Source organism: Dendrobates tinctorius, unplaced genomic scaffold (assembly GCF_039654945.1).
Source record: "Dendrobates tinctorius isolate UK_male_01 unplaced genomic scaffold, ASM3965494v1 ptg000212l, whole genome shotgun sequence".
NCBI lineage: Eukaryota > Metazoa > Chordata > Amphibia > Anura > Dendrobatidae > Dendrobates > Dendrobates tinctorius.
This window is the reverse complement of record NW_027361879.1, coordinates 1,910,829-2,055,007: the sequence shown is the minus strand read 5'-3', so window position 1 is coordinate 2,055,007 and position 144,179 is coordinate 1,910,829. Positions and strand designations below refer to the sequence as shown.

The 144,179-nt window shown below is 45.8% G+C and overlaps 1 protein-coding gene across 5 annotated transcripts; it reads left to right on the top strand.

Annotated features, from left to right (window-relative positions):
• The first annotated feature begins 43,426 nt into the window (after positions 1–43,426).
• Positions 43,427–132,812, top strand: ENDOV (endonuclease V). 5 transcript variants are annotated; one of them, XM_073554724.1, is made up of 9 exons: positions 43,427–43,582; positions 47,649–47,820; positions 48,124–48,258; positions 55,744–55,783; positions 56,950–57,062; positions 73,170–73,238; positions 73,754–73,882; positions 128,337–128,490; positions 132,590–132,812. In XM_073554724.1, exons 1-9 carry the CDS (start codon positions 43,518–43,520, stop codon positions 132,592–132,594), a joined length of 882 nt encoding a protein of 293 aa, XP_073410825.1. In that variant the 5' UTR covers positions 43,427–43,517; the 3' UTR covers positions 132,595–132,812. The 5 variants fall into 5 exon arrangements, 4 of the variants coding, with proteins under 4 accessions (XP_073410825.1, XP_073410826.1, XP_073410828.1 ...); XR_012222182.1 differs by lacking the exon at positions 132,590–132,812 and adding an exon at positions 126,879–127,037 and having other exon boundaries at positions 43,428–43,582; positions 128,337–128,473; XM_073554725.1 differs by lacking the exons at positions 128,337–128,490; positions 132,590–132,812 and adding an exon at positions 74,314–74,489.
• Positions 132,813–144,179: the final 11,367 nt, after the last annotated feature.

Sequence of the window (144,179 nt, the reverse complement as noted above, 5' to 3'; positions counted from 1 at the left end):
GTGTGTGTAGCACATTCACTATCTCCATCCATCCCTCACTCCCTCAAGATGGCTGGACCATCATTGTAAATACACCATTGTAAATACACACCTGTACTTTGTATCTCCCCCACCTCATTGTAATGCGCACGTATGTGCAAAAAAGCATGCGTTTTTTTTTAAACCGCACCAAAACCTGCAAAAAACGCACACAAACGCATGATGCGTTTTTTTCATGCATTTGTGTGCGCAAGAAACGCGCAGCAAAAAAACGCAAGTGTGAAAGTAGCCTTAGGCTAGGTTCACATTTGCGTTTGTGTGCGCATCATCTTATCCAAAAAAACGCTGCGTTTGTATGCGTTTTTGCATGTGTTTGTATTATGCGCATGCGTTCGGTATGACACCAGACAAAAATGGGCGTGTCTCATGGAATTTCTATTTACATTTTGAAGAACACATGCGTATTCATGTCCTTGTGTACCAATGCGTTCTCATAAACAGTAATGTGTTTATTTGACGCACTCATCCGCATGCGCATATTTGCCGGATTTTTGCTGCTTCCAAAAACGCAACATGATGCGTTTTCTGGACCTCACCGCACATTGAAAAACAACGCATGCGTATGCTAATGCAAACGCCCCTGTGTACACCATGTTAAAGATAGGGAAACATGATGCATACGGATCTATGGGGAGCAAAGGCTGCACAAACAGACGCTAATGTGTAAGTGTGCGTGTGTAGCCCATTCACTATCTCCATCCATCCCTCACTCCCTCAAGATGGCTGGACCATCATTGTAAATACACAATTGTAAATACACACCTGTACTCTGTATCTCCCCCACCTCATTGTAGATTGTAAGCTCTCACGAGCAGGGTCGCCTTATTTCGTCTTATTTTGCTTTAATTATTGTATTGTTAACGTTGTTACTTATGACTTGTGTTTGGAACTGTTCAACTGTAAAGCGCTGCGGAATATGTTGGTGCTATATAAATAAAGATTATTATTATTCTTTAGTTTCCTTCGCTCTTCCCTACCTTCCCTAGTACCTATTTTTCCTTATGCCTTTCCTGATTCCCTCTTTCCTATTATTTAAAAAAATTGAGTAAATACAGTTGAAATATAACTTCTGTAACATCTTATACAGCGCCATCTATTGGCTCTATAACTTCTGTAACTTCTTATAAAGCGCCACCTATTGGTTCTATAACTTCTGTGACTTCTTATACAGCGCCACCTATTGGTTCTATAATTTCTGTGACTTCTTATACAGCGCCACCTATTGGTTCTATAACTTTAGTAACTTCTTATACAGCGCCACCTTAACGTCTGTAAATTCTTGTACAGCGCCACCTATTGGTTCTCTAACTTCTGTAACTTCTTATACAGCGCCACCTATTGGTTCTATAACTTCTGTGACTTCTTATACAGCGCCACCTATTGGTTCTATAACTTTGGTAACTTCTTATACAGCGCCACCTTAACGTCTGTAAATTCTTGTACAGCGCCACCTATTGGTTCTCTAACTTCTGTAACTTCTTATACAGCGCCACCTATTGGTTCTATAACTTCTGTGACTTCTTATACAGCGCCACCTATTGGTTCTATAACTTCGGTAACTTCTTATACAGCGCCACTTATTGGCTCTATAAGGCCGGTTTCACATTAGCGCTTTTTAAGCGCGCACGGCCGGGGGTAGCTCCGCCCCCGAGCCGGCTCTCTGCCCGGCGTGCCCGCCCCTTGCTTGTAGCGCCGCCTACCAGCGGACAGCGGCGCCTGCGATCGGCGCACCCTATCTTTAGCATAGGGTGCGCAGATCGTGCGCAGGCCGTGCGCTAGTTGCGCTTTGACCTGCGCTGCGCACTCTTGACGGTGCGCCGTGCGCGCCAAAATCCGAAAAGTTTGATTTTGGCGCGCACGGCGCACCGTCAAGAGTGCGCAGCGCAGGTCAAAGCGCAACTAGCGCACGGCCTGCGCACGATCTGCGCACCCTATGCTAAAGATAGGGTGCGCCGATCACAGGCGCCGCTGTCCGCTAGTAGGCGGCGCTACAAGCAAGGGGCGGGCACGCCGGGCAGAGAGCCGGCTCGGGGGCGGAGCTACCCCCGGCCGTGCGCGCGCTGAAAAAGCGCTAATGTGAAACCGGCCTAAGGCTACTTTCACACTTGCTTTGTTTTGCAGCGCATTTTTCACGCAAAAAAACGCATACAAATGCTGCGCTTTTTTCAAGCATTTTTTTTTTTAAACACAAATTTTATTTCAAATTTTCAAATTTTCATAGACATTGCTTCATTTCACATGACAAGTCATTTTTCCAATAAACAGACAATAACTCAGCCTATCATCCTCCCTTCCTACCCTCCCTTAAACAAACCCTCTTCCTCTTACATTTTCAATGGTCTCCCCTAGCAACTTCGCACACATGTTATGTCTAGACCACTTGTAAAACACAGATTGCAAGCATCACCTCTGTAAAATATCACCACACATTTATCCTTTTTAACTCCTGTCCCTACCAGGACCTTACACCTCGCCTTCATTAGCCAACTTCAGATTCCCCAAATTATTTTGGATGTCTTCCAGTAGGTACCATTCAGTATATTTAAAGGGCCTTACTATTCTCCTTATTTCCTCTTCATCACATTGTCTTACTATGAAAAGCCTCCATTTTTTAAAGAATTTACCCGTCAGACCCTCCTTGTTCCTTTCCGCCTCCAGCTGTTCGATTCTGAGTAAAGATTTAATCTGTCCCATCACCTCTTTCATCAACGGCACACTTCCCTCAAGCCATTTGGACAGTAGAGCCCTCTTACCTATCATAGCCACCCCATGAAACAATTTTGGTAATTTGGGCCTCTGTTCCTCTCCTCCTCTTACTACCTGTCCCTTGTTCCTATAATGAAAGATCCACAGCAATGGATCCATTTCAATTTCCACACTCCCCACTTTTTGCATAAATAATTGCAATCCTTTCCAGAATTTCTGGCTCTCTGGGCATTGCCAGATCCCATGGAACAGGTCTGTTTTTGGCAATTTACATTTGGGGCACTGAGTCACTCTGTTTATCTGTTGTGTATTTGGGATGTTAAAACCATAAATTGCTCTATGCATCAGTCTATATTGAGTGTCCCTCCAACCTTCATTAATCACCTCCTTCCTCATCTTCATCCACCCCTGTAATATCTTCTCCCCTGCTTCAGAGTCACCCAGTTGTCTTGCCCATGCTCTCCAGACTTGTTCTGGGCAGATTGGAATCAAAACCTCCCTCAAAGCTTTATATAATGCGGAGATAGAATTCTCATGTCGGTCTTTCATAATAACTCTGTCCAAGTCATTCGTCACCTGTTCCATTCTAACATCCCTCAATTGTGACATTAGCCCCTTTTCTATCTGTTTGTATTGGAGGATTTGAAATGTGGATAGCCCACATTTTGTCACGATTTCCTGGTATGTCAGCCATCTATTCTCCACCTCATGTATTAGATCTGTCACCCTTTTTATCCCCTTGTTCTTCCATTCTGAAAATAATTTGTTGTCTCTTCCCGCTGGGAAATCTGGGAACCTCCATATATCAAGATGCTTGGATATTCTCCAAGACAACTTGAATTTTTTCCTCACTGCCTTCCAGGCCATCACCGTATCTCTACATACCAGTGAGTGTTTAATGTTCCTTGGTATGTTGGCCAATGACGTGTGTAATAGTGCCCCTAAATCCCAGGGTTTACAAAACTCACTCTCCAAACGTATGTCAGAATGCCCATTTGTCTTCCTCAACCAGTCTATGGCATGTCTCATCAGGCATGCCAAATTATACCCTCTAATATTTGGCAGTTTAATGCCTCCTTGTTCCAAAGATTGCATCAATTTTTCCGTTTTAATTCTCGGTCTTTTCCCCCTCCATAGGAATGTCGAAAATGCTTTATTCAATCTATTTATGTCTGTATGTTTTAACAACATGGGGATGGTCTGCATTGGGTAGAGTAACTTTGGAAAGCACATCATTTTCAAGAGATGATTTCTACCTAGCAGAGATAACGGTAGCCCTTCCCACAACTTCAATTCCCGTTCTATTTTCTGTATCAAAGGTTTGTAGTTTAAGTCATATATCGATGCTGACGTACATCCCATCTGTATTCCTAGATATTTAAGATGTGACTTTGCTATTGGTATCCCACAGATTTCCCCCCTTGTTCCATCTGCTACCATTAGTGCCATCCTTTGCCCACAGAGAAATAGTATTTCACACTTTGTTCTGTTCAATTTAAAACCTGACAAGCTCCCAAACTCCTCTATCTGTTTTATCACTTTCGGTAGGTCCCTCTGAGGATTGTTCATGAATAATATAATATCATCCGCAAATAGCGCTGAGTGCAGTCGTTCCTTCCCAACACTAATGCCTTCGAAACAATCTCCTTCATTTAACAGTCGAGACAATGGCTCAATGGCAAGGTTAAACAGAAGGGGTGACAATGGACATCCCTGTCTAGTCCCTTTGTTCAAAGGGAAAGACTGCGACAGGAACCCGGGCGTTGCCACCCTCGCCTGAGGATTCGCGTATAATACTCCTATAAACGTACGAAAGGCTCCCTCTATCCCCATATTGTCGAGTACCGTCTCCAACCATGTCCACCCCACGCTGTCGAACGCTTTTTCAGCATCAAGCGTGACCATGGCTGGACATTCCTCCTTTCGAAGATCCCTGTGTCTAATAGCATCCATTACCAACATGGCCCTCCGCACATTTGTCACCGCTGCCCTCCCTTTAACAAACCCCGATTGTGCCGGTGAAATTAAATTTGGTATTATCTCCGCCAACCTATTGGCCATCAATTTGGCCAAGATTTTAAGATCCTGATTTATTAATGAAATTGGCCTATAGTTTGCTGGATTGTCTAGATTCTTATCGCCCTTGGGTATCAATTTTATGTACGCAGTGTTGAGATGTCCCGAAATTCCACATCCTCCCAGTATTTTATTGTACATTCTAGTCAAAACCGGCGCTATCTGCTCTCCCATTTCTTTATAAAATTCCCCATTGAACCCGTCAGGTCCCGGTGCCTTGTGTATATTCAAATCCCTTATTACCGACTGTACTTCCTCTATTGTTATTTCCGCGTTCAATCTAGACAGCTCTTCCGAATTTATTTGCGAAAGTTTTATTTTTCCCAACAGATCACTTCCCCTGTCACCCGTCTCTTCCCCCCTGCTATATAAATTCGCATAGTACTTCCCCAAAATCTCTGTAATCTCCTTTGGGTTTGAGGATTTGCTCCCGTCCGGTCTAGTCATATTAGTTATCAAGGTCATTGGTCGTCGTCCTTTCGCCAGATTGGCCAATAATTTCCCCGCTTTATTGCCAAATTTGTGTAGATCAACTTCCTGTTGTGATCGTATCAGGTCCTCTCTTTTCCCCACCCAAGAGTGAAATTCCTGTCTCGCTGCCTTCCACTCCTCTTTCGCACTTTGTGTCTTGTTTGCTAAGTACCCCGCGTATTTCTCTCTGAGGGCCTCGCTTGCGTTTTGGTATTGTTTATGAGTATGCTTTCTAAGTTTAGCTACATGTCCCATCAATCTACCTCTCAGTACTGTTTTTGCAGTTTCCCAGAACAACATTACATCCGCCGCATGTTCACTATTAGTACTGCTATAATCATCCCACCATTCGATCAGAGTTTTGGCAGATTCCTTGTCTCTAAGCAAAAACGACGGAAACCTCCACAGATAATCTGTCCCCCTCTGTATTGTATCAGTGATGTCTAAAAGCACTGGGCTATGATCCGATATCACCATATCCTCAATAACCACATCTCTAACCCTATGCATCAAAAGTTGGTCAACCAAAATGTAGTCAATCCTGGACCACGCTTCATGAGGATGTGAATAGTGAGTGTACTCCCGGTCATTTGGATGATGCAATCTCCAGCTATCTTTCAAATTTGTGTCCTCCAAAAGCTTGGCCATTAAACCTTTTACCTCTCTAATCGGCCTACCATCATCCCTACTATATCTCTTGTCTTCCCCCCTTGATACCACCGCATTAAAGTCCCCTCCAACCACCCTTTTGAGTTCCGTATCCTTTTCCAATTCCTGAGTGATGAAGTTAAAAAAAGAAGTTTGTTCATTATTGGGGGCATATATGTTATGTATACCAAATTCTCCCTGTGGAGCAGGGTCGCCTTATTTTGTCTTATTTTGCTTTAATTATTGTATTGTTAACGTTGTTACTTATGACTTGTGTTTTGAAACTGTTCAACTGTAAAGCGCTGCGGAATATGTTGGTGCTATATAAATAAAGATTATTATTATTCTTTAGTTTCCTTTGCTCTTCCCTACCTTCCCTAGTACCTATTTTTCCTTATGCCTTTCCTGATTCCCTCTTTCCTATTATTTAAAAAAATTGAGTAAATACAGTTGAAATATAACTTCTGTAACATCTTATACAGTGCCATCTATTGGCTCTATAACTTCTGTAACTTCTTATAAAGCGCCACCTATTGGTTCTATAACTTCTGTGACTTCTTATACAGCGCCACCTATTGGTTCTATAACTTCTGTGACTTCTTATACAGCGCCACCTATTGGTTCTATAACTTTAGTAACTTCTTATACAGCGCCACCTATTGGTTCTATAACTTTAGTAACTTCTTATACAGCGCCACCTTAACGTCTGTAAATTCTTGTACAGCGCCACCTATTGGTTCTATAACTTCGGTAACTTCTTATACAGCGCCACTTATTGGCTCTATAAGGCTACTTTCACACTTGCTTTGTTTTGCAGCGCGTTTTTCACGCAAAAAAACGCATACAAATGCTGCGCTTTTTTCAAGCATTTTTATGGGCATGCATGAAAAAAACCAGGGCTGTGGAGTCGGTAAGCCACAGTTGCGACTCCGACTCCGACTCCTGGATTTTATCAGGCTCCGACTCCGACTCCGGCTCCGACTCTGACTCCTTCATAAATGGCCAATTCATAACAACAAATTTACTGTTGTAAAATATTAAACATCATGCTTATTCAGTTTCTCACCATCATATAAGTAATCAGACCACTTAGAGCAAAAACTACATTTATTAGAATACAATTAGAATATAGCAAATAACTTTTATAAACTGTAAGTAAATATGCAATAAACACTTTTATGCAGTTAATAAGAAGAAATCTATAAATTTGTCCTCAGAAAAAGTATTGCCTCTGTCAGATCCTCCTTCATGGATGCCCTCAAATCTGATCTAATTATTTTGAGAGCAGAGAACAACCTCTCTACACTAACTTGTGTTGGTGGCAAAGCAGTAACCACTCGGGCAACATCTCTGACAATGTCAGGATACAGAGGAATCGCTTGTTGCACTGTTATTTTTGATGAACGGTCAAATTTCTCAATTTCTTTTGCACATGAAAAATTCTGCTGAAATGTACTGGCTGTGTTGCTTGATGGGGATGACTCTTCTATGCGGGAATGCTTTGCACGGTCCTTGTGATCCAAATATTTTTCGAAATTAAATTCTTCATCAGTTGATGATGAGGGTGAAGATGTGGCAGGACGACCAAATTCTTCTTGTTCCTCCTGACTGTTCTGCAACCCTTTCATCCTTACTGCTATTTCAAACAGAGCTTCTTTTCCTTTACTTAGCTGTTGATCATCTAGAAGAATCCGATGCATTGGGTCTACATAAACAGCTGCCAAAAGAATGTTATTTTCTAATAGTAGCTCCTCTCTCCGTTTCATTGATGTAGCAATGCCACTTGCAATTAACCCTCCTCTTTGGGACAGGCGAAACATCAGTTTCTTCTACTCCTTTAAGAAAATACCTAGAGTTAAGTCCTCTGCTTGTAATTTTTTAGTCACTGTAAATGGGTGCTCTAGCAATTTTTCCAGCTCAGTCACCTGATTCCACTGACTTTCATTTAGCGTCAGTTGAGGGTTAGCCATGTCTACAAGAAAGGTTTTCAGTTCAACCAAGCGCTGAATCATTAAGTAAGTACTGCCCCATCGTGTGGCTTGATCAATAATCGCCCCTTTTCCAGCACGTCTCTTCAAAATTGAGTCAACTTTAGGGGTTCTGGCAACAGTAGCCAATTTTCTCACCTTGCCAATCAGTGCAGCAGCATGTCCTTCTTGCAGACTGTCTCTTATAGCCAGCTGTAGCGTATGCACAACACAGCGCATGTGATGAATGAAAGAACATATTGACACAGTTTCAACAAGATCATCTAAACTATCATGTTGCTGTTCATCTGAAGCAACTTCAGTTTGCTCCTCAGTTACAATACTGTGTTCCTCTATTTGAAACATTTCTGTGTCTGTGGACCCAGAATGTTCTAGCTGCTGGTCACCATCATTACTCTCATTCATTAGCTTAATAGTACTTATCATATTTGAAGCATTGTCAGTTACGACAGAAACAACTTGCTCTTTTTTAAGTTCATAGTCTTGCAGAACCTTTTCCACCAAGACCTGGAGAAACTCACTGGTGTGATGAGCTTTGGTGTCTTTTACTGCCAATGTCTTGGTAACTATTTCATTTTTGTCACAAACAAATCGGACATTGATGGCAAAATAGTTCACTCTGTGACGTGTGCAGGCATCCATTTTAAGAAACAGAAAGCGTCCCTTGAGAGTTTTTTTAAGTTCTTCCTTTTGTTTAAAAGCTTCTTCGATTACTAATTTTCTAATACTCTCTCTCTCCAGAGAAACACCAAGCTTGCGGGCCATTTCCCCATTCAGACACATAAAAGCTGGTCGTGAAAATGATGAAATAGGCACACTATCCTTTACAACAAGCTCTATGATCTGTTTTTTATATGTATCTACTGTCATTGTCACAGTAACTTTGTCACTGACAAAATATCTTGCAACTGATGGCTGCAAAGTTCTCTGCTCCTTTGTTTGGCTGGAAGAGCTGGGCACTGGTTCATTGGTTTGGATGCAGTCTTTCTCATCCACTGCTTTCAGTACTTCTGGATGAAAGCGCTGTAAATGTCTCTTTAGATTAGAAGCTCTGGTAGGAGCATTTTATCTTTGCCTGAATATGCACTCATCTTGGCTTCACAGCATTTGTTTTCATCTGGATCATTTGTCATACACTGACAGACATAATGTTTTCTATCTTGAGTGATGGTTAAATGTTCAAATACAGCTGATTTAATGTGATGCTTCTTTGACATTCTCAGGTTTTTAATTCTGCATTCAAAATCCAAATGACAATTGTTTTTCCTAAAAACAATTGTACAAAATTATTGCCAGGTCGTACAACTGATATAGTGGTCAGTAATACTGTTATTATTCCTCATGTACTCACAGTTAACTGATGCAAAGTTTATTGAAAGGATAATACTTCTTACAGTCTTCCTCTTCTGAGTAGCAGGCAGCTGTGAGATGCTTGGAAGACGCACACCTAGTATGATCTAGTCTAGAGGAGGAGCTTTACTACTAAGAATTTGCAACACATTTTCACTTTCAGTTTCATACATTGTAAGTAGGGGGGTTGGGGCAGCATGAGGTTAACCAAGTATAAGATTAGATAAGGGCAGTGGAGAACAGTGACACACAAGAAGTAAGAAATGTCTCTATCTCCAGCAGAACTGCTTATCACTGTTGTTCATAGTTTGATAGAACATATATATTTGAGTAACATTTATAAAATTCATATGAAAGTTCAATTATGAAATATTAATACATTTTTTTTAAAGCTGGAGTCGGAGTCGGTACATTTCTACCGACTCCGACTCCAACCAAAACTAACTCCGACTCCGACTCCACGACTCCGACTCCACAGCCCTGAAAAAACCGCAGCGTTTTTATGCGTTTGCGTGTTTAGTGCGTTTTTACCGCGTTTGCGTTTTTTTCCAACATTAGTTGACCCCTCACACTAACCCAAACCATGACTTTACAAAGCCTAACCCTAACCCTTAACCAAACCATACCCTAACCCTTAACCAAACCATACTAACCCTAACCAAACCATACCCTAACCCTTAACCAAACCATACTAACCCTAAACCCTAAACCCAAACCGTAACCCTAAACCCCCTTAACTAACCCTAACTCTAACCCAAACCCCTAATTTCCATTGTCGAACCAATGGTCAACAAAAAAACGCATGCGCAAAAAAATGCATACATGAGCATGCCAATGCGCACATATGCGCACCCATAGACTTATAATGGGTGTCTTGCTGTAAAAAAAAAACGCATTGCGCGCGCATGCATTTTTTGAGGCAAGTCGGACACCCAAAAAATGCAACAGGATGCATTTTGTGCGCCCGAGCGCACACCACAAAAAACGCATGCGCGTAAAAACGCATACAAACGCATGTGTATGCGCACATAAGCGCATCCCATGCAAAATATGGGGGGGAAAAGCGCATTCGTTTTTTAGCGCTAAAATACAGCGCAAAAAAACGCAAGTGTGAAACCAGCCTAACTTCTGTAACTTCTTATACTGCGCCACCTATTGGATCTCTAACTTCTCTGACTTCCTATACAGCGCCACCTATTGGCTCTATAACTTCTGTAACTTCTTATGCAGCGCCATCTATTGGCTCTATAACTTCTGTAACTTCTTATACAGCACCACCTATTGGTTCTCTAACTTCTGTAACTTCTTATACAGCGCCACCTATTGGTTCTCTAACTTCTGTAACTTCTTATACAGCGCCACCTATTGGCTCTATAACTTCTGTAACTTATACAGCGCCACCTATTAGTTCTATAACTTCGGTAACTTATACAGCGCCATCTATTGGCTCTATAACTTCTGTAACTTCTTATACAGCGCCACCTATTGGTTCTCTAACTTCTGTAACTTCTTATACAGCACCACCTATTGGTTCTCTAACTTCTGTAACTTCTTATACAGCGCCACCTATTAGTTCTATAACTTCTGTGACTTCTTATACAGCGCCACCTATTGGTTCTATCTATAACTTCGGTAACTTCTTAGGCTGGTTTCACATTAGCGCTTTTGTGCGTAGCGCATCGTACGCACCCGTGCACCTATGTTTAACATGACGTGTGCATGGTCTTGCGCACACTTGCATTTTCGTGCGCATGCGTTCTTTTGTCTTTCGCGCCAGGCGCGCCAGGCGCAACTTGTTGCATTTTTTGGTCCGCCCTGTCTCGTAAAAAAACGCATGCGCACGGAATGCGCAAAAACAACACATTGAAGTCTATGGGAACGCATGCGTGCGCATGATCTTGCGCACGTTTGCGGGTTTTTTGCGCATGCGTTTTTGATGTAAACAAGTCTGGAATGTGGTATAGACAATGGAAAAAATGTCACACCTAAAAACGCATGCGCATAAAAATGCAAACGCATGTAAAAACGCATGTAAAACGCAAGCAACACTGAGTTTTTTTGACGCATCAGCGTACGCATGACGCTAAAAAAACGTGCGTTTGTTTCGCGTTTTTCTTTCCGTTTTTTATGCGCCCGATGCGCTGCGCAAAAAACCGCTAATGTGAAACTAGACTTATACAGATCCACCTATTGGCTCTATAACTTCTGTGACTTCTTATACAGCGCCACCTATTGGTTCTCTAACTTCTGTAACTTCTGTAATCCGGCGTCTGGAAAAAACGGCTACTGTAATGTTTTTTGTCTCCGGCAAAAAAGCCGGACACGCCGAATCCGGCGTGTCCGGCTTTTTCACACAATGAAAGCCTATGAGCGCCGCAATGCGCCGGATCCGGTTTTTTTGGTCTGAGCATGCTCAGTAGCTCTGCCCACAAGACACATATATAAAAGCATGACAGTGGAACCCTCAGCCACACCCAACATGCCACCCAAGACAGGAACCAGGCGCAGGAGAAGGCAGGAGACCACTGCAGCAGCACCATCAGCACCACCACTACCCCAAATGGAGCAGCATGCTGAACAACGGGAGGGGAGTCCAGCAGCAGATGAGAGATGGTAATTATCAAATCCCCCATTCCTCCAAACTAGGGCCATGGAATATCAAGATATTCATTGGCCCTTTGTTTGTCTTTATTCAACAGCCGCCCAAGAGATGCAGCAGCAGCAACAGTGGCAGCACTGGCAGCAGCAGTAACACCACCCACAGGCATGGAGTCTGGCCAGCAGGAAGACAGCACATCTTCTTCTGGGAGCCCTCCCTCGCATCGTCAGCGTTTGACGGTAAGTTTTTATTTCCAAAATCCATCATCTCTGTAATATATGTCTATTCATTGGCTTTTATTTCAAAACAGGAATCACAAGCTGAAGAGGAGCTCCCAGAAGAAGAAGGAAGGGGTGGACAGACACCTGGAGTGGGCTCACAATTGGTAAGTTTTTTGCATCAAACGCAGAAACACAACATCACACTACACACAACACATAGAAAACAATGTTCTGCAGACCACACAAAGCAAACAAATGCCTACATCCAAAGACATAACATTTTTTCTTCTCTAGTCTTCCCAATCTGGTGCTCGGCCAAGAGGTCCTCGAAGTGCCTCCCAGGGTCGTCGGCGACAGCGATGCGGCGGTCACCAGCGTGTAAGTATAATATTTTTGCTTTGTTTTTTTGCACTTTTTATTTCATTTCTTTTGTGGAGGCCTATTATGTTATTTTTGTCTTTTTCTTTAACAGCCTTCACAGCGTGCTCCCGACTCTGACGGTGAGGATGGAGGACTCGATGTGGACCACCTCATCGATCTCGTCAGAGAAAGGGAGCCGCTATGGAATATGGCTGACCGCCGCCATGCTGACCTGATCGTTACCCGACGACTCTGGGAGGAAATCTGTTCGCTCCTTGTGGACCGCTGGGAGGACCTCGAAGCTCGGGCCCAGATTAAAGAGCGTAAGTATATACAGTACCGGTTGCTTGATGTAAACCAGTGTTTCCCAAACTCCAGTCCTCGTGGTCCCCACGGATCATGTGTTCAGGATTTCCATTTACTATGGAAATCCTGAAAACATGACCCCTGGGGACAATGAGGACTGGAGTTTGGGAAACACTGATGTTGTATACTAACCACTTTGTCTTTTCTCGTTTCAGGGGACAGAATTGTGAAGCGGTGGCGGTCTGTGAGGGATCGTTTCAAGAAGGAGTTCAATAAAGAGATGCGGGCCCCGAGTGGATCTGGAGGACGCAGGAGCAAGTACAAGTACGCACAAGCCCTGTCGTTCCTCCGGGATACAATGGTCACCAGAAGGTAAATATTACACACCACATGTGAAAAAAAATGTTTAGATGTAACTTTTTTTTTTCAGCCAGGGCCATACCATGTCACTATTTTAATTGTTTTTTTTCTCTTTATTCCACAGCACGGTGAGCAGCACTCGGGAGCCTGCACGATTGGACCCTTCTGAGGCGATCCCTGAGGAGACCGGCACCGAGGGACACTTCGACCGCCCCGGTACATCTGCACCTTCCCAGCCTTCCCACACATTCGACCCATCTGTCCCATCCACCAGCACAGGAGCATCGTGGCCGCCTACATTACATGAAGTTGCTGGTGAGGAGATCGCTTTCCCTTTACCCCACCCTTCTGCCCCTGCCACCTCTAGTACACCTGCGGGTACTGGGCGGCAGCGGCAGAGGGGTCAGGAAAAGACTTATGCGCCAGAGTTCTTGCATCTGAATGCATCTTTCCAGAACTGTCTAAAAGTCTTGTCAGAGCAAATCTCCGCAGGCTTTCAGCAGATCAACTCCAGCATTCTGGAGGTGAAGACACTTCTGCAAACCATTCATTCAGAAGCAAGATCTTCGCCAAACCACACCTTTTTTAGGTCTGTTGTGGAGCGCATGGAAACGCTATCTCCTACCCAGCAGATGCATGTAATGCATTCATGCCACGGTGCTCTCCAGCACGTTACCTCCCAACCTCCTCCTCCCACCCCAGTAGTTCCTCCACCTGCACCCCCTCCAGCCACTTTTCATCCTCCCCCTCCTATTACATACCATCCACCTCCCCAGCACCAGCCACCTCCCCAGTACCAGCCACCTCCCCAGTACCAGACATCTCCCCACTTCCAGCAACCTGCCCCGTACCAAACTCCTTCCCCGTACCAAACTCCTTCCCCATACAACTTGCCATCAACATCATCTGCTCCTACAGTCCCTGCCCAACCCTCCACTCCACCACCCACCACCTCTTCTGCTTCCCACATGTCCACCCATTCTGTAGTTTTTTCCACACCTTCACCTCTAACTGTTCCTTCCCCACCACGATCCCAGTCCTCTCTCCACACTCCCAGTGTCGAAGTGTCCCGCAGCCCCTCCAGCAGTATTTCCACCCCACACTACACAGATTTATAATGTGTTTTTTAATAAAAAATGCCCATTGGGTTTAAAACCTTTATTAAAAAAGTTTTTTGCACATGAAAAACATTTTACAAAAAAAAAAATATTTTAAATAAAAGTTAAATTATCGTTTCACAATGGTTGTCTGTCATTTCTTTCTGCGGCGTACTATGTTTAAAAAAAAGGTTAAATACAGGGTATTTCAAAGGTAAAAAGGTATTCAAAACCAGGTATATAACTGTGGGTAAATTTTAGCTTTTTGCCACAGTTGTGTTCCTGGTTGTGTTTGAAGCGAAGTATTTCACCTAAAAAGTTGTGTTTATTGTTGGTGATTTCCTAACAATGTACACAACTTTTGTTACAAGGTGAAATACTTTGCATAAAACACAACCAGGTACACACCTGTGGCCTAAAGCTAAAAATAGAGACCATGACAAGATAGCCAACTTTGGTTGGCAAAGGTATATACTGTTGGTACAGAAGGTACACAAGTTTGGTTAGGGCACAAATCTTTCACACTCTGTCATCCTGCCAGTGTACTCTGCCTTGAGGTGACATAAAGTATAGTGCAAAATTGTCCCTCATTACTGAAACCGTCACAGAACTTCTAGTGGTAATGTCATGGTAATCTTGCAAGGTGGTTTCTTCAGAGGTGTCCTCAATGGAAATGGGTTCCTTGCAGATAACAAAATTGTGGAGTACCACGCATGCTTTGATCACCTCGTCCACAGTTTCTGTCTTGAGGTTGATCGCAGTCAATAGGACCCGCCATTTGGCTGTCAGAATACCAAAGGTACATTCAACCATTCTTCTTGCTCTTGTGAGGCGGTAATTAAAAATGCGTTTTGGTCTTGTCAATCCTCTGCTAGAGTACGGTTTCAAAAGGTGTTCTGACAGCTGGAAGGCTTCATCCCCTACACAGACAAATGGCATAGGTGGACCAGATGTTTGCGGCAGCGGTCTAGGGGGTGGGAACTAGAAGGTGTTTCCATACAGTTTACGCCCCATGGCAGACAGTTTGAAAACTTGAGAGTCGTTGGAGCGGCCATAGGCCCCAATATCAACAGCAATAAATTTGTATTCCGCGTCAACGATGGCCATGAGGACAATTGAAAAATATTTCTTGTAATTGAAATATTCCGATCCCGATCCGGCTGGCTTTACAATGCGGATATGTTTCCCGTCCACAGCGCCCAAGCAGTTCGGAAACTGACATATCTGTTGAAACTTTCCTGAAATTTCAATCCACCTCTCTGTTGTGGGCTCTGGTAAAAACTCTTCAGCTAAGGAGTCCCACAGTGCACGGCATGTGTACTTCACTATTCCAGATATGGTGGAAATCCCGAGTCTGTACTGGAAATGCAGTGATGAAAGGGATTCTCCAGTTGCAAGAAATCTGTGGGGAATTAAAAAACAATCAATTAGTTTAAAATCACAGCATTACATACCAAAACTCAGCTATAACACTTGGAGATACAAACTACCACCAACAAGATTGCAGTGAAAGTGTGCTCTGATGCGATCACATCCAATAAATGTGGCTTACCTTAAAGTCACCATCAGACGCTCTGCGGGTGAAACAGAGAAGCGGCAATAGGTGTCTGCTTTTCTTATGAGGTGTGCAATGCGCTCCACCAAGTAATCAAAATTCTCCATTTTCATCCGAACATATCCAAAAAATTTATCCGGGTTTCGTCGAAGGTCCATGCAGAGTGTAGAATAGACCCCACGCGTCATTCTCTTGGCTGTGATGGGGTGGATCCACAAACGTCGTCTACGATGCCTGATGCGCTGCTGTCTCGCTCTCTCCTTCTCCAGAACAATCACCCTCAAACGATTCGCCTCCGCTGTAAAATCCGCCAAATTCTTCAAAATATTTCCAATCACAACATCCATCTTCGCCAGTAACTTGCTCTTCTCTCCAACCTGCACTTTCTCCTCTACAACCTGTCAAAGAAGGGCTGTAGGAACACGCTATATATAGTTTTTCAGTAGCCAATCCTGTTCGGAAGGCCACAAGGGGCGATTTTAAAAACCGGATCCGGCGTAATCCGTCGAAAAACGGAACAAAAACCGGATTAACCGGATGAGACGGATCCGGTTTTGTCTGTCAAGAACAAGACGGATCCGGCAGAAAAACGGATCCGTCACATCCGGTTTTACGAAATATTTGCCGGATCCGGCGCTCCGGCACGACGCCGGATCGCGCCTGACGCCAAAAACCTGATGTGTGAAAGTAGCCTTAGGCTACTTTCACACATCAGTTTTTTGCCGTCAGGCAGGATCCGGCTATTTTTAGAAAAAACGGATCCGGCATAAATTTTGGAGAACTGTAGAAACGGATCCGTTTTTTTGCTGGATCCGTCTAGCAGGTTATATCTGTTCCTGGGGGCTGGCCAATTGGATCTGAGCATGCGCAGACTTAAAAAAACCGGATCCGGTGGCTGGATCCGTCTTTTTCTGGATCCGGCGCATTCCGGCGCCCATAGACTTTCATTGTAGCAAAAAGCTGGAAGCGCCGGATACGGCGCTTCCGGCTTTTTCGCCGGAGACAAAAAACGTTACAGTAGCCGTTTTTTCCAGACGCCGGAATCAGACAAGTTGCCGGATCCGGCAAAAAACGGATGAAACGCAATGCCATCCGGCACGATCCGGCGCTAATGCAAGTCAATGGGGAAAAACTGGATCCGGCATTGCATTTTGCCGGATCCGGTTTTACAAAAAAAAGCCGGATCGCGCCTGAAGGCAAAAAACTGATGTGTGAAAGAGGCCTTATACAGCGCAACCTATTGGTTCTCTAAATTCTGTGACTTCTTATACAGCGCCACCTCTTGGCTCTATAACGTCTGTAACTTCTTATACAGCGCCACCTATTGGCTCTATAACTTCTGTGGCTTCTTATACAGCGCCATCTATTGGCTCTATAACTTCTGTGACTTCTTACACAGCGCCATCTATTTGCTCTATCATTTCTGTGACTTCTTATACAGCGCCACCTATTGGTTCTATAACTTCTGTAACTTATACAGCGCCACCTCTTGGCTCTATAACTTCTGTAACTTCTTATACAGCGCCACCTATTGGCTCTATAACTTCTGTGACTTCTTATACAGTGCCACCTATTGGCTCTATAACTTCTGTGGCTTCTTATACAGCGCCACCTATTGGTTCTATAACTTCTGTGACATCTTATACAGCGCCATCTATTGGCTCTATACGGCTAGTTTCACACTAGCGTTTGTGAGCGCAGCGACGGCCTGCGCACGGCTGCCGCTAAGCCCCGCCCCCTGCCGCGCCTCCGCCGGTAGCTCCGCCTACCGGCGCATGACGCTGCATGCGCCCTGCGTCCCCTATCTTTATCACTAGGGGCGCAGGCCGTGCGCAGTATGCGTTTGGCGGCGCATGCATCCTTTTGACGGTGCGCCGACCTGCGCCAAACGCAACCTGCTGCAGTTTGGTTGCGCCGGCGCACCGTCAAAAAGGCGCATGCGCCGCCAAACGCATACTGCGCACGGCCTGCGCCCCCAGTGATAAAGATAGGGGACGCAGGGCGCATGCAGCGTCATGTGCCGGTAGGCGGAGCTACCGGCGGAGGCGCGGCAGGGGGCGGGGCTTAGCGGCGGCCGTGCGCAGGCCGTCGCTGCGCTCACAAACGCTAGTGTGAAACTAGCCTAAGGCTAGTTTCACACTAGCGTATTTTCCATGCAGCGCACGGCGCTGCTAAGCCCTGCCCCCTGTTGGCTCCCTGCCCGCCCCATCCGGTCATCGCCGCTTAGGCCGGTTTCACATTTGCGCTTTATAGCGCTGCGACGGCCTACGCACGGCCGCCGCTAAGCCCTGCCCCCTGCCGGCTCCTTGCCCGCCCCATCCGGTCATCGCCGCCTACTAGCGCACATGGGCGCTTGCGATCTGTGCACCCTATCTTTAGCATAGGGTGCGCTGGCAGGATTTTGCCGTGCGCTGCGCACTTTTGAAGGTGCGCCCGTGTGCGCCGAACGCAGCATGTTGCATTTCGGCGCACCTTCAAAAGTGCGCAGCGCACGGCCAGCGCACCCTATGCTAAAGATAGGGTGCGCAGATCGCAAGCGCCCATGTGCGCTAGTAGGCGGCGATGACCGGATGGGGTAGGCAGGGGGCGGGGCTTAGCAGCAGCCGTCGCAGCGCTATAAAGCGCAAATGTGATACCGGCCTTACTATCGCACACGGCTGCATGCGATCTGCGCACCCTCTTTAGCATAGGGTGCGCAGACCGTGCGCTGGCCGTGTGCTAGTAGGATTTTATCATGCGATGCGCACTTTTGAAGGTGCGCCCGTGTGTGCTGAATGCACCATGTTGCATTTTGGCGCGCTCGGCGCACCTTCAAGAGTACGCAGCGTACGCTAAAATCCTACTAGCGCACGGCCAGCGCACCCTATGCTAAAGATAGGGTGCGCAGATAGCATGCGGCAGTGTGCGATAGTAGGCGGCAATGACCGGATGGGGCGGCCAGGGAGCCAGCAGGGGGCGGGGCTTAGCGGCGCCGTGCGCTGCATGGAAAATACGCTAGTGTGAAACTAGCCTAACTTCTGTAACTTCTTATACAGCGCCACCTATTGGTTCTATAACTTCTGTAACTTCTTATACAGCGCCACCTATTGGTTCTATAACTTCTGTGACTTCTTATACAGCGCCACCTATTGGTTCTATAACTTCTGTGACTTCTTATACAGCGCCACCTACTGGATCTCTAACTTTTGTGACTTCTTGCACAGCGCCACCTATTGGTTCTATAACTTCTGTGACTTCTTATAAAGCGCCACCTATTGGCTATATAACTTCTGTAACTTCTTATACAGCGCCACCCCACCTATTGGTTCTATAACTTCTGTGACTTCTTATACAGCGCCACCTATTGGCTCTATAACTTCTGTAACTTCTTAGGCTGGTTTCACATTAGCGCTTTTGTGCGCAGCGCATCGTGCGCACCCGTGTGCGTGCGCACTGCGCACCTATGTTTAATATGGTGTGCATGGTCTTGCGAACGCTTGCGTTTTCATCCGCATGCGTTTTTTTGTCTTTCGCGCCAGGCGCGCCAGACGCAACATGTTGCATTTTTTGGTCCGCCCTGTCCCGTCAAAAAACCGCATGCGCACGCTTGCGCACGGAATGCGCAAAAACAACACATTAAAGTCTATGGGAACGCATGCGTGCGCATGGTCTTACACACGTTTGCGTTTTCTGTGGCCATGCGGTTTTTAGGTAAACAAGTCTGGAATGTGGTCTAGACAATGGAAAACCACTCCCAAAAACCAAGGTGATAAAAGATTGTGTGGGCACTGGAATTCCCCAATACTCTGCAGACTGAAAACAGCAAAATTGTGAAAATATGAAATTGTGAAATGTGACACCTAAAAACGCATGCGCATAAAAATGCAAATGCATGCAAAAACGCATGGAAAGCGCAAGCAACGCTGCATTTTTTTTACGCATCAGCATACGCATGACGTTAAAAAAACGAGAGTTTGTTTTGCGTTTGCATGCATTTTTCTTTGCGTTTTTTTATGTGCACGATGCGCTGTGCAAAAATACACTAATGTGAAACTAGCCTTATACAGTGCCATCTATTGGTTCTATATCTTCGGTAACTTCTTATACAACGCCACCTATTGGTTCTCTAACTTCTGTGACTTCTTATACAGCGCCAGCTATTGGTTCCCTAACTTCTGTGACTTCTTATACAGCGCCATCTATTGGCTCTATAACTTCTGTGACTTCTTATACAGCGCCACCTATTTTTTCTATAACTTCTGTAACTTCTTATACAGCGCCACCTATTGGCTCTATAACTTCTGTGACTTCTTATACAGCGCCACCTATTGGCTCTATAACTTCTGTAACTTCTTATACAGCGCCACCTATTGGTTCTCTAACTTCTGTGACTTCCTATACAGCGCCACCTATTGGTTCTATAACTTCTGTGACTTCTTATACAGCGCCACCTATTGACTCTATAACTTCTGTAACTTCTTAGGCTGGTTTCACATTAGCGCTTTTGTGCGCAGCGCATCGTGCGCACCCGTGCGCATGCGCACCTATGTTTAACATGGCGTGCGCATGGTCTTGCGAACGCTTGCGTTTTTGTGTGCATGCGTTTTTTGTCTTTCGCGTCAGGTGCGTCAGACGCAACATGTTGCATTTTTTGGTCCGCCCTGTCTCGTCAAAAAAACGCATGCGCACGCAATGCGCAAAAACAACACATTGAAGTCTATGGGAACGCATGCGTGCATATGGTCTTGCGCACGTTTGCATTTTTTGTGCGCATGCGTTTTTGAGGTAAACAAGTCTGGAATGTGGTATAGACAATGGAAAACCACTCCCAAAAACCAAGGTGATAAAAGATTGTGTGGGCACTGGAATTCCCCAATACTCTGCAGACTGCTGCAAGACTGAAAACAGCAAAATTGTGAAAATGTGAAATTGTGAAATGTCACACCTAAGGCTAGTTTCACATTAGCGTTTTTTGCGCAGCGCATTGTGCGCATAAAAAACGCAACGGAAAATGCATGCAAACGCAATACAAACGTGCATTTTTTAAGCGTCATGCGTTCGCTGATGCGTCAAAAAAAGCAGCGTTTCTTGCTTTTTACATGCGTTTTTGCATGCGTTTGCGTTTTTTTGACGCATGCGTTTCTAGGTGTGACAGTTCACATTCCTTTAAAAACAATAGAAACAGAGTACACCAATGGGACACCAGTGGGCGTGTGTTATTGGAATGTTTTATATAGACCCTGTTATATGAATTCCTCAGATTTTGCTGCTGTTTCCGGTGTCAAGATGGACCTGCGTCTGGATAATTTCCGATTCAAGTTGGATCTCGACATTGCGTTGTCTCAGGCGTATGTCTTTTCTTGCCAGCAACAAAGGGAGAGGGAGAGACAGCATAGACGGCAGCGGCGTCGGTTTTGGAGGCATCCAATAATTGAACTCCGGGAAAGCCGTGGAGCGTATCATACGCTGTACAGCGAGCTCCAGGAAAACCAGGAGAAATTTGCAGAGTATACCCGGCTGTCCCAGCAAAGCTTCCTGGACTTGCTGGGTATGGCTGAAGGAATCATCCGGAGACAGGACACTCAGCTCCGGCGTGCCATTCCTCCCGAAGAAAGGCTCCTCGTCACCTTATGGTATGTAATGTTTTTATGTTTGCATAATTTTGTTTTTTTTTTCATTTTTTTTTTTTTGTTGGCTAAAAAATTCTGTGTATTTTGGTAATGAATTTTAATATTATTTTTGGGAAATTGCTTTTTTGCATAATGGTTTTTCTTCTGTCATGTACTAACCACAAGCCTTTATAAAATGTTTTTCTGCTATGTTGTATTAAAAAACCATGCAAAATAGTTATGCCATGTACTTTTTATTGTCAGTGTTTTTATTAATACCCTAGACAGAAATATAAATTGTTTTTCTTTTTATGTTTTGCAGGTTCCTGGCAACTGGAGAGATTCTTTCATCCCTGCATTTCCAGTACCAGCTGGGAATCTCCACTTTATCCGGGATTGTTGCCGACACCTGCAGGGCTCTGTGGGATGTTCTGTGTCCGGAGTTTCTGCCCTTGCCCACCGCCGAAAAGTGGCTTCAAATAGCGGACAAATTCTGGGCAGTCTGCAATTTCCCGAACTGCCTAAGAGCGGTGGACGGGAAGCACATCCGCATCACAAAACCCGCAAGAAGTGGCTCTGAGTACTACAACTACAAGAAGTACTTTTCGACAGTACTCATGGCCATTGTGGATGCAGACTGCTGGTTTGTGGCGGTGGACATAGGGGCATTCGGACTGGGCAACGATTCCCAGACTTTTAAAAACTCTGATATGGGCTGGAGGTTGTACGGCAACCAGTTCAATTTTCCACTGGCACGGCCTCTTCCCCAAACCCAAGCTCCACCACTGCCATTTGTAGTGGTTGGGGATGAGGCATTTCAGATGTGCCAAAACCTGCTCAAGCCGTACTCCAGCAGTGACTTGGACCACTCCAAGAAAGTATTCAACTACAGGCTTACGAGGGCACGCAGGACTGTAGAGTGCGCCTTTGGCATTCTAGTGTCCAGATGGCGAATTCTCAGCACCACCATCAATCTCAAACTTGAAACAGTGGATGAGGTGGTGAAGGCGTGCGTGGTTCTGCACAATTTTGTTATGGCAAAGGAGTGGCCGAACTTTGACATGGATGAACCTGCTGCCAACCCTTTGCCAGATTTTAATCAGCATCCTCTTCGGTCATCAGTCGAAGTTGCCCAAATGAGGGACCAATTTGCGGACTTCTTCTTATCCGATGTGGGTCGTGTAGCATGGCAGGATCAAATGGTGTAATAGCTTTGTTGCTTGTTAATAAAAAAATACCGTTTTTTTTTCCTGTACCCAGTGTACTGTGTCTTAATACACTCCACTACTCGCCTGCCCAGGTGTCCAGTGAAATCAGGATGCTGTGCTTCCTGACTTTACTAGGACACCTGACCAGGTGACCCTACATATAAAAGTTGTATGACCTTCCTCATTTCTCCAGTCCGTGTTCATAAGGCATATTGGCGAGAAGGTGTAGATAATACAACTAATATTTCTATCACCTCGCCTAAGTATATTGATTTTGGGATGCAGTAACATCCTTCACTCTGTCTGATAACTGACCATGTGATTAAAACTATTAGTTTTAGTATCTCCACTGTCGAACGCAGACTGAAGAGATGATAAAGGTTTATACAACTTTTACAATCCCCTGGCCTGGTGTCATGATGAATTGATGATGCCCCCAAAAAACGCATCCTGACTTCAGAAATTTTGGACACCTGGCCAGGTGAATACACATAGGAGTTAACCTCCAGCATCTCTACAGTCTGTGTGCAATAGATAATGAAGACTGAAGCGACGATGCAGATTACAACTCATAGGTATACTCACCTGGCCAGGTGTGCTAAATAGTTATGACACCAGGCCAGGGTATTTGTAGATATGGCCTGTAATTTCTCCATCATCTATTCAGTCTATTTACCACAGACTGTATAGATGATGTGGTTCATGACAAGGTATCTAGGATCCCCTGGCCTTGTGTCACAAAGAGTGAAATGGGGATGGGCAAAACACACCATCCTCAATTCACTCTTTATGACACCTGGAAAGGTGAGAATAGATATGCCTTGCACCCTCCACCATCAGTCTGACCAATATTAGCAGACTGAAGAGCCTGGTGGATGAAAATACAAGTCATATATTTGTGTTTTTGACATCACATTGCTCCAGGACTGACACAAGAAACGTGTCAGTACTGGAGCTATGAGGTGTCAAAAACATAAAGTGTATGGCGCAGTGTGTGCTGGCGGCGAAAGACACAATAACCAAACATTATTTTCAAATCAAACGTTAAACTTTATTTAAATAAAAGAATTTAAGATTTAAAAAAATAAATAAATAAATTTACTTGGGGTCAGTTGGTGGAAACTTGGGGGTGTGGAGGGATGAGGAACGGCTTAGGGTGGAGGAAGGGGTTCTAGGGGAAGGAGGAACCAAAGAAGTGGGGGAAGGCAGCGGAGGCAAGGAAAGTTGGGAAGTGGGAGGTGAGGGAGTAGGGAGGGTTAGAGTCCTCCTCTTTTTTTTTATGATGGTGGCCCGTCGGCATGCTGCTGTCCTGCCTGGAGCGCCTGGAGCCTGAGGACTGGCTCGACCCCGGGGACCGCCTTGAGCCTGTGGACCGCATGGAGGCCGTGGACCGGCTGGAGCTGGGGGCCACCTGGAGCTTGTGGACCGCCTGCCAGGATCCTGTAGCTGCTGTAGCATGCTGGTGGTGGTGGATGCCCTGGCAGGGGCCGTAAATAGTGAATGCGGGTCCCCCAGCTGATGCTGCTCAGAGGTGGTGGTGGTGGTGGTGGTGGCGGTCCATACCGGGGTGGTCCTCCCGGTGGTGGTGATGGCGGTGGTGGCGGTGTTGCCCCAGTCAGGGGTGGTTCTCCGGGTGGTGGTGCTGGTGGTGGTGGCGCTCCAGGCAGGGGTGGCGACGACGGGCCATCCGGTGGTGGTGGTGGCGGCAGCAGTGGTGGCCAGGCAGGAGCAGCGCTTGGCATGGTGTTGGCGGGGAAGTGTCCAGCTGCACTCGGACTTGGGGCGGTATATTGGTGTCCGGCGTGGCTTGGAAGTATGGCAGCCGTGCAGTGATATGCAGCAGAAGTAGTTAATGCTGTGAATCGAGTCAGCGGTGGCACCGGTGGAAATGCCACCGCTGACTGCTGCATATACCTACTCTGCTGCATAGCCTGCATAAAAGCATTGTTGCAGGCCTGCATGACAGTCAGCTGGAGTTCAGGGGTAAGGTGTTCCGCCGTGTCCCGAGCTATTTGTGTATAGAAATGATGCGCTGGTCTGGCGAGGTCGACTTCCAGGCGCTCAAGGCGACCCTCAATAGACTTGTAGCATTGGTCCAAAAGGAGGAAACCACTCTCAACTCTATCGGAGAGTGCCTTGAGGCTACTCTGAAAGACCGAGCTCAATTCAACGAACTCGGGCATGACAGGCCTGTCCGAGGTCCTCTGCCGCTGCTGGCGGGAAGTGCCCGCAAAACCAGTGGCAGAGACCTGGGACAGGGGAACACCTGAGCGACCAGCTTCCTGGGCTCCAGATGACTGTGGTGCAGACCTGCAAGGTGCTTCCTCGCTGATGGATGGCTGGGACGGGTCCGGGGCAGCTTGATGAAGGACCGCTTCGGGCCCAGGTTGCAGGGTGCTGCTCCAGGTGCTGTGAAAAGAAAAGAAAGAAATTACTACCATAAATTAACAATCGCCAACTCGTGTGGAATAGAAAAGCACAGAATAAAACACAATACAACTAGAAAATACTTAAGTTCGGGAGGCAAGGACCGGTCTTAAAAATGCCAAGGCACGATGACATCTGTATTTTGCGCCGGTCCTGGCCGCAGCACCACTGCGAACCTTCTTCTCCTGACGGATATCCCTGTTGAAGCGGTCCTTCATTGAGCGCCAACGGGTTCTGACTTTGTTCACTGTGGGTAAAAACAAAAAAAAAAATAAGAGTATGCACTGGAGGCCGTGATCACCCAACTGTGTGTGATGCAAGAAACTCCATGGAGTTACTAGCATCACACACAGTTGGGTGATCCCGGCCAAGATCACTGCTGCATCACACTGCATTTATATACTTACGAAAATCCTTGCGGACCCGGGGAGAGGCGTTGTCCCAGCCATCCATCAGCGATGCGGCCACCTCGTTCCAGAGCCGCCGGATCACCACGTTGTCCGAGTGCAGTTGGTGACGGGTGTCCCACAGCGGGACTCGCTCGTGGACTAGACGGATGAGCTCGTCATTGTCCAGGGCGAGGTCCTCCTCCCGTTGTGGAGCCTAGAAAAGAAAGACAATTTTAAAATGAAAAATATAGAAAATAAACCAGCCATGAAAAAAAAAAATATTTAAATGAAAATATAAGCAAAAAAAACATGAATAAAAACACAGAAAAAAAACCAGCATGAAAATGTAAAAAAAATACATTAAGAAATGATTACCAAAAAAACCTAGAAAATAAACCAGCATAGAAATTAACATAAAAAAAAGTACCAAAAAATAACAGCAGGAAAATTACCAAAAAATACTAATAAAAAAAAAAAAAAAACAGATAAAATTATTTCAATACAGTTCCAAAAAAAAAATAACCAAGCATAGAAATCAACTTTAAAAAAAAAAAAAAAACCAAGCAGAGGAATTCCCAAACAAAAAGTTGAAAAAAATACAGAACAAAATTAAACCAATAAATGAAGATGAAAAAAAGGCATAAAAAAGTAATGACAATAAAAAAAAAAAAAAAATCAGACCGTCTGTACTTACATTCCATCTTCCCACCCGCACTGGGCCTTGCTGCTCCTGCCGTTCCTCCGGTGGTGGTGGTGTGGTGGAGGATGAGGTCTGAAAATTAAACAAAAAAAATTAGCCACATGTGTATATTTTTTTACCGATCCATAGGGAAGCATGGTACTCACTTCTTGTGCCTCTTGCCCTGTCCCGGGGACATATTCTTCACCAGATGAAGACATGCTGCAATAAAAAAAAGAGACATAAAAGTACATAGAAATGTATTCAAAATTCAGCCACACATTAGGTTTTATACTTACATTGGTACACCTTTGGGTTAGGGTTGTGACTCTTGCAGCAGTCTGTAGAGTATTGGGGAATTTCAGTGCCCACACAATCTTTTATCACCTTGGTTTTTGGGAGTGGTTTTCCAGTGTCTAGACCACATTCCAGACTTGTTTACCTAAAAAACGCATGCGCGCAAAAGCGCACGCACGTGCAAGACCATGCGCACGCACGTTTTACCATAGACTGCAATGAGCTGTTTTTGCGCATTCCGTGCGCATTCGTTGTTTTGACGAGACAGGGCAGACCAAAAAATGCAACATGTTGCGTCTGGTGCGAAAGACAAAAAAGCGCATGCGCGTGAAAACGCGAACGTGCTAAAGACCATGCGCCCGCCATGTTAAACATAGGTGCGCCGTGCGCATGCGCACGGTTGCGCTAGATGCGCTGCGCACAAAAGCGCTAATGTGAAACCAGCCTAAACCGCATGCGCATAAAAACACAAATGCATGCAAAAAAGCATGGAAAACGCAAGCAACGCTGCGTTTTTTACGCATCAGCATAGGCATGACGTTAAAAAAACGCGCGTTTGTTTTGCGTTTGCATGCATTTTTCTTTGCGTTTTTTATGCGCACGATGCGCTGCGCAAAAAAACGCTAATGTGAAACTAGCCTTATACAGTGCCATCTATTGGTTCTATAACTTCGGTAACTTCTTATACAGCGCCACCTATTGGTTCTCTAACTTCTGTGACTTCCTATACAGCGCCACCTATTGGTTCTATAACTTCTGTGACTTCTTATACAGCACCACCTATTGGCTCTATTACTTCTGTGACTTCTTAGGCCTCTTTCACACATCAGGTTTTCTGCTTCAGGCGCGATCCGGCGCTTTTGACTAAAACCGGATCCGTCGAAATGCAATGCCGGATCCGGTTTCCCCCCCCATTGACTTGCATTAGAGCCGGATCGAGCCGGATGGCCATGCGTTTCATCCGATTTTCGCCGGATCCGGCAATGTGACGCGATCCGGCGTCTGGAAAAAACGGTGACTGTAACGTTTTTTGTATCCGTTGAAAAAGCCGGACACGCCGGATCCGGCGTGTCCGGCTTTTTCATACAATGAAAGCCTATGAGCGCCGCAATGCGCCGGATCCGGCGACAGCAGGATCCGGCGGCCGGATCCGTTTTTTTTGGTCTGAGCATGCTCAGTAGCTCTGCCCACAGGACATATATAAAAGCAAGACAATGGGACCCTCAGCCACACCCAACATGCCACCCAAGCCAAGAACCAGGAGCAGGAGAAGGCAGCAGACATCTGCAGCAGCAGCACCATCAGCACCACCCCAAATGGAGCAGCATGCTGAACAACGGGAGGGGAGTACAGCAGCAGATGAGAGACGGTAATTATCAAATCCCCCATTCCTCCAAACTAGGGCTATGGAATATCAAGATATTCATTGGCCCTTTGTTTCTCTTTATTCAACAGCCGCCCAATAGATGCAGCAGCAGCAGCAATGGCAGCAGCAGAAACACCACCCACAGCCATGGAGTCTGGCCATGAGGAAGACAGCACATCTTCTGGGAGCCCTCCCTCGCATCGTCAGCGTTTGACGGTAAGTTTTTATTTCCAAAATCCATCATCTCTGTAATATATGTGTATTCATTGCCTTTTATTTCAAAACAGGAATCACAAGATGAAGAGGAGCTCCCAGAAGAAGAAGGAAGGGGTGGACAGACACTTGGAGTGGGCTCACAATTGGTAAGTTTTTTGCATCAAACGCAGAAACACAACATCACACTACACACAACACATAGAAAACAATGTTCTGCAGACCACACACAGCAAACAAATGCCTACATCCAAAGACATAACATTTTTTGTTTTCTTCTCTAGTCTTCCCAATCTGGTGCTCGGCCAAGAGGTCCTCGCAGTGCCTCCCAGGGTCGTCGGCGACAGCAACGCGGCGGTCACCAGCGTGTAAGTATAAATATTTTTGCTTTTTTTTTTTTGCACTTTTTATTTCATTTCTTTTGTGGAGGCTAATTATGTTATTTTTATCTTTTTCTTTAACAGCCTTCACAGCGTGCTCCCGACTCTGACGGTGAGGATGGAGGGATTGATGTCGACCGCCTCATCGATCTCGTCAGAGAAAGGGAGCCGCTCTGGAATATGGCTGACCGACGCCACGCTGACCTGATCGTTACCCGACGACTCTGGGAGGAAATCTGTTCGCTCCTTGTGGACCGCTGGGAGGACCTCGAAGCTCGGGCCCAGATTAAAGAGCGTAAGTATATACAGTACCGGTTGCTTGATTTAAACCTGTGTTTCCCGAACTCCAGTCCTCGTGGTCCCCACGGATCATGTGTTCAGGATTTCTATTTACTTTGGAAATCCTGAAAACATGACCCCTAGGGACCATGAGGACTGGAGTTTGGGAAACACTGATGTTGTATACTAACCACTTTGTCCTTTCTCGTTTCAGGGGAGAGAATTGTGAAGCGGTGGCGGTCTGTGAGGGATCGTTTCAAGAAGGAGTTCAATAAAGAGATGCGGGCCCCGAGTGGATCTGGAGGACGCAGGAGCAAGTACAAGTACGCACGAGCCCTGTCGTTCCTCCAGGAGACAATGGTCACCAGAAGGTAAATATTACACACCACATGTGACAAAAAAATGTTTAGATGTAACTTTTTTTTTTCAGCCAGGGCCATACCATGTCACTATTTTAATTGTTTTTTTTTCTCTTTATTCCACAGCACGGTGAGCAGCACTCGGGAGCCTGCACGATTGGACCCTTCTGAGGCGATCCCTGAGGAGACCGGCACCGAGGGAGACTTCGACCGCCCCGGTACATCTGCACCTTCCCAGCCTTCCCACACATTCGACCCATCAGTCCCATCCACCAGCACAGGAGCATCGTGGCCGCCTACATTACATGAAGCTGCTGGTGAGGAGATCGCTTTCCCTTTACCCCACCCTTCTGCCCCTGCCACCTCTAGTACACCTGCGGGTACTGGGCGGCAGCGGCAGAGGGGTCAGGAAAAGACTTATGCGCCAGAGTTCTTGCATCTGAATGCATCTTTCCAGAACTGTCTAAAAGTCTTGTCAGAGCAAATCTCCGCAGGCTATCAGCAGATCAACTCCAGCATTCTGGAGGTGAAGACACTTCTGCAAACCATGCATTAAGAAGCAAGATCTTCGCCAAACCACACCTTTTTCAGGTCTGTTGTGGAGCGCATGGAAACGCTCTCTCCTGCCCAGCAGATGCATGTAATGCATTCATGCCACGCTGCTCTCCAGCAAGTTACCTCCCAACCTCCTCCTCCCACCACAGTAGTTCCTCCACCTGCACCCCCTCCAGCCACTTTCCATCCTCCCCCTCCTATTACATCTACACCCCCTCCAGCCACTTTCCATCCTCCCCCTCCTATTACATCTACACCCCCTCCAGCCACTTTCCATCCTCCCCCTCCTATTACATACCATCCACCTCCCCAGCACCATCCACCTCCCCAGCACCATCCACCTCCCCAGCACCATCCACCTCCACAGCACCAGCAACCTCCCCAGTACCAGCAACCTCCCCAGTACCAGCAACCTCCCCAGTACCAGCAACCTCCCCAGTACCTGCAAACTCCCCAGTACCAGCAACCTCCCCAGTACCAGACATCTCCCCACTTCCAGCAACCTGCCCCGTACCAGACATCTCCCCACTTCCAGCAACCTGCCCCGTACCAGACATCTCCCCACTTCCAGCAACCTGCCCCGTACCAGACATCTCCCCACTTCCAGCAACCTGCCCCGTACCAAACTCCTTCCCCATACAACTTGCCATCAACATCATCTGCTCCTACAGTCCCTGCCCAACCCTCCACTCCACCACCCACCACCTCTTCTGCTTCCCACATGTCCACCCATTCTGTAGTTTTTTCCACACCTTCACCTCTAACTGTTCCTTCCCCACCACGATCCCAGTCCTCTCTCCACACTCCCAGTGTCGGTGTCCCGCAGCCCCTACAGCAGTATTTCCACCACACACTACACAGATTTATAATGTGTGTATTTAAATAAAAATGACCAGTTTTATGGTTTCAGTTTTATAGTTTCAAAGCTTTATTAAACAAGTTTATTAAAATTTTAAAAAAGTTTACTAAAAAAAACATTTTTCAATAAAAGTTAAATTATTTTACACTGGTTGTCTGTCATTTCTTTCTGCGGCGAAAAAGGTTAAATACAGGGTATTTAAAAGGTGAAATGGTATTCAAAACTAGGTATATAACTGTGGGTAAATTTTAGCTTTTTGCCACAGTTGTGTTCCTGGTTGTGTTTGAAGCAAAGTATTTCACCTAAAAAGTTGTGTTTATTGTTGGTGATTTCCTAACAATGTACACAACTTTTGTTAAAAGGTGAAATACTTTGCATAAAACACAACCAGGTACACACCTGTGGCCTAAAGCTAAAAATAGAGACCATGACAAGATAGCCAACTTTGGTTGGCAAAGGTATATACTGTTGGTACAGAAGGTACACAAGTTTGGTTGGGCACAAATCTTTCACACTCTGTCATCCTGCCAGTGTACTCTGCCTTGAGGTGACATAAAGTATAGTGCAAAATTGTCCCTCATTACTGAAACCGTCACAGAACTTCTAGTGGTAATGTCATGGTAATCTTGCAAGGTGGTTTCTTCAGAGATGTCCTCAATGGAAATGGGTTCCTTGCAGATAACAAAATTGTGGAGTACCACGCACGCTTTGATCACCTCGTCCACAGTTTCTGTCTTGAGGTTGATCGCAGTCAATAGGACCCGCCATTTGGCTGTCAGAATACCAAAGGTACATTCAACCATTCTTCTTGCTCTTGTGAGGCGGTAATTAAAAATGCGTTTTGGTCTTGTCAATCCTCTGCTAGAGTACGGTTTCAAAAGGTGTTCTGACAGCTGGAAGGCTTCATCCCCTACACAGACAAATGGCATAGGTGGACCAGATGTTTGCGGCAGCGGTCTAGGTGGTGGGAACTGGAAGGTGTTTCCATACAGTTTACGCCCCATGGCAGACAGTTTGAAAACTTGAGAGTCATTGGAGCGGCCATAGGCCCCAATATCAACCGCAATAAATTTGTATTCCGCGTCAGCGATGGCCATGAGGACAATTGAAAAATATTTCTTGTAATTGAAATATTCCGATCCCGATCCAGTTGGCTTTACAATGCGGATATGTTTCCCGTCCACAGCGCCCAAGCAGTTGGGAAACTGACATATCTGTTGAAACTTGTCAGCAATTTCAATCCACCTCTCTGTTGTGGGCTCTGGTAAAAACTCTTCAGCTAAGGAGTCCCACAGTGCACGGCATGTGTACTTCACTATTCCAGATAAGGTGGAAATCCCGAGTCTGTACTGGAAATGCAGTGACGAAAGGGATTCTCCAGTTGCAAGAAATCTGTGGGGAATTAAAAAACAATAAATTAGTTTTAAATCACAGCATTACATACCAAAACTGAGCTATAACACTTGGAGATACAAACTACCACCAACAAGATTGCAGTGAAAGTGTGCTCTGATGCGATCACATCCAATAAATGTGGCTTACCTTAAAGTCACCATCAGACGCTCTGTGGGTGAAACAGAGAAGCGGCAATAGGTGTCCGCTTTTCTTATGAGGTGTGCAATGCGCTCCACCAAGTAATCAAAATTCTCCATTTTCATCCTAACATATCCAAAAAATGTATCCGGGTTTCGTCGAAGGTCCATGCAGAGTGTAGAATAGACCCCACGCGTCATTCTCTTGGCTGTGATGGGGTGGATCCACAAACGTCGTCTACGATGCCTGATGCGCTGCTGTCTCGCTCTCTCCTTCTCCAGAACAATCACCCTCAAACGATTCGCCTCCGCTATAAAATCCGCCAAATTCTTCAAAATATTTCCAATGACAACATCCATCTTCGCCAATAACTTGCTCTTCTCTCCAACCTGCACTTTCTCCTCTACAACCTGTCAAAGAAGGGCTGTAGGAACATGCTATATATAGTTTTCCAGTAGCCAATCCCGTTCGGTAGGCCACAAGGGTCAATTTTAAAAACCGGATCCGGCGTAATCCGTCGAAAAACGGATAGAAAAACGGATGAACCAGATGAGACGGATCCGGTTTTGTCTGTCAAGAAAAAGACGGATCCGGCAGAAAACCGGATCCGTCACATCCGGTTTTACTAAACATTTGCCGGATCCGGCGTTCCGGCACGACGCCGGATCGCGCCTGACGCCGAAAACCTGAAGTGTGAAAGTAGCCTTAGGCTACTTTCACACATCAGGTTTTCGGCGTCAGGCGCGATCCGGCGTCGTGCCGGAGCGCCGGATCCGGCAAATATTTCGTAAAACCGGATGTGACGGATCCGTTTTTCTGCCGGATCCGTCTTGTTCTTGACAGGCAAAACCGGATCCGTCTCATCCGGTTAATCCGGTTTTTGTTCCGTTTTTTGACGGATTACGCCGGATCCAGTTTTTAAAATTGACCCTTGTGGCCTTCCGAACGGGATTGGCTACTGAAATACTATATATAGCGATTTCCTACAGCCCTTCTTTGACAGGTTGTAGAGGAGAAAGTGGAGGTTGGAGAGAAGAGCAAGTTACTGGCGAAGATGGATGTTGTGATTGGAAATATTTTGAAGAATTTGGCGGATTTTACAGCGGAGGCGAATCGTTTGAGGGTATTTGTTCTGGAGAAGGAGAGAGCGAGACAGCAGCGCATCAGGCATCGTAGACGACGTTTGTGGATCCACCCCATCACAGCCAAGAGAATGACGCGTGGGGTCTATTCAACACTCTGCATGGACCTTAGACGAAACCCGGATAAATTTTTTGGATATGTTCGGATGAAAATGGAGAATTTTGATTACTTGGTGGAGCGCATTGCACACCTCATAAGAAAAGCAGACACCTATTGTCGCTTCTCTGTTTCACCCGCAGAGCGTCTGATGGTGACTTTAAGGTAAGCCACATTTATTGGATATGCTCGCATCAGAGCACACTTTCACTGCAATCTTGTTGGTGGTAGTTTGTATCTCCAAGTGTTATAGCTGAGTTTTGGTATGTAATGCTGTGATTTTAAACTAATTGATTGTTTTTTAATTCCCCACAGATTTCTTGCAACTGGAGAATCGATTTCGTCACTGCATTTCCAGTACAGACTCGGGATTTCCACCATATCTGGAATAGTGAAGCACACATGCCGTGCACTGTGGGACTCCTTAGCTGAAGAGTTTTTACCAGAGCCCACAACAGAGAGGTGGATTGAAATTTCAGAAAAGTTTCAACAGATATGTCAGTTTCCGAACTGCTTGGGCGCTGTGGACGGGAAACAAATCCGCATTGTAAAGCCAGCCGGATCGGGATCGGAATATTTCAATTACAAGAAATATTTTTCAATTGTCCTCATGGCCATCGCTGACGCGGAATACAAATTTATTGCTGTTGATATTGGGGCCTATGGCCGCTCCAATGACTCTCAAGTTTTCAAACTGTCTGCCATGGGGCGTAAACTGTATGGAAACACTTTCCAGATCCCATCCCCTAGACCGCTGCTGCAAACATCTGGTCCACCTATGCCATTTGTCTGTGTAGGGGATGAAGCCTTCCAGCTGTCAGAACACCTTTTGAAACCGTACTCTAGCAGAGGATTGTCAAGAACAAAACGCATTTTTAATTACCGCCTCACAAGAGCAAGAAGAATGGTTGAATGTACCTTTGGTATTCTGACAGCCAAATGGCGGGTCCTATTGACTGCGATCAACCTCAAGACAGAAACTGTGGACGAGGTGATCAAAGCTTGCGTGGTACTCCACAATTTTGTTATCTGCAAGGAACCCATTTCCATTGAGGACACCTCTGAAGAAACCACCTTGCAAGATTACCATGACATTACCACTAGAAGTTCTGTGATGGTTTCAGTAATGAGGGACAATTTTACATTATACTTTATGTCACCTCAAGGCAGAGTACACTGGCAGGATGACAGAGTGTGAAAGATTTGTGCCCTTAACCAAACTTGTGTACCTTCTGTACCAACAGTATATACCTTTGCCAACCAAAGTTGGCTATCTTGTCATGGTCTTACTATTTTTACCTTTAGGCCACAGGTGTGTACCTGGTTGTGTTTTATGCAAAGTATTTCACCTTTTAACAAAAGTTGTGTACATTGTTAGGAAATCACCAACAATAAACACAACTTTTTAGGTGAAATACTTTGCTTCAAACACAACCAGGAACACAACTGTGGCAAAAAGCTAAAATTTACCCACAGTTATATACCTGGTTTTGAATACCTTTTTACCTTTGAAATACCCTGTATTTAACCTTTTTTTTTAAACATAGTACGCCGCAGAAAGAAATGACAGACAACCATTGTGAAACGATAATTTAACTTTTATTTAAAATATTTTTTTTTTGTAAAATGCTTTTAATGTGCAAAAAACTTTTTTAATAAAGGTTTTAAAAACAATAAGCATTTTTATTAAAAAACACATTACAAATCTGTGTAGTGTGGGGTGGAAATACTGCTGGAGGGGCTGCGGGACACTTCGACACTGGGAGTGTGGAGAGAGGACTGGGATCGTGGTGGGGAAGGAACAGTTAGAGGTGAAGGTGTACAAAAAAGCTACAGAATGGGTGGACATGTGGGAGGCAGAAGAGGTGGTGGGCGGTGGAGTGGAGGGTTGGGCAGGGACTGTAGGAGCAGATGATGTTGATGGCAAGTTGTATGGGGAAGGAGTTTGGTACGGGGAAGGAGTTTGGTACGGGGCAGGTTGCTGGAAGTGGGGAGATGTCTGGTACTGGGGAGGTGGCTGGTACTGGGGAGGTGGCTGGTACTGGGGAGGTGGCTGGTGCTGGGGAGGTGGATGGTATGTAATAGGAGGGGGAGGATGGAAAGTGGCTGGAGGGGGTGCAGGTGGAGGAACTACTGTGGTGGGAGGAGGAGGTTAGGAGGTAACGTGCTGGAGAACACCGTGGCATGAATGCATTACATGCATCTGCTGGGTAGGAGAGAGCGTTTCCATGCGCTCCACAACAGACCTGAAAAAGGTGTGGTTTGGAGAAGATCTTGCTTCTGAATGCATGGTTTGCAGAAGTGTCTTCACCTCCAGAATGCTGGAGTTGATCTGCTGAAAGCCTGCGGAGATTTGCTCTGACAAGACTTTTAGACAGTTCTGGAAAGATGCATTCAGATGCAAGAACTCTGGCGCATAAGTCTTTTCCTGACCCCTCTGCCGCTGCCGCCCAGTACCCGCAGGTGTACTAGAGGTGGCAGGGGCAGAAGGGTGGGGTAAAGGGAAAGCGATCTCCTCACCAGCAGCTTCATGTAATGTAGGCGGCCACGATGCTCCTGTGCTGGTGGATGGGACAGATGGGTCGAATGTGTGGGAAGGCTGGGAAGGTGCAGATGTACCGGGGCGGTCGAAGTGTCCCTCGGTGCCGGTCTCCTCAGGGATCGCCTCAGAAGGGTCTAATCGTGCAGGCTCCCGAGTGCTGCTCACCGTGCTGTGGAATAAAGAGAAAAAAAAACAATTAAAATAGTGACATGGTATGGCCCTGGCTGAAAAAAAAAAGTTACATAGAAACATTTTTTTTCACATGTGCTGTGTAATATTTACCTTCTGGTGACCATTGTTTCCCGGAGGAACGACAGGGCTTGTGCGTACTTGTACTTGCTCCTGCGTCCTCCAGATCCACTCGGGGCCCGCATCTCTTTATTGAACTCCTAATTGAAACGATCCCTCACAGACCACCACCGCTTCACAATTCACCACGAGAAAGGAGTGGTTAGTATACAACATCAGTGTTTCCCAAACTCCAGTCCTCATGGTCCCCAGGGGTCATGTTTTCAGGATTTCCATAGTAAATAGAAATCCTGAACACATGATCCGTGGGGACCACGAGGACTGGAGTTCGGGAAACACTGGTTTACATCAAGCAACCGGTACTGTATATACTTACGCTCTTTAATCTGGGCCCGAGCATCGAGGTCCTCCCAGCGGTCCACAAGGAGCGAACAGATTTCCTCCCAGAGTCATCGGGTAACGATCAGGTCAGCATGGCGGCGGTCAGCCATATTCCATAGCGGCTCCCTTTCTCTGACGAGATGGATGAGGTGGTCCACATCAATCCCTCCATCCTCACCGTCAGAGTCGGGAGTACGCTGTGAAGGCTGTTAAAGAAAAATACAAAAATAACATAATTAGCCTCCACAAAAGAAATGAAATAAAAAGTGCAAGAAAACAAAGCAAAAATATTTATACTTACACGCTGGTGACCGCCGCGTTGCTGTCGCCGACGACCCTGGGAGGCACTGCGAGGACCTCTTGGCCGAGCACCAGATTGGGAAGACTAGAGAAGAAAACAAAAAATGTTATGTCTTTGGATGTAGGCATTTGTTTGCTGTGTGTGGTCTGCAGAACATTGTTTTCTATGTGTTGCATGTAGTGTGATGTTGTGTTTCTGCGTTTGATGCAAAAAACTTACCAATTGTGAGCCCACTCCAGGTGTCTGTCCACCCCTTCCTTCTTCTTCTGGGAGCTCCTCTTCAGCTTGTGATTCCTGTTTTGAAATAAAAGCCAATGAATAGACATATATTACAGAGATGATGGATTTTGGAAATAAAAACTTACCGTCAAACGCTGACGATGCGAGGGAGGGCTCCCAGAAGAAGATGTGCTGTCTTCCTGCTGGCCAGACTCCATGCCTGTGGGTGGTGTTACTGCTGCTGCCAGTGCTGCCAGTGCTGCCACTGTTGCTGCATCTCTTGGGCGGCTGTTGAATAAAGAGAAACAAAGGGCCAATGAATATCTTGATATTCCATGGCCCTAGTTTGGAGGAATGGGGGATTTGATAATTACCATCTCTCATCTGCTGCTGGACTCCCCTCCTGTTGTTCAGCATGCTGCTCCATTTGGCGTGGTGGTGGTGCTGATGGTGCTGCAGTGGTCTCCTGCCTTCTCCTGCGCCTGGTTCCTGTCTTGGGTGGCATGTTGGGTGTGGCTGAGGGTTCCACTGTCATGCTTTTATATATGTGTCTTGTGGGCAGAGCTACTGAGCATGCTCAGACCAAAAAAACCGGATCTGTCGCCGGATTCGGCGCATTGCGGCGCTCATAGGCTTTCATTGTGTGAAAAAGCCGGACGCGCCGGATCCGGCGTGTCTGGCTTTTTCGCCAGAGACAAAAAAACGTTACAGTAGCCGTTTTTTCCAGACGCCGGATTGCAACACATTGCCGGATCCGGCAAAAACCGGATGAAACGCATGGCCATCCGGCGCGATCCGGCGCAAATGCAAGTCAATGGGGGGGAAACCGGATTCGGCATTGCATTTCGCCGGATCCGGTTTTTGTCAAAAGCGCCGGATCGCGTCTGACGGCGAAAACCTGATGTGTGAAAGAGGCCTAAGGCTTGTCTTGAGGTTGATCGCAGTCAATAGGACCCGCCATTTGGCTGTCAGAATATCAAAGGTACATTCAACCATTCTTCTTGCTCTTGTGAGGCGGTAATTAAAAATGCGTTTTGTTCTTGTCAATCCTCTGCTAGAGTACGGTTTCAAAAGGTGTTCTGACAGCTGGAAGGCTTCATCCCCTACACAGACAAATGGCATAGGTGGACCAGATGTTTGAGGCAGCGGTCTAGGTGGTGGGAACTGGAAGGTGTTTCCATACAGTTTACGCCCCATGGCAGACAGTTTGAAAACTTGAGAGTCATTGGAGCCGCCATAGGCCCCAATATCAACAGCAATAAATTTGTATTCCGCGTCAGCGATGGCCATGAGGACAATTGAAAAATATTTCTTGTAATTGAAATATTCCGATCCCGATCCGGCTGGCTTTACAATGCGGATATGTTTCCCGTCCACAGCGCCCAAGCAGTTCGGAAACTGACATATCTGTTGAAACTTTTCTGAAATTTCAATCCACCTCTCTGTTGTGGGCTCTGGTAAAAACTCTTCAGCTAAGGAGTCCCACAGTGCACGGCATGTGTACTTCACTATTCCAGATATGGTGGAAATCCCGAGTCTGTACTGGAAATGCAGTGACGAAAGGGATTCTCCAGTTGCAAGAAATCTGTGGGGAATTAAAAAACAATCAATTAGTTTAAAATCACAGCATTACATACCAAAACTCAGCTATAACACTTGGAGATACAAACTACCACCAACAAGATTGCAGTGAAAGTGTGCTCTGATGCGAGCATATCCAATAAATGTGGCTTACCTTAAAGTCACCATCAGACGCTCTGCGGGTGAAACAGAGAAGCGGCAATAGGTGTCCGCTTTTCTTATGAGGTGTGCAATGCGCTCCACCAAGTAATCAAAATTCTCCATTTTCATCCGAACATATCCAAAAAATTTATCCGGGTTTCGTCGAAGGTCCATGCAGAGTGTAGAATAGACCCCACGCGTCATTCTCTTGGCTGTGATGGGGTGGATCCACAAACGTCGTCTACGATGCCTGATGCGCTGCTGTCTCGCTCTCTCCTTCTCCAGAACAATCACCCTCAAACGATTCGCCTCCGCTGTAAAATCCGCCAAATTCTTCAAAATATTTCCAATCACAACATCCATCTTCGCCAGTAACTTGCTCTTCTCTCCAACCTGCACTTTCTCCTCTACAACCTGTCAAAGAAGGGCTGTAGGAACACGCTATATATAGTTTTCCAGTAGCCAATCCCGTTCGGAAGGCCACAAGGGGTGTTTTTAAAAACCGGATCCGGCGTAATCCGTCGAAAAACGGATAGAAAAACGGATGAACCGGATGAGACGGATCCGGTTTTGTCTGTCAAGAACAAGACGGATCCGGCAGAAAACCGGATCCGTCACATCCGGTTTTACAAAACATTTGCCGGATCCGGCGTTCCGGCACGACGCCGGATCGCGCCTGACGCCGAAAACCTGATGTGTGAAAGTAGCCTAATACAGCACCACCTATTGGGTCTATAACTTGTGACTTCTTATACAGCGCCACCTATTGGTTCTATAACTTCTGTGACTTCTTATACAGCGCCACCTATTGGTTCTCTAACTTCTGTAACTTTTTATACATCGCCACCTATTGGTTCTATAACTTCTGTGACTTCTTAGGCTAGTTTCACACTAGCGTTTTGGAGCGCAGCGACGGCCTGCGCACGGCCGCCGCTAAGCCCCGCCCCTGCCGCGCCTCCGCCGGTAGCTCCGCCTACCGGCACATGACGCTGCATGCGCCCTGCTTTCCCTATCTTTATCACTGGGGGAGCAGGCCGTGCGCAGTATGCGTTTGGCGGCGCATGCGTCCTTTTGACGGTGCGCCGACCTGCGCCAAACGCAACCTGCTGCAGTTTGGTTGCGCCGGCGCACCGTCAAAAAGGCGCATGTGCCGCCAAACGCATACTGCGCACGGCCTGCGCCCCCAGTGATAAAGATAGGGGACGCAGGGCGCATGCAGCGTCATGCGCTGGTAGGGGGAGCTACCGGCGGAGGCACGGCAGGGGGGGGGGCTTAGCGGCGGCCGTAAGCAGGCCGTCGCTGCGCTCCAAAACGCTAGTGTGAAACTAGCCTTATACAGCACCACCTACTGGATCTCTAACTTCTGTGACTTCTTATACAGCGCCACCTTTTGGTTCTATAACTTCTATGACTTCTTATAAAGCGCCACCTATTGGCTCTATAACTTCTGTAACTTCTTATACAGCGCCACCTATTGGCTCTATAACTTCTGTAACCTCTTGTACAACGCCACCTATTGGTTCTACAACTTCTTGCACAGCGCCACCTTTTGGTTCTATAACTTCTGTGACTTAAAGCACCACCTATTGGCTATATAACTTCTGTGACTTCTTAAAAAGCGCCACCTATTGGCTGTATAACTTCTGTGACTTCTTAAAAAGCGCCACCTATTGGCTCTATAACTTCTGTAACTTCTTGTACAACACCACCTATTGGTTCTACAACTTCTTGCACAGGGCCACCTTTTGGTTCTATAACTTCTGTAACTTCTTGCACAGTGCCACCTATTGGCTCTATAACTTCTGTAACTTCTTGTACAACACCACCTATTGGTTCTACAACTTCTTGCACAGGGCCACCTTTTGGTTCTATAACTTCTGTAACTTCTTGCACAGTGCCACCTATTGGTTCTATAACTTCTGTAACTTCTTGTACAACACCACCTATTGGTTCTACAACTTCTTGCACAGGGCCACCTTTTGGTTCTATAACTTCTGTAACTTCTTGCACAGCGCCACCTATTGGTTCTATAACTTCTGTAACTTCTTATACAGCGCCACCTTTTGGTTCTATAACTTCTGTGACTTCTTGCACAGCGCCACCTTTTGGTTGTATAACTTCTGTGACTTCTTATAAAGCGCCACCTATTGGCTATATAACGTCTGTATCTTCTTATACAGCGCCACCTATTGGCTCTATAACTTCTGTAACTTTTTGTACAACGCCACCTATTGGTTCTACAACTTCTTGCACAGTGCCACCTTTTGGCTCTGTAAGGCCGGTTTCACATTTGCGCTAAAGGCCGCACCGTTGGCCTGCGCACGGCCGCCGCTAAGCCCCACCCCCGCCGCACCTCTGCCGGTAGTTCCACCTCCAGACACATGACGCTACATGCGTCATGCGTCCCCTATCTTTATCACTGAGGACGCAGGCCGTGCGCAGTATGCGCTTGGCGGCGCCTGCGTCCTTTTGACGGTGCGCCGAGCGCAACCAAATTGCAACAGGTTGCGTTTGGCGCTGGTCGGCGCACCGTCAAAAGGATGCAGGCGCCGCCAAACGCGTACTGCTCACGGCCTGCGTCCTCAGTGATAAAGATAGGGGACGCATGTAGCGTCATGCGCCCAGAGGCGGAGCTACCGGCGGAGGCGGGGCTTAGCGGCGGCCGTGCGCAGGCCAACGCTGCGGCCTTTAACGCAAATGTGAAACCAGCCTAACTTCTGTGACTTCTTGCACAGCGCCACCTTTTGGTTCTATAAGATTTCACATTAGTGTTAGTGTGTGCAGCGTTTGACCCGCATAGATTCGCATGCGTCATGCATACATATATTTAAAATGGTGTACGCATGAGTAGCTTCGAGGGGCGTGGTGGTGTCCGGCGAACACATGTTGGATTTTTTGAGGCATCAAAAATACGTCAAATATGCGCAGTCATGCGAATGAGTGTGTCAAAAGAAACACATTACTGTCTATTGGAACGCATGCGTTTAATACGCATGCTTTCTTCAAAATGTAAATAGAAATCCCATGCGACACACCCATTTTTGTCTGGTGTCATATCGAACGCATGCGCATAAACTGCACAAACGCATACACACGCAGCGGGTTTTCCTGTCATGCGTAAGGCTGGTTTCACATTAGCGCTTTTTAAGCGCACGCACGGCCGGGGGTAGCTCCGCCCCCGAGCCGACTCTCTGCCCGGCGTGCCCGCCCCTTGCTTGTAGCGCCGCCTCCTAGCGGACAGCGACGCCTGCGATCGGCGCACCCTATCTTTAGCATAGGGTGCGCAGATCGTGCGCAGGCCGTGCGCTAGTTGCGCTTTGACCTGCGCTGCGCACTCTTGACGGTGCGCCGTGCGCGCCAAAATCGAACTTTTCGGATTTTGGCGCGCACGGCGCACCGTCAAAAGTGCGCAGCGCAGGTCAAAGCGCAACTAGCGCACGGACTGCGCACGATCTGCGCACCCTATGCTAAAGCTAGGGTGCGCCGATCGCAGGCGCCGCTGTCCGCTAGGAGGCGGCGCTACAAGCAAGGGGCGGGCACGCCGGGCAGAGAGCCGGCTCGGGGGCGGAGCTACCCCCGGCCGTGCGTGCGCTTATAAAGCGCTAATGTGAAACCAGCCTTAGACCTCTTTCACACATCAGGTTTTCGCCGTCAGGCGCGATCCGGCGCTTTTGACAGAAACCGGATCCGGCGAAATGCAATGCCGGATCCGGTTTCCCCCCATTGACTTGCATTTGCGCCGGATCGCGCCGGATGGCCATGCGTTTCATCCGGTTTTCGCCGGATCCGGCAATGTGTCGCGATCCGGCGTCTGGAAAAAACGGCTACTGTAACGTTTTTTGTCTCCGGCGAAAAAGCCGGACACGCCGGATCCGGCGCGTCCGGCTTTTTCACACAATAAAAGCCTATGAGCGCCGCAATGCGCCTGATACGGCGAAAGCCGGATCCGGTGGCGGATCTGTTTTTTTTGGTCTGAGCATGCTCAGTAGCTCTGCCCACTACAACCTGTCAAAGAAGGGCTGTAGGAACATGCTATATATAGTTTTCCAGTAGCCAATCCCGTTCGGAAGGCCACAAGGGTCAATTTTAAAAACCGGATCCGGGGTAATCCGTCGAAAAACTGATAGAAAAACGGATGAACCGGATGAGACGGATCCGGTTTTGTCTGTCAAGAACAAGACGGATCCGGCAGAAAACCGGATCCGGCACATCAGGTTTTACAAAACATTTGCCGGATCCGGCATTCCGGCACGACGCCGGATCGCTCCTGACGCCGAAAACCTGATGTGTGAAAGAGCGAACAAGCAGGTAGGCTGATAGACGAAATGAAAGAGCAAGTGCAGAAGTCATAAAACCAATAGGTGGCGCTGTACAACAAGTGCAGAAACTTACAGAAGTTGTAAAACCACTAGGTGGCGCTGTACATGTGGCAAGAACTTACAGAGGTTATAGTATCAATAGGTGGCGCTGTACAACAAGTACAGAAGTTATGAAATAAATAGATGGCGCTGAAAAAGTGAAGGGAGTTACAGAAGTTAGAAAACAGAGGGTGCTATACAGCAAATTCAGAGAGTTAGAAAACCAATAGACTGTAACAGGAGGTAAGTTAAAAAGCAAATAATGCTGTAGAAGTGCAGAGGTTATATAACCAATAGGTGGCGCTGTAGTTTGCTCCATTACAGCTTGTGCTGCACAGCGCCATCTATTGGGTTCTTAATATCACTGTGACATGTAGACTATTGTGTCCCCACACGCCGTGAATCTGCGATATAAACGCTGTCTTATGGCGCCCTCTATTGGCTGTACAGTGTTACCACGCCTCTGGCCGTAAATTCTTCTTTTGCTGCAATGACAGAGTGACCAGCAGAGGGGGCGCTCCTCCGTCTGATCCTTTGACTCTGGCGGCTGTCAGACGTTGAGAAATGCAGGAAGTGCTGGCGCCGGGGCGTCGTCATCATGGAGGTGGCCGAGGACCCTGCGGACGAGACCAAGCGTGAGGAGAAGCTATTGGAATGGGAGAGGTAAGTGCTGCTTCTGTCTAGTGACACTTCAGGCATTGGCTGCGGACCGCCCGCTGTAGTGAGCCAGGAGGACCCTCATGTCACACAGCATGCTGGGATTTGTAGTTCTACGTATGTAGAGGAGGGACTGACCATCCACTACTCTCTCCAGTAGGATACACAGGGCGGCTCCAGTAGTAGTAAATTGTAGGAAACCCCATCAGTTTTGCAGAGCTATAATGTTATTTTTCGAGCAATAGAGCGGTGTTGGGGCTCTATTTTTGCTGTAGCTGTACGAGCTTTCGTTTTGGAGGCCACCTATGAGTAATGGCCCCACCCCCTTGACTAAAACTGAAGTGTCTCTGATCCATATAGATCAGGGGTCTCAAACTCGGCAGAGTAAATGGGCCGCACATAAAAAAAATTTGAGCTGGGGGCCGCATTCCTTTCAAATTTAAGACACCTTGTACACACACGGCTCCGCTCCGCACACCTCGTACACACACGGCTCCGCTCCATACACCTCGTACACACAAGGCTCCGCTCCGCACACCTCGTACACACACGGCTCCGCACACCTCGTACACACACGGCTCCGCACACCTCGTACACACGCGGCTCCGCTCCATACACCTCGTACACACGCGGCTCCGCTCCATACACCTCGTACACACACGGCTCCGCTCCGCACACCTCGTACACACACGGCTCCACTCCGCACACCTCGTATACACACGGCTCCTCTCCATACACCTCGTACACACGCGGCTCCGCTCCATACACCTCGTACACACAAGGCTCCGCTCCGCACACCTCGTACACACGCGGCTCCTCTCCATACACCTCGTACACACACGGTTCCGCTCCGCACACCTCGTACACACACGGCTCCGCTCCATACACCTCGTACACACACGGCTCCGCTCCGCACACCTCGTACACACACGGCTCCTCTCCATACACCTCGTACACGCACGGCTCCGCTCCGCACACCTCGTACACGCACGGCTCCGCTCCGCACACCTCGTACACACACGGCTCCGCTCCGCACACCTCGTACACACACGGCTCCGCTCCGCACACCTCGTACACACACGGCTCCGCTCCGCACACCTCGTACACGCACGGCTCCTCTCCGCACACCTCGTACACGCACGGCTCCTCTCCGCACACCTCGTACACACACGGCTCCGCTCCGCACACCTCGTACACACACGGCTCCGCTCCGCACACCTCGTACACACACGGCTCCGCTCCGCACACCTCGTACACACACGGCTCCGCTCCCTACACCTCGTACACGCACGGCTCTGCTCCGCACACCTCGTACACACACGGCTCCACTCCGTACGCCTCGTACACACACGGCTCCACTCCGTACGCCTCGTACACACACGGCTCCACTCCATACACCTCGTACACACACGGCTCCGCTCCATATACCTCGTACACACACGGCTCCACTCCATACACCTCGTACACACACGGCTCCGCTCCATATACCTCGTACACACACGACTCCGCTCCATAGACCTCGTACACACACGGCTCCGCTCCATAGACCTCGTACACACACGGCTCCGCTCCATACACCTCGTACACACACGGCTCCGCTCCATACACCTCGTACACACACGGCTCCGCTCCATACACCTCGTACACACATGGATCCACTCCATACACCTCGTACACACACGGCTCCGCTCCATACACCTCGTACACACACGGCTCTGCTCCATACATCTTGTACACACGTCTCCGCTCCGTACACACATGGCTCCATACACCTCATACACAAACAGCTCCGCTCCGTACACACACAGCTCTGCTACATCCACCCTGTAAACCCCTCCTGACCCCACACAGAAACTTTACATCAAGGGTGGGGAATCTTTTTTCTGCCAAGGGCAATTTCAATATTTATACCATCCTTCGGGGGCTGTACTAACTCCGCCCACAAAGTACATCCTGCCTCTGACACTGGTGTTAGGATGTAAACTTTACTGCATGCCCTTCAGTGTTCATTAGTGAACACTGCGTGTGTGTGTGTGTGTGTGTGTGCTAACAGAGCAAGAAGAATTTAATGTGTTTGTGGCAATTAAAATACAGCTCCTTGCCCAAGAATGCAATCTGTTAGAATCTGCCTTATGGTCTGATAAAAGGTCATCGAGGGCCGAAAATTGCCCTCGGGCCTGAGGTTCCCCACCCCTGCTTTACATCATCCAGCACCATGACAACCAGCACAGGCAGCAGCGTCTGGCCCCTGATCATGTGACCCCTGACTCCTCTCCCTCCTGTGACCTCATCCCAGGTCCTGTGCAGTGTGTGCACACAGAACAGTCATCGCGGATTGCACGCTCCTGAATGTGCGCCTTCCCCCTGCCTCAAGAAGCGAGACGTGGTGCACCGCGGGCCGCGTGTTTGAGACCTCTGATATAGATAGTGCCTGCAGATTCAAGGGAAAAGGTCAGATGGACTAGGCAGCCTCCTGTTGTGAGTTCATTTTCCCCTTCAGTACTGAGGCCTGAGGAACTCCCTCTTCTGGTAAAGAAAGGTAGTGAGCCTGATTATCAAACACCTGCGCCTAATGATGATGACTGGCTGAGTGGAGTTACTGACTGGATATAAGGCTGCCAATGCCCTTCTGCCCTGCGGGTGATTTCTCTGTGGGATCCTTGGAGACCAGTCTGAATTCCTGCTCTTCTAAAGCTAAGTTTTCTGCTCAGCTTTTTGCATTTGTGCTTTGACTTTGTTTTGCTTTGTTTTTCTGGATTTCTGCCATTCCCTGCTGGGGTGAGCTGAATTCCTATAGCTCTGTCTTCTGAAAATACCTGTGTGCTGATTTAGTTTTTGAAGCCTAGCTGCTTCAGGGTCTTTTTCCATATCAGCTTGTTGGCTTATGTTTTTGATAGGGTTTTGGCAGATTGCAGACAGCAACCTTCCTTTCCTGTTCTGTTTAGTTAGCTTGGGCCCCATCGTATGCTCAGCCTATCTTTCTATCTGTGTGAGTGTTTTTTCATCTTGCTTCACCATCATTATATGTTGGGGGCTGTCTTTTACTTTGGGGTCTGCTCGGGGGCAGTTTAGATTTCCTTTTCTGTCTTTAGGCTATTTAGCTCTCAGGCTGTGATCGAGGGGTCTAGGGCACCGTAGGAACCCCCCACGGCTACTGCTAGTTGTGTTGATAGGTTCAGGGGTCTGCAATCTGATAGTTGCCAACTTCTCTGGTTTTCTGGACGTAGCTTCTATTTTTGTGTCTGCCTCCTACGGTGACTCAATCATAACAGCCACATATGTGGGCGAGGGTCTCCTGACTCCTCTAGTGGGAGTTCACTATGGGCACACCTAACATCTAGAGTCTGATGGGCTCCATTGTAAAATTTGGACCTGGGCCCCACCTGTATGTTGGTCAAATGTATGGGCCATTGTCGTGTTCTAGATCCAATAAAGAAATGTTTGCCCCCCCCCATCCTTTAATAATGTTTCTCATACTGGGCCCCTTCCTGTTATAATGTCCCCATCTTGTGCCCCTTCTTGTTATAATATCTCCATCTTGTGCCCCTTCCTGTTATAATGTCCCCATCCTGTGCCCCTTCCTCTTATAATATCCCCATCCTGTGCCCCTTCATGTTAAAATATCCCCGTCCTGTGCCCCTTCCGGTTATAGTATCCCCATCTTGTGCCCCTTCCTGTTATAATGTCCCCATCCTGTGCCTCTTCCTGTTATAATGTCCCCATCCTGTGCCTCTTCCTGTTATAATGTCCCCATCCTGTGCCCCTTCCTGTTATAATATCCCCATCTTGTGCCCCTTCCTGTTATAATATCCCCATCTTGTGCCCCTTCCTGTTGTAATATCCCCATCTTGTGCCCCTTCCTGTTATAATATCCCCATCTTGTGCCCATTCCTGTTATAATGTCCACACCCTGTGCCCCTTCCTGTTATAATATCCCCATCCTGTGCCCCTTCCTGTTATAATATCTCCATCCTGTGCTCCTTCCTGTTATAATATCCCCTGTCCTGGACTTATTTTTGTTTTTAATGTTTTGATAAATATGGAACTTGGTAACCAGTTACCTTTATTTCAGGGAGCAGAGCATATTGAAAGAGAACGTGATCACCAGTGACACTGAGCCATGGCAGAATAGCCCAGATTTCCACGGTCTGAAGCGCGTTGGAGGGCTGGACCTGTCCTATCTAAAAGAAGATGATACAAGTGCCTGCGCCTCGCTGATAGTTCTCAGCTACCCAGATCTGGAGGTAATCATCCCTGTAAACTCGATCCAGAATCCTAACTGCTTCCATGCAGACCTATGTGTCTCTGCGTAGTCTGATCATGCAGTCATACGCCCAGAGACTTTATTAACCTATACTAGCACAATGCCTGATGGAAGGGAGAATGACTGCAGCAGGATCAGGCTACAGTGTGTGTGGTCTGTTACCATGGAGACACATCGGACAGAATATTAGCTGTAGATGAAAAACAGAATATTTTTTACTAAATTGGAACAATAGCGTTTACTTTCTTACCGCTGCTACTAGTTATAACCATGTGTGTCATAGGTTATCTACGAGGACTACCAAATGGTGACCCTTGATGCCCCTTACGTAGCCGGTTTCTTAGCTTTTCGGGAAGTGCCATCACTGGTGGAAGCGGTGAGGAGGCTGCAGGAGATGGATGCCAATCTGATGCCTCAGGTGAGCGTGAGCTCTGATTTATAGTGCTGCGCACTCGGGACGGCCTGCAGACAAAAGGGGCACTGTGTATGGGAATACTTTACATATTCCTGCCGCTCTTCTATTGTACCACCATATGAAAACACATCTCCGTAGCATGTGTGCAGTGAGTGTCATATGCGGCAGAGATCTCCCACCTTCAGTCTCTGCAGCAAGAAGAAGCAGCATCTACAGTAAATGCCCCCAAAGTATTTCCCAGCACATAAGCTGCGTACACTAAACGGGTGATGTGCATGTTCAGAGTACGCTGTTGTATGTCTCATTAATTTTTCCTTTCGAAACAAACAGAATAATAAGTGCAGCTCTGGAGTATAGTACAGTATGTAACTCAGGATCAGTAATGTATGTACACAGTGACTGCACCAGCAGAATAGTGAGTGCAGCTCTGGGGTATAATACAGGAGGTAACTCAGGATCAGAGCCAGGATAAGTAATGTAATCTATGTACACAGTGACTGCTGTTGTGAGTTCATTTTTCCCTTCACCATTGAGGTCTGATGAACTCCCTCCTCTGGTGAAGGAAGGTAGTGAGGCTGATTACCAAACACATGGGCAGCTAGATGATGACTGGGTGGCTGGAATTGAGGACTGGATATAAGGCTGCCGACGCCCTTCTTCCTGGCTGGTGATTTTCCTGCTGGATTCTTGGAGACCAGTCTGATTCCTGTATCTCAAAGCTAAGTGTTTTCTGTTATGATGAGTCACCGAAGGAGGAAAAAACAAAATACCAGCTAAGTCCAGAAAAACCAGAGAGGTTGGCAGCTATCGGATTGCAGACCCCTGAACCTATCCACAACAACTAGCAGTAGCCGTGGGGGGTTCCTACGGTGCCCTAGACCCCTCGATCACAGCCAGAGAACTATATAGCCTAAAGACAGAAAGGGGAAAAACTAAACTGCCCCAGAGCAGACCCCAAAGCAATAGGCAGCCCCCAACATATAATGACGGTGAAGCAAGATGAAAACACTAACACAGATAGAAAGATAGGTTGAGCAAACGATGGGCCCCAAGCTAACTACATAGGACAGGATAGGAAAGCTGCTGTCTGCCATCCGCAAAACCCCTATCAAAATGAGCCAACCGACTGATAGGAAAAACAGGCCCTGAAGACGCTAGGCTTTAAAAGACTATATCAGCACTCAGGTATATTCTGAAGACAGAGCAAAAGATCAACAGATCAGAGACAAAAATGGAATTCAGCTCACCCCCGGCCGGGGATGGCAGCACTCCAAAAAAACAAGGCAAAACAAAAACAAAACTGAAGAGTACAAAGCAGAGCAGAAAAACTTAGCTTTGAGATGCAGGAATCAGACTGGTCTCCAAGAATCCAGCAGGAAAATCACCAGCCAGGAAGAAGGGCGTCGGCAGCCTTATATCCAGTCCTCAATTCCAGCCACCCAGTCATCATCTAGCTGCCCATGTGTTTGGTAATCAGAATCACTACCTTCCTTCACCAGAGGAGGGAGTTCATCAGACCTCAATGGTGAAGGGAAAAATGAACTCACAACAGACTGCACCAGCAGAATAGTGAGTGCAGCTCTGGAGTATAATACAGGATGTAACTCAGGATCAGAGCAGGATAAGTAATGTATGTACACAGTGACTGCACCAGAGGAATAGTGAGTGCTGCTCTGGCGTATAATACAGGCTGTAACTCAGGATCAGAACAGGATAAGTAATGTATGTACACAGTGACTCCACCAGCAGAATAGTGAGTGCAGCTCTGGAGTATAATACAGGATGTAACTCAGGATGAGCACAGGATAAGTAATGTAATGTATGTACACAGTGACTGCACCAGCAGACTAGTGAGTGCAGCTCTGGAGTATAATACAGGCTGTAACTCAGGATCAGTACAGGATAAGTAATGTAATGTATGTACTCAGTGACTCCACCAGCAGAATAGTGAGTGCAGCTCTGGAGTATAATACAGGATGTAACTCAGGATCAGAACAGGATAAGTAATGTATGTACACAGTGACTGCACCAGCAGAATAGTGAGTGCAGCTCTGGAGTATAATACAGGATGTAACTCAGGATCAGTACAGGATCAGTAATGTAATGTATGTACACAGTGACTGTACCAGCAGAATAGTGAGCACAGCTCTGGAGTATAATACAGGATGTAACTCAGGATCAGTAATGGAATGTATGTACACAGTGACTACACCAGCAGAATAGTGAGTGCAGCTCTGGAGTATAATACAGGATGTAACTCAGGATGAGTACAGGATAAGTAATGTAATATATGTACACAGTGACTACACCAGCAGAATAGTGAGCACAGCTCTGGAGTATAATACAGGATGTAACTCAGGATCAGTAATGTATGTACACAGTGACTGCACCAGCAAAATAGTGAGTGCAGCTCTGGAATATAATACAGGAGGTAACTCAGGATCAGTACAGGATCAGTAATGTATGTACACAGTGACTGCACCAGCAGAATAGTGAGTGCAGCTCTGGGGTATAATACAGGATGTAACTCAGGATCAGTAATGTATGTACACAGTGACTGCACCAGCAGAATAGTGAGTGCAGCTCTGGAGTATAATACAGGATGTAACTCAGGATCAGTACAGGATAAGTAATGTATGTACACAGTGACTGCACCAGCAGAATAGTGAGTGCAGCTCTGGAGTATAATACAGGATGTAACTCAGGATCAGTATAGGATAAGTAATGTAATGTATGTACACAGTGACTGCACCAGCAGAATAGTGAGTGCAGATCTGGGGTATAATACAGGATGTAACTCAGGATCAGTACATTATAAGTAATGTAATGTATGTACACAGTGACTGCACCAGCAGAATATTGAGTGCAGCTCTGGAGTATAATACAGGATGTAACTCAGGATCAGTACAGGATAAGTAATGTAATATATGTACACAGTGACTGCACCAGCATAATAGTGAGTGCGGCTCTGGGGTATAATACAGGATGAAACTCAGGATCAGTACAGGATAAGTAATGTATGTACACAGTGACTCCAACAGCAGAATAGTTAGTGCAGCTCTGGAGTATAATACAGGATGTAACTCAGGATCAGTACAGGATCAGTAATGTATGTACACAGTGACTGCACCAGCAGAATAGTGAGTGCAGCTCTGGAGTATAAAATAGGATGTAACTCAGGATCAGTTCAGGATAAAGGCCCTGTTGCATTTAGCGATGCACCGGCGATCCAGACCACAATATGACCCGGTCAGGATCGCTGGTTCATCGCTAAATGATCGCTAGTGAGCTGCGAAACATGCAGATCTCACTAGCGATGCAGCAGCGGTCGTTACTTACTTACCTGTCAGACGCGGTGAGGGTGACCGTCTTCCGCCTGCGTCCATGGCTCGCTCATCGGCGCCAGCAGGAAGCCGACGACGAGAAATGGACCAGGCCGATCTAGCGCGATCAGCGATAGCCAGCGGGGGAGGCGGTCGGAGGTAAGTATCACATGTAGCGATATCGCTAGTGATATCACTGCTGCGTCACAAAATCGGTGAAGCTTTAGCGATATCGCTAGCGATATTGCTATGTGTAAAGGGCCCTTAAGTAATGTAATGTATGTACACTGTGACTCCACCAGCAGAATAGTGAGTGGAGTATAATACAGGATGTAACTCAGGATCAGTACAAGATAAGTAATGTAATGTATGTATACAATGACTGCACCAGCAGAATAGTGAGTTCAGCTCTGGGGTATAATACAGGATGTAACTCAGGATCAGTACAGGATCAGTAATGTAATGTATGTTCACAGTCACTCCACCAGCAGAATAGTGAGTGCAGCTCTGGAGTATAATACAGGATGTAACTCAGGATGAGTACAGGATAAGTAATGTAATGTATGTACTCAGTGACTCCACCAGCAGAATAGTGAGTGCAGCTCTGGAGTATAATACAGGATGTAACTCAGGATCAGAACAGGATAAGTAATGTATGTACACAGTGACTGCACCAGCAGAATAGTGAGTGCAGCTCTGGAGTATAATACAGGATGTAACTCAGGATCAGTACAGGATCAGTAATGTAATGTATGTACACAGTGACTGTACCAGCAGAATAGTGAGCACAGCTCTGGAGTATAATACAGGATGTAACTCAGGATCAGTAATGGAATGTATGTACACAGTGACTACACCAGCAGAATAGTGAGTGCAGCTCTGGAGTATAATACAGGATGTAACTCAGGATGAGTACAGGATAAGTAATGTAATATATGTACACAGTGACTACACCAGCAGAATAGTGAGCACAGCTCTGGAGTATAATACAGGATGTAACTCAGGATCAGTAATGTATGTACACAGTGACTGCACCAGCAAAATAGTGAGTGCAGCTCTGGAATATAATACAGGAGGTAACTCAGGATCAGTACAGGATCAGTAATGTATGTACACAGTGACTGCACCAGCAGAATAGTGAGTGCAGCTCTGGGGTATAATACAGGATGTAACTCAGGATCAGTAATGTATGTACACAGTGACTGCACCAGCAGAATAGTGAGTGCAGCTCTGGAGTATAATACAGGATGTAACTCAGGATCAGTACAGGATAAGTAATGTATGTACACAGTGACTGCACCAGCAGAATAGTGAGTGCAGCTCTGGAGTATAATACAGGATGTAACTCAGGATCAGTATAGGATAAGTAATGTAATGTATGTACACAGTGACTGCACCAGCAGAATAGTGAGTGCAGATCTGGGGTATAATACAGGATGTAACTCAGGATCAGTACATTATAAGTAATGTAATGTATGTACACAGTGACTGCACCAGCAGAATATTGAGTGCAGCTCTGGAGTATAATACAGGATGTAACTCAGGATCAGTACAGGATAAGTAATGTAATATATGTACACAGTGACTGCACCAGCATAATAGTGAGTGCGGCTCTGGGGTATAATACAGGATGAAACTCAGGATCAGTACAGGATAAGTAATGTATGTACACAGTGACTCCAACAGCAGAATAGTGAGTGCAGCTCTGGAGTATAATACAGGATGTAACTCAGGATCAGTACAGGATCAGTAATGTATGTACACAGTGACTGCACCAGCAGAATAGTGAGTGCAGCTCTGGAGTATAAAATAGGATGTAACTCAGGATCAGTTCAGGATAAAGGCCCTGTTGCATTTAGCGATGCACCGGCGATCCAGACCACAATATGACCCGGTCAGGATCGCTGGTTCATCGCTAAATGATCGCTAGTGAGCTGCGAAACATGCAGATCTCACTAGCGATGCAGCAGCGGTCGTTACTTACCTGTCAGACGCGGTGAGGGTGACCGTCTTCCGCCTGCGTCCATGGCTCGCTCATCGGCGCCAGCAGGAAGCCGACGACGAGAAATGGACCAGGCCGATCTAGCGCGATCAGGGATAGCCAGCGGGGGAGGCGGTCGGAGGTAAGTATCACATGTAGCGATATCGCTAGTGATATCACTGCTGCGTCACAAAATCGGTGAAGCTTTAGCGATATCGCTAGCGATATTGCTATGTGTAAAGGGCCCTTAAGTAATGTAATGTCTGTACACTGTGACTCCACCAGCAGAATAGTGAGTGGAGTATAATACAGGATGTAACTCAGGATCAGTACAAGATAAGTAATGTAATGTATGTATACAATGACTGCACCAGCAGAATAGTGAGTTCAGCTCTGGGGTATAATACAGGATGTAACTCAGGATCAGTACAGGATCAGTAATGTAATGTATGTTCACAGTGACTCCACCAGCAGAATAGTGAGTGCAGCTCTGGAGTATAATACAGGATGTAACTCAGGATGAGTACAGGATAAGTAATGTAATGTATGTACTCAGTGACTCCACCAGCAGAATAGTGAGTGCAGCTCTGGAGTATAATACAGGATGTAACTCAGGATCAGAACAGGATAAGTAATGTATGTACACAGTGACTGCACCAGCAGAATAGTGAGTGCAGCTCTGGAGTATAATACAGGATGTAACTCAGGATCAGTACAGGATCAGTAATGTAATGTATGTTCACAGTGACTCCACCAGCAGAATAGTGAGTGCAGCTCTGGAGTATAATACAGGATGTAACTCAGGATGAGTACAGGATAAGTAATGTAATATATGTACACAGTGACTGCACCAGCAGACTAGTGAGTGCAGCTCTGGAGTATAATACAGGATGTAACTCAGGATGAGTACAGGATAAGTAATGTAATGTATGTACACAGTGACGGCACCAGCAGAATAGTGAGTACATCTCTGGGGTATAATACAGGATGTAACTCAGAATCAGTACAGGATAAGTAATGTATGTACACAGTGACTTCACCAGCAGAATAGTGAGTGCAGCTCTGGGGTATAATACAGGATGTAACTCAGGATCAGTACAGGATAAGTAATGTATGTACACAGTGACTGCACCAGCAGAATAGTGAGTGCAGCTCTGGAGTATAATAGAGGATGTAACTCAGGATCAGTACAGGATCAGTAATGTATGTACACAGTGACTGCACCAGCAGAATAGTGAGTGCAGCTCTGGAGTATAATACAGGATGTAACTCAGGATCAGTACAGGATAAGTAATGTAATGTATGTACACAGTGACTGCACCAGCAGAATAGTGAGTGCAGCTCTGGAGTATAAAACAGGATGTAACTCAGGATCAGTTCAGGATAAAGGCCCTGTTGCATTTAGCGATGCATCGGCGATCCAGACCACAATATGACCCGGTCAGGATCGCTGGTTCATCGCTAAATGATCGCTAGTGAGCTGCGAAACAGGCAGATCTCACTAGCGATGCAGCAGCGGTCGTTACTTACTTACCTGTCAGACGCGGTGAGGGTGACCGTCTTCCGCCTGCGTCCATGGCTCACTCGTCGGCGCCAGCAGGAAGCCGACGACGAGAAATGGACCAGGCCGATCTAGCGCGATCAGCGATAGCCAGCGGGGGAGCCGGTCGGAGGTAAGTGTCACATGTAGCGATATCGCTAGTGATATCACTGCTGCGTCACAAAATCAGTGAAGCTTTAGCGATATCGCTAGCGATATTGCTATGTGTAAAGGGCCCTTAAGTAATGTAATGTATGTACACTGTGACTCCACCAGCAGAATAGTGAGTGGAGTATAATACAGGATGTAACTCAGGATCAGTACAAGATAAGTAATGTAATGTATGTTCACAGTGACTCCACCAGCAGAATAGTGAGTGCAGCTCTGGAGTATAATACAGGATGTAACTCAGGATCAGTACAAGATAAGTAATGTAATGTATGTACACAGTGACTCCACCAGCAGAATAGTGAGTGCAGCTCTGGGGTATAATACAGGCTGTAACTCAGGATTATTATAGTAATGAAGATTTACTTTATCTAAGTTGTAATGTGGGCATTTATCTATGCAGCTAAATACTTTAAGTATAGTCACTTTCCTGCATTTCAGTCTCCAATGTGAGATTTGGCTATTTTATGTTCCAGGTGCTGTTTGTAGATGGGAACGGAATCCTTCACCACAGGGGTAATTAGTATTTTGCTTACTTTACTAGATTGTGACCTTTCCCTAGTAATGTGTGTTAAAGGGAATCTGTCACCCCATTTTTGGCCTATAAACTGCGGCCACACCCATCAGGGGCTTATCTACAGCATTCTGTAATGATGTAGATAAGCCCCCGATGTAACCTGAAAGAGAAGGAAAAACAAGTTAGATTATACTCACGGGGGGCGTGGTCCAGTCCGATGGGTGTCGTGGTCTGGTCCGGCGCCTCCCATCTTCTAGCGATGACGTCCTCCTTCTTACTTCTGCCGCGGTTCCTGCGCAGGCGTACTATATCTGCCCTGTTGAGGGCAGAATAAAGTACTGCAGTGCGCAGGCGCTGGACCTCTCTGACCTTTGTCGGCGACGTGGCAGAAGTAAGGAGGAGGACGTCATCACTAGAAGATGGGAAGCGCCGGACCGCGACACTCATCGGACCGGACCCCCAGGTGAGTATAATCTAACTCGTTTTTTATCTTTCAGGTTACGTCGGGGGGCTTATCGACAGCATTACAGAATGCTGTCGATAAGCCCCTGATGGCGGTGGCCGCATCTCATAGGGGAAAAATGAGGTGACAGATTCCCTTTAAAGGGGCTTTTTCACCGGTTTGAAATCCCCCCTGCAGACTCCAAATTGCTTATCAGTAACCTAGAGCAGTAGACCCTCCCTTAAAATTGTCCTACTCGGACACGGTGCTTATTACCACCCCTTATTTTTACTTTTATAGCCAGTCATTCATGCAGACTGTTAAAATTAAAGAAAAAGGAAGCTAGCCAATTGGTAATGCATGCTGGGAAGTGAGGGACACAATTCTTTAGCACCTATAGTGCTGGTAGAATGCTGATGAAGAGCAGCCCTTTTCTCAGGCCATGCCACTCCACAGGTTTTGGGAGTGCTCTGAGGATATTTGCAAACTCTTCCGGTAGTCCTGAAGGTCTGCCCCTTTTTATGGTAGCCTTTTGGATGTTTTTGCAGAGTTGGCAACTATGGTTAAGGGAAGCTCCTGCTCTTGACTACTGGCAGAGAGGGCTTGTTGGGAGTCATGTTTTAATACCCTACAGAAAAAAAAGACCCTCAGTCTTGTTAGCACTGACCATGGCCTTCGAATATTGGGCATAATTTTCTTTATTTCCCCTTTACCCCACTCCAGGTTTCGGAGTGGCTTGTCACCTTGGGACCCTCACTGGTTTACCCACCATTGGTGTTGCAAAGAACTTGCTTCAAGTGGATGGTCTGGAAAATAATGAGTCCCATAAAGAGCAGGTGACTTGGGACGCCCTGAAATTCAATCCAACTTATACAAAGTACAGTACAGCACGTGTCTCCATATTATGTTGTAATGTTTATTCAGGTGTGTCATCCCGTACAGTCCCTGTAACCTGAGAGCTGGCAGATCCCGAGACCTCCTACAGAACCTAAGAAATTTCTCTATAAATTTTTCCTGCAGCGCCCCTACAAGGCAGGTGGTGTATTACACACAACCATGTCAATGAATGAAAACACACAAATGTCTAGCTAGCTTCTGATGACCACCTGGGTCCTAATAATAAAGATTAGCAATTACCATGCAGGGGTCCTTAATGGGTGCAAAAATGATCCCACAACCCATTGGGTAGTAGTAAATATCTGCTCCTGCACGGGCTGCTGCTTAACCCCTTCACCCCTAAGTCTGTTTTCACCTTTCTGACCAAGCCAATTTTTTCAATTCTGAGCACTGTCACTTTATGGGGTCATAACTCTAAAACGCTTCAACGGATCCCGCTGTTTCTGAGAATGTTTTCTTGTGACATAATAATAATAATAATAATAATAATAATAATAATAATAATTTTTATTTATATAGCGCCAACATATTCTGCAGCACTTTACAATTAAGCGGGGACATGTACAGACAATAAATTCAATACGAGTTAAGACAATTTAAACAGTGACATTAGGAGTGAGGTCCCTGCTCGCAAGCTTACAATCTACAAGGAAATGGGGGGGACACAGTAGGTGAAAAGTGCTTGTTAATTGGGGTCTGGCAATTATAATAGGGATTTTCATATAAAGCTGCATGATCCGGTCATCAGCCCGTGTGTTTAAGTGCAATAGTCAAGTATCAAGTGCAGTTATCGTGTGCATGGAGGGTGTGGAGACAGATGAATAGTAGGGTGCAGATTCAGAATAATATTTGGAAGAAGGAAACAGGTGGAACATATTGTACTTTATGATAGTGGTAAAATTTCTTTGCTATGACTTGCATTTATTTGTTAAAAAAACGGAAATTTGGCGAAAATTTTGCAATTTTCAAAGTTTTAATTTTTATGCCCTTAAATCAGAGAGTAAAATCGCAAAAAAATAGTTAATAAATAACATTTCCCGAATGTCTACTTTACGATTTTGGAAACATCATTTTTTTCTTAGGAAGTTATAAGGGTTAAAAAGTTGGGCAGCTATTTCTCATTTTTACAACAAAATTTGCAAAACCATTTTTTTTAGGGACCGCATCACATTTAAAGCTACTTTGAGGGGTCTATATGACAGAAAATACCCAAAAATGACACCATTCTAAAAACTGCACCCCTCAAGGTGCTCAAAACCACATTCAAGAAGTTTATTAACCCTTCAGGTGCTTCACAAGAATTTTTGGAATGTGGAAGGAAAAAATAAACATTTACTTTCCGTTCACAAAAATTTTCCTTTAGACCTAATTTTTTTTTTTTTTACTTTCGCAATGGTAACAGGAGAAAATGGACCATACATTTTGTTGTGCAATTTCTCATGAGCATGCCGATACCGATTATGTGGGGGAAATCTATTGTTTGGGCGCAAGGCAGGGCTCAGAAGGGAAGGAGCGCCATCACACTTTTTGAATGTAAAATTTGCTGGAATAATTAGCGGTTTCCATGTCGTGTTTGGAGAGCCCCTGATGTGCTGAAACAGTGTAAATCCCACACAAGTGACACCATTTTCAAAACTAGACCCCTTAGGGAACTTATCTAGATGTGTATTGAGCAACTTGAACCCCCAGGTGCTTCACAGAAGTTTATAATGTAGGATAAATGTGCGCCAAGCCTTACTTCAATCTTTGGGAGGCAGAATGAAAAAATCAGCAGCATGTGAAGAATTGGTTTTATTTATTTTTTACATCGTTCCTCATGCGGTATAAGTGATTAGACGACTTTATTCTTCGGGTCGGTGCGATTACAGCAATACCAGATTTATAACATTTTTTTATGTTTGACAGCTGTCACACACTAAAAGACGCTTTTTCTTGCGAAAACTAGTTTTTGCATCACCATATTTTGAGAGCGATAAGAGCGGCTTATTTTTTGTGGGACAAGATGACTTTTTCAGCGATACCATTTTTATTTACATTCGTCTTTTTAATTGCGCGATCGTGCCGCCATACTAGTACTGCTGTTTGCGCAGTACTAGTATGGGGCATGTTGGGAAGGAGTTAATCCAGAATTCACATTCTGTACTATTATCACTTACCCGCCGAAACGGACAAATCGCCTCAATAGTATAGTCAGGTTGGCTTTGTGATACTCGAAGAAGGGACTATTTTGGTTAAACCCCATGACATACAGTTGTAATAAAAACTGTTCACCACTATTGTAAATTCGTCTTATTAGCAAAATTTACAATATTTCTGCTGTTCGCAATAAACCGATCAAACAAGAACAATGTAAATATCTGAGAATAACTAATATAACAAGTTATTTCTCCAAATTCAGCACAAAATTCCACTTTTAATGACGTCTGCAGTCTCCAAAGTATTCCCCCCCTTCATGCCAAATGTATGTAGAACTCAGTAAAGCCCCCCTGGTTGTTATGACCTGCTGCAGACGTGATACATAGCCAGACTGACAGTATTCTTGAGAAATCTTAGCCCATTGCTCATGAGCAATGGCCTCATAGCCACTAATATTCTTGAGTTGATAAAAAGGCAGAAAATGTTCATAGAGGTTCAGGTGATAGCAGTACTCACTTAAGGGCCTGTCACACTAAGCGATAAAGCTAGCAATATCACTATAACGTCACAGGTTTTGTGACGTTATAGCGATATTGTTAGCGATATCGCTATGTCTGATACTTACCTCCGACCGCTCCCCCGCTGGTGATCGCTGATCGCGCGAGAACGTCCTGGACCGTTTCTCGTCATCAGCTTCCTGCTGGGCTTCCTGTGGCGCCTACGAGCGACGCGTGGACGTGGGCAGTAGGACGTCAGGATCGCCTCGTCTGACAGGTAAGTAGCGACCCTCGGCCCCTGCTATGTCGCTGGTGAGATCTGCCTGTGTAGCAGCTCACTAGCGACCACTTAGCGATGCACCAGCGATCCTGACCACGTCATATCGCTGGTAGGGATCGCTGGTGCATCGCTAAGTGTGACAGTACCTTTAGATTGCTGAGGAAACAGGTGTTCAGACAAAAAAAGTTTTATTTTATGATTTTGTTCTGTGCAGCGATTTTATAAAACTGAAACTTTTCAGGTTTATGGATCAGTGGTATGTCTGTAGGAGGAAGAATGAAGCACATGCTGAAAAGAACACCCTTCTTACAGTAAAGCATGGTGGCTCAGTGATGTCTAAAGTAAATGGTGGCTGTGGCATGGTGATGCCTACAATAAAGCATGCTGGTGACTTGGTGATGCCTATAATGATACATGGCAGTGGCTCGGTGATGCTACAGAGAAGCATGACGATAGCTCAGTGATGCCTACAATGAAGTATGGTGGTGGCTCAGTGTTGCCTACAGTGAATCAAGTCAGTGACTCAGTAATGCATACAGTGAAAAATGTCAGTGGCTCTGTGATGGTTTGGAGCTGCTTGCTTCCTTTAGCACTGGAAACTTGTGGATGGCAATATGGATCTGATCAAGTATCAGGAAATCCTAGGAGAAAATATCATGCCTTGAGGAGGTGACGCTTGGGCATCATTGGACCTTCCAACGGGACAATGATCCCAAGCCTATTTCAGAATCCACCAGGGCTTAGATTCAGAAGACTTTCTGGAAAATTTTGGAGTGTCTGTCAAAAAGGGGCTCTACTGATTGCTAAAGACCCTTGTCACGGAGGGATGAATATTTCTGAGGGTTCATCAGTACACAGTAAAAGTGTAATTTTTTCATGAACTTGGAGAAACCTCTTCTTATATCAGTTGTTGACGTTTATAAATTCTTATTTGGTTTATTGCAAACAGCAGAACGTTTGTAAATTTTACTAATAAACCGAATTTTAATTGCAGAGTAAATTTTCTTGCCGCTGTGTTAATGCGCAGCACAAATTCACATTACACCGCTCGTCATTGATTATTGTTACGTAACCCTTTAATATCCAGACGTTACTGCAGAAGCAGCGCGTTTAGTAGACGGATTTATTTTCCCATTTGCCGCAAATCTCTCTGCAGCCTGAAGATGATCAATAATGTAACGCTGCGGTCACTTTTTCCTGGTATCAGAGATGGGATTTCACTGAAACATCATTTATCAGTTTTGGATATTTGCTATGTTTATGAAGTTCTGGATTCTAGCAAATGGTTGGCTTCATTTCCCTGAACAGTTTAGAGGGGATCTATCATCTCCCCTGACGTGTCTATTTTATTAAATAACTAGCTGAAGAGCCCGGCGTTGCCCGGTCATAGTAACTAACTGCGGTTAGTTATAACAAATTATAATGATTATATATATATATATATATATATATATAAAGCTGAGTGTAGAGCCCCGGCCACTCCGCTTAGCCACATTCACTATAATATCCCATATCATTCCGTCAGCCAGGGCTACCGGACTACTACCACTAATATCCCACATCATCCCGTCAGCCTGGGGTCAGAACCAGTGCGCTGAGTGGAACGGTCCTAACTTCCATACCGGGGATACCCTTTGAGAGGCCTGGCGTCAGAACCAGAGCGCTAAGTGGATTTGCCCTGACTTCCATACCAACGATCCCTTTAATAGAAGCCTGGGGTGAGAATCAGAGCGCTGAGGGATTTACCCTTACTTCCATACCGGAGATCCCTTTAAGAGAGGCCTGGTGTCAGTACCAAAGCGCAGAGTGGATTTGCCCTCATTTCCATACCGGGCATCCCTTTAACAGCGGCCTGGGGTCAGAACCAGAGTGCTCAGTAGAATTGCCCTAACTTCCGTACCAATGATCCATTTAAGAGAGACTGGGGTCAGAATCAGAGCTCTGAGGGATTTGCCCTAACTTCCATACTGGAGATACCTTTAAGAGGGAAGATGTGCCTATGGGATGGAGGATGTGTGATGTGTATATGGGCACGGTAGGGGGTGATTCATTTCTGTCATGTGCTCTCTGCTCCTTTCTGGGGGGGCAGACAATGGCTGGGAGCTTATGTTGCCGGGGATGCTAGATTTCTCCCACCCGGTCAGTGTCTGCTGACGTGTTGTGGAGTGGGAAAACTGTTGCTCATAGCAACCAATCACAGCTCAGCTTTCATCTATTGAACAGCTCTGGTGAAATGAAAGATGCTTAGTGATTGGTTGCAAGGAAAACTGTTGCTCATAGCAACCAATCACAGCTCAGCTTCTTTTAAACAGCTCTGGTGAAATGAAAGGTGCTTCGTGATTGGTTGGTGATACACACATACATTCAGTTTTATATATATAGATTGTATTCTTCATGAAATACAAATTCTTGAACATATTTTCCTAGTATTTTACATAATGCTGTTCCTTTATAATTACTTTTGGCAAGATATAAGTTGACAACTGGGTGGTCTTACCAGTCTGGGGGGTGTCAGCACTGAATGGACATTGCAAGAGTATGCTAGAGCGCTAAGGGTGGTTTCACATTAGCGCTTTTTAAGCGCACGCACGGCCGGGGGTAGCTCCGCCCCCGAGCCGGCTCTCTGCCCGGCGTGCCCGCCCCTTGCTTGTAGCACCGCCTCCTAGCGCACAGCGGCGCCTGCGATCGGCGCACCCTATCTTTAGCATAGGGTGCGCAGATCGTGCGCAGGCCGTGCGCTAGTTGCGTTTTGACCTGCGCTGTGCACTTTTGACGGTGCGCCGTGCGCGCCAAAATCAAACTTTTCGGATTTTGGCGCGCACAGCGCACCGTCAAAAGTGCGCAGCGCAGGTCAAAGCGCAACTAGCGCACGGCCTGCGCACGATCTGCGCACCCTATGCTAAAGATAGGGTGCACCGATCGCAGGCGCCGCTGTGCGCTAGGAGGCGTCGCGACAAGCAAGGGGCGGGCACGCCGGGCAGAGAGCCGGCTCGGGGGCGGAGCTACCCCCGGCCGTGCGTGCGCTTAAAAAGCGCTAATGTGAAACCACCCTTACACAAGGTAAACGGTAACACCCAGTTGCCTATTAATTCATCAATTTCCAGGAAGAATTACAGGATGACTACACAATGCACAGTTTTAAGGAACGTTTTTACTAAAAATAGTCCTGGCCAAAAGTTTTGGCACCCTTGAAATTGTTCCAGAAAATGAAGTATTTATCGCAGAATTGTCGAGGTAGCTATTTAGGGAGGGCTAATTAACCCTTCATGGTTGAGCCAGTGATTTCCAAATTATTCCAGTGTTGCTAGCAACTCAAATGACCACACGGAGACGGGGGGGTCTCTGTACGGGAGGATCGAGGCAGATCACTAAGCCAGATCGGTGCAGAGAAGAGCAGGGGCAACGACGCCTTTGGTATCATCATTAGCTGTCTTAGTGCAGAATTTCCTAATACATACAGAAATACACCAAAGAACAAGTTTTAGTATCACATATACAACAAGGATACAGGCAGCAATGTGTAACAAGCTCTATAAGATCCCAGCTACCCAGCCCCCAATTCCCTTAAACCAATTGGCTGGATTGAGAAAGGAGAAGGTGTCTGACCACCAACTGTCCTTAGTACGATCATTATCTTTATTGTATTGATCTCTGAGTCATTGAATATCTTCTAACTTTAACTTCTACCAATAATAATATGGAAAATGCGAAAAACCAAAACATTATGTCCCTTCATTTGCTATTGGCTTGTTGGGTGATGAGGAGAACTTGATAGGGACCGTCATACAAGGGTTCTAGTCCATGCTTCCTGACATGCTTCTTCACGACTACCAAATCACCAGGCTTCAGGTTATGACAGGTGTCGGTTTCTGCTGAATCTGGAAAAGAAGAAGAAACTAGAGCATGGGTGTTAGTAAGATTTTTACTAAGCTGAATAACATATTGAACAGCACGGTCAGTTTCTTCTGATAACTGCTGAGGCTGGAAATTTGCAACTGGGGGCCTAGTACCAAACAATATCTCTTATGGGGACAGGCCAAGTTTTGCAATAGGGGTAGTACGAATATGGTATAGTACAATGGGTAGGAGCTCTGGCCATGGAGCCGTAGTCTCCTGCATCATTTTGGTCAATTGTCCCTTCAGTGTCCCTTTCAGCCTCTCAACTTTCCCACTGGATTGTGGAGTATGGAGGGCTACAGTGGATCCAAGCATTGTCATAACTTCTTGGTACACATGAGAAGAAAAGGCCGGACCATGATCACTTTCAACAACTTCTGGAACCCCATATCTGCATATAACTTCCATCACCAGTTTCTTCGCTGTGGTCTTCGCAGTCATGTTGGAACCGAGGCCCAGTAGAATTTTTGCACCAGTGCGAGGGTCTGATTCTTTCCTCGATGTGTAGGTCCATGTGCCTATGTGGCAATAGCAGGGTACATCCGCTTAGGGAGACACACGAGTTGGTCCTTTTTCCAGAGACCATTATCCATTCGTGCCCCATCAGTCTTCCATTGCTTCACCTCTTCCTTTGGAGACATTCTCGGCATCGTCATTAAGCGGTCTCGCGGGGTCCGACAGAAAACTTCAGTCTGTTGTAGATCATCAGGTTCTTGTTGGGTCAGTGCTTCTTGTAACTGTTTACGCTGAGAGCGTGTGGTCACCATAGTTGGTATGGTTGGTTCAACGGGTAAGAGAGTGGCGGCTTTTGCTTGCATATCCGCAAATATGTTGCCAACAGTCTGTGGGCTGTTCCTAGGACCATGCGCCTTAACTTTGATAATAGCCACCTGAGTAGGTAATTTGATAGAGTCCATGAGGGTTTTAACAGCTTCAGCATTTTTCACTGGGGTTCCGGCAGTAGTAATAAACCCTCGATTTGGCCCATAGAGCCCCAAAATCGTGAGCAATACCAAATGCATACCGTGAGTCCGTGTATATATTAGCCCGTCTGTTCTTGGCCAAAGTACATGCAGTAGACAGAACCTGGAGTTCTGTTTCTTGTGCTGACTGTGAGGGCAGGAGCGCAGCTGCGTGCACTACAGTGTCCTCTGTGGTAACAGCATATCCCGTGTGGAATCTACCAAACTCGTCAGCATATCTTGAACCATCCGTGTATAACACCAGATCAGGATTTGGGAGTGGATTCTCACTGACATTTGGTGGAGTAGCTGTTTCTTCAGTCAGAAGTTGGGAACAATCATGTTGGAGGTAATCCTCATCACTGCCATCTTTCCTTATAGTTCATTATACCGGCTTTCAAGGCATTGTAAAGGGGTTGCATTATGCGGGATGCATCCGGTATCCACTGACAACAATAAGTGCATAGTCCAAGAAAACGCTGGAGTTCAGTTTCATCTTTTGGGAAAGGAAGGGAGCTGACAGCCATTTTTCTTTCTTCTGCGAGGTGTCTGGCACCCTGGAGACAGTGACCCAAGAATATCACTTGACCAAGGCAGAACTGAAGTCTCGAGGCCGAAACCCGACAGTTCAGTGCTGCCACCTGCTCATTTTTTTTTTTTTTTTTTGCAAACTGGTTGGGACTGTTTTGGGCCCCTTGTGACATAACTGTCCATATGAACTGTCGTCCCTGATAAGTGAATGCAAATAGAAACTGGCAGTCTGGGTGTAACGGGATGCTAAAGAAGGCATTGGTAAGATCAATAACTGTAAACCAAGCAGCATCCTGGGGTATTTGGGACAAAAGAGTATGAGGATTAGGCACCAGGTTTGAGAAACACTTTTACTGGTTCTACAGGCATTTTCCCTATATCATTTGGCCCATTTGACCAGAGTTTAGATGGTATCTCTGAGAGGTATGGGGTGAGTCATTGATCCTCTGGCAATATTGGGGGTGGATCTGAGCCTATCAGGGCCATCATAACCGTAAGAAGGGCATGCAAAATACAGATTTCCTCACTGTCTTCATTTACATAGGGATTTTATAATGTAAGAGCCATCTGAACATCATCTTGGAATTGTATTCCGGAGCGGAACTGTGATAATAAATCTGCCCCCAGTAAATTTACTGAACATGTGGGAGAGATTACAAACTGAGCAGTAATGAGAATTATCAGGGAGGGGCTGAGGAGCAGGGTTCCCACTAGCTGAAGTCCGAAGGGGGGGGGGGGCGAGAGTTTGCTGTGTGCTCCAATGATACTCAATGATACTGATAAGAGACTGGCTGTGTGCTCGCAGCTGCGGTGGGGGCGAAGGTGGATATGGTGTGGGCTAAGATGGGAGGGGGTACTGAAGCAGCTGCTAGCTTGCTAGTTTGCTTTTTTCTCTCTCTCTCTCTCTCCTGAACAGAGCAGGTTAAAGTCTTCTGACAACTTTTTTTTTTTCCCTCTGGAGCTGGTAAATGGAAGGGGTGGATACTCAACCACTAGCAATAACGGGGACTAAGGCTGGCGGCGGATGATAATAGGTGCCGTCAGCAAAGGTGGGGGCTGCGACTCTCGGTCTCCTTGTACAATTGTCATCTAGCAGGGAGACCTCTTGTTTCAAATCATCACTTTTAACTATTTCCCTGACACATTAATATCAATCTTAGTTCCTTCTTAACCAATCACATGCTCACACCACAGTCACTTTCTTGAACCACAAAACATCCCGTCCCTGTCATAATAGACAATTTTTCCTTCTTCAACATAGCATTAACAAAAACAATCAGAACTCACTTACTGTTCAATGTCCACATAACCTTCATTATACAATTCATGTGCCAAGCCACGGAATTCCTCAGCGCCTTTAAGTAATCCATCATCAGTCAACCTCCCTTTTATTTTATTTTTTTTAACTCCTTCATCCGATAGCGTAGGCTACAACCTCCCGCCCTTAGGAAATCCCAGAATCGAAAATATTTTTCCTGCATTCTTGACAAATTTCTTTCCTCGTCTTTGAATCATAAGACTAACAGTATCTGATCCTTCACACAATTCCAAACTTTTCTTTTTCTTCCACAGAAACATAATTCTCTCCTTTAGAGCTAAATACCCTTACTTCAATTGTGCACAGATCTGGCGGCCATTTCAGTCTCTGTTCCACTGGGTCAACCCCCTCTGGGAAGCCCAAAATTCGCGGTACTCAGTGAAAGGAGGAGGGCGTCTCAGACTATCCCTCCGGACACCTCTGGTGATATATATCTATATATACCTGAGTTACGTATCCTACCCATCTTCGATCACTCACCACGCCCAATTACTAATAATGATCAGGAATTTCAGGATATTTTGACTATAAAGAGAGTCACAATCACTGGTCAATCCGGGGTGTCCGTCCCTTATGAGGTACGATTCGAGCACTGGGCCCCCAACGGGACTACACCTCTATATGATTCCACCCATGAATCACCCCACCAGGGGACAAACCTTAGATCCTCTTTGCAGCAACAAGCACAGGAAAACCACACCAACGGTCAGTCTGAACAGTATAACTGCCAACTTACCGTGGTTGCCGTGGGGTGTGATCAGTCCCAATTTTCCAGCACCTGTGTCCGCTCCGAGGGTCCTTTGTCTTGTTGTCCTCCGGGGGCAGAGGCGTCCCTGTTCGGGGGCCCCACGTTGGGCGCCACTGTCGAGGTAGCTATTTAGGGAGGGCTAATTAACCCTTCACGGTTGAGCCAGTGATTTCCAAATTATTCCAGTGTTGCTAGCAACTCAAATGACCACACGGAGACGGGGGTCTCTGTACGGGAGGATCGAGGCAGATCACTAAGCCCCTTTATTTTAGTCATATCTTTTATAATCTTTTGCTTAATTATGCAAGGTTCTCAAGTACCAATAGCATCATTTCACTTTGTAAGCCAATAATATTGCAAGAAAACCGGAAACTACATATATGTCTGTATCCAAATAGAAAGTAGTATAATGACATATTCTTCAGAGTTTTACACTCCCGCCTCCCTTATCTTTGTACCTGATGAGAACAGTCTGGTTTCATGACAGCCCATGCCAATTATAAAAATTTATCTTACAGCAACAAAAGTTAAAAAACGAAACCTACAGAGAAATGGAGAAGTGAAACTTAAGCTCTGATTTTAGTATTAACCCTTCACAGAATGTTATTGCAATGTTTTGTTATATACATGTTTTTTTTCCTTTGAAAAAAGGAGAAAAAAGGCAGTTTAAACCAGTGGTCCCCAACCTTTTTTGCACCAGGGACCGGCTTCAAGCAAGACCATTCTTCCATGGCCCGGGATGGAGGTGTGACAGGGGCGGGGATTTGGTCATAAGGGGGCGGGGCTATGGACGCGTTGTAGTTTAGCAGTGCATACTTATCATTTAATTATAACATTTATAATGTGACTCCACTCACCATAGGTTTTGAATGAGTGGGAGCACCTGGCTTGTTTCCCTGTTTCAGTGGGAGCACCGGGCTACTTCTACTGATGACCGTCACTGCTAATGATGAGTGGAACCTACAAGGAAATGGAGCATTGAGCACTTAAGAACAATTGTACTGGAGTACTGTACATGCTGATTATTTTCTAATCATCAGAAAATGTATGTGTGGTTCCCTCCGTCCTGTCCAGCTCTGTGTGGCTCCCCCGTCCCATCCTTGTATACATGGCTCCGCTCCCACTCTCCCTCCCTTGTATACATGGCTCTGCTCCCACCCTCCCATCCTGTATACATGGCTCTGCTCCCACCCTCCCATCCTGTATACATGGCTCTGCTCCCACTCTCTCATCCTGTATACATGACTCTGCTCCCACCCTCCCATCCTGTATACATGACTCTGCTCCCACTCTCCCATCCTGTATACATGACTCTGCTCCCACTCTCCCATCCTGTATACATGGCTCTGCTCCCACTCTCCCATCCTGTATACATGGCTCTGCTCCCACCCTCCCATCCTGTATACATGGCTCTGCTCCCACTCTCCCATCCTGTATACATGACTCTGCTCCCACTCTCCCATCCTGTATACATGACTCTGCTCCCACTCTCCCATCCTGTATACATGGCTCTGCTCCCACTCTCCCATCCTGTATACATGGCTCTGCTCCCACTCTCCCATCCTGTATACATGACTCTGCTCCCACTCTCCCATCCTGTATACATGGCTCTGCTCCCACTCTCCCATCCTGTATACATGACTCTGCTCCCACTCTCCCATCCTGTATACATGGCTCTGCTCCCACTCTCCCATCCTGTATACATGGCTCTGCTACCACTCTCCCATCCTGTTTACATGGCTCTGCTCCCACCCTCCCATCCTGTATACATGGCTCTGCTCCCACTCTCCCATCCTGTATACATGGCTCCGCTCCCTTCCCTGTATACATGGCTCCGCTCCCACTCTCCCTCCCCTGTATATATGGCTCCGCTCCCACTCTCCCTCCCCTGTATATATGGCTCCGCTCCCTCCCATGTATTCATGGCTCTGCTCCCACTCTTCCTCCCTTATATATATATATATATATATATATATATATATATATATATATATATATATATAGCTCCGCTCCCAATCTCCCTCCCTTGTATATATATATATATGGCTCGGCTCCCACTCTCCCTCCCTTGTATATATATATGGCTCCGCTCCCACTCTCCCTCCCCTGTATATATGGCTCCGCTCCCACTCTCCCTCCCTTGTATATATGGCTCCGCTCCCACCCTCCCTTGTATATATGGCTCCGCTCCCACCCTCCCTTGTATATATGGCTCTGCTCGGCTCCCCCATCCTCCCCCATCATACTTACCCTCACGTCGCTGACCTTCCTTCCCGTCGCTGAACTTCCCTCCCCGCATCTCGCGGTGCTTCAGCTCCTGTGCGGAGCGGTCACGTGCTACCGCTCATTAAGGTCTATGAATATGGACGCCACGCCTATGGGAGATGAGTGGCGTCCATATTCATGACCTTAAATGAGTGGTACACTTGACCGCTCAGCGCTGGATGAAACCGCCGTGCAGACGAACCGCTAGGTGAGTATCAGCTTCTGCACCACCGCCCGCTCTCCTTTTGTCCGCGGACCGGCAAGGGCACTGCAACGGCCCGGTGCTGGGCCACGGACCGGTGGTTGGGGACCCCTGGTTTATACATTATTTCATACAAAACCCCCTAATTGGGCCTGACAAAATTGTTGGCACCTTTCCAAAATTGTGAGTAAACAACTTAGTTTCAAGCATGTGATGCTTGTTCAAGCTCACCTGTGGCAAGAAACAGGAGTGGGCTATATGAAAGTCATACTTGAAACCAGTTAAAAGGAAGAATCTGTCTCAGTTTTTGCATTGTGTGTCTGTGTGTGCAACACTAAGCATGGAGAAAAGAAAGCGGAAAAGAGAACTGTCTGAGAACTTGAGAACCAAAATTGTTGAAAAATATCAACAATATCAAGGTTACAAATCCATGTCCAGAGATCTTGATGTTCCTTTTTCCACGGTGCACAACATAATCAAGAAGTTTACAACTGGTAGTAGGTGCACATTTACTGTAGAGAAAAATTGATGAAAGGTTGCGACGCAGGACAGACCATAGGGTGGATAAGCAGCCCCCATCAAGTTCCAGAGAAATTCAAGCAGGCTCAGGGAGGATCAGTGTCAGCGCAAACTATAAGTCGAAATTTGAATGAAATGAAAGACTATCGCAGGAGACCCAGGAGAACCCCACTGCTGGCAGAGATCTAAAAAAGCTAGACTGCAGTCTTTGCAAAAATGTACGTGAATAAGCCAAAATCCATCTCGGAAAGCGTCTTGTGGACAGAAGAGAAAAAAATAGAGCTTTCTGGTAAATCACATCATTCTACTGTTCACTGAAAACGGAATAAGAATTACAGAGAAAAGAACACAGTACCTACAGCCAAATATGGTGGAGGTTCAAAGGTGTTTTGGGGTTGTTTTGCTTCCTCTGGCACTGTGTGCCTTGACTGTGCAAGGCATCATGAAATCAGAAGATTACCAAAGGATTTTGGCTTGCAATGTAGTGCCCAGTGTCACAAAGCTGGGCTTGCTTTGTGGGTCATGGGTCTTCCAGCAGGACAATGACCCGAAACATACTTCAAGAAGCACTCAGAAATGGATGGAAATAAAGTGCTGGATAGTTCTGTAGTGGCCATCAGTGAGTCTGGAACAAAATCCCATTGAACACCTGTGGAGAGATTGCAAAATTGCTGTTGGGAGAAAGCACTAGTGATAAGCGAACGCGCTCGGAAAACGACAAACAAACAGGCAATCCCCACATGTGTTGAGGCTGTCTAACAGCTGAAAATCGTGCAGCTACAGTGACTAGAACATAATATACGAGCACTCCCAGATACTCCAATAACACTTGAGCGTGCTCGGGAAAGACGTTATCCGAGCACGTTCGCTCATCACTAGACAACACCCTTTAAATATGAGACACTTGGAGCAGTTTGTAAAAGAAGAGTGGTTCGAAATACCAGTTGAGAGGTGCAAGAAGCTTGTTGATGGTTATAGGAAGCGATTGATTGCAGTTATTTAATCCAAAGAGTGTGCAACCAAATATTAAGTTGAGGTTGCCAACAATTTGTTCTGCCTATTTTTGGGGGGTTTTGTGAAATATATGTCCAATTTGCGTTTCCCCCCCCCCCCCCCGTGTTTTTTATGTTGTTCCAATACACACAAGAGAATTGGACATGTGTATAACAAAACTTGTAATTTCAATAACTTTTTTGGAGAAATACTTCATTTTCTGGAACAATTTCAAGGGTGCCAACACTTTTGCCAATTATTAAGTCAGGAGAGCTTATTAAAGGGGTATTCTGATTCTTCTCACTTCTGCATTGGGTGTTGAGCGGAGTCGGTCAAGTCACTTGCACCTTCATATCTAGTCCTATTCATTAGGTTATTAAAGGGATATTCTGGCTCTCCCTTCCACATTAGGGGGTGTGAGCTGGTGACATTGCACCTGGTAATCTTGCGGGAATCCTGCACGTTTCCTAGTCCCAACACTCAACCTAGAAGGTATCTGTAGAGGTGATGTCACAGTCTGTGCCCTCTTCCCAATGAAGTGAGCAGAGCTGAAAGACCACTCTGAGGAAACATAAATGCTGAGAAGCTGGGCGGATTCTTTACTTATCTTCTGATGATCCTCATCCTTTATTCTTTATTCATATCCATACCGCTGCCTTACTGTTAACACTCAGTTTGAAAAACCTCAATCCTTCCCGCTGCTCCCTTGTAGATCAGGGTTTGTACAGCGCATGCTCTGCTATGTTCTGCATTGTAGAAGATGTAGTTTTCACAACATACAGTCCACCAGAATGTAACATGGCACAGGGGGAATGTCTGACTACCTATACTGACCAGCCATCACAATGGTGACTAGCAATGGATGAGACGTAACAAATGTTGTAACTCAAGTTATGTGAAGTATTTGCAAAGTTAGGCTAAGTGCACACATTGCAGAAAATTTCTGATCAAAAACCTGAATCCCTTCCCAGAAACTGCACCTATTTTTCCCGCGGCGTTTTTTGCGCGGTTTTGATGCGTTTTTTTTCCGCAGCGGTTTCTAAAAACATGGGAGAAGCCTAAACCGCGGAAAAATCCGCAAAATTAATGTGCATGCTGCGTTTTTTACCGCGATGCGTTTTTTTCGCAGTAAAAAAACGCATCAATGTGCACAAAAAGTGCAAAATGCATAGAAATGACTGTGCAGCTTATTTTTAGCGGTTTTATAGTGAAAACCGCGGTAAAAACCGCTAAAAAAACGCTGTGTGTGAACACAGCCTTACTTATTATACCCAGAGTTGACGTCATATCACCTTTGTACCTCACTATACATTTTATATATAGATTTTCTAGTTGAGCAGTTATGTTAAGGCATTGCTAATTTTGCACTGCATCCGGGATTAAACTCCAGAGCAGCGTTCACAATACTTCTAATTGTCATTGTAAAGTATTAGCACATCCCAAACATCCCCCCCCCCCATAATAACTGTACGGCACTGAGTATGGAGAGCAGACACATCCTAGCATTTCTTCCTTTCTCCATATCTTCCCAGTGCAGCATTATAAATGCAGCTCTGGACTGCAGATAAGTATGTAGCTTCATTTTATAGGTTACATCTTGTCTTTTTTGCCATATGCTCCCTGTACACTATATATATATATATATATATATATATATATATATATATATATATATATATATAATGATTTTTTTTCTAGGCGAAAGAGCTGAAAAATGGAGGAGACTTCTTTTATCTGAAAGGCAGCATCGGGAACGTTCTGGGAGCAGTAAGTATGCGGCTCTTGTGCCAAGACTCATTCACTTGTTGTATTGAAGGGGTTTTCATTGATGATACATTGATATTGGTAAGACTGGCCATCAATGGGTGTTCTGTTCATCAATCTAGTTCCCGGACCCCCAACAACGTGCTTCTGCCCCTGGAATTGTGGAAATATCAAGATATTTCTCATTAATAGCATTGTAGTTCACAGGACCATGTACACACCCTGTCACTAGGGCACTAGGTGAAAAAAGTGTTGCCCCCACCTGGTTGGCAGCTAGGTTTATTAGCTTAGTGTCCAAAAGGACAAGTGAGAAGGTGCACTCTAATGATTGGCCTCGCCATGATGCACCGGGCACCTGTACTTTGTTTCAAAAGTCATTCTGTACCCACCGAGTCCCTTTAACGCGCGCAGCCATCACCGTCCTGTGACACGATTGCTGGTTGCTATGGCACATGGTTTTCTACACATCTGTCTCCATAGGGCTGTAGTAACCTCAGACACTGCACTTCTTTACGCAGGCTTTGAAGAGCACCCAGAAAAGTGTTAAACCTATCTATATCTCAGTCGGCCACAAAATAAGCCTGGAGACTGCGGTGCTGCTGGTCCACTCCTGCTGCAGGTATCGGGTGCCTGAGCCAACTAGACAGGTGCGTCATCTAACCAAGCATCCATGAATGTCAGATTTCTTTGCTATTTAACTTTTTATTCCACCTTCAGAGGGGTCCATGTTCCATTTTACTGACACTGAGGTTCAAAGCTTTTGCGTAAACATAGGGCACAGCCCTCGCTTAAAGTCAAGGAGCTGGATGTAAAGTCTTACTGGTTCTCTGTAGGGGAACGTGTGCAAGGGAGAGGACACAAAAAAAGATGGCAGCCTTCAAGTTATCCTACCTAGGTGCCTTATACAGGAACTTGTATTTAAGTGACCGTGCCTTCTTTCCAAAGCAATTGAATTGTTATGCATTTTCTACAAAGCATTAGGGTTTACTTGACGATGTCCATAAGTGTGAAGTGCTTGGCTGCATTTTTCACACTCGTCTACTTTTTTGAAATCTATCACATTTGCCATCTCTCCCAGATCATCCAGGAAGCTCCAACAAATGGGAGACTCTTTCTGGAAGAGTCAGGAAAAATGTTTCAAGAGTGGGAGAATAGGGTTGCATTGACAATCCAACACAGCACTTTGAACACATTTTATAAATGGTCATAAACTTGTAAATAACTCATGAAAGAATAAAGTTACGTTAAAACCAAGCACACCATTGTTTTTTTGTGAAATTCTCAATAAGTTTGATGTGTCACATGACCCTCTTCCCATTTAAATAAATAAAGTAGGATCCAATATGGCCAACTTCAAAATGGCTGCCATGGTCACCACACATCTTGAAAAGTTTTCCCCCTCCCATATACTAATGTGCCACAAACAGGAAGTTGATATCACCAACCATTCCCATTTCATTTAGGTTTATCCATATAAATGGCCCACCCTGTGTGTGTATGTATATGTGTATGTATATGTGTATGTGTGTGTGTATATATATATATATATATATATATATATATATATATATATATATATATATATATATATATATATATATATATATATATATATATACAGTGTGTACTGTATTGTACTGACCAAAAGTTTGGATACACCTACTCCTTCAATGAGTTTTCTTTGTTTTCATGACTGAAAATTGTAGATTCACTCTGAAGGCATCAAAACTATGAATTAACGCATGTGGAATTATATAATCAACAAAAAAGTGTGAAACAACTGAAAATACTGTATGTCTTATATTCTAGGTTCTTCAAAGTAGCCACCTTTTGCTTTAATTACTGCTTTGCACACTTTTGGCATTCTCTTGATGAGCTTCAAGAGGTAGTCACCGGAAATGGTTTTCACTTCACAGGTGTGCCCTGTCAGGTTTAGTAAGTGGGATTGCTTGCCTTATAAATGGGGTTGGGACCATCAGTTGTGTTGTGCAGAAGTCTGGTGGATACACAGCTGATAGTCCTACTGAATAGACTGTTAGAATTTGTATTATGGCAAGAAAAAAGCAGCTAAGTAAAGAAAAACGAGTGGCCATCATTACTTTAAGAAATTAAGGTCAGTTAGTCCGAAAAATTGGGAAAACTTTGAAAGTGTCCCCAAGTGCAGTGGCAAAAACCATGAAGTGCTACAAAGATACTGGGTCACATGAGGACCGCCCCAGGAAAGGAAGACCAAGAGTCACCTCTGCTGCGGAGGATAAGTTCATCTGAGTCACCAGCCTCAGAAATCGCAGGTTAACAGCAGCTCAAATTAGAGACCAGGTCAATGCCACACAGAGTTCAAGCAGCAGACACATCTCTACAACAACTGTTAAGAGGAGACTTTGTGCAGCAGGCCTTCATGGTAAAATAGCTGCTAAGAAACCACTGCTAAGGACAGGCAACAAGCAGAAGAGACTTGTTTGGGCTAAAGAACACAAGGAATGGACATTAGACCAGTGGAAATCTGTGCTTTGGTCTGATGAGTCCAAATTTGAGATCTTTGGTTCCAACCACCGTGTCTTTGTGCGACGCAGAAAAGGTGAACGGATGGACTCTACATGCCTGGTTCCCACCGTGAAGCATGGAGGAGGAGGTGTGATGGTGTGGGGGTGCTTTGAAGGAGAGTGATGGGGTGCTACGCCAGATGACCTGGCCTCTACAGTCACCAGACCTGAACCCAATCTAGATGGATTGGGGTGAGCTGGACCGCAGAGTGAAGGCAAAAGGGCCAACAAGTGCTAAGCATCTCTGGGAACTCCTTCAAGACTGTTGGAAGACAATTTCCGGTGACTACCTCTTGAAGCTCATCAAGAGAATGCCAAGAGTGTGCAAAGCAGCAATCAGAGCAAAAGGTGGCTACTTTGAAGAACCTAGAATATAACACATATTTTCAGTTGTTTCACACTTTTTGTTAACTATATAATTCCACATGTGTACTTAGATTGCAGAGGGAGATATATAGAAGAATAGCCGGTAATTCATTTGCCGGGTTCTGTAAAATCACAGCAGGAGCTGACAGGATAGAAGAGATGGATAACATACAGTAAATAGATACAGAATAGGTAGATACATACATGTGTGTGACAAGTACAGTGTGCATGAAAATTACTAGACAATGTATTTACTTAATAAAACATTATTTTGAGGAAAAAAATGACATGGGCGCCTGTGCACTGAAGGAATTTGCTCTAACCGCAACAGTGTAGATAAGTACGCCTGCGCAGGCCCTTTTTTGTTCCCCATGACTGTGCCCAGTGCATGCAGACATGGTTGGGGGTGTTTGTTGTGGGCCTGTCACACAAAACTCGGATGATGGATATTGTGAGCCCAGCCTCTCCCCAACACCAATGTCTGACCTCACAAATGCTCTTCTGGATGATGGGCAATATTCCCACAGGTGCCTCCAAAATAATATTGAAAGTCTTCCCAGAAGAGCGGGAGCTGTTATAACTGCAAAGGGATCCATATACACAGTTGCTTCTCACAAAATTAAAATATCATCAAAACGTTAATTTATTTTAGTTCTTCAATACAAAAAGTGAAACTCATATAGTCATTACAAACAGAGTGATCTATTTCAAGTGTTTATTTCTGTTAATGTTGATGATTATGGCTTACAGCCAATGAAAACACAAAAGTCATTATTTAAGTAAATTAGAATAATTAAATTAGCATTTAAAAAGGTCCCTTAGTCTGTTTCAGTAGGCTCCACAATCATGGGGAAGACTGATGACTTTACCGGTGTTCAGAAGGCAGTTATTGATACATCCACAAGGAGGGTAAGCCACTAAAGGTCATTGCTAAAGAAGCTGGATGTTCAAGTGTCGCATTCCTTGTGTCAAGCCACTCAAGACCAATCGACAACGCCAAAAGCGTCTTACCCGGGCCAAGGAGAAAAAGAACAGGACTGTTGCTCAGTGGTTCAAGGTGTTGTTTTCAGATGAAAGTAAATTTTGCATTTCATTTGGAAATCAAGATCCCCGAGTCTGGAGGAAGAGTGGAGAGGCCACAATCCAAGCTGCTTGAGGTCTAATGTGATGTTCACTGTTTTTTATCAAGATCAAAGTCAGTGCAACCATCTACCAGGAAATTTTAGAGCACTTCATGCTTCCCTCTGCCAATTTTTTTTGAGATGGAAATTTCATTCTCCAGCAGGACTTGTCACCTGTCCACACTGCCAAAAGTACCAATACCTGGTTTATAAACAACAGTATCACTGTGCTTGATTGGCCAGCAAACTTTCCTGACCTTAACCCCATAGAGAATCTAAGGAGTATTGTCAAGAGGAAGATGAGAGACACCAGACCCAACAATGCAGACGAGCTGAAGGCTGCTATCAAAGCAACCTGGGCTTCCATAACACCTCAGCAGTGCCACAGACTGATCGCCTCCATGCCACGCCGCATTTATGCAGTAATTGATGAAAAAGGAGCCCCCACCAAGTATTGAGCGCATTTACTGAACATACATTTCAGTAGGCCAACATTTCGGATTTTAAAATCATTTTTCAAGCTGGTGTTATAAAGTATTCTAATTTACTGAGATAATGACTTTTGGGTTTTCATTGGCTGTAAGCCATAATCATCAACATTAGCAGAAATAAACACTTGAAATACATCACTCTGCGTGTAATGACTCTGTATAATATATGAGTTTCACTTTTTGTCTTGAAGAACTGAAATAAATTTAACTTTTTGATGATATTCTTATTTTGTGAGAAGCACCTGTATGTACAGGTCATGAGGCATTGGTGTTTAGGTATTTATAGTATATCTGGTGGTAAAATTGCAGAATTAAAGTTTCTTGGGGGTGCAGCATGCCACTCGCCACCTTAATTTGAGTGAGATTCAGTTCCACAGTGGGAGAAATAGCCCACATAAATTCCTGAAAGTCAAACAGTTGGCAGCTTTCTTCTGAAACCAGCGCCTCTCCTGGGCACAGGTCGCTCAGTAGAGCTAAGCTGAAGTACCAGATGCATCCTGTGGTGCAACTTTTTTCTAACTGTGTAAAATTCCTTTAAGCCTTAAAAAATTTTGTTTGGTCCAACTCCTTATAATCCAGAATGGTCACTGGATTAAAAGCTCCACATTTGGGATCTGGTTTCTGAGCTCTGGACTTGCTGATATCTACCTACTTGCCATTAACTTGGACTTGCTCGTATAATTCAAATGAAATGGGTCACCCCAATGGGCACATTCAGCAAATTTAGAAGGTTTCAATCACTGCTTTGCACTTTTTGTGTTCCTAAAAGAAGCATTTGAAGACTTTCCACAAAAGAGCTGCGCTGAGTTATATAACCAGGAAAGCTTGTTATCTGTAAGCCCCATAATCTGAGTCTTACTTCTGCTCTCCATCATGCTGCTGTTCAGCTCCAGTTAACCCCTCCCGATTCTCATTAGGCTGGAAATCAAAACAGCGTAAAAATAGAAAGTGAAAAGAGTCATTCTTGTATATCGTGTAAAGTGCATATGATGTATGGTCGCAATGGCAACCAGATGCAATTCAGTCTCACTGTCATCCTGACATTGCATAAGTGTCAGCACAGTTCTTGTTCCCGTTCTGTCAGTGTCCTGTCCCTGTTGCCTCTGGACATATCGTTATTGGTTCTGGCACCTGACTTGATTCACACTTTCCCTGGTTCCAACTTCTGGCTTATTCCTGGACTCTAGTTCTACATTATTCTCCCTGCAGTCTGCCTTCGTAGGTTATGTTCACACATTGCGTTTTATCTGTGCTTTTTAATGCACTTTAAAATACCAGCAAAAGCCATGAGATTTCAGAAATCTCATGCAACACATTGTTTTTTTTTCCTGACTGAGTTTTTGAAAACTGCAGCATGTCACTTGTTTCATCGTTTTTGCAGCGTTTTTTCACCCATAGAAAGCAATGAGTAAGTGCAAATGCGCAGCAAAAACACAGGTTTCAGGTTTTGAAACATGTTTGGAGCAAAAATCTAAGGAAGTTGCATCATGGTTTTTGGGGAGGCACTAAACTTTATCAGCATGCACAAGAGACAACAAAAACGCAGAAAAACCTGCCTTTTGTAAGCAGCTTCTTTACTGCCAAGAGATCAGGTTTTGCCTGCAGAAAATAAATGCAACGTGTGAATATAGCCTTATGCCGTTTTTTGGTTTAATTCTTGAGTCCAGTATTCCTGGGATGAAACTGAATGGGAGGAGACACAGATTAGATATTAGAAAAAACTTTTTGACAGAGTGATCAATGAGTGGAACAAGCTGCCATGAGAAGTGGTGAGTTCTCCTTCAATGGAAGTCTTCAAACCGAGGCTGGACAGACATCTGACTGGGATGATTTAGCGAATCCTGCTTTGAGCAGGGGGTTGGACCAGATGGCCCAGGAGGGCCCTTCCAACTCTATGATTCTATGAATCCTGGTTCTGAACGCTCATGTCTCAGTCTGACCATGCTCTGGTGTTTGGATATTTTTCCTGGCTGTGACCCACGTCTCTACCTGACCACTCTTCAGTACAATCCTACTGGATGTGACACATGACTCTTTCTGAACACTGTACAAGTGTGGTCCTCCTGGCTCTAATCCACAGCATCTTCTGACCACGCTTCAGTTAGTTTCTCTAGGATGGCCCTTTTTGACCATGCTCCAGTGTAATCCTCCTTACTCTGATCCATGGCTTCATCTAACCACACTTAAGTCTAGTACTCTTGGCTCTGACTCTCAGCTCCATCTTAACACTGAGTAAATCTGGTTCTCCTTTCTCTGAATCATGTATTTCTCTCTCTCCAGGCCAGTTATTTTGGATGTGATCCATTCCTCTTTCTGATCACGCTCCACTGTAGTCCTCTTGGCCCTGATCCATGTCATCCTATGATCATCCTTCAATCTATTTCTTCTGGCCACGGCTACATCTGATTATGCTATGGTCTAACACTCCTGACTGTGACTTATGGCTTTATCTGACCACACTTCAATCTAGTCCTCTTGGTTCTAACCCATGCTTGGTTCTGGCTTTGATGCATTGCTCCATCTAACTTTGCTTCTTCTCAGTACTCCTACATCTGACATACAGCTCTATGATCATCCTCCACGCCAGTTATCCTGACTCTGACCCATGTCTTTGTCTGACCACTCTCCAGATCGGTCATCATTGATGAGACTCATGGATGGATCATGCTCAACTCCAGTCCCCTTGATTATTATTACTCTGGTCTCCTTCTGAGCACTGTGCAAAAGACTTTCCATTCTAATTCTTATAGCTGTGATCCATATTTCTGACTATTTGCACCCCTCCTGATTCGGACCCATCTGTCTTACCTACCAGTCTTATCTTTATAGCCATCCCAGTCTTTGCTCTTGTACTTTTTTGGCTTCCAGCTTGTGAACCCTACGCAGAGCTGATTCTGCAGCAAAGTCCAAACCTTCAAACAGTGGTTGGGTAGTCACAAGAGAAACCTTTAGCCTGCACCCCAATCTATCTTTTGCAAAACCATTTACAGCCTTAAGGATCTTTCAATTCCAAAGGCGTTCTTACATCTTTATAAGGTCAGAGATCTGCTCTTCACGGCTCCTAATCATCGGCTTTTCTTATTAGAGCCATAGATTGAAAAGGTAAAAATACTGTCTATCTTTAGACACCACTATGGGAAGCTCGCTGATGTTCAGAGCTTTAGAATTGGTGCAAAATACGTAAAGGAAAGCGAAAGGAAAGTCCTAGAACTTTTCTTCTATTGTTGATGTTTGCTGTGACCAGGGGTTAAAAGGTTTTATCCTTGGTGGGTTAGGCTCCTGAAAGGATTTACTTTGTATCCCTGGTTGTGACATGGCTTGCTCACATCTCTAGGGTCCAGCATGATCCAGGCTTGACTCACCCCACTTTAGTAGTGTAGGATATATACAGTAGAATGAAAAACTAAATGGCCAATAGATGGCATTACAGGACAAAACGTTCTGCTTGCCACATCCCTCTTGCCCTGCATATGGTTCATAACATTGAGTTACTCCTCATATATAATAATAATGCTGTTTGCAGGAAATGCAGGGCAAGAGTTAGAACACCTAAAACCAGTAATGAAGTAAGCAAAAGTGGTAATAAAGGATTTGGGTGGTATGTCAAAAGCAAAAGAAAAGTCAAAGATGCTATAGGTTTTTTACAGGATGAAAAGGGTGAAGTGGTCAAAAATGATGTTGAGAAGGCCAAACTTTTAAATCTTTGAAAAATCATGGAAAACAGATGTCCCAGAAGATTGAAGAAGGGCAAATGTTGTCCCTATCTTCAAAAATAGAAAGAGAGGGAGCCAAGAAATTTCAGGCCATTGAATCTTACTTCTATACTAGGAAAGATATTTGAAGAAATTATTAAATAGCATGTATGTAAATACTTGGATAAGAATACAGTAATTAACCAGAGCCAGCATGGGTTTGTAGCAAACAAGTCATGCCAGACTAATCTAATTTCCTTCTGTGATGTAATCACTGACTGGGTGGATCAGGGAAATGCAGTAGATATAATATACCTTGACTTCAGCAAAGCATTTGATAAAGTATCTCTAACTATACTTATTGAAAAAATGACCCAGTATGGGATTGACAAGGCTACGGTTAGGTGGATTCATAACTGGCTCAGTTATCGTACTCAAAGAGTGGTAATAAATGGTTGCACATCCTTTGGGAAAAGTTTGTCCTGGCCACCTTGTTTTTAAACATTTTTACACATGATCTAGATAAGGGCACTAAAGGTAAACTAATCAAATTTGCAGATGATGCAATGCTAGGAGGGATAGCTAACACTAGAGAAGACAGAGAAAGGATTCAGAATGATCTAGGTAAGCTTTAACAATGGGCAGCGACTAATATAATGTTTTAACAGGGAGAAGTGCAAGATTCTACATCTGGGCAAGAAAAACAAAAATTACATCTATAGAATTGGAGGAATAGAACTAAGTAACAGCACGTGTGAAAAAGACTTGGGTATACTAATAGATCACAGACTGCACATGAGTCAACAGTGTGATGCAGCAGCAAAAAAGGCAAACACAGTTCTAGGATAAATTAAGAGAAGCATAGAGTCTAGATCAGGTGAAGTAATTATCCCCCTCTACTCCTCCTTAGTCAGACCTCATCTGGAATACTGTGTCCACTTCTGGGTACCACATTTTAAAAAAGACATTGATAAACTAGAGCAAGTTCAGAGAAGAGCTTCAAGGATGGTGAGCGGACTGCAAAGTATGTCCTGCGAGGAACGGTTAAAGTAACTGTGAATGTTTAGCTTGCAATAAAAAATGTTAAGAGGAAACTTAAGTTGTCTACAAATATCTGAAGGGATGTCACAGTGTAGAGGGATCATCATTCTCATTTGCACATGAATACCCAAGAAGCAATGGCATGAAACTAAATAGTATAGGACAGTGGTCCCCAACCTTTCTTGCACCAGGGACCGGCTTCAAGCAAGACCATTCTTCCATGGCCCGGTAGGGTGGGAATAGAGGTGTGGCAGGGGTGGGGCTTTGGTCATAAGGGGCGGAGCTATGGACGGGGTTGTAGTTTAGTATATATATAACATATAACCCCCATATATATGATGGTCCCACACATGTAATCCCCCATTTATAATATGATGGCCCCACAAATATAACCCGCATATGTAGCATGATGGCCCCACACATGTAATCCCCCATATATAGTATGATGGCCCCACACATATAACCCCCATATATAGCATGATGGCCCCACACATGTAATCCCCCATATATAGAATGATGGCCCCACACATATAACCCCCATATATAGCATGATGGCCCCACACATGTAATCCCTCATATATAGTATGATGGCCCCACACATATAGCCCCCATATATAGCATGATGGCCCCACACATGTAATCCCTCATATATAGTATGATGGCCCCACACATATAACCTCCATATATAGCATGATGGCCCCACACATGTAATCCCTCATATATAGTATGATGGCCCCACACATATAACCCCCATATATAGCATGATGGCCCCACACGTGTAATCCCTCATATATAGTATGATGGCCCCACACATATAACCCCCAAATAAAGTATGATGGCCCCACAATGTACCCCACAAAAATACCTCTCTTCCTCCACTGCTGCTCCAGTTGGGCTGCGGCTGCAGTGTTACTAGGGCCACGGGCGGGAGAACAGAGTGAATGCTCTCTGCCCACAGACAGAGCTGACACATAACGCCGTTATGATAACGGGGTCAGCGCGTTCCCAGCTGCAGCCACACATGCGTTGTAGTGTTCAGATGATGAACGCTGTGTGTGTACGCCCGCCCCGCCCTGGTGATAGGCACCTGCAGTGTTCTCTGAGCCGCCGCAGATAAAAATGTCTGTGTGTATAGTGCTGGTCGGCGCCACCGCCGCGGACCGGCGCAAGAACCCCAACGGCCCGGTTCTGGGCCGCGGACCGGTGGTTGGGGACCCCTGGTATAGGATACAGATTAGCTATTAGAAAAAAACCTTTTGACAGTGAGGGTGATCAATGAGTCGAACAGGCTGCCACAAGAGGTGGTGAGTTCTCCTTCAATGGAAGTATTCAAATGGAGGCTGGACAGACATCTGTCTGAGATAGTTTAGAGAATCCTACATTGAGCAGGGGGTTGGACACGATGACGCTGGAGGTCCCTTCAAACTCTAACATTCTATGATTCCTGGGTTATAATAAGCGAAGCATTATAAGGGACTATCTCCTATTTACATGTCTTAGGGACCACTATGTAAACCCTCTTCTCCACTAGCCAGAACGGAGTGTTGCTGCAGAGAACATTTCTCTATCCGGTGGACTTGGTGCATCCATAGATTACATGGGCACCCATCGACTATAGTGGTAATACTGTGTTTCTCCTACAGTCTTGTTTGGTGTGTATTTATTTTGCAGACTTAAAGTAGTTGTCCACCTTTACGGATTGTTTTTCTTTTTCACCTAAATGTATTTTGGGTTAAAAATCATTTTTGCAACTGGGTTTCATTAAAGGGAACCTGTCATGATCCCAAACGCTATGAACCTGCAGATATTTTGTTAATCTGCAGATTAATATCGTTCCAATGTTGTCTGGCTCCTTTACTGAAAACACTGCCACTGGGAGAAAATGTATTTTATTTCTCCCTAGAACCGCCGGCTTTCAGTCAGAGGAGTGCCCAGAGTGAATTTGGTACAGTGTCATGTAAAATTTTGGTCACCCCTGGTCTAAATTACTGTTTTTGTGAACGGTTAAAGGAGTTGTCCACTATTAGGACAACCCCTTCTTAAACTGAATGTTCGGCCCTGATAAAATAATAAAGCCTATACTCGCCTCCCATGCCGGCGCCGTTCCCGCGATGTTGGCACTCGCTCTCCCTGGGGCTGTGATGCGGTGTTCTGACACATGACACTGGCGCCCAATCAGCGCAAGCGTCACTGTCTCCAACTTCAGACAAACTGAACATGAAGAGCAAGCCAGGGATCAGCTGCAGCCCAGACTTCCTCTTCCTGTTCAGCTTGTCCGAAGGCGGAGACAGTGACGTTTGCTATGATTGGGCATCGGGCATTACGTGTCATTCCAGCCCATCACAGTCCTGGGACTGCGAGTGCCGACACCGCTGCAACTGAGCCTGCATGGGAGGTGAGTATAGGCTGTATTTGTTATCGTGGCTGAATATTTCGTTTAAGAAGGGGTTATCCTAGTAGTGGACAACCCCTTTAAGCTGAAGATGTAATGATCTATAAAATGCTTGAAGATATATATATAGATAGATATATGTAATATTTTACATTTTAAAAATTACAAAACGGAAAATGGGCCAACCCATGGGACACCCTGGGAGATTTGTGTGCTCATATAACTTTTGACCAATGTTTCAGACCTTAATTAGCCTGTTAGGGTTATGGCTTGCTCACTATCATCGTTGGGAAAGACCAGGTAATGCAAATTTCCCAGCCTTATAAAAGCCCGGCCTCCTCTAACCTTGTGCCAAAATACTGCAGCCATGGGTTCTTCTAAGCAGCTGCCTATCCCTCTGAGAATGGTGGAAACCCACAAAGCAGGAGAAGGCTATAAGAAGGTAGCAAAGCGTTTTCAAGTTGCCCATTCCTTCGTATGAAATGTAATTAAGAAATGGCAGTCAACAAGAACAGTGGAGGTCGAGATAAGGTCTGGAAGACCAAGAAAAATTTCAGTGAGAGCTGCATGTTGGATTGCTAGAGCGGGAACCCCCATTTGACTGAAAAAGACCTTCAGAAAGATTTAGCAGACTCTGGAGTTGTGGTACATTGTTCTAGTGTTCAGAGACACTGTTACACCGCTCCGCCATACTCACCCGGCCTCCGCTCCCACGCCGCAGTCGCCCTCCGCTCCCACGCCGCAGCCTCTCTCCACCCGACGGCCGCGGCGGTCACCTGAGACAGACCCGCGACCGATGCCTTCCCTGCATGCTATGCGCATGCGCCATAGGCCGCGGCCGCGCCTCCTTCCTGCTTCTTATGCTCCGGCTGTGCCCTGACCCGGAAGCACATTTGGACCAATGGCTGACCAGACGGGGCCATATCAGGCCGCTTCCCCCTGAGGGAGGCGCCTGATCGTTGTGTTTCCTGACACTCTGGCCTCGCTCCATCGTGCACACTCTGCTCCTGCAGTTCCTGTCTCGGCTGCTCCTCACAGCAGCTTCTCAGTCCTGCTACCCGTGTTCCTGTCGTCCTACTCCAGTCCTGCCTTGTGTTCCTGCCGTCCTACTCCAGTCCTGCCTTCACTGTTCCTGCCGTCCTACTCCAGTCCTGCCTTGTGTTCCTGCCGTCCTACTCCAGTCCTGCCTTCACTGTTCCTGCCGTCCTACTCCAGTCCTGCCTTGTGTTCCTGCCGTCCTACTCCAGTCCTGTCTTCAGTGCTCCTGCCGTCCTACTCCAGTCTCAGTCTTACTCCGGTCCATCCTGAGCCGCCCCTCTCGGTACCGGCTACCGTGGTACTCGAACCCCTGGGCCTGCTCCTAACGGTCCCTGTATAGGGGTCGGTTCCACCTGGCAGCTCGCCCCGGGTCCCTCGGTGCCACGGTCCAGAGGGTCCACTCTCGGAGCTCCCGCTCCTGACCACCCACGCTAACAGTACGATCAGGCCATGGACTCCGCCGGTACTACGGCTGCTACCCAGAAAGAGTTGCTATTCCTACGGGAGAATCAGGGGCGCATTATGTCAATCATGAAGTCGATGGACACCCGTTTGTCGGCCTTACAGGTGGCCGATCCTGGAAATGCCACTCAGCTGGCCAGTCTCCAACAGGAGCTGGGCCAGCAGCAAGATACTCAAACCCACATTTTGTCCTACATGGCCTCCTTTGATAGTCGCTTGTCGGCCCTCCAGGCTGCCGCTGCAGTGCCGACTCCTCCCCCTGCGTCTGCTGCTCATCCGACGCCCCGCCTCGCCAAGCCGCCTCGTTTCACCGGGGATCCCAAGCTCTGTAGGGGGTTCTTAAATCAGTGTAGTCTCCACTTTGAATGGCTGCCGCAGCAATATCCCTCGGACCGGGCCAAAGTGGCCTTCATCATGTCCCATCTGGAGGGAGAGGCCCTTTCTTGGGTAAACCCGCTCTGGGAACGTGACGACCCGGTCGTTTCGAGTCTCCCGGTTTTCCTGGATACGTTTCGTAAGGTTTTCGATGAGCCGGGCCGGTTAGCCTCTCTCACTGAGTCACTCTTTAACTTACACCAGGGCTCTCTCACGGTCGGACAGTACGCTATTCGCTTTCGCACTATTTCCTCTGAGCTCGGCTGGAATAACGCAGCTTTGGTGGGGGCATTCTGGCGCGGTCTTTCTAGTAAAATAAAGGATGAACTCGCTGGTCGAGATACCCCGTCCACCTTAGAGGACCTTATCTCGCTGGCTACCCGCATTGACCTGCGCTTCCTGGAGCGCGCTCGGGAGTCAGTGAGAGACAGGCGCTCCTCCAGGTCAGTTCCTCCTTTCACTCAGTCGGCCAGCTCACGTTCAGTCGGATCTTCTTCCCTCTCTTCGGGTGAGCCCATGCAGATAGATCATCTCAGGTTGGCCGAGTTACGTCAGAGAGAGAGACGGGCACAAGGTCTGTGCCTCTATTGCGGTCATTCGTCACACTATATCCGCACCTGTCCTAAGAGACAGGAAAACGACTCCACCTAGGTCAGGTAAGAGAGGCCTTCCTAGGTGATGATGATGATTCCTCTCAACCCCTTACGATTTCTGTGCTTTTGGTTTCAGGAGGGAGGCGTGGTTCCGAGGTGGCCTACGTGGATTTGGGCTCAGCGGGTAACTTCATTCGGCCGGAAGAGGTAGACAAATACCAAATTCCTGTAGTCACTCTATCTAACCCAATTCAGATTGCCACCGTGGATGGCAAACCGCTACAGGTGACCGTCACCTTGGTCACTGAAGAGGTGGAATTGCAAATCGGAGCCTTACATCGAGAGAAGATAGCCTTTTACGTTTTACCTAAGCTCTCTCACGCCATTCTACTCGGTCTTCCATGGTTAAGGACTCATCAGCCTGTTCTCGACTGGTCTTCTGGGGAGATACTCCGCTGGGGGCACCCGTGCCAAGCTCGCTGTCTGACTCCTGTCCGCCTGGCGGCCGCTCCACGGTCACCTCCAGACCTCCCGGGTCTTCCTCCAGCTTACAGCTCCTACGCCGATGTTTTTGATAAGAAGGAAGCAGAGGTCCTCCCCCCACACCGGCCGTTTGACTGCCCAATTGAACTTGTTTCTGGTTCAACCCCCCCAAGGGGCAGAATCTACCCTCTGTCTCCCGTGGAGACCACCGCCATGTCCGAGTACGTCCGAGAGAACCTCGCCAAAGGCTTTATACGGAAATCCTCTTCGCCCGCGGGAGCCGGGTTCTTCTTCGTCAAAAAGAAGGACGGGACTCTACGGCCATGCATTGACTATAGGGGCTTGAATGAGATTACCATCAAGAACAGGTACCCTCTTCCACTCATTCCGGAACTGTTTGACCGTCTCAGAGGGGCTCGGGTCTTTACCAAGCTGGACCTCAGAGGAGCCTACAATCTGGTCCGTATCCGTGCAGGTGACGAGTGGAAGACCGCTTTCAACACTCGAGATGGCCATTACGAGTACCTGGTCATGCCCTTCGGTCTTTGCAATGCTCCTGCAGTCTTTCAAGAGTTCGTCAACGAGATCTTCCGGGATCTCTTGTACTCCTGTGTGGTCGTGTACTTAGACGACATCCTCGTCTTCTCGCCGGACCTCTCGTCCCACAGAAAGAGTGTCCGCCTGGTGCTTCAGCGTCTTCGGGAGAACCGTCTGTATGCAAAGATCGAGAAATGTCTCTTCGAACAGACCTCTCTGCCATTTCTGGGATACATTATCTCCGACGCTGGTCTAAGGATGGATCCCGAGAAGTTGTCTGCCATCCTCAAATGGCCTCGCCCCGTCGGATTAAAGGCGATACAACGATTCCTCGGGTTCGCCAACTATTACCGGCAATTTGTCTCCCACTTCTCCGCGATCACAAGACCCATTTCTGTGCTCACCCGTAAAGGGTCTACTTCCAAGGATTGGTCTCCTGAGGCAGAGGAGGCCTTTCTGTCCCTAAAACGGGCTTTCTCCACGGCTCCGGTCCTGCATCGCCCTGAGAGCGATCGACCTTTTGTACTCGAGGTGGACGCTTCCTCGACTGGTGCCGGGGCGGTGCTGTCCCAGAGAACCGCCTCCGGTCGCCTGCACCCTTGTGGCTTCTTCTCGAAGGCCTTTTCTCCATCCGAGTGTAACTACTCGATCGGTGACCGGGAACTTTTGGCCATCAAGTTGGCCTTGGAGGAATGGCGCCACCTCCTGGAAGGAGCTGTCCATCCTTTTGTCATCTTCTCGGACCACAAGAATCTGGCCTATCTCCAGTCTGCCCAGAGACTAAACCCTCGCCAGGCCAGATGGTCTTTATTTTTTGCCCGATTTGATTTCGAGCTCCGATTCCGTCCCGGCAGCAAGAATTCCAAAGCCGACGCCCTGTCCAGGGTCTTCCAACCACACGAATCCACGGAGGAACCGTCACATATCATTGATCCCACTAGGATCATCACCGTGGCTCCAGTGAACTGGCTTACTCCTCCGCCTGGCAAGACGCTTGTGCCAGAGAATCTCAAGCAAAAGGTTCTTCTATGGGGGCACTCCTCCAAACTGGCCGGCCATGCCGGAACTAAGAAGACCCTTGATCTTATCAAACGTCACTACTGGTGGCCCTCACTTCGCCAAGATGTACTCGATTTTGTGGCTTCTTGTCCATCCTGTGCAAAGAACAAGGTACCACGGAGATCTCCGTCTGGCTTGTTGCTTCCGTTGCCTGTCCCTACGGTTCCTTGGGAGAACATCGCCATGGATTTCATCACCGACCTACCCTGCTCTGCGGGCTGCTCAGTCATTCTGGTGGTGGTGGATCGTTTTTCCAAGATGGCTCACTTCATCCCTCTGCCCGGTCTTCCCTCAGCGCCGGAGCTGGCCGAGATCTTCATTCATCAAGTCTTCAGGCTTCATGGACTACCTCGACGCATTGTGTCTGACCGAGGGGTTCAGTTTACCTCCAAGTTCTGGTGTTCGCTTTGTAAGCTTATGAACGTTTCCCTCGACTTCTCCTCGGCCTACCATCCACAGTCCAACGGACAAGTAGAGCGTACCAACCAGACGCTTACGGGATACTTACGCCACTTCTCTAACGCCCACCAGAACGATTGGGTCAGCTTACTCCCCTGGGCAGAGTTCGCTTATAACAACCATGCTGGTGAGTCTTCGGCCAAGTCTCCGTTTTTCATTGTTTTTGGCAGACATCCTGGTGTCCCTCTTCCGATAACCCCTGCCTCTGAGGTACCCGCGGCCAATGCCTTGTCCTCGGAATTTTCTAAGATTTGGGCTGAGACCAACACATCACTCAAGAGATCCGCTGATCAGATGAAGAACTATGCAGACAAAAAGAGGTTGGATTCTCCTCCGTATCGTGTTGGCGACATGGTCTGGCTCTCCTCCAAATTCGTCCGACTAAAACTGCCCTCCTACAAGTTGGGTCCACGCTACATCGGTCCGTTTGAAATTCTGGGACGTATTAACGAAGTTGCCTACAAATTGAGGTTGCCTGCTTCGCTCCGGATCCCGAACACCTTTCACGTCTCTCTCCTGAAGCCTGTGGTGCTGAATTGTTTCCATTCCTCGCTTGATCTTGGTCCTCAGCCGGTGGGTGCCGACAACGTTTTTGAAGTGCAGGACATCCTCGCTGTGAAAAGGGTTAGAGGTAGGACCTTCTTTCTCGTTGATTGGAAGGGCTTTGGTCCTGAGGAGAGATCCTGGGAGCCTCGGGAGAATATTAATGCTCCCCGTATCCTCAAGAGGTTTCTTGTTAATCTCCGGGGGGGGCGGCTTAGGGGAGGGGGTACTGTTACACCGCTCCGCCATACTCACCCGGCCTCCGCTCCCACGCTGCAGTCGCCCTCCGCTCCCACGCCGCAGCCTCTCTCCACCCGACGGCCGCGGCGGTCACCTGAGACAGACCCGCGACCGATGCCTTCCCTGCATGCTATGCGCATGCGCCATAGGCCGCGGCCACGCCTCCTTCCTGCTTCTTATGCTCCGGCTGTGCCCTGACCCGGAAGCACATTTGGACCAATGGCTGACCAGACGGGGCCATATCAGGCCGCTTCCCCCTGAGGGAGGCGCCTGATCGTTGTGTTTCCTGACACTCTGGCCTCGCTCCATCGTGCACACTCTGCTCCTGCAGTTCCTGTCTCGGCTGCTCCTCACAGCAGCTTCTCAGTCCTGCTACCCGTGTTCCTGTCGTCCTACTCCAGTCCTGCCTTGTGTTCCTGCCGTCCTACTCCAGTCCTGCCTTCACTGTTCCTGCCGTCCTACTCCAGTCCTGCCTTGTGTTCCTGCCGTCCTACTCCAGTCCTGCCTTCACTGTTCCTGCCGTCCTACTCCAGTCCTGCCTTGTGTTCCTGCCGTCCTACTCCAGTCCTGTCTTCAGTGCTCCTGCCGTCCTACTCCAGTCTCAGTCTTACTCCGGTCCATCCTGAGCCGCCCCTCTCGGTACCGGCTACCGTGGTACTCGAACCCCTGGGCCTGCTCCTAACGGTCCCTGTATAGGGGTCGGTTCCACCTGGCAGCTCGCCCGGGGTCCCTCGGTGCCACGGTCCAGAGGGTCCACTCTCGGAGATCCCGCTCCTGACCACCCACGCTAACAGACACCTGCACAAATATGGCCTCAGCAAAGAGCTAACAGATGAACGGCATACTAGGGCACACAAATCACCACATTAACAGACGGAGCTATTTATCTGAAGTATTGCGGTATATATTTCAAGCAAAAAACGGAGGTGCTTGCATGAAAAAACATGAATATTTCAATGTGAAGCGAAAAAAGGAGAAATATGCAGCACTCACCGATATGGCTGAAAATCTGTGCGTCTTTATTTCACATAAATTCCATCAATAGATATGTGGACGTGCAGGACGTTAGAGGAATGCTGGGGGAGGGAGGTGCCGGACAACGGCCGTTTCGCGATTACTCGCTTCTACGGGTCCTGGTTAGGGAATTCCCACATGTATTCAGCCTGTCTACAAGTCGCAAATTATGCATCTGTGTCGACAAACACTAAATCTCTGAGCACGCCAAAATACTCGGAGATCACCAGAGCATGCACGGGAAAACCCGAGCAACGAGTATACTCGATAGTGATGGGCGAGTAGCATCGTTGCTCTGGTGATCTCCAAGTATTTTGGCATGCTCGGAGATTTAGTTTTCATCGCCTCAGCTGCATGATTTGCAACTTGTAGACAGGCTGAATACTTGTGGGAGTTCGCTAACAAACAGGCATTTCTCACATGTATTCAAGCTGTCTAGCAGTCACAAATCATGCAGCTGAGGCAACGAAAACTAAACCTCCGAGCACGCCAAAGTACTCAGAGATCACCCAAGCATGCTCGGGGAGACCTGAGCAACGAGTATACTCGCTCATCACTAATACTCGCGCATCACTAATAATGATCCTAAACACACGTTAAAATCCACAATGGACTACCTGAACATCATTGAAAATCTGTAGCTAGACCTCAAAATAGCAGTGCATGAAAGATGACCGAGGAATCTCCTAGAAATAGAAGGAATTTCCAAGGCAGAATGGGTGAAAATCCCTCAAACTAGAATTGAAAGACTTGTCTTGGGTACGAAAAGTGTTTCCAAGCTGTGATACTTTCAAAAAGGGTGCTACTAGGTACTAACCATGCAGGGTGCCCAAACTTTTTCATTGACACATTTTCCTTTTTGTAATTATTAAAATGTAAAAGATGAGAAAAAAAAAAATATATATATATACACTCACTGGCCACTTTATTAGGTACACCATGCTAGTAAGGGGTTGGACCCCCTTTTGCCTTCAGAACTGCCTCAATTCTTCGTGGCAGAGATTCAACAAGGTGCTGGAAGCATTCCTCAGAGATTTTGGACCATATTGACATGATGGCATCACACAGTTGGCGCAGATTTGTCGGCTGCACATCCCTGATGCGAATCTCCCGTTCCACCACATCCCAAAGATGCTCTATTGGATTGAGATCTGGTGACTGAGGAGGCCATTTGAGTACAGTAAACTCATTGTCATGTTCAAGAAACCAATCTGAGATGATTCGAGCTTTATGACATGGCGCATTATCCTGCTGAAAGTAGCCATCAGATGTTGGGTACATTGTGGTCATAAAGGGATGGACATGGTCAGCAACAATACTCAGGTAGGCTGTGGCGTTGCAACGATGCTCAATTGGTACCAAGGGGCCCAAAGAGTGCCCAGAAAAAATTCCCCACACCATGACACCACCACCACCAGCCTGAACCGTTGATACAAGGCAGGATGGATCCATGCTTTCATGTTGTTTACGCCAAATTCTGACCCTACCATCCGAATGTCGCAGCAGAAATCGAGACTCATCAGACCAGGCAACGTTTTTCCAATCTTCTACTGTCCAATTTCGATGAGCTTGTGCAAATTGTAGCCTCAGTTTCCTGTTCTTAGCTGAGAGGAGTGGTACCCAGTGTGGTCTTCTGCTGCTGTAGCCCATCTGCCTCAAAGTTCGACGCACTGTGCGTTCAGAGATGCTCTTCTGCCTACCTTGGTTGTAACGGGTGGCAATTTGAGTCACTGTTGCCTTTCTATCAGCTCGAACCAGTCTGCCCATTCTCCTCTGACCTCTGGCATCAACAAGGCATTTCCGGCCACAGAACTGCCGCTCACTGGATTTTTTTTCTTTTTCGGACCATTCTCTGTAAACCCTAGAGATGGTTGTGCGTGAAAATCTCAGTAGATCAGCAGTTTCTGAAATTCTCAGACCAGCCCTTCTGGCACCAACAATCATGCCACGTTCAAAGGCACTCAAATCACCTTTCTTCCCCATACTGATGCTCGGTTTGAACTGCAGGAGATTGTCTTGACCATGTCTACATGCCTAAATGCACTGAGTTGCCGCCATGTGATTGGCTGATTAGAAATTAAGTCTTAACACACAGTTGGACAGGTGTACCTAATAAAGTGGCCAGTGAGTGTATATCGTTAACTTTAGCCATTTTAGAGATCGTTTATAATATATAAACTTTATATCATGTTTAATTTGCTTAACTGTTCACAATACCAGTAATTTTGACCAGAGTTCCCAAACTTTTGCATGCCACTGTATGACCCAGGCAGCTGTAACCATACCCCAGCACGTTGACAACGCGCATTTTGGGGACATAGCAGGTTCCATTTAAAAAATGTTGCACCGTTCGCTTTCTGTCGCAGCCGTGTTACATTTTGTATTGCTGGCTGCAGAATAAGTTAACTGAGGATCTATCGGTGAGCTCATTCTAATATCTCACACGAGCGTTTGGAATTTCTTTCTGTCTTTTTCTGAGCTCTTTTCAGGTGACCACAGACCACATCAAACCTTGAAAGTGCAAGAAAACAACCTGTAAATGCCAAATGGTGCAACATTTTTATTGAGGCCCAAGTGCAAAAATAATTTTTATCCCCAAATACATGCACTTAAATGAAAAAAAGAAAAAAAAAATCTTTGCATGGCAACTAATATGGCTGCCATTAGTTTATATGTTTATTCCCATACCCCTCGGTGTTGAGGCTAGTGGGGAGAACTATGGCCACGGGTCTCTAGTTCTGGCACTCCAGGATGACTCCAGTTGGACACAGATTTCACTTGGTTCTTTCCAGCCAAAAGGCACTTGCGCACACATTTTACGTACAAGTCTCAGGCCTAGATGGAGCTTTGACTGGGCGGACCGTCTGACCTTCTTCAGGATGCAGTCTTGTGACCAGGGGAGAACGTGGGGCAAAAGATTTTAGTTCTAGCGATCGATCGGATTTATACCGTTGGCTCCATGCTGCTTACTTATACCCAAATACCTCTTTAAGAAAGTTGGGTGACTATCTCTGTAGGAACTTTCCTAAAAACAGGCAATAGAAAGTAAAGGGTTGTCTGTTTTCAAAAATTGCAGAGTAGGATAGCAGAGATATATGCAGAATTAATGAGTGGTCCCCGGGAGCTCAGCCACACGCGCCCCCAGCTAAAGCCACTTTTCATAGTCCTGTTCACACAGCTGCAGTTTTTACAGTGCGAGCTACCAGCCTGGAGTCCAGAAAAGGAAGATGATTTGTCTCTGCACGGCAGTAAAAATGACAATAATTGAACAAAAATATTTGTTTTGGTGCAGACAGGTGAGAACAGTGCGCGGGATGAGCCATCCGTTATCCGCAGCCCGAGGCCTCAGTATAGTTAGTGCCTCCCCCTGTCCCAGCCTGGATTTATTGCATCTGAAGCACCATCGCAATGTGTTATGTCCGGCGGCCGTGACGTATTGAGAGATGAACTGCTTTATATCTGCCATGAGGCCACTGAATCTCCAGCTCGTGGCCGGCAGCTAAGCCTGTCTGAAAATGTGAATGCCAGTGAGGACAGACAGCTGTAAATCTTGGATATGTTCAGTTATTGCTAATTCTATAAAAGAGCTTTAATACAACAGTTTACCATATGCTTATCAGCAAATATATATATAAAGTTAAAGATGACATACAGTATTTCCTTTTGCATTTTAGGATATATATATATATATATATATATATATATATATATATACTGCTCAAAAAATAGAGGGAATACTTAAACAACAGAATATAGCTCCAAGTAAATCAAACTTCTGTGAAATCAAACTGTCCACCTAGGAAGCAACACTGTTTGACAATCAAATTCACATGCTGTTGTGCAAATGGAATAGACAACAGATGGAAATTATTGGCAATTATCAAGACACTGAATAAAGGAGTGGTTCTGCAGGTGAGGACCACATCTCAGTACCAATATTTTCTGGCTGATGTTTTGGGCACGTTTGAATATTGGTTGTGCTTTCACTCTCGTGGTAGCACGAGACGGACTCTACAACCCACACAAGTGGCTCAGGTAGTGCAGCTCATCCAGGATGGCACATCAATGTGAGCTGTGGCAGGAAGGTTTGCTGTGTCTGTCAGTGTAGTGTCAAGAGGCTCGAGGCTCTACCAGGAGACAGGCCAGTACACCAGGAGATGTGGAGGGGACCGTAGGAGGGCAACAACCCAGCAGCAGGACCGCTACCTCAGCCTTTGTGCAAGGAGGAACAGGAGGAGCACTGCCAGAGCCCTGCAAAATGACCTCCAGCAGGCCACAAATGTGCATGTGTCTGCACAAACGGTTAGAAACCGACTCCATGAGGATGGTCTGAGTGCCCGACGTCGACAGATGGGGTTGTGCTCAACCTTTATGTGCGCTTGCCTTTTCTGGTGCGATGGGAGTGATTCAGATACGCTTCAGGTACATTTTGCATTTAATGTGGTCTTGCTTTTTAATACATTTAGGAGGCTGTAATGGCACAGTGAATATAAAAAACATAGAGTAGGACTGCCCCATATGAGAATGCCTTGGCGTGGCGTGGTGGCTCAAAGAATTGATCAATTGTTTGCTAAATGTCTCATTTTTTTGAAGTACAGTTAGAAATCAATATGTGCATATGCACTTTAGGCAGCGCTGGCTTCTTCCCTTTTTTTTTTAATTATTCAATGTTAAAGATAGGTACGCATGTGGAAGTAGGCGGAGCTTAAGGGGTGATGTTCGTAAGTAGGCAGAACTTAAGGAAGGAAGTACGCAGCCCTACGCACTCTACCCAAAGGCAAGTGTGAACTTAGCCTTAATGAGTGGGGGCCACGTGATAGCTCGGCTGGAAGAGCTGCTGGCACCGGCGGCCAGAACGAGATGCAGTGGCAGCGAGGGCGCGAAGGCAGGTAAATAGGATGTTTGTTTGTTTTTTACTGGAATCATGCATACTAGGATAGGGGATAAGGAGCCATGCATACCAGGACAGCGACGGAGGAGCCATGCCTACAGTGACATGGTTGACAGCTCTGCAGCCAATCCATAAGCTCTGCTGCTCTGAGCAGCTCACGCCATTAACTCAGGCAGAGGAACTAAGCTCAGTTAATGGTTGCTTTGCTCTTGACGTGAGCGCTGCGGACAATAATAGCCACCAGGAACAGCAGTGGAGACTTAGTGCTGGACCCGGGGATAGTAAGTAAAGTTGTTTTAAAAATAAATCACACAAAAAAGCAAACTTCAGTTGGAGGGTCAAGGGTCTTTTGAATCCAGTGAACCCCTTTATGAACTAAGACGATAGATGCGCTCTGCAAATAGATTGCACAATATATCATGTATGAACACTATAGAAGTGCCACAGATAAAAGTCACCAGATCTAGAAACAGGATACAGTGTCACATAGTAGTGAAATTGTTCTTCCTAGATTCAACTACCTTGGCCTTCGATTGTAAACTTAGAGACATGAGGGACCACTTTGTGTTGGTTTGATGTGTGGCCTGGCATGGATAAAGGCCTGTGGCATGCACAACAACAGATATGGAGAGGACTTCTGTGTGATGTGTATGGTCAAGAAACCTACAGTTTATTGCTGGAGTTTCTCAATTACTAAGCAACTGTCCATGAAGATCTTCAAAGTCAAAGGGCAACTCAAAGCCAAGTACTTCTGAAACCCAATTATATTTCTGGACAATATCCAGGTCATCCATTTTTTTTTCCTCACAAAACTGAGATGTCATTTTTTTTCTTGACTACAGTTTGAACTTTGAGTATGTATGTCTTTTGGGATACAAGGGGGGAATAACTCCTCTACACCGGGGAGTACTACTTTTTCTGGTTGCCAAACTCTGTCAGTCTAAAGAGCCACTAAAAACATAATAGTTTATTCTGGACTTGATCTACTTTTGCATCTCCCACCTCTTTGGAAAAACGTAAGCAGTCAAGGGTTTCACAACTCCCATAAGTATGCTTCACCTTGTCTCCTCCTTACTGGAGTGCCAGGTAGCTCCCAATTACTTAGGTAAGGGTTCCACTTCTAAGACCACTACCATCAGATCTCCTATAGACAGGGCCGGACTGGCCATCTGGCAATTCTGGCAAATGCGAGAAGGGCCTGTTTGGTTGTGGGCCACCTTGTCTGCTACGTTCTTAACAGAATTGGTGTTCTCCCATACTTTTAAGAGTTGTGATGGAAGTATCATTAGAAATATTGATCTTGTAGTAAATCTTGCTTTCCTCCATCCAGGGTAATATTAGTAATATATCCCATCCGGTCGTTGGAGAAGGGGACAGCATGGGCCTGTGCGATTTCAAATGCCAGGGCTGAATTTCAGCCCCAGTCTATACCTGCCGATAGATATGCATATAAGGAATATCTCTGTAGTAGGATAATTAGGACTGAGCAGACACATTGTATTTTGACTAGTGCTGGCCATAGAAAATCAAGAGAGAATACCAGTCTTGCTCCCAGTCCCGGCACCCGTTGTAACACTGTAAGGGTATATCCACACCATGCAGATAGCCAGCAGGATTTGCAGTTATATAAACTGAAACAAATCATGTGTTTTTGTTGCTGATTTCTTTGTGCTGCAAACTTCACCCCTAAGCACATGTGGGTGCACAGAATGGCTGGTTTCAGGGGCATCAAGTTGTGCAGATATTTTCAGATTACGAGCAGTTAAAGGGCTTGTCTGATGTTTGTTCTTCAGGAGAGTACAGATTCTCTGCCTCCTGGCTTCCTGCTTGCCAGGGGTCTGTGCATTCCTTAAAATTGACAGATTAAGTGGGTGGCATGGCCAAGCTGCTGGCTCGAACCATGCAGCCCTCAGTGCTGCTAAAAGGGGCAACTTTGCCTTTGATGTCTCGGAATAACACAGGTGGGCTGAAGCTGAGCAGATCCAGCACTCCTGTAAACTTCAGAGCAGCACATGCAAGCGTCCGCACCTTGCCTATGAAACCAGCCACCTTTGATGGACTCCAGTAGTGGCCAGTAACCTAGGCAGTGGTAAAAGATAAAAATTAATGAATCCTGTCCATTTTTGACAACAGATACATTTTTTAACAAGAAGTAATTTGCAAAGTTGCTTGTTTTTACAAGCTTTTTTCAATTATAACTATTTACGAACATTAGACAGCCCCTTCCATTTTCCATTATTTCCCACGTTAACAAAAGGTCAAGTGTTTCAGACCACTGACTACTCATTGTATTTCCCCGACTCTTTGCAATGTGTTCTGACCTCCACCACTTGTGGAATCATCAAGCAGCTTTGTGCCTCCTCTTCATCTCTGCCACTTGTTCAGTGCCATTGAAAGAGCATATTCTTCTCTCCGACCGTAAAAGCCCAAGACTATTCATATTCACTTCCACCATCCAAGAGTTCATGTCATTCTGACCTTTATTTCAGCAACCGTCAGTAGCTGATGTTTTTCTGTCTTATGTCGACTGTCTGACAGTCATGTTCTTCGTCAATTAGAAAATGTGCATTTGAAAGGGATTTCTGCTTTAGAAAATCCTGTCCGCTGGCAAAGTTTCTTAGAATAAAGCTGATTACAAAGTGTCTGCCATTAATCGCAACAGGCTCCAGCAGGACAACAATCTGCGTGGAAATCTTGCACGCAGGCAAATAGACTGGGAAAAAGCCGGGATTTGGAAGCCACTTATGTATTTTGTGTTTTTTTAATAGGAAAGAAGACAAATTCACCAATAAAGTGATTTGCAAAGTTTCATAAGTTTCCATGCTGAAATGATTTAAAAAAAAAAAAAAAATAGAAAAGTTTGTGCAATTTCATTTAGCCCATATGAAGACATGACCAGTTTGACACTTTAGAGCAGGATTCCCTAACCTGTAGGTCGAGAGTCACATGTGGCTCACAGCCTCATGAATTGTGACTCCAGCTGTCTGCCAGCTTGATGCATTAGCTGCGGGTCTAGCAAACAGGTATAAAGAGCACATCTCAAAATGGTGAATTTTGTGAGCAGCCCTGCACAGAAGAGCAGATCTAGATGCACATATACTGGTTTAAGGGGTTTAGAGATAATTTAAGTATGGTGCGCTGGAGACAGGATGATACCACCTGTCAGGGGAGGTGCTTGAAGCTGGATATGACAGTGTGTTGGGAGTGGTGGATGGGAGAATACCCATCAAGAATACTGAATGGGGGAATTGTGGAAATCCCTGGATCTTGGTATACTGCTTCGGGGTGACTTCTGTGGAAAAGCTTTGGTTATTATACTGCAATTGAGGCTTTGGTTGCCACTACTGTGGGGGAAGGCGCAAGAGCTTGATGTCTTGCGGAGCAAAATGTGGCTCACGACCCTCTCAGAGCTGAATGTGGTTCTCAAAGTCAGATATGTTAGGGACTACTGCTTCAGAGGCTTTAGACAATGAGAACTCGACCTGATTCTTTTGGAGATAAGGAAATGGAATCAGAATTCCTGGAATGTACAAGTTTTTTTTTCTTAGTTAGTTAATTAACCCACATCCCACCCCATGATAACCACAGGTATCAACATCAAATGTGTGTGTGACCAGTACAAAACACTGGCACATGAATTATTACTTTCAAAGACCATACTAAGGACCATAGGGCACTCATTACGGGTGGAAGAAAGGCGATTCAAGCAGGTAAATAGGAAATGATTCTTTGCAGTTAGATCAGTCAGACTGTGGAATACTGACCACAAGAGGGAGTAATGGTAGACACTATAACAGCTTTTAAAAAAGGGCAGAATGATTTCCTTGATAGGTTATAGTTAAATTAATGACAAAATTACAATTGGTGGAGGAAGAGTGAACTTGATGGACTTTGGTCTTTTTTCAAACTATGTAACTATGTAAATGTGAATGGATGTGATTCTTTTTGGCCTACCAAGAGATGACCATTGTTGGACCTTTGGTGTCCTTTATTACGTAGAAGCCTGAGTCCCATCATTGGATTATATTACTTTTGACCCTTTGCCTGTGGACATTCTAAGACAATATTCAAATTGGACAATGAATTTGTACCATATGACCAAGTTGCTGGTTGCATATTTCTGTGGGTATAGCTATAGTAACATTTAATTCCGCCACTACTCACCTGGAGAGGTAGATACTTGAGGCTCTTGAACGGGATAAGCAGTTGTTCTGTAGCCCAGGCAGATGATGTTGCTGCAGCAGGATGGTCCAGTTGGAACAATGGAGACCATGATGGCAATTGGTACATATCAAAGATCACAGCCGAAGGGTCACGCTGAACCACCCCGTTGTTACCTTTTTGTCACGAACAGCCCTCTACTGCCTCATCAGGATAATTACACAATTGACCAATTAACATAGTAGGCCACAGGCTGTTTCCACTACTAGGCCCGTTAGTGGGAAACATAGCAGCATATGATATGTACATCTCAGATAACGCATAGAATATGTGTATATACCCCCGGTACGGTCACTGTCAACTCTACAATATCGAAAGTAACTACTCGCTACCACCACCAATTGTTTGCAGGCCGATTGGACTTCCTTTACAGGTAGCGTATGGCTTTCAGTAGTATGGATTATAGAACAAAAGGAACAAAACTACTGAATTTTATATTTAATTCAGAAAGATAGGCAGCGTTTATAAAAAAAAAAAAGTATACAAAATACAAAGGGGACAAAACAATACAGCATATTCAATTACATAAAATAAAGGGTAATAACAAAAGATACTTACTAAACCTGATGTCACTGCATTGGCTTCAGATTTATGGAGGGAGTTATTACAAAAAGAAAGGAGCAGAAACACCTGCACCTCCAGGGACTGACAAGGCCCAAAATTTGGCATTTACCTTTTATTAGCTCCTGAGTCACACCCACATACCTCTCCTTGATGACACATAACAGGGGTGGTCATGAAATATGGCTTGAGTTTGAGAAAATTATAAAATTCCCAATTTCCAGGGTATCTTCGCTCCTGGAAGTCACAGGCGGGAGATATTACTGCCATTTTTCCTATTATGATTTTATCTTTACATAGAGACCAAAGATGACAGGTGTAGCCTCGTCTATCAAATCTTTAGTCAATTGGATGGATTCTGGCCATTGCCCAGTGATGTGAAACCATGCTTTGCGTTCCCAACTTTATCACGTTTCCGAAAATATGACTTTCCTATATATTAGATCAATGCAGTTCATACAAACCTCTCTTCTTAATTTCTAATAAACAAAGACCACAGATATCTTAACGTTTCTCATAAGTCTTATCTCGATCGTAATTTGCTTCTCCACATTCCTGGTGCAATGGTCTCACATCTGTTAGCCATTAGGAATTTCCTTAATTACTCGATTCCAAAAGAGGGAGTCCGCTACTTAGTGTCACGTGAAGACAACTTGTAGAGTGCAAGCTCTTTCTCTCATCTGTGCAAGAATTTTAATTTTCTCTCGGACAGTATAGCAGACTTATGATCCAATCAATCTCTTGGGATTATAGAAGATTATTTCATCACAAAGCTGCACATGCATAATAAGATACATGCAATCTGCCTAAAGAGATTTTCCCTGACCCTCTACAGTAGTAGATGTGGTTGTAATGTTCTTGGACGTAGATGATTCTGATATTTGATGCTCTTTTCTTACAAGGAGGGGCGTACATGATATATGTAGGTACTCTCCGGGATGCTACACACGGCCATACAGTAGTGGTGCTGCATTATGATATTTTGTCTTACAGTTCCTAATCTATCAGCCTCATTATGTTACTCTTGCGAACCTCCCCACACGCAAAAACAAATTGTGGGTGGTCTCTGTTCGCATATCGAGTTTTTTACACACTTTCGCATTGTACATGTCTATAGATCTCCTTGAATCCAGTGTAAACCTCCAAAAAAGTTCTTTGGGCATACGCTACCCTAGTATATGTGGACATACCTATTTTGCACTATGAAGGGAAGCAAGGGGCAAAGAAAAAAAAATTTTGTTAACACATTATAACTTTTAATTAGGGGAGACAAAAGCCAAAGTATGCCTCTGTACACCTATACATATGTTGGATTCTTCCATCAAAAGTAGCAGAGAAAGATTTCCAGTTTGTCAAGGAGCGCTTCCGGCTGATTCATTAATTACTCCGAGTATTTCAAGGAATATCCAAAAAAAGAAGGGGGGTGCAGATCTAAGCGCAGAGTTTTAATTATGTCAGATAGAAATAAAAAATTCCTCTCACCTTTTTGGTGTCTTGTTGCTCAGCGTATAACCCTGTGTTTGGGTACTGGAGTAATCGTCTGGATCTGCTGGCCTGCAGCTCAAAACAGGTGGAGCGAACTACCTTGTAGGAGATTAATCAGAGAATGCAGAAAAGGATTTCCAGTTTGTCAAGGAGCACTTCCGGCTGATTCATTAATTACTCCGAATATTTAAAGGAATATCCAGTTTATTATTAGACTTAAAAACACAACGCGTTTCGGCTATACATAAAATTAGCCTTCATCAGGGAATAAAAAAGGGCTAATTTTATGTATAGCCGAAACGCGTTGTGTTTTTATGTCTAATAATAAGCTGGATATTCCTTTAAATATTCGGAGTAATTAATGAATCAGCAGGAAGCGCTCCTTGACAAACTGGAATTTCTTCATCAAAAGTAGACAAGAAATGAAATGTGAACATGGTCTTAGCTGTTGGTGAGAATCTTGTAACGCCAACAGCTATTAATCCTTACCTCTACATGTGGCCAAGTGAGCATCTGTTCTCAATGGGGAGAGAGAAATAAGATGTTGCTTAAAAGCTCTGTTTACAGATAACTTCCTGTATGATTGGGCATGTTGAACTCCAACATAACCTATCCTTCTTATCTGTAAGATCTGCCATTGGTGGATTAGTCTGTCAGTCCTTCAGTCTGTACTCTGATGACTGCAGAAAGAGTTGCAGACCTCAGTCAATTTAAAAGGTATTACCCTTATTTTTAACATTTGGAGCCACTTTTAAATGACTTGTGCTTGAGTAAGTGATAATAGTAGCTGCTTTTTTTTATATAACATTATGGCTTATAGAAATCTTGGGGAGGGTGTGTCACCTACTACTTTCCTACATCTAGCAAAACCCTCTTATGTCTCGTTTATTTAAACCAGATTACTGCCAACCCAACATGGTGGTGCCATGATTTTAAGCCAACCTAACATTGGATCCTTTATAGACTGAATGAAAATTTAAGAAATCTCATTTATGACTAGTACTATAAAATCTAAATTTTACATTTATTGGAGAAGAGTGAAGGACTAGAATTCCCCTTTAAGGAAGGCTTGTCACCAGATCAAAAGTGGTCAGTTTCTGCTCTTATCTTATTCCCGCTGTTCCCTTGAGTATTCAATTTTTTGTATTTATAAAAATCCGCCATATGGTTCCAGAGGCATGGGCCTTTTTATTTAGCTCCACTTTTTTGAGGTTTTTAATAAGAGGGCGTGGTTCACTGAGTAATTATGCAGAGCAGCCTAAAGACACGCCTCAGAGGATCCTGTGAGCCACACCCTCTTAGTAAAGATTGTGCAGATTAGTAGTAAGTAAAAAAAAAGGCCATATCTCTGGGACCATATGGCAAATTAAAAAAAAAAAAAGAAAAAGAAAATCAACATTCAGGAGCAGTGAGTATAAAATAAAAGCAAAATAAGACCACTTTTCACAAGGTGACAGGTCTTCTATAAATCTTATTTTCAAAAATATACAGGAATTCTCCCTACCAAATATGTGCTATAAGATTCGCTGCATATGAGACAATACTAGTATGTTCCAAACAGTTAGTCAGTGGGACTAGGTAATGCAGGTTACACCTTGAGAGATCTAAAGTGAATAGTCTGGTGCAGTGTCCGACTGCTGCACAGCGCCGTCTGAATCCTCCCCCCCCCCTTTCTCTCAGAGTCAATGAGATCATGGTAGCACGAGGACAGTTAGACCAGCACTGACGTCGCCATCAGTTCTGTCTCTGCCAGAAGGACAATGTTTCAGCTGACTGAAATGCCAACATTTATATTAGAGGCCCCTTCAGCCTGGGCAAAATCTCATGCTTATGTCCATCGCTGAACTCTATTGACATGAAAAGTTAATCTACATGCAAAGTTCAGTCTCTTTTTAATTAAATTGCATTTTTTATTTTGTTCTGATACTTATTTGTAGCCTGTATAATAGTCCAAAGCTGCATTCACAATTCGCAGGCTTCAGGGCTAAAATCTCCCAACTTTCTTACAAAGCACAAGTCTTTAGAAATCTGTAATCTAATGTAATAAGAAATATTTGCAGTACTGACTTACAGGGGATCAGTGATAATGTTAGCGGTTGTTATGTCTCACCTGGAAATACGGATTCATACATAGTAGACCGTCATCTGCAGTAGGGTTCAATATAGCAAAGCTGGTCTAGTGATGATATAGTATTGAATCAGCGGTGAGGGACCAGTGTAGCCGAGTTAACTCATTAACAGAGTTCAATGTGGCAGAGATAGCACAGGAACTGGGGTAGCAGTGCTGAGTCAGCAACAGAGTTCAATGTGGCAGAGGTAGCACGGCTATGTAGTAATTTTGACTCAATGGTGAGGAGCTGGTTTAGCAGAGTGGAGTCTTCAAGAGTTCAGTGTAAAGCAGCTGGCACAGCAAAAGTAGCAGTGCTAGAACCACAATGTGGCAAAGCTAGAACAGGAACTGGTTTAGCAGAACTTAGTCAGCAACACAGTTCAGTGTAGCAGTGCTGGAACATGAAAATTAGTAGTGCTATATCCACGATGTGGCAGAACTAGCACAGTTGTATTGCATTGGTGAGGAACTGGTGTAGCAGAGCTGAATCAGCAACAGAGTTCAGTATAGTAGAGCTGGCATTTCAAGAGTAGCAATGCTAGAACCACAATATAGTAGAGCTGTAACACATAGTATCAGTTGAAGCAGAGGAGGTTTGAAACGCCTAAGATTAGCAGCAGGACTCCTGCTGCCTGAATACTCAAGCAGCCTTAAGCCACCTGAGCCGGACTATATCATTTCAGATAGCAAGATTACAGGAGAGAAATCGCAGCAGAGGAACTTGGCAACGGAGGATGCAGTGCGGTAGAATTGTTGGTGCAGCTCTGAAGTATAAAGTTGCCTGTAACTCAGAGTTATGATGCCAGTACTTCCATGGACATGAAAAAGGGAGAATCTGCCTCTTCTTCGTAATGCAACCTACTTGGATATTGATTTAATGGGGACCAGACATTACAGAACTCTTCATCTTTCAAATTCCAATATGTTGTCATCTTCTGTGTTCTTCATAATTAGTTTAACCCCTTTCCTACATTAGACGTACTATTCCGTCCATGTGACCTGGGACCTAAGTCCCATGGACGGAATAGTACGTCATGCCCTTTAATGCGACATTGCGACTTAAGTTGCGGTGATCGTATTAAAATGCCAACGCCATCTTACCTCAGGATAGATGGCTTCGGCATCCCAGGCTGTCTCCGCCATGGCCCACCCCCTCTGTGCGCTGTGATTGGCTGTTCAATTCAGAACAGCCAATCACAGCGCTTCTAATTGTTTCAGCCAATCAGATTGGCTGAAACAACGAGGTCCTAGGCTAGGATCAAGTACCGATGTACTCGATCCTAGGGCCGGTGCCTGGTAACGCCAGGCACCGTCGAAAAGCCCGCGGATTGGCGCGATTGCCGATCTAATCGATCACACCAATCGCAGCGCAAAGCGGCGGAATATCGCCGCTGTGCCTTGCTGGTACCGGCCCGGATCGGTGCTATAATAGCACCGATCCTAGGTCGGAGCCTAGGACAGGCCCAGCAGGGGCTTCAGGAAGTGGTTGGCGCGATCGATTAGATCGGCGATCGCGCCAACCACAGGGCACAGCTGCGGTCACGCTGTGACCACTCTGTGCCCTGCTGGTGACCTGCCTAGGAATCAGAGCAGTGAGCTCCGATCCTAGGCAGTTGCCATTGTCCCCAGGCAGAGCAGGGATTGGTGGATCGATGTAATCATTCAATCCCACCAATGACAGGTCACAGCAGCGATGTGACCGCTCTGTGACCTGTCCCTGACCTGCCTCTGACCTGTCTGACATCTCTGCAGGGGTCCTTACTCTTAGCTGAGGATTCCTGCAGAGAGGTCAGACGCAGCAAGAGCTCCTTTGCTGGGTATTGTGGTGCCACAACTTGTAGCATCACAATCCCTGCAGAAGAGAGAAGAAAGAACACTACAACTGTAAGTGTTAACTGAACCCTGATCCCCTGCCCAAACTATCTTCACCCCCCAATCTATCTTCATCCCCCCTCCACCCCCCCTTTTACCCCCCTCCATCCCCCCCTTTTGCGCCGCCCCCGTGCGCAGCCGCCGAGCGTTGATCAGTGACGCAGTTCACCGATCAACACTCGTGCTCGCTTTTTTTCACTCAGCCCCCTTTGCGCCACCTTCTCCTACACATCCCGCAGACGCAAAACTTTGATAAGTGACGCGCATCACTTATCAGAGCTTGTGCCTGCCGTTCTTAATTTTTTTCACCCCTTTTTGTGCCACCTAACTACAATCCTAACTGTTGATCCCTGCCCAATCTCTATTCATCCACCCCAATCCCTCCTTCCCCCTCTTTTTACCCCCCTCCATCCCCCCCTTTTGAGCCGCCTCCGTTCGCAGCTGCTGAGCCTTGATTGGTGACGCAGTTCACCAATCAACACTCGTGCCCGCTTTTTTTCACTCAGCCCCCTTTGCGCCACCTCCTCCTACACATCCCGCAGCCGCAAAACGTTGATAAGTGAAGCGCATCACTTATCAGAGCTTGTGCCTGCCGTTTTTCATTTTATTCACCCCTTTTTGTGCCACCTAACGACAATGCTAACTGTTGATCCCTGCCCAATCTCTCTTCATCCCCCCTTTTGCGCCGCCTCCGTTCTTTTGTGCCACCTAACTACAACCCTAACTGTTGATCCCTGCCTGATCTCTATTCATCCACCCCAATCCCCCCAGCCTCCTCTTTTTACCCCCCTTTGCGCCGTTTCCGTGTGCACATTTAGCAGCCGCCGAATTTTGATAAGTGACGCAATTCACTTATCAAAGCTTGTGCCAGCTGTTTTCCATTTTTCTTTTTCACCCCCCCCCCCCTTTTGCGCCACCCCTGTGCACACATCCAGCAGCCACTACATTTTGATAAGTGACGCCGTTCACTTATCATATCTTTGGCCTGCTGCATTAGACTTTTTTTCACAGGTATTTTGCTCCCCATTTCCTTTTAGCTTTTTCTTACAGAATAGTGTGTACCAATCACTAGCCCCCCCTACACATCCACAGTTATAAATAAAGTACAACCAAGCAAGACGAAAAAATGTCCCGCCCATCACGTTCCTCCCAACAGCGCTATTCAATGGAGGAGGCATATGCTTTACTTGCCTCCGACACTGATACCGAGGGAGAGGATCCCACTTTTCTTTATTTTTCGGATTCCTCTTCTCTTCCCCCTCTTCATCTTCCTCCTCGGGTCCTGCGTAACCGCCACGCAGACGCTCCAGGACAGAAGATGAGGCAGCGCCCACCATGCCCGCAGCTGATTCAGCAGACCCTGTGTGGATCTCGCCCCCCTGAAAATTATGAGCCACTGATTCCTGATTTTGTGGCAGAATCAGGAATCAAGTTTGACACCACCGGCCTCACAGAAATTGACTTTTTCAAAGTCTTTTTCTCTGAGGATTTTGTTAACCTCTTGGTGGAGCAAACTAATTTGTACGCTTGGCAATTTTTGGAACAACACCCGCGTTCATCATATTCTAACTGGTCTCCTGTGGACGCAGTTGAAATGACGCGGTTGTGGGGCCTGGTCCTCCTCATGGGTATCCTGAAGAAGCCTGAAATTCGGCAATATTGGAGTGTTGATATTTTATACAACACTCCAATGTTCCGAATGGTCATGGTCCGGACGCGTTTTCAGGCCATCCACAAACTCCTGCATTATAACGATAATGCAGTGTCCCGCACGAGATGACCCCAACTTTGACCCTCTGTTCAAAGTTCGGCCGGTCATCGAACACTTCAACAAAAAGTTTGCTGAAGTGTTCATGCCCAAAAGAGACATCTGCGTGGATGAGTCCTTGGTCCATTTTAAGGGCAGGCTCGGCTTCCGTCAATACCTGCCCAGTAAGAGGGTCAGGTACGGAATCAAACTCTATAAGCTGTGTGAGAGTACCTCAGGGAACACCCACAGGTTTAGAGTGTACGAAGGAAAAGACACCAGGATTGAACCCCCTGAGTGTCCTGTCTAGAGAGTGAGTGGGAAAATTGTGTGGGATTTGGTGCACCTACTGCTGGATAAAGGTAATCACCTCTACACTGATAACTTTTATACCAGCGTCCTACTCTACAAATCCCTCTCTGCGCAGCTTGCGGTACTGTCCGCAAAAATCAGAGAGGCCTCCCGAAGACGCTACTTGGGCAGATGTTCCGAAAAGGTGAGAGCAGGGCCCAATGTAGCGACCACCTGCTGGTGGTCAAGTACAAGGACAAGAGGGATGTCCTTCTCTTGACCACCATACACGGTGATGGCAGCGCCCTCAGCACTGTACGGGGTACCTATGCACTGGTCAGCAAACCTGAATGTGTGCTGGGGTACATTAAAAACATGGGGGACATTGATTGCTCCGATCAACTCCTCCAACTGTACAATGCTTTGAGAAAGGCCAAGGTGTGGTACAAAAAGCTGGCCGTGCACATCGTCCAATTGGCAATGCTCAACGCATTCCTGCTGTCACAATGTGCACGCCACACCGATACGTCGAACCTTGAGTTCCAGGAGGTAGTGGTTAAGGCCCTGATGTTTGGCACTCTGGAAGGAGCGGGCCCCAGAACTTCCGGAACTCAAGGTGGTCGTATTGTACCAGGTCAGCATTTCCCGTGGGAGGTCCCGCAAACTGCAAAAAGAGGTAAATCGCAAAAAAGGTGCCGAGTGTGTTGCAAAAACGGAATACGCAAGGACACCATTTGCCCCGAAAAACCTGGCTTGTGTATGAAGGATTGCTTCAAATTGTACCACACCTCAGTGCACTACTAAATTACTTTACCGGAAACATTAGATTAGTTGGGGCACATCTAGATAAGTTCCTTGGGGGTCTAGTTTTCCAAAACAATGTCACTTGTGTTTTTTTTTTTTTTTACTGTTTAGGCACATCAGGGGCTCTGCAAATGACGCCCGCAGACCATTCCATCTAATGGCCCCGTCACACTAAGCGATATCGCTAGCAATATCGCTATAATGTCACTGGTTTTGTGACGCAGCAGCGATATCGCTAGCGATATCGCTGTGTGTGATACCTCCGACCGGCTCCCTCGCTGATTATCGCTGATCGCGCGAGAACGGCCTGGGCCGTTTCTCGTCGTCATCTTCCTGCTGGGCTTCCTGCTGTGGAGATGAGTGACCCGTGGACGCGGGCGGGAGGACGTCTTCATCGCCTCATCTGACAGGCAAGTAGCGACCGCCGACCGCTGCTATGTCGCTGGTGAGAGCTGCCTGTTTGGCAGCTCACTAGCGACCACTTTGCGATGCACCAGTGATCCTGACCGCGTCATATCGTTGTCGGGATCGCTGGTGCATCGCTAAGTGTGACAGTACCTTAAGTCTGCATTCCAAAACGTCACTCCCTTCCGATCCCCAACGAGTGCCTAAACAGTTTTTTCCCACATATGGGGACCAGCGTACTGAGGACAAATTGGACAACAACTTTTGGGGTCCAATTTCTCCTGTTACCCTTGGGAAAATTAAAAATTGGGAACTAAACGATAATTTTTATGGGAGCAAAATAGGATTTTTTATTTCCACACCTGGGCAGTATAAACTTTAGTGAAACACTTGGGGGTTCAAAGTTCTCACCACATATCTAGATAAGTTCCTTAGGGGGTCTAGTTTCCAAAATGGGGTCATTTGTGGGGGGTTTCTACTGTTTAACCACATCAGGGGCTCTGCAAACGGAACATGACGCCCGCAGACCATTCCATCAAAGTCTGCATTCCAAAGCGTCACTTCTTCCCTTCTGAGACCCAACGTGTGCCCAAACAGTAGTTTTCTCCCACATATGGGGTACCAGCGTACTCAGGACAAATTGGACAACAACTTTTGGGGTCCAATTTCTCCTGTTACCCTTGGGAAAATTGGGGACTAAACAATCATTTTTGTGGGCACAAAATAGGATTTTTTATTTTCACACCTGGGCGTTATAAACTCCTGTGAAGCCCTAGGGGGTTCAAAGTGCTCACCACACATCTAGATAAATTCCTTAGGGAGTCTAGTTTCCAAAATGGGGTCACTTGTGGGGGGTTTCCACTGTTTGGGCACATTGGGGGCTTGTCAAACGCAACATGGCGTCCAAACCCAATTCCAGCCAATTTTAGGTTGAAAAAGTCAAGCGGCGCTGCTTCCTTTCCGAGCCCTGCCGTGCGCCCAAACAGTGGTCCCCTCCACATATAGGGTATCAGCGTACTCCGGACAAATTGGACAACAACTTTTGGTGTCCAATTTCTCCTGTTACCTTTGGGAGAATAAGAAATTGGGGACTAACGATCATGTTTGCGGAAAAAATATGATTTTTTTATTTTCACGCCCAGGTGTTATAAACTCCAGTGAAGCCCTTGGGGGTTCAAAGTGCTCACCACACATCTAGATAAGTTCCTTAGGGGGTCTAGTTTCCAAAATGGGGTTACTTGTGGGGCAATATCACCGTACTCAGGACAAATTGGACAACAACTTTTGTGGTCCAATTTCTCCTGTTACCCTTGAGAAAATAAAAAAATTTTTGCTAACAGATCATTTTTGTGACTAAAAAGTTAAATGTTAATTTTTTTCCTTAATTGTTGTTCTGCTCCTGTGAAGCGCCTGAAGGGTTAATAATCTTATTGAATGTAGTTTTGAGTAGCTTGTGGGATGCAGTTTTTAGAATGGTGTCACTTTTGGGTATTTTCTGCAATATAGACCCCTCAAAGTGACTTCAAATGTCAGGTGGTCCCTAAAAAAATGGTTTTGTAAATTTTGTTGTAAAAATGAGAAATCGCTGGTCAACTTTTAACCCTTATAACTTCCTAACAAAAAAAATTTTGTTTCAAAAATTGTGCTGATGTAAAGTAGATGTGCGGGAAATGTTATTTATTAACTATTTTGTGTCACATAACTCTCTGGTTTTAGGGCATAAAAATTCAAAGTTTGAAAATTGCTAAATTTTCGCCATATTTCCATTTTTTTCATAAGTAAATGCAAGTTACAGCGAAGAAATTTTACCACTAAAGTGAAGTAAAATATGTCACGAGAAAACAGTCTCAGAATCGCCTAGATCCGTTGATGCGTTCCAGAGTTATTACCTTATAAAGGGACAGTGGTGAGAATTGTAAAAATTGGCCAGGGAATTAACGTGCAAACCACCCTTGGGGGTAAAGGGGTTAAAAGGACATTTTTTTTTCTTCCTTAAAACCTTTCCATTTCTTGATATGGACTAATTTTCGAATTGCAGCTTACCCCCATTGAAGTGAATAAGTCTGAATTGTATTCTGATCCCCCTCAAAAAAAAGCAGACCCCTATTCCTAATTCTTGACAACTCCTATAAATCTATTCTGTTTCACACTTTAAAAAGTTAATATGACGTGAGAGGGGGATTTAAGAGGATAGGAATTTTGGGTGACCTCCCCCGCTTGTGATAAAATGGGGCCAAGTTACATTTAACCCCTTAACGACCGCCGATACGCCTTTTAACGGCGGTAATTAAGGGTACTTAAACCACAGCGCCGTTAATTCACGGCGCTGTGATTTAAGTGAATAGCGCCCCCCAGTGTCGGATTTTCTCCGGGGTCTCGGCTGCCAGGGGTAGCCGAGACCCCAGAGAACATGAATTGGTCGGTTTTTACCGACCCCCGCTTTTGCGATCGCCGTTATTAACCCTATAACGGCGACCGCAAAAAAAAAAAAAAGCCGCGATTTTACATTTAATTTCTCTTTCCTCTGATGTGATCGCACATCAGAGGATAGAGAAATGGGGTCCCCGGTCCCCTCCCGGTACCTCTCCCTTGTCCTCCGTTCCCTCCCGGTGGTCCCGCGCCCGCCGGCGTCATCCGATGGGCGCCGCCATCTTGAAAATGGCAGGCGCATGCGCAGTGCGCCCGCCGGGAATCTGCTGGCTCCGGCTGGCAGATTCCATTCATTATTTTGATCACTATGATAAACGATCATAGTGATCAAAATAATAAAAATAGTACATAACCCCCCCCCGTTTATCACCCCCTTATATAGGCACACATAATGAAATAAAAAAAATATATTTTTTTTCAGTTTTCCATAAGGGTTAGGGTTGGGTTAGGGTTAGGCTAGGGTTAGGGTTAGGGTTAGGCTAGGGCTAGGGTTAGGCTAGGGCTAGGGTTAGGCTAGGGTTAGGCTAGGGTTAGGGTTAGGCTAGGGTTAGGGCTAGGGTTAGGGTTAGGCTAGGGTTAGGGTTAGGCTAGGGTTAGGCTAGGGTTAGGGTTAGGCTAGGGCTAGGGTTAGGCTAGGGTTAGGGTTAGGCTAGGGTTAGGCTAGGGTTAGGGTTAGGCTAGGGTTAGGCTAGGGTTAGGGCTAGGCTAGGGTTAGGGCTATGTTAGGGTTGGGCTAGGGTTAAGGGTTAGGGTTGGGCTAGGGTTAGGGTTGGGCTAGGGTTAAGGGTTAGGGTTGGGCTAGGGTTAGGGTTGGGCTAGGGTTAAGGGTTAGGGTTGGGCTAGGGTTAAGGGTTAGGGTTGGGCTAGGGTTGGGCTAGGGTTAGGGCGAACTAGGATTAGGGTTAGGATTAGGGATTAGGGTTGGGATTAGGGTTAGGGGTGTGTTGGGGTTAGGGTTGGAGCAAGAATTGAGGGGTTTCCACTATTTACCAACTTTGGGGGTCTAAAAATTGGGGTCTAAAAAAATCACTTTTGTGGAAATAAAAAAGACTTTTTATTTTCACGGCTCTGCGTTTATAAACTTCTGTGACGTGCTTGGGGGTTCAAAGTGCTCACCACACATCTAGATAAGTTCCTTAGGGGGTCTAATTTCCAAAATGGGGTCACTTGTGGGGGGTTTCCACTGTTTAGGCCCATCAGGGGCTCTGCAAACGCAACATGATGCCCGCAGACCATTCCATCAAAGTCTGCATTCCAAAATGGCACTCCTTCCCTTCCGAGCTCTCCCATGCGCCCAAACAGTGGTTCCCCCCCACATATGGGGTTTCAGTGTACTCAGGACAAATCACATAATAACTGTGGGGGTATGATTTCTCCTGTTACCCTTGTAAAAATAAAAATTTGGGCGCGAAAAGATCATTTTTGTGGAAAAAAAATGGATTTCTTATTTTCACGGCTCTACGTTATAAACTTCTGTGAAGCACTTGAAGGTTCAAAGTGCTCACCACACATCTAGATAAGTTCCTTCATGGGTCTAGTTTCCAAAATGGAGTCACTTGTTGGGAGTTTCCACTGTTTAGGCCCATCAGGGGCTCTGCAAACGCAACATGATGCCCGCAGACCATTCCATCAAAGTCTGCATTCCAAAATGGCACTCCTTCCCTTCCGAGCTCTCCCATGCACCCAAACAGTGGTTCCTCCCCACATATGGGGTATCAGCGTACTCAGGACAAATCGCATAATAACTGTGGGGGTATGATTTCTCCTGTTACCCTTGTAAAAATAAAAATTTGGGGGCGAAAAGATCATTTTTGTGGAAAAAAAAAATGGATTTCTTATTTTCACGGCTCTACGTTATAAACTTCTGTGAAGCACTTGAAGGTTCAAAGTGCTCACCACACATCTAGATAAGTTCCTTAATGGGTCTAGTTTCCAAAATGGGGTCACTTGCTGGAGTTTTCCACTGTTTGGGCACATTAAGGGCTCTCCGAACACAACATGGCATCCGATCTTAATTCCAGCCAATTCTGCGTTGAAAAAGTCAAACGGTGCTCCATCCCTTGCGAGCTCTGCCGTGTGCTGAAAAAGGGGTTTACCCCCACATATGGGGTATCGGCGTATTGAGGAGAAATTGTACAACAAATTTTGTGGTTGATTTTCTCTTTTAACACTTGTGAAAATAAAAAAAATTGGTTCTGAAGTAATTTTTTTCCAAAAAAAAGTTAAATGTTAATTTTTTCCATCCACATTGCTTTCGTTCCTGTGAAGCACTTAAAGGGTTAATAAACTTCTTGAATGTGGTTTTGAGCACCTTGAGGGGTCTAGTTTTTAGAATGGTGCCACTTTTGGGTATTTTCTGTCATGTACACCCCTCAAAATGACTTTAAATATGATGTGGTCCCTAAAAAAAATGGCTTTGTAAATTTTGTTGTAAAAATGAGAAATCGCTGGTCAACTTTTAACCCTTATAACTTCCTAACAAAATAAAATTTTGCATCCAAAATTGTGCTGATGTAAAGTAGACATGTGGGAAATGTTATTTATTAAGAAATTTATGTGACACATCTCTCTGATTTAAGGGCATAAAAATTTAAAGTTTTAAAATTGCAAAATTTTAAAATTTTTTGCCATATTTCTGTTTTTTTCATAAATAAGCACAAGACTTATCGAAGAAATTTTACCACTAACATGAAGTACAATATGTCACGAAAAAACAATCTCAGAATCAGCAGGATCCATTAAAGCGTTCCAGAGTTATAACCTCATAAAGGGACAGTGGTCAGAATTGTAAAAATTGGCCTGGTCATTAAGCTGCAAACTGGCTCTGTCGCTAAGGGGTTAAAATAGCCTTTTCAGTGTAATGAAACTTAGGGTGTGTGCACACGGTGCGGATTCTTCTGCAGTTCTGCAGCAGATTTGGTCCTGCAGTACTGCAGCAGAACTGCCAAGTGATGTGCAGTACCATTTAAGGCTATGTAAAACAAAAACCGCTGTGCACATGCTGCAGATTTTTCCACGCAGATTTGATGTGGATTTAAAACTGCGGCATGTCACTTCTTTTGTGCAGTTCTGCTGCAGTTTTACATCTGCTCCATTATAGAAATCTGCAGGTGAAAACTGCAGGGGAAATCCGCACAAAAACTGCACTAAATCTGCACTAGATCTGCAGGTAAAACGCAGGTCATTTTACCTGCAGATTTAGGAAAATCTGCGTGGAAAATTCCACAGCAGAATCTGCAACGTGTGCACATAGCCTAACAGGAGCCATGGACCCACTGGGTCAGTAACAAATTTGGCTAAGGATTGTACCAGGGAGTGGAGTTTTAGATTTCGTAAGTTATAAACCCCTGCATGGAGGTATGAAATCCGGCAAATCGCAACCCCCTGAATAGTCTTTATCAGTAATTGCTGGTACATAGACTGGAGACAGAGAGTCACATTACCAAGGCAGCGGGAAGAAATGCTAGTCGGAAACTGCACGAGCTGAGACAGGTTGACTCCGGGAAGATGGGGGTCAAACACCGTAGTGGGCGAGTCGGCGCAGCATAACTAAGAAGCAGATGGATAAAACCTAACAGAAGACGACTCGTAGGTCTCCTAATGGGAAGTTGGTAATAAAAACTCTTTTTCCCTCTTTTTATCCATGGCTCCCATATGAGCACTGTAGCCAAGGATTCTACGACTGCAATATGTAATAATATCTGTCCAGGGCTGAACAGTATTATTAATCTGCCAATGTCCCTGGACACAGAAATAACAAAACTGCAAAACTAAAAAGCAACACTTAAATGTGAAATAAACCTAAGCGAAAAAAAAAGTCAAAGGCTGGCCATATGCATCAGATTAATGGTTGCCAAATATGCTGAACTCAGCAGTTCTGACCAACCATCTAATGTGTACTTTGGCCTTCCAGTTCTTCACCAATGGATTTTTAGAGGGATTGGACTAATTGACTTTTGTTATATGGAGATGTTTTGCTTTTCAGCGCACATGCCTTCTAGTCTGAGCTAAGCGTGCATGTATATGAGAGTAAGGAGGGAGAGCTGTGGACGGAACGAAGATCTAAAGTTTATCGACTTATTTTAATAAAACTAATAAAAAGAGCCACTGGTATCAGCCACATGTAAGTGTTCTATAGATTACAGATAAGGGGGGATACAGCAGCGGCCATGGGGGCAGGGAAATTATGGACTCCCCCAGAGTAATCTTATTGAGGAGAACAGTTGACCTCAGCAGCCTTACAAGGCTGATAAGCGGGAACAGCAAAGGGTGATAGGTTGATTAATGGCTCCCCTTAAGCCCCCGTTACACACTGCGATATCGCTAGCAATATCGCTGTAAAGTCACCGATTTTGTGACGTTGCAGCGATATTGCTAGCGATATCGCTGCATGTGATACTTACCTCCGACCGGCTCCCCCGCTGATTATCGCTGGTCGCGCGAGAAGGTCCTGGATCACTTCCTGCTGGGCTTCCTGTGGCGCCGACGAGCGACGCGTGGACGCGGACGGGAGGACATCAGGATCGCCGCTTCTGACAAGTAGCGACCCCCGACCCCATCGATGTCGCTGGTGAGATCTGCCTGTGTGGCAGCTCACTAGCGACCACTTAGCGATGCACCAGAGATCCATATCGTTGTCGGGATCGCTGGTGCATCGCTATGTGTAACGGTACCCTTATACATTAGACTAAAGTCATCCAAACCCTCAGATATCGTTTGGATCGGCTGACAGTCTTGTGGAGTCTACTGTCAGATTATTGCTGAGGAGCAAAGATCTGGTCTGTTGGATTTTCAATGGCTGATCCTTTTGTTCTCCCTGGTATTAAATCAGGAGAGAATGCTGTCTGCTCCTCTATTAGAGAAAATTTGCTAAACTCCAGACTTCTACCGGATGGCTGACCATCTCATGTATGTGGGTTTCTTGACTATCCCTGAACAGATGATCCTTGACAGATGTTGGTGATGAGAGCTCCATTTTTACAGTCTGTGTGCAAGTGCCAAAATGAACCTTCTTCCATTTTTTGAGTTGGTATTGAGATATGTGAGAGGATGATGTAATTTGGTATTTTCTGCTCATCTTGGTAGCATTGCAGTGGTGTTGGTTGCCTAATAGACTAATGCAACAATTGATGACTCTTACTTGAATATTATCCATTATTACCAGCGTTTCGCAACTTTCCACAGCTAAAGAAAAAGCACAGAAAGATTTACGATTAACCTGTAGAGACAGAGGTGTATCTAGTAGTTAAGCTCGGAGGATGAACTCAAAATATGAGTGGGACCCTAACTGGTAAAACTGATTACAACTATGGTGGCACACTGATATTTCTGTCATATGGTGACATAGTGGTAGATACCAGTCCTGCAGAACATTCTAGTGATTACAGCACCGTTATATATAGGTGACGTTCTTTCTGATGGAGCCCTTCATTTTTCATGACTTTTCTATCTGGCCCAGACCGACATGACAACTTCTTCCAGCCACGACTCTTCTGCAGAGATTATAACAGAATCATTTGACTTCTCACATTTCCAGCACCGTCCCCATCTATTCTCAGCCTGCACAAACTACTCACCCTGCTGATACCCCAATTCGGGGCCGCTGCTGCCGTATGTGTCCGTATGCTGTTTGGCACAATGACAGCACAGGGTGCTTTGACATTGCATTTAGTTTTTCGAATAGTTTTATTAGGGTTTTAAATATTTTAATTGGGTGGAAAGACAAGGGGAAGGGGGGGAGCGGGGAGGGAAGCTTGGATATGGGGAAAGGAAAAGAGAGGACAGAACTTAGAAAACCATTACAAAACTTTTGGTCAAAAGCAAATTAAAACTACATATAAGTTTTATACAAACATTTTTCATGTTGGGGAGAGAGATAACGTCCTTAGAAATAAGTAATCGGTTTCAATTCTATTCTATTACTTTATCAAAAGATTTAGGAGGTTTAACCGGTTTGGAACTGCTCATTCCACACTTTCCGCTTTTTAGAATATTTGTTTATTCCGTTATTGTTAACAGCAAATCTCCACTCTATGTTATTGTGGGTGTGGATTTTTTCTAAGATGTCAGCAAACTTAGATGAGGTTTGTTTTTTCCACCAAAAAGCAATCTCGTTTTTTATTACTAGAAAAAAAATGAATTATGATATACCTTGTGGTGGGCTAAACATCCTCCATATCCAAGGAAAGCAGGGCTCTTTGTGGAGTGATAGCGAAATCTTTTTCAAATGCGTTGATGTGCTTTGTTGCCTCCAGCCAAAGGGCTTTTACCTTAGGGCACCTCTAGAATAGATGGTATAAATTACCCTTTTGTTGACTAGGGTAAACACTCTATTATTTATGCTACCTTTGAGGATATGGAATCTGCCCAGTTCATCTGCAATCTCCTCCGTGAGTTTAAATGGGACGTCGCCACTCACCATTGCTAGTACTCCTGCCTTCCTAGAGGAGTGGAGGGATTTGAATACATGTGGATATTTATTGTGTTGAAACACTGGATGCCTTCTCCTTAGAAAAATTTCACCTCCTGCAAACAAACTATATCAGGTTTTAGACGATTCATCTCTCTCCAAATATATGATCTCTTGTTTGGACTATTCAGTCCGTTTACATTATAAGTAAGAACTCTCATGAGTATCCTATAAAACAGTCAAAACAAAGGTTAACAGAAAACAATACAAATAGAAACTAGTCAAACTTAGACTTTTGTAGTTATAAATAAACTACCGGTTTTCTTGGAGGACTTAGTGCAAGGCAAAGTCTCACCTAGGTCGGGGTACCAAATAAGTTTATGGCATAGGACCAGAGAAAAGACTTCAGGGTTTTTGAGACCAAAGGTTCTTGTATCATCAGTCTTGGTTTTGAAATTCTGGTTCATTATCCAGAAATCTTAGGAATCTGAGACCCTCCTGCGGGGTGAAGATTAGATTGTCTTTACCTTTGAATCTGACGATTAGTTTGGTTGGAAATCCCCATTTCTAGATTATGCGTCGTTCTCTTAATTTAGATGTAATGTCCTTAAATTCTTTCCTGGAGTCCATCGTGGCCCTTGAAAAATCTACAAAGATTTTATAAATAAATAATAATAATAATAATTTTTAAATTTCCATATGGATCAGGCAAGGAGCTCTTCTCTCTAGCTGCTCTGAGGACTTTCTCCTTTGTTCCGAAGAAATGGACCTTCATTATTGTGTCCCTAGGTTTCTCTGGGGCCACTCCTTTTGGTTTATTAAGTCTGTGAATTCTATCTAATTTAAGGTCAAGATCCGTCAAATTTGGAACCAGTTTCTTGAATAAATCTTTTGTGAATTTAGGGAGTTCTTCCTGTGTCACAGATTCAGGAATTCCTCTAATTTTGAGGTTACTTCTTCTGCTTCAGTCTTCCAGGTCGGTGATTTTATTTTTCAACATCAGTATCTCGGCCTGGAGACAAGAGCTCTGCTTGGAGGAGAAAGAGTTGTCTTTTTCAACCTTAGAAAGCCTGTCTTCTATTTTTCCCATTCTTTGGTTTTTAGCCGTACAGGTTTCTTTCAGAGTTCTATCATGTTTTTCGAATCCAATTCTTACCGACTCATTGAAAGTCAAAAACAAGCTAGCAAGGAAACCTTTAGTGACCACTGTATTAGATGTGAGGTGAGATTTCAAGTCTGGGGGTGAAAAAGAGTCAAAACTTTCTTGAGTTGGTTCTCCATGGTGTTTTTTTGCTGCCTGTTTCTTGGGGGTTTGATTAGGAGAGTAATCTTCCGAGAACTCATCAGAGTCACTAATACGAGGGGTTTGTGCATCTTTCTCTTTTCCTTCTTCCATTTCGGATCTTTTGAGAGACTTTGTAGTATCCATGTCATCTCCATTGGTTGTTTTTTGTATTTCTCTATTATTTCCCTTTAGGGTGGATGCAAAGGTAGGAATTTTTGAGGGTGAAACAGTTTTCTTAGGCCCCTCTTTACCCCCTTTATTGTATTGTGGGCCTTGGTTGGTCCACTTATGTTCTTGTTTGTCTGGTCTCAGTGGTGACCTACATCTAACTGGACTCCGCAAATTAGAAAGGTCTTCTATGGATTTTGAATGTCTGTATTGGTAAGACTTAGTATTATCTTTCCTGTTAGGTGTGTTCATTTTGTTATCGTGCAGGTTATCTTAGCTTAGGCAATTTCAACGACGTCTCATTTGCGGTGTGAAACACTCCTGAGATCCAACGGCGTCTTAGTTGCGTTTGGAATCTCTCCTGTGATCCAGCAGCGTCTCAAATGTGTTTGGAATCTTTCCTGCTATCCAACAGAGTCTCAATTGCGTTTGGGATCTCTCCTGCGATCCGACGGCGTCGCAATTGCGACCTCAAAGCCGTGATTACGCCGGGAAGTCACAGAACCCTCCCAGAGGTAAATAAAGGGGTTGCTATACCTTGTAATCCGCAACTACTTTGTCTTGCGCCTTTTGATAGGTCGAAAGGGTTGTGAAGATTGATTTTAGGTTCCTCTTGGGGCTAGTTTCTTTATGTGGAATCCCACTTCCTGTATGTACTTTCACTTGGCCCAGATTCTGATGTGAGGAAACTTCAGATTTCTTCTGTTTATAAGTCCTAAAATCGACTGAAGAGGTGCCCAAAGTGGTCACAAAGCATTCCTGTGGTCATCAGTAGCAAAAAGATTGGCCTCTTGTAGCTTTAAAGGGGTTGTCCAGGCTTTTCACATAATCTCAGTACATATCTGGGCTGCAGAATTATGACAATAAGTTATTTACTTTCTGTCACTAGTTTGCACGGTTTTCTAGATATTCTGAACAGAACGTCCAAAGGGGGGGTGTTATGGCATTGAAATGAGAACTTAGTCGTAACCTCCTACTCTACTCCAAACATGCCCTCTATAGCAACAACCCCACCCTCCATAGCTACAGGCCCTCCCCGTCCACATGAAGAAGCCCTCATCACACAGTAATGAATTCTTCCCCTCCAGCAGCCTCAGTGCAGAGAGCTGCTCCTCCCCCAGACACACACAGTTATCTATATCTATGGAAAGTGAAACCAGTGAGGAGGGAAAATCGTCCTGTATTCTAATCTGCACAAGGGATGGCAGTCACTGATGTAATCTGTTGTGTGACAAAGCCTCTGCTGTGTGAATGAGACAGCTCTGTGTCACTGATGTCTTCACACAGCAGCAGATTTGGTGCAGTGTACAGTATGTGTGAACACTGTGTCTCTAATGACACAAATACTGATGGGAGCAGCCTGTCCAATCAGCAGCTGTAACAGTGTGAAGTGTTGGGGGGTGTATGTATGTATGTATTGTGCTGCTTTCACAAATACAGGATCACTGCTGTGTTCTTTCCAATGCTGGAGTGATGATAAAGATGAGTGCTGGTGCAGTTTACTGCCAATGAGTGGGCAGTGGGTGGTGCTGGTCACTGGAGCTTGCTGGGAGTTTGGTGGAGCTTCGCACATACACTGCACCAAATCTGCTGCTTTGTGAAGACATCAGTGACACAGAGCTGTCTCATTCATACAGCAGAGGCTTTGTCCCACAACAGATTACATCAGTGACTGCTATCCCCTGTGCAGATTAGAATACAGGACGATTTTCCCTCCTCACTGGTTTCACTTTCTATAGATATAGATAACTGTGTGTGTCTGGGGGAGGAGCAGCTCTCTGCAGTGAGGCTGCTAGAGGGGGAGGATTTGTTACTGTGTGATGAGGGCTTCTTCATGTGGATGGGGAGGGCCTGTAGCTATGGAGGGTGATGTTGTTGCTATAGAGGGCATGTTTGGAGTAGAGTAGGAGGTTGCGACTAGTTCTCATTTCAATGCCATAACACCCCCCCCTTGGACGTTCTGTTCAGAATATCTAGAAAACCGTGCAAACTAGTGACAGAAAGTAAATTACTTATTGTCATAATCTCAGTACATATCTGGGCTGCAGAATTATGTGAAAAGCCCGGACAACCCCTTTAAAGTTGCTTTTGGTGACCTGGCTAGTCATTGCTTGCGTTGAGAAACATGTGATGGTGTCTCCGCAGCTTGTGTTTTGCATATTTTTATGTTTTTTTATATTGGATGTTGATCTACATGAGTTCATTCAACCTCATTTTTCACAGTCTTCTACTAGGCATTGCTCCTACTGGCCAGTTTCTTACTCCACACTGATGAGGGGCAATACCCCCGAAACAGCTGTCTCTGGATGGATACAGTGTTTTGGCATAGGTGGTTTCCTTCATTGGAAACTGCCCTTCCTGTGGTTTTTCCTTCCCGCAGAAAGACCTGGCTAGTCATTGCTTGCGTTGAGAAACATGTGATGGTGTCTCCGTGGCTAGTGTTTTGCATATTTTTACATATTTCCCATAAGGGATGGGGACTTTGCTCTAGAATCACTGTGTTGAGAAACGGGATGGTGTCTCCGCAGTGTTGGATGTTGATCTCCATGAGTTCATTCATCCTCATTTTTCACATTATAATGGTGCCGACAGAGCTGTCTGCTCTGCCGTGCATCATTTTCGGGCATGTACAGCTACTGGAGGCGTAGTAGGCTGCGAACGCCAATGGGTAGTTTAGCTCAGGATAGGGCCCTGGGCGACGGCACCCTCTGCCCCCCCAGTAGCTATGCAACTGCCTAGAGATAATGAATGTTGCCCCACAAGATGATTGCGTAGGATGTAGAGCTTCTATGAGAGTATACCCTGTCCATATGTCCTATGGGCATAAAGGCATTATAGAATGAAAGATGGCGGCTCATGACTCCCAAGTAGAATTGATGCCAATTGATTCACACATCCCAATCAATGATCGATCGCAGGGCAGGAGATGAAAAACCCCATATTACATATACCAAAAAGAGCAATTGAAGGACAAAGATCAAAATTAATGGAGAATTAAGGTATAACGAGAGTAGTTACCCACTTTGAATGTATTCTCTTTGCAAATGTATAGGACTAGCATACGCTGTGATGTTGCAGTAGGGAGGTGCTCTGCTATTGTGAGTTGTTGTCCTGGTAACCAGGGCTGTGGAGTCGGAGTCGTGGAGTCGGAGTCTGTATAAAATGGACCGACTCCGACTCCTAAAATATATAATAAATTGGGTACAGTAATTCAATGCAGGATGTGTTGAATATTTTTTCATAGGAATTTGGGAAAGTTATGAAATGTCCTATAAATGGCTGTTATATTCCTGATCTAAGGCTACATTCACACACAGCGTTTTTCCTGCGTTTTTTGAGGATACGTTTTTCAGCTGCAAAAGCCGATCAGATTTTTAAAAAACTGCATCACCTGAAAGGTTTTTGAGCTCATAGATAAGGTTTTCAATAGCGAAAGCAGATTAGAAATCTGCTCTATCTATCCATTTATCCATATCTGTCTGTCCATATCGTATCTGTACCAAAAAGAATGAAAACCGGGTAGTACACAGACTAACACTCCTTTTTTTTAGCACCAGTCAGGTACACCTCATAGCTGCCCAAAAGGATGCCCAGGACAGGCATTGCTCGTCTTCAGTAACACATCAATTGATAGTTGGAATAAATAGACTGCACTCATCACCACCACATCTTCTTAAGGTGCAGGCTTTATTTTCAAGTGTAGGGGTGTGCAGTATGAGGTTCTGCAGCAGCTGAGGTGTGCAGTATGAGGTTCTGCCCCCCCCCAGGTTTGATCCTGGCTAAGCCCATGGTGTGAGTGTAGCCTGAGGATCTAGGCTTTGTCTTAGTTGAGATAAGTCATAGTGTTATATTTTATATATATATATATATACACATACACAATAAATATATATATATACACAGTACAGACCAAAAGTTTGGACACACCTCATTCAAAGAGTTTTCTTTATTTTCATTACTATGAAAATTGTAAATTCACTCTGAAGTCATCAAAACTATAAATTAATTAACACGTGGAATTATATAATTAACAAAAAAGTGTGAAACAATTGAAAATAATGTATGTCTTATATTCTAGGTTCTTCAAAGTAGCCACCTTTTGCTTGATTACTGCTTTGCAGACTCTTGGCATTCTCTTGATGAGCTTCAAGAGGTAGTCACCGGAAATGGTTTTCACTTCACAGGTGTGCCCTGTCAGGTTTAATAAGTGGGATTTCTTGCCTTATAAATGGGGTTGGGACCATCAGTTGTGTTGTGCAGAAGTCTGGTGGATACACAGCTGATAGTCCTACTGAATAGACTGTTAGAATTTGTATTATGGCAAGAAAAAAGCAGCTAAGTAAAGAAAAACGAGTGGCCATCATTACTTTGAGAAATGAAGGTCAGTCAGTCCGTAAAATTGGGAAAACTTTGAAAGTGTCCCGAAGTGCAGTGGCAAAAACCATCAAGCGCTACAAAGAAACTGGCTCACATGAGGACCGCCTCAGGAAAGGACCAAGAGTCACCTCTGCTGCGGAGGATAAGTTCATCCGAGTCACCAGCCTCAGAAATCGCAGGTTAACAGCAGCTCAGATTAGAGACCAGGTCAATGCCACACAGAGTTCTAGCAGCAGACACATCTCTACAACAACTGTTAAGAGGAGACTTTGTGCAGCAGGCTTTCATGGTAAAATAGCTGCTAGGAAACCACTGCTAAGGACAGGCAACAAACAGAATAGACTTGTTTGGGCTATAGAACACAAGGAATGGACATTAGACCAGTGGAAATCTGTGCTTTGGTCTGATGAGTCCAAATTTGAGATCTTTGGTTCCAACCACCGTGTTTTTGTGCGACGCAGAAAAGGTGAACGGATGGACTCTACATGCCTGGTTCCCACCGTGAAGCATGGAGGAGGAGGTGTGATGGTGTTGGGGTGCTTTGCTGGTGACACTGTTGGGGATTTATTCAAAATTGAAGGCATACTGAACCAGCATGGCTACCACAGCATCTTGCAGCGGCATGCTATTCCATCCAGTTTGCATTTAGTTGGACCATCATTTATTTTTCAACAGGACAGTGACCCCAAAAACACCTCCAGGCTGTGTAAGGGCTATTTGACCAAGTAGGAGAGTGATGGGGTGCTACGCCAGATGACCTGGCCTCCACAGTCACCAGACCTGAACCCAATTGAGATGGTTTGGAGTGAGCTGGACCGCAGAGTGAAGGCAAAAGGGCCAACAAGTGCTAAGCATCTCTGGGAACTGCTTCAAGACTGTTGGAAGACCATTTCTGGTGATTACTTCTTGAAGCTCATCAAGAGAATGCCAAGAGTGTGCAAAGCAGTAATCAAAGCAAAAGGTGGCTTCTTTGAAGAACCTAGAATATAAGACATATTTTTAGTTGTTTCACACTTTTTTGTTAATTATATAATTCCACATGTGCTAATTCATAGTTTTGATGCCTTCAGAATGAATCTACAATTTTCATAGTCATGAAATAAAAGAAAACTCTTTGAATGTGAAGGTGTGTCCAAACTTTTGGTCTGTACTGTATATATGTAATCGATATTACATAGTGTATTACATATTTACAATTTATTACAGTTTTTTGTGTTCTAAAGTTGTATTCCAATAAATATATATTCTGTTCTATCTAAATATCTTGATTATTGGATCATAAAAATGATTAAATGTCTGATGTTCACATTGTACTACAATAAATCTTTCACTTAAATATAAGCAGTATGTGTGGGAGTCAGAGTCGGTGTAAGGGAAATTGAGGAGTCGCAGGTTTGGCTTACCGACTCCACAGCCCTGCTGGTAACATGGTCGGTCATGTGACCGGATAACACGCGCATTGAGCGCTGTCCCTTCTGTGACGTCACATCATGGCGGCCGCGCGCTGCTGCAGCTGTTTAATTATATAACCATTATATAAGACCGCAGATGTCGCGCTATACTACCTCCTGACGAAACCGCGTGTTGTGGTGGTGAGACGCGCGTCGAGGTGCTATATCACAGGCGGCTACCCCACTAGCATCATGACTGCAGGTAAATACCGTTCATATACTATCTCAACAAATATAGGTGCAGGATTACTTGAGGGATAATGAGGCTATTGTTTATTGATGGCGCTTTATGTCATTATGCTAAATGCCACAGTCATCTGTTTGTGTAGATAGGTGACTAGTTACCCAGTACTATTTATCCTTTTTGTATGTGTACCTGGCAGCTTAGGTATTTATGCGTCTAATTATCATATACCTTCGCATAATTAATTTGTCTCTGTATACATACCAGGCAGCCTAGGTATTTATGCATTTGATTATTTTACACTTATCTTTGCATAACTAATCTGTTTTGGGTTACACCCCCTGTGTGCTTCTGTGAGAATTGGTCCCGACTATTTGGTATTCTATTTTACTGTGTTGTTATGTTAGCTCTCTATGTAATTTAATAAAATTGAATTTTATACTTTTTCTTAATTTTGATCTTTGTCCTTCAATTGCTTTTTTTGGTATTTGTATTATGTGAAGGGATCCTAGCTGTCTATGAGGATTTTTCTACCACCTATTACATGACTGCATCCCCGGCTCTCCTTTTGATCAGCAGTAGCGCAATGTCATCATTGCAGCGTGATGACCATTTGACTTCAGGACAGACCGGCTAATAAAAGAATTGCAGATGCTGTCAGGGTAAGAGGCCATTCTCCTGCTTATGTCCAGCAATGGACTGTCAGGTGCGAATCAATTCACACTAGCTGTAATCCCAAATATTACCTAGCATAGCTTTCATTCTGCAGGACTTGGCACCACTGTGTTTTGCTTGATCACCCATGTTTTCATTACATAGATGTGTAAGTGCCTGCAGCTTTGCCTGGCCGCCCTTGATCCTTGGATCAATGAGGCTGCTGTGTTTATGTAGCAATGGAGCTCCTTCACCTTGTAGGGAAAGTCAGCAGTTCTCCCAGTCATTCACTGTATGCAACAATGAAATAGAAATTTCTAAACGACTTCTTTCTTCTATGCCGTCCTCGTTGGTTCAAGACATCAACTCCCCCCCCCATAATCTTTCTTGTGGTATACCATTGAAACATTAAAGGGTGGAAATGTCCTTTAAAGCCCCATACATATTTGATTCCTTATCCATTTTGTATGCAGTCCTCCATTTTCACCCAGACATAGTCAACCCCATGTCCTACTAAGAGAAGGGAAGCATTGGCAGAGATGGATGATAGTCATATTCAGTAGTTTAAGTTTCCATCACTAGGATACAGATGTCTGGATAAAACCATAACGAAAGTAAGGGGGTAAAAGCTGAAGAATGAGACCACATGATTGCATTTCTGTAGAGATTATCACACCACATAAGGTAGCAGACCATCTACTTCATTTGTCTTGATCTAGAACATTGACTTGAAAGGTAAATATTGTTGTTTGTCCTTCCACATCGAGATTCCCCAAGAGGTTTCCCATTGGAGCCTTTTTACTTTTTTTTGCCCTCATGTCTGCTCTGTGATCTAAATTATCCATTCAGCTTCCCTTTAATGTTTATTTCACGCTCCTCTCCGCCTTTATTCTGTGAATTAGATGAATGAAGATGCAACTCTCCTCTAGATAAATTCGTATGATGCCTATGGACTCATTAGTTAATCAACACTGACAAGCGGAGTGCTTCAAAGCACAGCCAGCTGCACAGAGCCCTCATCGCTTGTAATGCTCAAAACTAAAAGCTTATGATTCCTCATATACCATCCGTGACCAGAGGGGTATCCTGAGTCCTGCACACCAGGACACATCTGGATATAGCCATTAATCACAAGACATTCATAACATCTCCGACCAAAGCCTCCTAATATTTTCTTTTTTTGTTTTTTAACTCGTTACATAACGTAAAGAATATTGTGAACTTGGAATTTACCATACTCGTAAGATCGCCAATAATTTGTAAATTATAGAATTTTTATACTTTTTAAGTACTTTTCTTTTTATTAGGGAAGTAGCGCCTTCTTTACTGCACCTGTGTGTTGGTCAGCTTGCTTGTCTGTTTCTAAGCCTGTAAAAGAAGTGATGTTAACATGGATGGGATCATTGCACTACCTCTTGGATGATAATTATGAAGAAAGAAGACTTATCGTCTCCCAAATAGGTAAATAAACTCTGCTCATAGAAGGGGAATACAGATACTGCAGGTCCTTTAACAAGCACTTTATTCAACTAAAAACAAAAAAGGGGTTCCAACCTTGAAAAATTGTCCTATATGTTGACAAGCCCTTAATCAGTTTTTTCTTTCTCTGATCCTGTGTAACAGCCTGTATTATAATGAAGAGCTGCATTCATTTCTGTGGGCTTCAGAGCTGTAGTCTTCCATCATCCCGTCTTGTATAGCATCTGTATAGAGCGTGTGTCACATACACACTTCTCAACACGTGACGTGGGGTGTGCATGCACGGATTAACTTATCTCCTCTCACACAATCCAGCTCTCAACCTCTGTTTTAGGCTATAAAGTGAGCTTAAATCACGCTCCGACACATTCAGCACACCCCAGTTTCTTAACATGCTGCCACCACTCATCATAGCTACGGGGTGATGAGTCCCCAAAATCTGTTACTGTCAGACAAGAAAAAGATCACACACACTCTCAAGGGCTATAGATTCTTTTTGAGCATACAAGGGTCAAACTTATTAAAGATTTTAAGCTTTAATATAAATATAAAAATGTACAGGGCTTACAATAAATATATAAAAAGGTCAAAATAAAAATGACATACAAATATGCAAAACAGTTATAAAATAAAAAGGGAGAAATAACAGAAATACCTAAATGTTTCCGTCTGCAGTTATCTTGTTTTCCTTGAGGGAAGTAGAAGGCAATTCTGGATCACATTAGCCTCTTAAGGGCCCGTTATACACAGCGAGATCGCTGATTTTGTGACATATCAGCGATCTCTCCAGCGAGATCGCTGTGTGTGACATCCAGCAGCGATCGGCCCCCCGCGGGGTATCGCTGATTGTGCTGGATCATCCTGGCCCGTTTTTTCATCGCTGGTCTCCCGCTGGCCAGCGCGCATCGCTGCGTGTGGCAGCGGGAGCCAGCGATGAGCGACGCTGCACGCTGGTTACCAACGGGGCCCTTAGAAACCGGATGTTTACCCTAGATACCAGCGTGCACTGCAGGCAGGGCGGGAGGTGGAGGCAGAGCGGCGCACAGACCGAAGTAGCTCTGCTATCTGCTACTCCAGTCTGTCAGACCGGAGTAGCAGGTAGCAGAGCTACGCCGATCTGTCTCCGCCACTCTGCCTCCACCTCCCGCCCTGCCTGCAGTGCACGCTGGTATCTAGGGTAAACATCGGGTTTCTAAGGGCCCCGCAGCCCTTAGAAACCCCATGTTTACGTTGGTAACCAGCGTGCTCGCTGGTCCTGATCGCTGGAGGGGCTGTCTATGTAGGGTTCGGGCAGATTCTCAGGATGCAGTGACGAGACACGAGACAGGGTATGACTTGTGTAATCAACTTTTATAAACTGGCGCCACTTGGGCTATGCCGAACAGGCAAAACAAGGGATAACACAAATCTGTCCTCACAGGGACTCAATAAAATAAACAATACTTTTCTAAGTAGCGGGAAATACCCGGCTAGTCCGTGTGACAAAGACCGAAATATGGCCAAACTATGGTACTTATTGCTATAGTCCACTTATCCTTCCTTGCGTCACTCGGGATCGCAGATGCGGCCGCTTTGAGATAGTTGATACGGCTGTCTTGACGCCTCGATATTCCGGAAGACTTGGGGTGCAACAGGCCCTGAAGAAGCGGTGCCATTGGGGCGCAACAGGCCCTGAAGAAACCGTGCCGGTGGGGCGCAACAGGCCCTGAAGAAACGATGCCGGTGGGGCACAACAAGTCCTGAAGAAATGATGCTGGTGGGGCGCAACAGGCCCTGAAGAAATGATGCCGGTGGGGCGCAACAGGACCTGAAGAAACGATGCCAGTGGGGCGCAACAGGCCCTGAAGAAATGATGTCGGTGGGGCGCAACAGGCCCTGAAGAAGCGATGCCGGTGGGGCGCAACAATGACGCAGTTCCCCTAAATGTCTAGCGGCCGTCCTCCGCTAAGGGTCCCTCCGTAGCCGGGACAAGGGCCTCTAATGTCGCCTATGGCGAGGTGGTGTCCCCTGAGGCCGGTGATGACAGGGTCGCCATGGTGCGAGAAGGCTGGGGGGCAGTGTCCAAGCCTCTGTGGCCGTTTTATGCGCAGCCGCGACCTGAGGTAAGGGATCTGTCTCCCAAGGGCGGGGGACGGCGGGCGTGGCTCTCTGTGAACGTGGGCGGGAAACGGCCTCTGGTAAAAGTCTCTCACGTCTCACTTGTCGGTCAGTGAGCAGTATCCTCACAGGCCCCTGTCCGTGTCTCCTGAAATCATCCGGCTTCCTGCCTCCTGTCACACTCTCCCCCAACTGCCACTTCAGCGCACCCCTTGCTCCTTTTGTCCTCGCCCCGCCCCTTGTTGCCCTGACAACTCCAGTCATGTCTCTCCCTTTACTGTTCTCCCAGTATTGTTCCCTCAGGAACCCTGATGGCGGTCCCCTGGGTACCGGCCCAGTCACCGTCTGGGAGTCCTCCTCCCCACATCTATGTGACAGCTCACCATGTCCCAGCGATCCCATCCACGTCGGATCATTGGTGGGATCGCTGGGACATCGTTATGTGTAACGGTACCCTTAGGCTGTCCTCACATTTGAACACATCTTTGTGTCACCCAGCTTTTTAAAATCCTGACCATAGGCTCATATTTCCAGGATGACCTGGATTGGCCCTTTTAAGAGATGCTGTATGTGAGTGGAAGACGGTCTAAGCTGTGGGAGGGCGGCACGGTGGCTCAGTGGTTAGCACTGCAGCCTTGCAATGCTGGAGTCCTGGGTTCAAATCCCACCATACTGAGTAGTGTCTTCTTTTCACCATCTATGCTTTGTACAGTAATGTAGGAAAAACAGACTGTGCCACTGCATTATGCAGGCACAACTAAGCCTTTAGGGGCATTTGTGACTATTTTGACAGTGGGCTCCGAGTAGATGGATATTGGCACTAGTAGTCTGTTTAAACTTTAAGATACTAAGAAAAATTGAAAGTGACACTAATCCTTACCTGTCGACACACAATGCCCCAGCTCCATCATTACAAGTTTTGGATAGAAGACGTAATGAAGAAAGGGCAATGTAAACGACTGCAGTCAAAGAGGACCTCATCAGTGTCACCAAATTTACCTGTACTGTACTCACTTAGAAAGTATGCTAAGTCCTGGTGCACAACTGGCATCTACCACCATAACTATATGAATGTATTATCTAGAGGTTTAGTAGTCACAAAAAAATTCTCACAGCTATGAAATATTGATGTTTATATTTTTAAGGATGATAATTTTAATAGTCTGTAACAACACCACTGGAGCACGCGCATCCAAGAAATGTGCAGGCGGTAAGCTCAGGCTCATAAATTGCCCGTGGGCCCTTAGACCTTTAGTTTAGCCCCCCTGGTGTTCCCTCCAATGCGCACAGCTTCTAAACTTTCTCACTGCACACAGCGTCACATGTTCAGGCGCAAAATGGCAAAGAAAATGTCCAAAAAGCTGTTTCAACTCAGTAGGGAAGCACCTTCTTCTTTGATATTGTGGAGGGTTGCCAAATTTTTCTGCATCTCTTAGGGTGCTTTAGGCTATGTGCACACGCTGCGGATTCTGCTGCGGATCCGCAGCGTTTCTGGCCCTGCGGGTCCGCAGCAGTTTCTGCTGTGTTGTACAGTACCATTGTTTTCAATGGTGAAACCAAAAACGCTGTGCACTTGCTGCGGATTTTTCCACGCGTTACAATCCGCAGCATGACAATTCTTTGTGCGGAATCCGCTGCGGTTTCACACCTTATCCATTATGAGGTGTGAAACCGCAGGACTTTTGACTTGCGATTTTTTACAAATCCGCAGCTCTCAAAAGTACGTGTGCACATAGCCTTATGCTTTCGAATCCTGCAACTTCTCCTTTTGCATCAAAGAGTCTAAAGAGCTGGGTGGCATTTAAAAAAATGTGTCAGGCGTCTAGAAAATTTGTGTTTTGGTTTTTCTATTCAACTTTTGGTGTTCTTAGGTGGTCATGTCCTTTACAAATTGTCAATGCAGCACGCAATGGGTTCTTATTTAAAATATGAGCTAAACATTGTCAAATCCAGATTGTTCATCTCAGTTTGTTTTTTATTTCAGGCTGATATACGATCAAGGGAATTCTGTGTGAAAACAACCAATGAGACGCAGAAGCCTGAGGACTGACCCACTTACATGCAGGTTGTAAAGACCGGCCTCAGCGGGACATGAGTGGATGTCCATCTCCGCTGTGATATAAAATTTGTTCTCTATTTTAACCTTTTAAATAAAATGTTTCTTTCTACCTATAATATTTATTTTTGAATAAAGATATTACACCAATCATTGGCTTTTGATTGCAACCAATTGAAAATATGATCTACACAAGATAAATCTCCATTTTCTACACCAGCTGTCCGCAACCTGTGGCTCTGGAGCCCATGATGTGTGGCCCGCCGGCTGTCTGCTGGATTGGTACATTAGCACCAGGTCAAGTAAATAGCTATGAAGAGAAGGTCTCCAGATGGTGACACTTGTGAGTAGCATTGCACAGAAGAGTAGATCTGGATGTGCATATACTAGCAGAGAGTAAGTTTGTGTTTGGCTAACACTGCCATTCAGAGTGGTGCTTGAAGTTGGATGCATCTGGGGGCGGCACGGTGGCTCAAATCCCACCAAGGACAACATCTGCAAGGAGTTTGTATGTTCTCCCCGTGTTTGCGTGGGTTTCCTCCGGGTACTCCGGTTTCCTCCCACACTCCAAAGACATACTGATAGGGAATTTAGATTGTGAGCCTCATCAGGGACAGTGATGATAATGTGTGCAAAATGTAAAGCGCTGCGGAATATGTTAGCGCTATATAAAAATAAAGATTATTATTATCTGGGGAGTATGCTTTATACAAGAAAACTGAAAGTGGGAACCCCTGGATGTAATTATACTGCCAATTAGGGAGGGGGGCACAAGTCTTTGTGTGCTGTCTGTGGGAAATCTTTGGTTGTCATACTGGCTCTGGCTGTTATTACTATTACTTGGGGGGAGGGCGCCGCCTGTTGGGGCTTGCATCCACTCTGGAGATCCCTTTTTGTAGACTTAAGCCCCCTTTACACATAGCGATATCGCTAGCAATATCACTAACGCTTCACCGATTTTGTGACGCAGCAGCGATATTGCTAAAGATATCGCTACATGTGATACCTCCGACCGGCGCCCCCGCTGGTTATCGCTGATCGCTCAAGAACGTCCTGGGCCGTTTTCTCGTCGGCGGTTTCCTGCTGGCGTCGACGAGCGACGCATGGACGGAGGACGTCATCATCGCCGCGTGTGACAGGTAAGTAACGACCGCTGCTGAGATCTGCCTGTTGGGCAGCTCACTAGCGACGATTTAGCGATGCACCAGCGATCCTGACCGGGTCATATCGTTGTCGGGATCACTGGTGCATCGCCAAATGTAACGGTAAAACCCACCATGCATATTAAATAGGCATCGGCTGAACGCTCATTTGGCCAGCAGCCAAATTGTCCAATGGTTCCCATACTGATTAGACTGCTGTCCCAACTCGTGGATAATGTAATGTGTATGAAGGGGCATAATTGTCTTCTCTGTCAATGACCCCACTTAAACTATATACCACTTAGTTGAAAAAAATGGAATAAACTGCCCCCAGGGCTATTGTCAGTCCCATTTTTCAGCAAACCATATTGGACTATGACTTGGGCATTATCACAATAATATCTGTTCTTCTAAAGTAAAACCTTAAAGGAAACCTGTCACCAGTTTTTCCTTATAAACCTCAGAGGTACCGCTGCATACCTCAAAAAAATGTTTTATAAATGTCCTGCACTACATGCAAATTACTTGATCCTGTCCGATGGTCGAATCCAGATTATGACCAGGGCCGCGTCCGTCCCTTCAAACACCACCTTTTCTATCTAGATGGAAGTGGATGACGTCTACTAGTGCTTGAAGTCTAGCGCAATGTCATGCAAGGCGCCGGCTTCACTTGTACGTCACCAGCTCCCTGGCTGTTCAATAGGGCCGAGCGAAGTGTGCCTGAGCAGGTCTCTGATTCCACTGTGCAGGCACGAGACTTCGAGCACTATGTGGATGATGTAGAGACGTCATTCACTTTCATCCAGATAGAAGAGACGGTGCTAGAAGGGACCGAGGCGTTGCTGAGCACTCTGCATTTGCCCATCAGACCGGGTGACACAATTCAAATACAGCACGTGCCATGAATAAAACACTTTTTCAGACATATACAGGGGCACCTATGAGGATATAAAGATATAAAAGGGTTGTAGGAACCCCATTTACATTATTTTATAGGTGATGAGTAGGATTTACAGGGCACAAAACTAGTTACAGGTTACCTTTAATGACCCATTAATAATACTGTCATAGAGTACAAATTATCCCCTACATGACTCAATGGTAGATGCATAATGCAATAAAATATGATAGTATACACCTAAACACAAAATGCACATATATTCATGAGGTATCTTCTCACCCTGCATTCTATTTTCTGCTTAAAGGGCAGAGAGGTAAGCGTCTTCTCTTCTAGAAGCATTCTTTTCCTTTCCATACTAGGTATAGGGAGCAGAGTCTAATCAGCCTCCCAATGTGTCATCCCACCCAACCCTAAATTGTTCTCAAACTTATCTGTACTCTACAGTAATATGGAAGTTAAGTCTAGCTTCAGGTCTGTGTGGGCCCTTCCTAAATCCAGGGGGTGTTACTGGCCCTTTACATTTCTCCTTGTCCTCTCAGTTTTTGTGCCTTTCCCCTACATTTATGTTTTTTTTCTCATGGTCCTGTGCTGTCCCCATTCAGTCACACTAGAGAGGAATCCGGACGAGTGAGAGGCGTTAAAAGCACGCATTACACACGGACAAATCATTATGGGGCAGCTCCCAACAGCCGTATAATTCTAGTCCTTATTTTACGGTCGCCCGTAGTACGCCAATGCAAGTCTATGGGTGCGCAAAAAATCCGGATTACACACGGACCACACGTGTGACTTGTGAGAAATAGGTCTTTTGGCAGGTGACAGGAAATGGGCCAATCCATCATCAGGAAGCGTAGACATGCTAATTAGCTCAAAAAGCGCTCCAGACATCCAGGAAGTACGCCTCCACGGAGTAGAGCATCATGGCGCCATATTTTCTCAATGTGGAGATGCTTATTGTATTAGTGCAGGAGCGGCCAGAAATCTGGGACCAACATGATGCCCATTATGCCAACCGGGCAAGAAAGGAGGCGTAATGGAGGCGCATGTCGCCAGATGTTCCATGATTTTGCTGATCGGACACGTGAGGAGCAGCAGCAACTGAGTAAGTACAACACAAAAACTGTTTAAAATTACCTCACATCAAAAAAGGCATTTAGAATCAGCACCCCCCTCCTTCCTGTGCTTGTAGTTTTTGCCTCATAAGGCGGGAAGATTTTGATGTGACCCATGGTTTTACACTGCCATAATTTGGCCCAGGCCACAAGCTCCTCATCCTCCTAGCCAACCAAGTTATTAAGTGTAGTTACTTGATACATGAACTATTGTGACCCTGTGTATCTGGCCTGGATGCCCCAATTATATATGCCACCCTGGGTAGAAAGCACACCCCAGAAGGCCACATGCCTAGGCTACTGGTAGCAAATTTGACCTAGCAAGTATGTGAAATTGAGAATATTTCCTGTCACATTGCAGTGGAAAATGTGATGAGACGCTGGCGCAGCAACCGCGACCAATTCAGGCGGGAACGTCAGCAGCGGTCCAGGAGTGGTAATGCGGGCCACACAAAGCGAAAATATATTTATTATGATCGCTTCTCCTTCCTCGCTCCTATTCTGGATCTGAGACCGTAAGTAGATACCTCACTCCTCATTACACAGATACTTTAAAGGACCAAAAAAATTGATTTATTTTGGGCTCTGTTCTATTTCATAACAGAACTCAGTCCAACCTTACGGAGAGAGGAACTGGCTCAGATACCGAGCCCATCATAGATCCTGGGTCTGTAGGGGATGAGGTGGCTGGCCCATCTTCTCCCCCTCCAAGAAGCATGGGTGAAGATTCCTCTCAGGAAAACCCAGTGCCTGCGCCACAAACCCCACCACCAGGACCACATCCACAAGCTGGACCATCTGCTGCTGCACCATTAGCCATACAGGAGGAGCAGGGCAACATAAGCAGCACCCCAACTGCCCAGATCTGGGGCTCCTCACAGCCTGCTGGACCATCCCAGCGAGGAAGAAGGCGCCATATCCCTGCCCAAGATACCCGTACCAATGTTGACACAGGGATACTGAATTATCTGGCTAGAGCCAATAATGATGATGGCGAGGAGGCATACTCACGCAGCCTGGCCCTTTAGCTTCGTGCCCTTTCCCGTGAGGTGAGGCTACGTATTCGAGGATGTTTTCAGATCCTGCTTGATGCAAGCACACACCCCAATACCCCATATGAGTTATTTGAATATCTGGAGAGGTGGCAGCTTTCACCCAGAAATCTGATGCGCCTTAGACACCCCACACACATGCTTGCTCAAGCAGGCTCTGAGGATCCTCAAATACATGGGCCTACACCTCACCCCCTTCCTCCCCCTACCCAACCTTTCCAACAGCAGCCACATATGTCTGGCTCTAGCCAACCTCACCAATATGGCCACTTGTTCCCACCCAGTGTTGGAGGCTGGTCCCAACCTGGTTGGGGACGACATGGCTATATTGGTGGGTATGAGACACGGGTATACCAGCCCCAACAAGAGACCCCTCTACAGTATCACTCTGGCCAGTACCAACCACAATCCCAGAAGGCAGTACACTACCCACATCATGGGCAACAGTATGCACCCACACAGGGCGATGGCCAAGTTGGGCAAAGTAGCCAGCAGCAAACACAGGCTGGTCTTCCGCCTTCTCCTCCCCCGACCTACCAAAATTTATAATGTTGCCATTTTGGTATTGCCTAATGGTTTTGTGGTTGTTTTGTATGTCAGAAAATGTTATTTGTACCCAATTTTCACATCTGCACAAAGGCCAATTTGGCCCATTGCCACATTTATCATTTGGCAATAATATGTTTTGCTTAAAAAAAAAAAAAGGCAAAAGTAAACATTTGTCTACTACATTTTACGTCTCTGTCTCAAGTCTAAAAAACGGTGTCAGCACACTAACATACACTTAGGCCTCTTTCACACATCAGTTTTTTGCCTTCAGGCGCGATCCGGCTTTTTTTTGAAAAAACGGATCCGGCAAAATGCAATGCCGGATCCGGTTTTTCCCCATTGACTTGCATTAGCGCCGGATCGTGCCGGATGGCATTGCGTTTCATCCGTTTTTTGCCGGATCCGGCAACTTGTCTCATTCCGGCATCTTGAAAAAACGTCTACTGTAACGTTTTTTGTCTCCGGCGAAAAAGCCGGAAGCGCCGGATCCAGCGCTTCCAGCTTTTTGCTACAATGAAAGTCTATGGGCGCCGGAATGCGCCGGATCCAGAAAAAGACGGATCCAGCCACCGGATCCGTTTTTTTTAAGTCTGCGCATGCTCAGATCCAATTGGCCAGCCTCCAGGAACAGAGACGGATCCAGCAAAAAAACGGATCCGTTTCTACAGTTCACCAAAATTTATGCCAGATCCGTTTTTTTCTAAAAAAAGCCGGATCCTGCCTGACGGCAAAAAACTGATGTGTGAAAGTAGCCTTACCAATGCAATTAAACAGTCATAGAATCATAAGAGGTTTAAATATATATATTTAGACAGACATAAATCCAAAAAATATAACATAGACACAGCATGCTCTTGCGAAGAAGTTTCCCCCTCAAGTGACATAAAGTAATTTGTGAAAATATCACGCACTTTGAGCCCAGAGAGCGGTCTACGTTGAGGGTTGATAGGTGGTCTCGCCCTACGCACATTGTCCGACCCATGCACAACACCAGCAGAGGAGGAACAATCATGTATCCTGGTGAAGATATAAAGAACCACACAGGCTTTAACAACTTCATTAACATTTTGTTCACTCAGCTGAATGGCAGACTGGAGTACCCGCCATTTGGCACAAAGAATGCCAAAGGAACACTCCACCAGTCACTGAGCACGTGATAGGCGCAAGTTAAAAATTCTGTGCTGGTGGTCCAGGTTGCGCCGGGGATATGACCTCATGACATTGCGCGTTGACTGAAACGCCTCATCTGCCACAAGGACATAAGGGACTGATTCTTGAGTGGAGCCTGGTAGCTGGCGTGGTGGTGGTAGATCCAACTGGTTGGTGCGTAGCCGCCAACCCATAATGGAAGTATTGAAGACTCGAGAGTCTCCCGTCCTTCCATAGGCCCCAATGTCAACAATTATAAACTTGCATTGAGGGTCGGCCAGAGCCAACAATACAACAGAAAAGTATTGTTTATAATTGAAGAATTGGGAGCCAGAGATCGGCGGCTTACGCACCCGGGTATGTTTGCCATCAAGGGCCCCAATACAATTAGGAAACTGGCATTCCTCCTCAAAGTCCCTTGATATCCTCAACCAGTCTTCCATCCTGGGCTCGGGCATGACGAGTTGATGTAGTCTTGACCAGATTTCACTACATGTCAACCTGACCGCCAGAAATGGTAGATCTTCCAATGAGAAACTCATGGTGGAGGGCAGCATAAGACAGGCCAGTGGACAGGAAGCTGAAGAACAACAGAAATGGAACATTTTAGAATGCATAAATTAACAAAAAACCAGGTACATACATACCAAACTTGTTAGTAATTCAGATCTACTAACACACATATATTTGGTCGCACAATGACTAAGTGATATTCAGTACATATTACACATAACATTCTGGTTTGTAAGCTTAAAGGGGTTGTCCAGGCTTTTCACATAATCTCAGTACATATCTGGGCTGCAGAATTATGACAATAAGTAATTTACTTTCTGTCACTAGTTTGCACGGTTTTCTAGATATTCTGAACAGAAAGTCCAAGGGGGGGGTGTTATGGCATTGAAATGAGAACTAGTCGTAACCTCCTACTCTACTGCAAACATGCCCTCTATAGCAACAACCCCACCCTCCATAGCTACAGGTCCTCCCCGTCCACATGAAGAAGCCCTCATCACACAGTAACAAATCCTCCCCCTCTAGCAGCCTCACTGCAGAGAGCAGACCACCCAGCTGCTCCTCCCCCAGACACGCTGAACAGTGATTTATGGAAAGTGAAACTAGTGAGGAGGGAAAATCGTCCTGTATTCTGGGCCACTCCATGATTACAATACATAACTCATTATCAGTAATTCCTTCCCTCACTGTCCCAGGCTGCTGGCAGCAGTGAGAACAGACTGTGTGATGGCCAGTGATGGGGGTCTGCAGCTTCTAATCTGCACAGGGGATGGCAGTCACTGATGTAATCTGTTGTTTGACAAAGCCTCTGCTGTGTGAATGAGACAGCTCTGTGTCACTGATGTCTTCACACAGCAGCAGATTTGGTGCAGTGTATGTGTGAGCACTGTGTCTCTAATGACACAAATACTGATGGGAGCAGCCTGTCCCAGAATACAGGACGATGTGTGTCTGGGGGAGGAGCAGCTGCTCTCTGCACTGAGGCTGCTAGAGGGGGAGGATTTGTTACTGTGTGATGAGGGCTTCTTCATGTGGACGGGGAGGGCCTGTAGCTATGGAGGGTGGGGTTGTTGCTATAGAGGGCATGTTTGGAGTAGAGTAGAAGGTTACGACTAGTTCTCATTTCAATGCCATAACACCCCCCCCCCTTGGACGTTCTGTTCAGAATATCTAGAAAACCGTGCAAACTAGTGACAGAAAGTAAATTACTTATTGTCATAATTCTGCAGCCCAGATATGTACTGAGATTATGTGAAAAGCCCGGACAACCCCTTTAAACATATCTGGAATAAGATGAGGGCATTAAACTTAGTCCAAGAAGCAAAAAATACATACTTTGGGCAACACATCATGAACATAGAGAATGTGGTTGTGTAGTACATACCGTCATGTGAGTAGAAGTCGCTCCTCAGCAGATATAGCTTTGCGCATCCTTGTGTCCTGAAAGGTTATCCCAGGGCGCACTATCTCCAAGAGTAGATCAAATTATGCAAGGCTCATGCGACAGTATTGTTAAAATTTTTCCGAATGCTCCCGCAGAGAAGAATAGAGGCGGTGAAAATGACCTCTTGTGAGTCGTTGCCTCAAAAGTGGATGGACCCACATGCGTCTCCTCCGCTAATCCACTATCACTGGGTATGATTGACCAAAGCGGCGTGACAAAAGCCAGTTGAAGAGAACCTGCTCAGTTCTGTTGAAACTCAGACTGTCTGCCATGTTGCACATACAACACCAACACACCTAGTCAATTCAAGGTCACAAATGGACAGAAAGGAGGCAGCCACTGTTCCTGAGCCAATAAATAGGGTGCAGGCTAATGATTTAAATAGCAGGCCTCAAAACCGTTAAATGTCCATTTTGCAAGCCTGCGAGAAAATCTTGCCATACGGATTACATACGGATGCTGACATGCGCAGAATACGCGACCACACCTTGCTTACGGATGACATACGGAGCACTATTTAGGGGTCATTCATCCGTATTACGCATGTAAAATATGGACCGTATTTTGCGTCGGTTAGGGTGACCCCGGCCTAATGGTCAAGAAATCCATCTGGAAGAACTGTTAACAGCATTCAGCATTGTGCAATGTATTGGAATACATGCAAGCACTGAAGCCAAACAGACCAACATTTATAATTTACCCTAAATATAAATAATCTTTAAAGGAGAAGACCTAGGTCTACAAGTCGGCAGAAATTCCTATATAGCAATACTGGCATTCATTTTTACTTATATGTTTTTTATTGCCAAACAAGTGTTATTCTAATGCCAGGAAAGTTCTGGGTAGGCCTTTGGGCTGCTCTTCAATACCACCTTCCTTCTCCCACCGACAACTACGATCTCACACCTCACACAGACTTTTCCCTAGGTATATTTTTCTTAGCGTTTCCGAGAAAATAAAGATAGAAGATCCAACACTGACTCAAACACTTCCCTTCCTCTGGATGTTTTTTCTCAGCGTCCTTGCAGGTGATTGACAGGTCTTTCCCAAAGTGAACCAACCCCCTGACAAATCACCTGGAGGGGCGCTGGGAAAAGTTAGCTGGGGGCAGCCTCGGACTAGTCTTGCATTTCAGAGAAAAATGCACACAGTTGTAGCCATGTAGCCAATTCTGATTCATGGTTTGGGCAGCCTGAATCAGGTGACCGGTTCCTTTTAATTTCACCAAAGGACCTGAACTACTTCTAGTTGCAGCTTCTGTTTCCCAAGTTTTGTGATCAGAAAACCCTGTGATTATTTATTAGTACCACAAGTCAAGAGATTGTACATGATTTTAAAATATGACTGCTTTCTTCCAACAACATTGCCATACCTGTCCACAGGTTGTGTGTAGTACTGCAGTTCAGCCACATTTTGTTAGGCGTCAGATTCCTGACTCTACACAGCAGGAATCCAGAGCCAGACATCCAGCGGTCTCCCATTCTCCGCCAACCGCTCCAGGTGTTGCTCAGCAATCACGGCGAGCCAGGCATACTGCTCAGACTCGCTCTGACAGCCTGGATGCTGCTGCCACCTCCGGTGCAGCAATGGTAGCGCAACCTGCTCTGCAGGGAGTCCTCATGCCGTGCTACTGGGCATGCCCGCAAGGTGACCTCTCACTGGAGAGCAGGGGTCACATGTTCAGGTCCTGTGTCGGATCTGATTGGTCCTTTCCAGGGTACTGGAAGGTCCCGGAAGCGCATGGCTATAAAAAGCCCGCATGACGGCTCAGCCATGCGCTAGTGTAGCATATTATGCTGTGTGTGTATGGTGATGGATGCATGGACTGGTGACTGACTTATTATGAAACCCCTTCCCTTGGATAATACGATTGGTGACTGTGTGTTGGGCTAGTCAGATCCAGGTTGTGGCAAGCTACGCGCCACTGTGCTTTCCGAACTTACACTAGCGTCCGTCGGTGCCCGGTTCTCCGGTACCGACGCCTGCGGCTTTAGTTATTGCCGCGCTGCGGTAGCAGCGTCTATTGGCGGTTGCGGCTGCAACGCCACCCGCTGAGCTTCCTGTGAAGCTAACAGGGCCAGCGTCTTTATATTTATATCTGCCAAGCGACTCTGTGTCTGAACAGAGCCGTCCTTAGCGTTTGGGTGACGTTAACCCGAGCGCAGTGCTTCACCTTCTGGTGCACCTGTCATTGTCCAGCAGCGGTCGTACCATCTACCGCACGGTGGACCCGGGCGGCGAAAGCACCTCCTATTATTTATATCTGGTGCGTTCCGCCGACCCTAACATTACACTAGCGCCAGGGTCTGGCTGGCAATGGTAGACGTGCAGCAGTTGCAGCACTATATTCGGCAGCTGGAGAGCAGGTTGGCGGCTATTGAGAGCGCCAACTCAGCTGCGAATAACGCTCTGGCTGCTGCTCAGACAGTCGCTGAGGCTGTCTCACGTGTGCCTACTCTTTTGCCCATGCCGACACTGTCCCGCCTCCCGCTTCCCGACAAGTTTTCGGGTGACAGCGCCACCTGTAGGGGATTCGTGAGCCAGTGCTCAATTCAGCTCAAGCTACTGGCTGCACGGTTCCCTACAGAGCGGGCTAAGGTGGGCTTTATTGTGTCACTCTTGTCTGGCCGGGCATTACAGTGGGCTACACCTTTGTGGGAACTTGATGATCCGGTGGTTCAGGGTGCTGCCCAGTTCCTTGCGGCCCTGAAACAGGTATTTTGGGGTCACGGATCACGCACGACACCTCTTTACAATTACTCTCCCTAACACAGGGGTCACTCTCGGTCAGCCATTATGCCGTCCGGTTCCGGACATTGGCTTCCGAATTAGAGTGGCCGGACAAAGCTTTAGTCCCGGTGTTTTGGAGAGGGTTGGCTGAGCACGTTAAAGACGCTCCAGCTACCAGGGAGGTTCCCACAAGTCTGGAGGAATTGATTGCAGTCTCCACCCGCATTGACCTCCGGTTTACGGAGCGCGGGCTGGAACGTGCACAATCCAGACGAAAGGTTAATTTGGCTCCCACCATCACCGAGCCGCTGAGATACCCTGCACAGGAGCACGTACCCTCCGAACCTATGGAGGTGTCCCGCACCGACTCCAAGCCACCACCGGTGCGTAGTTATGTACGTTGCTACCAGTGTCGACAACTTGGACACTCGGCCAGCACATGTCCTTTGCGGGCGAAAAACGCCCACGTCCTGTGGTCATAGGAGGTGGTCAGTCCAGCATGAAACCCTTCTCACCCAAACCGGTATTCCGGGGTACCTTAGACAGTGGTCCCCTCACCTGAGAGGTGGAGGTTATCGTGGATTCTGGGGCCGAAGGGAATTTTATGTCCTCAACCTTCGCCCAGAAACACGCTATCCCTCAGGTGTTGCTGCCTCAACCACTGACCATCATGGTGGTTAATGGGGCGCATTTGCCTACCCAGGTGACCCATCAGACAGTCCCACATGGGCTTTCTATCTCTCCGTCCCATCGAGAGATCTTATCCCTGCTCATTTTGCCAGATGGTATTGACCAGGTGCTACTTGGTCTTCCCTGGCTCCGTTGCCACTCTCCTCATATTGAGTGGGCATCAGGGAAAATACTGGCCTGGAGCAAAAATTGTGAGGGAAAGTGTCTGAAGGGCAGTCTTCAGGTGGCTTCCACTG

Bases quoted from the DNA above. Each gene is read 5' to 3' on its own strand.
- ENDOV (XM_073554724.1), top strand. From the start codon at position 43,518: ATGGAGGTGGCCGAGGACCCTGCGGACGAGACCAAGCGTGAGGAGAAG. The intron at 55,784-56,949 runs GTAATTAGTATT...ACCCCACTCCAG, and splicing joins CGGAATCCTTCACCACAGGG to GTTTCGGAGTGGCTTGTCAC. The intron at 57,063-73,169 runs GTGACTTGGGAC...TTTTTTTTCTAG, and splicing joins ATGAGTCCCATAAAGAGCAG to GCGAAAGAGCTGAAAAATGG.